Source organism: Talpa occidentalis, unplaced genomic scaffold (genome assembly GCF_014898055.3).
Source record: "Talpa occidentalis isolate TD23 unplaced genomic scaffold, MPIMG_talOcc4v2.1 talOcc4.2, whole genome shotgun sequence".
Lineage (NCBI taxonomy): Eukaryota > Metazoa > Chordata > Mammalia > Eulipotyphla > Talpidae > Talpa > Talpa occidentalis.
The window spans coordinates 115,387,870-115,532,048 of NW_023602073.1; the positions used below are offsets into that span (position 1 = coordinate 115,387,870).

Here is a 144,179-nt window from a genome sequence, read left to right on the forward strand (position 1 = left end):
AAGATGAGTCAAATAATGGCTTTATAATGTGCTAAATCGAATGCATTAGCAATTGTGTGAGGTCTTTGAGATCAGCAATGTAACAAAAGATAAAACTTGAAGTTATATTTGCGTCATTTAAAAAACTAAAACTAAAAACTTTTAGTTTTTTAAATGAAATATATTTCTCTCAGCTTTTATTTGTAGCAGGAAGGTTGCTAGCAGAAAGTCACAAGTATGTAAAATGAAACCAACTTTGTGGGTTTAATATTTGCATTTTCTTCTTGTTTGTTTAAAAGAGAAGTTTAAGAAATGATGGCTACAGGGTTATAGGTCCTACAGACTTCACATGTACAGTAACTCAGGTAAGTGTAGATGAATAATATACATAAGAGGAAATCAGCCAAAATTGACTAAATTGCATTCTGGGTGACTCATTAATACAGCACCATATGTGCAGTGCGCTGTAGCTTCTCTTATGAGGTAAAGAAGCATTCACCTCATGTCTTGGACTATAATGACACACCCTCAAAATGCTAGTAATTAGTGTAATCACTTTTGCCAAAGAATGAAACATATGCAAGGTTGTATCTAGTGTATTTATAATTATTCACATCAAAGGGAATGCCTGGGTGAATCCAGCTGAGTGTCGTGAGAGACAGCTTACTGCTGTGAGGCGACAGTAGTTGGATCCTTCTCTTTGAGGGCTTGTGTGCCCCAGTTGGTTTTGGAAAGGTTTCTCATTGTTCCTGTCTGTCCCTGCCTCCAGGACAGCCCTTTCCACAATCCCCCACTGTGGAGCCCTCCATCTCGCAATGAGCCATCTGGAGAGGAAAGGCTGACCCCAACTCCCCCTGGAAGTTGTTAGCTCTGTCCCACAGTTGGTGCCCAAAGTCTCCAGGGATCTGACCTCTAAATAAGCTTTCTTCCCATGTCAGGAAGCTGACTGTGCCCTTTTCACTACACTGTCAGCTTCTACCGGTCTCCAAATTATAGGACAAACCTCAAAAGTAAACTTGAGCTTCCCATTGGAAATGCAGGCAGCCACGCTGAGAATCTCTTTCTTTAAAATCATGAGCATGTTTTGATTTAATTTAAAGGGGAAAAAATCTCTCTTTCTTTTGTGTAGTTTTAAAACACAATTTAAAATCTAAAATGCTTAGAAAGAGAATGAATAATAGCACAAGTCAAATAGATTTGTCAAGGTAATAGTCTAGGTTTTGGGCTTGACAATTAGAAAGACTTGTATGCTTCCTCACTGACTCCTTCAGTCAAGTTACCTAAGCTTACTGCTCCTCAGTTTTTTCATCTGTGAAGGGTGTATGTGTAAAAATATTTGTGGAAGCTACTTAGCAGCTAGAATTTAGCATATAGAAATGTTAACCATTAGCATAAACATATTAGTGCCCCTGTACCACATGCATTCATAAAAAGAAATTATTTAATGTAACTGCTAGGTGCCAAATTCCTATATTAAGTGCTTACAAAAAAAAAAAAAACCCAAAAAAACAAAATAAACTTTCAGACATTTTTTCCAGAGGAATGATATGAGACGATACAGTTCAAGGCTGGTTTTAGCATCAGTCCTGTAGATTGCTAAACTCAGGTCTGTAAATTTTCACTAATGAACATCTAGTCCACTCTCTCACACTGTGCTTAGATTTCTTCTCTTTATTGTCCTTATTGAAGAGAAAGAAACTCAGACCTGCCCCCAAATAAGAGAGTTCTATATGACAGTCTTTAGGTAAGTTCAAGTCAACATATGATACCTGCTTTATGTTTTACTGGTTTCCAGGCCATTTTCAAATGTATGTTATTAACACCTATTGCAAATGGTCTCTTCAAGTTTACTGACTCCAAGATCCACTTTCCCCTACAGCTTATTATCACAAGGTCTCCTCTTCTTTCCCTGGGTGTCCTGTGCCTCTCCTCCCCTCTGCTAACTACCAGGCAAAGGGAAAGATGATCTAAAGTAGCACTTGTATAAAAGAAAACCTGCAATTTTGATGTGTCACGAACTTGGGTATAATGGTCCCACCCTCTCTTTTTTCTGCAATGCAGCTCTTTTAAAAGACAAAGTTCTATTTTAAATTCTGCACCCACACTCTTATTTTCTACAGCACTAACTGGTGGTCAGAAAGCCTGCCTGCACTCGAATGTGAGAATCTCCATTAAGTCCTCTTTTGATCAAGCATCTTCTTATACTGAGCTCAAGGCTGCTGGTTTGCCTTTCTTGTTACCTACCCTACCATCCACTCTGATCTTTGCACTCCCATCAAGGCGAACTGCTAAATAATCCTGTCTCTACCTGGGACAGTTTCTTCCTCATCTTGGATTATCCCTCTTTCTCACCTTCTCTTCCATTCTTGATTTTAAGGGTGAGTTCAGGCTTATGATTCTTCAGAAAGCTAGCTATGAACACATCAGACCCCCCCGCCCCATATACACCTTCATCCAGGTTTGTTCAGCACTCTCCAGACAGCCTGTGTATGTCCCTAGCATCCTGTTCATTTCTTTACTTTATGATTTTCCCTGCCCCTGACATCCCAATTGTAAACTAAAAACCTCTTGAAAGCTTAAATGGTATCTTATTAATGGTAATCCTAGTACCTACTACAAATCTCTCAAAACCTCTGTGGAAAGAACTATTTTTTTTTTCTTCCTATAACTATCATTCATTTGTTCTAATTTGACCACAAAGAACTGAAAACAGGGACAGCTCCTCTTTGACAGAAGTTATTCATGATTTGAGGACAGATACCATCTCATGTTAAATCATTCACATATTTATTCACTTGGTTATTTGATCAACAAATAATCAACAACCTTCTTTGTGGCGAGTATTATACATACTGTATACAATACACTATGGAGAAAAAGCAGATAAATGAAGTACAAAGCCTACGATTAGGAAGACTAAACTTCTGGATAGTGTCCCTGGATTTGATCACCACTGCTGCAAATTTCAATGCCCTACCTCACTAGTTTCATTTCCTAAATACTTTTTTGATTTGGTAATACATTCACATAGTCAACAGAGAATAAAAGTATACACAGCAAAACCTTATTCGTATATCATTCCACTCTGCCTGCTATGGGTAAGCACATATTTAAATTCCTTTTTTATTATTTTGGAATTTCTTTATGCAATAAAAACCAATATAATCATATTTTTTATTCTTCCATCTCACATAACAGGGAGCATTCCATACATACTACTGTGCAGCACCCTATTTTTTCTTAACAATATATGAAGAAAATCCTTCCCATTCAGTACAAAGAGAGCTTCCTTACTCTCTTTTACAACTAACAGGTATTTTATTATGAGACTATATCATAGTTTATTTATTTAGTGCCTTAAGGATGAGCTGTTCTTTCTGATCCAGTTTTAGACATTTCATACATCAAATTCTAAACTGGGTCCTATATTTTCCCAATTCATTAAGCTTATGTCTGCACTAGCTTCAAAGAAATCACATTCCTCTCTGGCATCATTAATATGTAAACTCTTCATCAAGCAAATGCTAATATTTTGCACATGAAATGGTATTAAGTCATTTCTCCTCCATTTTGTACTTTAAATGATTTATATTAGTAGAAAGGAAAAATTTTACATTTATCATTACTAAACTTCATTTTGTTTATTTCAATTCATCATTCCCACATTCCAGTGTGACTCCTCAATCTTCACTCTATCATCAATCTGCTCGCTACTCCTTGAGATCAATAGCATGCACAAGTATGATCAGTATACTTTCTATTTTTATCCAAACAATTGATCTTCTCACTCTACCACTTTCCAGTGAGGATAAAGAAAGTAAATCTTTTTCCCTGAGGATGAAAGTTTTTCTTCTTCATTCCTACCACTTTCCCTTCTTCTGGACCTTAGACTGATCCTTCCCAAGTTCCCTGGCTCCCTGTTACTCAATTGGTCTTGCTTTTCATACATCTTTACTTACTATTTCCATCTCCATACACATTAATCATATCCTACAGTCAGAATCCTTCTCCTTTCTCTTATATTCACTCTAAGGAAAATCCACTAGAACTTGCTAACATCCTAATTTATTTTCTTCTTTCACTGGTAAGCTTCTCAAAAATGCACAATTAATATTTTTGATCTCTAGTTTCTTCCCTCTTGTTCTGGCCACCAATGGTACCCATAACCCCCAAATCACGCTCCTCTGTATTCTTCACAGATGTTGGAACATCAGTGATTTGGCAAAAACAGTGCTCAGATGCATCCTTGATAACATGTCTATTGTTAAGTAGCATCTGCCTTCTCTTCACAGTGTCATTTTTCAACTCAATTCACCATTCTTTGTTATCTTACTCACAACCAAGTGATTCAATGATTTCATGGCCCCTGCATTGAGGTACTGAAACAAAACTGAGTTCTAGGCAAGTACGCTAAAACCAATGACTATCGGTGCAGTCATATTTGCTCTATATGCATTCATTTCAGTGATAAGACATTTCTTAAAATATTTTAGCAACCTATCTTGGGGCATTCTCCTATATAATCCTAGTGGTGGCAAATCTTTTATTTGGGTGGGATAAGTATATTTAAATTCACCATTTAACCAAAAAGTGTTTTTAAAGATGCATATTTTAATTTGGCTGATTATGTTTTTAGTCAAAAACAAATAGTAACTAATTTATACTGTAGATATATGTTCTTGTGGAAATTTTTTAGAAGACAATTTTGAAAGAACAAAAAGCACTATTTGAATAATGGCAGTATCTTTATTAAAATAAGTGAAGTTTTTTAAAGCAACTATCTTTATTTTTTCTCATTCCCACCAACAGTGTGATAGGGTTACTTTTTCTTCCCATTCTCAGCACTTGTTTAAAGCAACTATTTTAAAGATCACCAACTCTTTTAATACAGGTGGTTTGATAGGTTAATAAAGAGATTTTCTTTTTTTAAAACAAATTGAAATAATGAAACTACCATCCCAAGCTTCCCTATTACTACCTCTAATGGGAACTGAGGAGAAAGAGGATTCTGGTCTAAGAATTTACTGGTCCAAGTAAGCCTTGACATGGTTTCATGTGACTATGGGAGCAAACACTGCAAATATAGAGCCCAGTAATTGGGTGGTTCTTATTTCAAGAAGACTCTAGAGATATGACTAAATGGAGAAGGGGGATGAAGAAAGACACTAGGACTGCTTTACACATTAACTTGAAGTCATATCTTCGTTATGAGATACAGTGAATTTTGAAAATTATGGGGCGGCTAGGGAAATATCAGTTCTCTTATGAATTTTATATAAAGTATGAAATGATGGCACTGACTTTCAGTGATATCACAAAGAACCTCACACTATTTTTTGTTTTGTTACCATCAGAATATACATATGAATATATATACCATGTTATATGAATATATACATATATGTCACATTATATATAAACATATATACGTGTTCTACTCACACAGTTATGTATGAGTGCTCACACAGTAATGAGACAGAAAAGTACCAAGATCTGCATTTGCCAAGCATGACACCCAGGAAAGTCTATGGCATAGCTCTTCTAAGAACTAGAAGAGCTGATGGTGTTTGCCCCAACCTTAGTGCCAGCAGAATTGAGAACCTAAGAAGAGCCACTTTTTCTGTTCAAATCCAAAGACTTGAAAAGTTCAATTAAAATCTCAATCTACTCACACTATGGAGTAGTGTGAGTAGTCTGCTTTACTCACACTACCAATTTAGATGTTCATCACATCCAAAAACACTTGCATAAATATACTCAAAATAATGTTTCACCATTTCACCAGATGTCTATGTTCCTCCATGTCTAGTCAAGTTAGCACATCAAATTAACTGAAACAATGCAATTAATTTTCTGGCGCCTCTTTATATAATTCAAATTGTATGACAGCACTAGAGATTTGTTCCCCTGTAACAACAAAAACGGAGATGAATAGAAGTCATCACAGTCCCTGCCTCTCCCTGTGACACCATGCCCCACACTCACTTGATTTTCCTGGCTGACTCTGCACACATTTGAATTTGAGGTCTCCTAGTTTAAACTGCATTGTCCATAACTGCAGATGGTAGCCAGAAAATACTTGTTTTAGACAGTGAGAAAAACTAAGAGGCAGCTATACAACTTAAATATGTGGAGAGACCTCAAAGGCGGCTACCCCAATGAGTCCTAAAGGATTTGAAATGTCAAGAACCCTTCTATCCATTGACTATCTTGAGGAGCAAAGACTGGAAAAAGTTACCATAGACTGTCTTACTGGAACTCCTGGGCATTATTCTAGATTAAATTATGTAGACAGAAGAACTTGTCATGTTGGGGGAAAGGGACTAGATCTTTAGGCAGGACAATAAATCCTAGAGCTTTTGCATTGATTGAAATAGAAGTGATTCCAAAGTGAGTAAATACCCTAGAAGATGGGTTACTATGCATTTTTAAAAAAAATTGATTTCTCAATCCTTAATTTCATACAAATATTGGCTTTCATACAAATATTGAGCCAGAGAGTCTTTGTGCTAAAGGGGAAGAAATTCAACTCCACTATAAAGTGGAGGATCCAAGTACTAAATCAATTAACAGAGATTTCTGCCTACCCAAATGCCTAGGTTCCTCTAATATGTCTTTCCATGGTTCACCAGTAATCCTTCAGGTAAAATTATTTGAGTCTCATTTGAATTCTGGTACACTCCAAGTTCCTTTAGGAAAAAAAAAAAGCACATTACATTCTTCTATTCCTCATGGCTCTTACACCAGAATTTACATAATAATGGTTCAGTAAATATATATTAAAAGAATGAATTTAATGTCCTTATATTCTTCATAGTTAGACACAGCATTTAAATTAGCAAGAGATTTTTACTGGAAAAAAATGATGTTGTAAACGATAACCCCTCCCTCCATACACATACATTGTTAAAACACTCTGCCTTGTTATTTAATCAGGATGGTGGATGCAGGAAAAGGGAGTCGATTTTCATTTGTAAATGTGTTTTCAGTAATGTGCATAGTACCCTTGTGATGCATATTAACACACTTCCAAATATTAATAGATTACTGAATCTATTAATAGATTACTGAACACATTTTCCTCTAAACAGCAAACAAGATCCAGTGGACCACAACTCTAGCAGAAGTGTGATGACTGGAAATCTAGAAACAAATCTTAAGGAGCTACTAACATGGCACAGTGAAATTCTCCTGTCTTGCCCGCTGCTCCCCTCAGCAGTGTATTTCAGTCAGTCTGCCTGTTCTGCTCCCCACTCTCTCTGGTGAATCCTCTCAACCCCCACACCTCTGGCCTGTGCCCCAGTTCATGTATGCATAAATAAATAAATATTAAAAAAAAAAAAAAGAAATGCCCACATTTAGGGGATGACCAATAAAAGGGAAAGTTCAAAAGAAGGAACATAACATTTGCTCAAATATTTTCAATAACCAATTTTCCTATCCTATATTTCAAATGAGACAGTTTTGTCAGCCATTTCAAGGCTTATATTATTTGACTTTATTTGAACATAAAGTTCTCCTTTTGAATCCATTGATAAGGAAAAAATGGTAAATATAGTAAAAAGGTAAAATCAATTGATTGCAATCAACATATTGTTTAGCAATTTACTCTCACTAACTTTAAAGGTGAACTTGGAAAAGGAGAAATAAGTTGATATGGAAATATCTTGCTTTATCAGAGAAGTCAGAAATGCCAGAAAATGAGAAATCATGAAAAACCTAATGGACAAGAGAGGGAGGTCAATTTCAAACCTGAAGGTTTTAAAGAGCTGCTTCTCTACTTAAAGATGGAATAGGCTTGTTTTGCAACTCTCCAGGCCAGGTCAGTTCACTGTTGATTCTAGCGATTTGTTTTTGTTTTTTTTTTTTTTTTTTTAGAGGCATGTTTTATTTATTTATTTGTTTGTTTGTTTGTTTATACATGCACTGGATACAGTCAGAAGCGCGGGAGGGTGAGAGAATTCACCAGAGGCTGAGCGGGGAGCAGAGCAGGCAGAAGGACCGAAGTACACTGCTGAGGGGAGCAGCGGGCGGCAGGAGAGGTCTGCGCGCCATGTGGGACCCTCCTCTGGTGGCCGGGGAGCAGCCGGGGATCAAACCTGCGTCGCAGAGGCCGCGGGCAGCTTCGCAACCCAGCGCTCAACCGCTGCGCCACCGGGGAGGCCCGATTCTAGCGATTTGAAGGAGAATTTTGGAGTCCTTGGCATTGTTTTCAGTTTTTGATGGTGAGCTGGGAAAACAAGCCAGGAGGGAGACAGCAACTTGAGCCCCCTACCAATGCCTATATGATGTTTTCTCTGGGCTTTCTCTGGCATTCTCTCATTGTCTTGCCCTCTCGTAGGCATTCTACCATAGCCATCTCTGAGTAACACCGCCCTTATATCCCTGACTTCCAGACTCAGGTGTCCACACTGGCGTGTGAGTGCATGCATGCGAACACACAAACCCATGTGCAGGTGTCCATAGTCAGGCCTGTGTGCCCCACACCCACACGCTTTTTATGTAACAAGATGGAGGCCACAGATGACAGCCAATGGACTAAAAGCCTGATCAACTTCATTTACTCTACAATGTTATACACTGAATCATTCCAAGAGAATCATACAGAGTACAGCTGCTATCTAGAGCACAATACCTATACAGACAATTAGAAAAATCAAAAAGTTTTAGAGATCCACAATCCAAGATAAAATCTAAATTTGTTGGAATAAGAGGTTTCCTAAGGCCCTTCTCAGCTGGGGTCTACTGATTAGAGGTTTAAAAGAGGACAGATTTTTTTTCTGGGATTTTTTTAATATTTTATTTTATATAATTCTTACATCATTTTTCATTTTTTGCACAATGTATGCATTTTCATTTTGGTTATAGTCCCCATACAATTGCATGCCCCCTTATTTTGACCCTAATCCTTCCTCTCACCACCCCTTCTCCACCCCCCCGTAGTGTGTCTCTGATTTATAGTTGCTTGTTGATTTTGAGTTTTACTTTGTATTGATTAGTCTTTTTCCTGGTTCCTTATTTAGGTTTTCTAAATTCCTGCTACGAGTGAGACCATCCGGTATTTTTCTTTTTCTTTCTGACTTATTTCACTGAGCATGATCTCTTCTAGCTCCATCCATGTTGCTGCAAACTGCATGTGTTTATCTTTTTTGAATGCTAAGTAATATTCCATTGTGTATATGTACCACATCTTCTTGAGCCAGTCATCCATTTTTGGACATTTGGGTTGTTTCCATAGCTTAGCTATTGTAAACAGTGCTGCTATAAACATAGAGATGCAGGTGCCCTTTGGAATTAATGTTTCTGTGTCATTTGGGTAAATACCTAGGAGTGGAATTGCTGGATCATATGGAAGCTCCATCTTTAGTAGGTCAAGAAATCTCCACACAGCTCTCCATAGTGGTTGGACCAGTTTGCACTCTCACCAGCAATGCAGGAGAGTTTCTTTTTCTCCACAACCTCACCAACATTTGTTGTGTGCATTTTTTTAATATGTGCCATTCTCACTGGTGTAAGATGGTATCTCATTGTAGTTTTGATTTGCATTTCCCTGATTACAAGTGAGGAACATTTTTTCATATGCCTATTGGCCATTTACATTTCCTCTTTGGAGAAGTTTCTTTATAGCTCTTCTGCTCATTTTTTGACAGGATTATTTTCTTTATTTTTGTTGAGTCTCATCAGCTAAAAGAGGACAGAGATTTTGTTGTTTGCTGCTACTGCCATTGTTGTTACAACTATGGAAACATAGCAATTGACAAAACTCAGATCTTCACAGCAGAAATGAATGAAATGCTTGTGCAGACATTATTTTTATTTTGTATTTTTAGTTTCTCTTTCAAAAGACTTACCAATGCCAGCAGTGCCCTGTGGTAGCTCCCCTAATATGAACTTTAATAATCTAAGCTTTGAAACATTAAAGTTTTACAAAGACAGTGCAGCAAATCATCAACTTAGATGATTTCATATGAATCCTTTTTAAAATGTCTGTAGAAATTTTCTATGGTCAGTAAAAATAATTCTGATGATCCTTATTAAGCCAAGATATAGGATTGTCAATTCTGTTTTCCAAGCACAGCAAAGTTGAGGCTGATTTTACACAATCATCACATGACTGAAATTTAATTTGAGGAAAAACTCAAATACACGGCAGTATGAGAATCTTCCACAATTTTGAAGATTAAATGAGAGCATTTTGGCTCCATTTCACCTTTATATACCCATAATATTGCTTTTCTGGTTGTGGAAACTGCAGAATTCATGCAGGAATACTGGTTAGTGTAAGGTTAAGGATTAAATCATCCTTAGAATACTGGACAGAGACTTGGTCTGTTTTATGTTCTCCATTATCACCAGAGCCTAGGAAATATGTGGTATATAACAAACAATAAGTAGATAGTTCCTGAATGAATGAATGATCACTACAGCCTAATCTAAAACATCCATCTCTAGAAGAGAAAAGCACTAGATAGTGAATCATCCTGGGACCTTGAGTAAAGACTTAGCCCGAGGGTAGCTGAATTAGATTATAATGATGAATTTGTTCTACCTGGAAATTTCCTTTATGATTCATGAAACTCTTTTTATAGAATCAGCCCTTACAGATTGGAAACTTCTCAATCTGAGATTTGGCAGAGCAGTTCCTATCCTGACATTCAATTTTCCTCGAATGATCAAGTCACAAGCCTGACAAATTGTTAACAACCATATTAGGCTTCACGTGTACTTAATTTTTGTTCTTAGCATGGATGAAAATTGAGACAACAAATTTTTTAAATCTATTTTATGGAAGTAGATGACCCATCTTCATACCAAATTTGATCTCTATTGAACCCACCACAGGTTGCATCTTTAATTTCATATTGAGAAAAGGAAAGATACAAAGCAAAAGAACAAAAACAAGACAAAACAAATCCATAGATTCTGACCAACAAAATGTTAGTAACCAGAGAGGAAGAGGGTGAGGGTGCAGGTAACACAGGAAAAAGGTAGTCAATTGTATGGTGGTGGATGGAGACTAGATTCTTGGCATTCACAATGCAATATAGACAGATGTCAACCTATAATGTTGTACATCTGAAACCTATGTATAGCTGTAAAACAATGTTACATTAAAAATGTGCAAGAATCCTTGTAAAATTTAGCACTGAATAAAAAATGAATTTAATATTTGTATTTACTTATCTTGGAAACAGGTATTCTAATGCATGAATGAGGACCCTATGCTTCTATGTAGAAAGCTTTCAAGAAAAGATTCATACTACCTGATCTTTTTAGAAACATTTGTAAATGATGAAATAGAGAATGACTTCCTACTTAGTTTTCAGGTTACATTCTCATGCTATGGTACCAGCTTCCTGATGTCTTAACTGGAGACAGCAAGTTATACCACCTGGCTGCCAGGTACCAGCTAACACAGGTATAAGCAATCCAGACCATCTTCAGTATGCCCTTAGGGAAATCTTTAACTTGCCACCTGGTGAGAAGATAGATGCTGTGATTTTTGTGGAAATACCAGCTATCTCACTCTCGTTTATTCATGGAAATAATATGTATTGATTTCTTACTGTGCTAGCACTGTGCTAAGAGTTGGTCATTTGTGATATGAAGTCAACTCCTTGTAGATAAGATCATTTTATTTTTTATTTTTTATTTTTTAAAGATGTTTTATTTATGCATACAAGAGCTGGGGTACAGGCCAGAGATACAGGGGGTGAGAGAATTCACCAGAGACAGAGTGGGGAACAGAACAGGCAGATTGACTGAAATACACTGCTGAGGGGAGCAGTGGGCGAGACAGGAGAGGTCTGCCTCGCCATGTGGGTTGCTCCCTAGCCAGCCAGGGAATCGAACTCATGCTGCAGAGGCTGTGGATTGCTTCACAGTGTGGTGCTTAACCCCTTGCGCCACCAGGGAGGTCCCAGATAAGACCATTTTAAACCTCTAAATTCAATGTAGATATTCAGAACCTTCTGTGTGCTGAAAATTTCCATGTTCACTATTCCATGTGATAATCATATTTTGGGAAGGTATTAAAATGAGACTAGGAGTGATTTATTAGTTAGCTCAAGGTCACAGAGCTAGGAAATAGGCCTCCTCATCTTCACATAAAGTTGTCCCTCTCAAACCTAGTTATGTAATGCATTTACTACCCAGGATTTGAAGGAAAATATGAGGAAAACAATGAATTTATGAAGACCGAGAAATTTCAAAACTCTCTAAATAGATTGGATATTTTCAATAGAACTAAAATGCAAAGCATTAGTAACTTGAGACATGAAGGTAAATAAATTAAAATAAAACTATTTATTATTTTGATAAAGTAAAGGGATTCCTAGGAACTAAACCAAATCTTTAATGGTCTAAAAGGGTCACAAACTTAAGAGTAGAACTGAAAACCTAGCATTGACATCCTCTCCCAAATTAGACCAACACTCAGTCTGATTTCAGTCTGTGTCTCCTGACTCCTACAATGTCCCATTCGGGTCTGTGTAATAGCACATACCACCTTATCTTGTAGTCACTAATTACTTATTCATCTTCTCTATATATGACGGTCTTGGAGGACATAGAATGGATCATCACCACTAACATATATTGGATGCTTAGCCATGTGCCAGATACAGTTCAAAATGCTTTTCTCACTTAATTCTCAAAATAAGTCTGTACGTAGGTACTATCCTCATTTCACAGATAAGAAAGTAGGCAATACACAAAAGAGATTAAGAAACATGCTCAGGTTTAGTAAGTAGGACCTTAAATTTAAAATTTAAATACAACAAATCTAGCTCCAAAGTCTTACCATGTAACCACACAGGACTTCCTAGTCTATTACTCATACTTTTATTTCCAAGCACTCACCAGTCCTTAGCTTAGAGCTAATGCTTAATAAGTGTTGGATTGACAACTGAAATGAAAGCCCAAAGCAGTTCCTCCTCCACCACTCCCCACCTCCTAAATCTCAACCTTCATATCAGATTTACTACTGAGACTAAAATTAAATTAGATTACTTTCCTTAACTGCACACTGACTAATTTGTGAAGAGAGACAGCTCAGAAATATATTATGTGGCAGGGGGATATCAGTCCAGAACTAAGTTCTCCACACATAACCCACTAAGTGATATTTGAGAGTTGACTGTATTGGATAACATATGCTTAGGTCCAAATATCTCAAGATCTTCATGAAATATTCATGGCTTTATGTTTATGAAATCTTCATTGCAATTCATAAATACTTACAATAATATTTTACCAAGAGAAAAAAAAAGGGCTTATAGAACTAAGTGATTTGATTTGGCAAAAATCTGTCAGTAAATCTCTGGCTAAGACTGAAATAGAAACCATAAATCTGACTGTGTATACTCAAGAGTGAAGAACTAGTTTTCTCCTACCAGCTCACCATCTCTGTTTAATAGCCTTCTTCTTCTCCCTAGTTACTTTACTTTTTTTTCATTGTGACCCCATCCTCGCCCCCTGCCAACCATAGGAAGTAGGGAAAATAGGACAACACCTGTGGGATTCAGACAGGACAAAATTCCCAGTTTCCTCAGAGAACATCCACCATTTCCTATGATGCTACCCTTGTCTTTTCCTGAAATTACTAAGTAGTTACAATGGCCTTACTGAAAACTCGCCCTGTAGATAAATTGAATGTTCTCTTGGTTAAGGCATTCTGTCAGAACTACACTGGGACTTTGACATCCTATATTTTCTCATCCATCCTACCCCGGGAACAATAAAGTGAATAAGATGCAAAATCAGCTTCCCGCCGTCATTTTTCCAGCATGAATCAAATAGTGCTTTCCTTTCTTAAAACCTTTTGAGTGTGCAAGAGACAGTCAGAATTTAACCAACCAATGTAAAAAATGAAAGAGAATATATAATTGAAAAATGATAACTTATGCAGGATAAGTGAATGAACCTTGCTAAGTTTTCTTCACAGCTTTAGAAATCTAATTATCACAATGGAATGAATGTGAAGGACATAATTCTTCTTTGTCAACAGATTAAAATCATAGTATTGAGTAGATAATACAGATCAACTGATTTTCAAACTCACCAAAAAGTATCAATGTGATTTATATAGCCTTCAAATGTTAACACAAAATCAGTATTATATATTTAAAATTTACACTAAAAATGCATTCAAGATTTAATGGAAGAGAATAAAATTGTCTTAAGAGTCCAAATTAAATACAGTTAATGCCACAAACAAGACTATCATCTTCACTTTTTCCTGAACTAAAAGTTCTAAAGCACAATGGGGAGAAATTTATGCAATTTTTCATTGGTATAATAACAGTCCTACGGTGAAAAAATGAATTACGATTAATTGCTAGTCTTGCAAGTTAGTATTGAAAAGGTCTTACCTTCTGTGCTAATGAAAACTCAAACATCTATAATATTTTGTTTATTTATATGTACAAGAACTGGATTGTAGGCCAAAGGTGTGGGGGTGGGGAGACAGAGACAGAATGGGGAGCAGAACAGATGGGTCTACTGAAATATACTGCTGAGGGGAGAAACAGGTGAGACAGGAGAGGTTTGCTGCACCATGTGGTATAGCTCCCTGGCCAGATCAAACTTATGGTGCAGTGGCTGATGATAGCACTGAAACTTTAACCCCTGTGCCAACAGGGAGGCTCCTATAATATTTTAAATTAATTTCACAAAAGCCTGTGCATACTTCTTTGTTAGTGAAGTGAATAAACAAAAAAATCCAAAAAATATATATAGAGAGAGATTTTAATGCTTCAAAATGTAATTGAGCGCATGGGAAAATATTTAGCTTATACCCAAAAATACAAAAATAAGAGCTAAAATATTAGAATAATCTATATCTCAAATAAGGATGCTCATCAGAGCAATGTGCTATCAACTATTTTGGAGTTTTAAAGTTCCTTTGATAGAGCTTGGTGAAAAGTGAACTGAAATTTTGCATTTCTCTCAAACTGTGGAATGCAGTATTGTAATCTACAACAAACGTTTTCATTGCAAATCTGAGCATAGATATCTATGGTCAAGTGAGCTTACTTTCAGTATCTTTTGTCACAAACCAAATGTTATATGAGAATTTTATATTATTTTTGAGTCCTTTTCTATTTTTCTTCTCATCATAAGCTCTTCAGTAGCAATCAGGGCCCCCATCTGCTGGTCAGCTCGAGAACTCATCAAATGAATTTACCCTTTGATTTCTTGCTCTCACTTGATGTTGACACCCACTCCCACTTGTACAACATCACACATTCTGCCTGCTTTAAAATATTTATAATATGCAGCCATGAAATCAAAATTTTTCTTTGCTATTCTCTAAATTAGGTACCTCAGATTTTTTTAAACTATAGAAAAAAGACAATCTTATGTATGCCAAGTCTTTTCTTAAAGGTTTGCAAAAATGCTATAAGAATTTAAAGAATGTCTAATCAATTTCATTTGAAGGAAAATATCCCTCAAATAACTAAACACAGCTTACTTTTTATTATTTTTGCTTCTGAGTTTTTATTCCAAAAGAAGAGAAAGAACTCTTGAGAGACTGAGTTTACTATCTCCAAGATTCCTATCAGCTCTGAAATTTTGCTGTTGCATGAAAATAAAGATAACGCCTATGAGATTTTACTGAAAAATCACTTCTGTCTGACTCAGGTTCTAAATCTTAGGGTTTGAATTATGAATCGTTTCAAGCCAAATAAGAACATTTCTAAATTATTCCTAAGTTGATTAACCAGAAAATGGAAGAAATATTTCTTCTAAAGTTTGAAGTTTTAAGGTTTTTAAAAGTTTTAAAGTTTTAAAGTTTTCTTAAAAATGGTGTTGCCTTTTTAAAATTTATTTTCTCCCCCGCCCCTTTTATTGTTTCTTATAATTTATATTCTTTGGGGTGGTTCTAATGTCTTTTCTCCAAAATATTAAAGCTTAAGCTTTTATTGACACTTTCACACTATTTTAACTTGTCCTTAAATGGATTTCATAATTCATTTGCAAAAGCCATAATGTTTCAATTGGAACTACTAGATCTGACATCCATATTTAAGAAAAGTGAATAGATATTTCATTTGGAATAACTTGAATTTTTCTCTTTTTTCCCCCTCTTCCTCTAATACAGATAAAGTGCATTTCTAAAGAAAAGCTACCTGCTTACTCACAGAATATTAGCAAACTAGACCAGTCTTAGAGAAACAGGTAAGAAAATTTTACCATGAAATTTTCACTAAAACTAAGTAAAGCTCCTTGGAATAAGAAATGTATAAAATGCACAAAAACATATTTTCATGGTGTTTCAGGCCTTCGTCTCCTCAAGGCAGAGATCTTTAGCTTCATAACTAAATATCCACATTACTAAATCCAAATTCAATGAGCATGACAACAATTATTCTTTCAGATTTGTTTGAGTCACAGAATGTTCCTGCACTACCTATGCTAGCGCTGCTGAAATAACTTCTAGTAATCGTCCTAACAGCTTTCAAACAAGATCTAGTCTCTGATTTTTAGAAGCACATCACATACCTTCTGAATCCCACATTCACTACTAGCTGCTGCCTGTCTCCTCCTACCACAGGCGGAAAGCAGCAGGAGTCCAAAATGTTGTCCTCACTCATCTCTGACTCCTGCCTCAAGCCCCTACAGTGTAGTTTTTAATTCCTTTAAGGTGAAAATGCACTTCCTAAGGACCTCCGAGTTACTGACAACTAAAGGAAAACTCACTTTTCAAGGCTTTGACCTCTAATTAACATTCAACCCAATTGTCTCCTCCTGGCATTTTTTTTTTCTGGTTTATCAGTTTCTTTTTTTTTTTTTAATTTTAATTTTTTGTGAATGTATTGTTAGTTTACAGCACTGCGATAATTTAGGGGCATAGGCTAACATTTCTTCAGATGCATATTCCCATACCACGCCCATCACCAAAGCATTCATAAATCCACCACCATTGTTCATTAAACCACTTCCCCACTTCACACTCCACCCTCCATAATTGTTTACAATGCCGTGTATAATTTAGGGGAATAGGTTCACACTTCTTCAGCAATATATTGCCACCCTATCCCTTACCCTCCCCTTCTGGAAGCCTCAGTTCTTCAGTCAGATTTCTAGAGGATTTTTTATTTCATTTTGTCTGTTTTCTTTTCTTTTATTGTTTCTTTATATTCCACATATGAGTGAAATCATTTGGCATTTGAGCTTCTCCTTTTGATTTATGTCATTTAGCATAATTCCCTCCTGATTCATCCATGTTGTTGCAAATGGCAAGAGTTCAGCTTTTTTATGGCTGAGTAATGTTCCCTCCTATACATATTATCACTCTTAATCCATTCATCTGCCCTTGGACAACTATATTATTTCCATAACTTGGCTAATGGAAATAATGCTATTATTAACATAGGAGTGTATTTGTAGCAGCAGGAAGAGCACAGGGCAGGTTCTCTATGACCCAAGCTGACAGGCAAAGGAGGAGTCCTGGAGCCCTCAGTGGCTTGTGTAGGTTTTTATTGGGATTTACCAGGTACGCAGTAGGCAGGGGTAGGGGTTGGGGGGCAGGAGGCTGGCAGGCCTCCCAGCCCCCAGCAAATCTTCACTCTTCCTGGACTCTCCAGCGTTCTCTTGTGAACTTTGCTTCTCTGCTATTTTCGCTTTGCTGTTCAGCCAGCATCCCTGTGACGTCGCCCATATAAGCCCAGGCTCAGCCCAGGTGTACCCACTTACGCATGCCCACACCCTATTCCAGGTGTCCACCATCAGGCATACCTTCGGACTGTGAGGATCCATCATCAATCCTACCGGCGGGAGGGCAGAAAAGCCTGATACTTTGCTTACCCTACAGTATTCCAAGGGGGAAAAAGAGAAGATAAAATTGTGCACTTAAATTTGTGAGTTAAGTTTTGGCCTCCTCTGAAAGATTATAAACTTAGAGAAAGAGGGGTCTATTTCTCTTACTCAATATTTTATTGAAGCATTTAGCCCAATGTCTGCTACTCGTAGGCAATATGCATTTAAAGAATGAATAAAATGATTAAGTAAAAGTAATGTGTAAATGAATTCACATGCCCTTCCACTATTCAGCATCACTTAAAATTTTCTAGATATTTTAACGCAGTGTGGTTAGTGTTGTTTAATGAGTATTTCTGGCACCCTCCCTCTGAGTATATGGTAGAATTGCTCATCCAGAGCTTGTTGTGTCTCTGGGCGAAGCCATGTAAATATGGGCGATGAGTTGTAAATACAAGGATTTAATTACCAACATGAAGCCCACAAAAACTCTCTTTCCCACTGTCATAGCACCAAATAACATAAGAACTGGGGACTCCATCAGCTTGGGACTCTGAAAAAGGTGAATGAAACAGCTGACATATAGTGAGTATGTGGCATAATATGATCCAGGTGTCATATTCCCTGGATTCATAGATTTACTTTCTCCATCATACAAATACAAATTCTGTAGTCACCTGAGAAAACATTTTACTTGCTACCAAATACATTAAATTTTTGTCATGGGTCCACAATCAACTTGGCCTCTGAAACAGTGAAGTTAAATTTAAAACAAATCAAATTTAAAATATTCAGTTTCACATAGCTAGCATAATGAACAAATCCAATGTGAATAAGGATAGAACATGTAAGGTAAAATATTTTTTGATAAAAATCATTGCCTTCATATTTTAAAGAACCCAAAAACAGACATTTTTTTAAGAAAATAAATAATTGCATTTAAACCAAGGTAAGTAATAGCATTATAACAAGTGGTACAATTAAAAGAAGTGATTTTCATCAAAGACATCTTTACAGACACATCACCCAAAGCAGTGATAGTGAAGGCAAAGATAAACAGCTGGGACTACATCAAATTAAAGAGCTTCTGCACAGCAAAAGAGACAATAACCAAAACAAAGAGAAACCCCACCAACTGGGAGAACATTTTTGCACCCAACACTAATGATAAAGGACTGATCACAAAAATCTGCAAAGAGCTGATGAAACTCAGCAACAACAAAGAAAATAATCCAGTCAAAAAATGGGCAGAAGAGCTAAAAAGAAACTTCTCTGAAGAGGAAATGCAAATGGCCAACAGACATATGAAAAAATGTTCAACATTACTTGTAATCAGGGAAATGCAAATCAAAACTACCATGAGATACCATCTCACACCAGTGAGAATGGCACATATTAAAAAAACTAGCAACAACAAATGTTGGTGAGGGTGTGGAGAAAAAGGAACTCTTCTGCACTGTTGGTGGGAGTGCAAACTGATCCAACCACTATGGAGAGCTGTGTGGAGATTTCTGGACCTACTAAACATAGAGCTTCCATATGATCCAGCAATTCCACTCCTAGGTATTTACCCAAAGGACACAGAAACATCAATTCCAAAGAACACCTGCACCCCTATGTTTATAGCAGCACTATTTACAATAGCTAAGCTTTGGAAACAGCCCAAATGCCCAAAAATAGATGACTGGATCAAGAAGATGTGGTACATATACACCATGGAATATTACTCAGCATTCAAAAAAGATAAACACATGCAATTTGCAGCAACATGGATGGCGTTGGAAGGGATCATGCTCAGCGAAATAAGCCAAAAAGAAAAAGAAAAATACCGGATGGTCTCACTCATAGCAGGAATCTAGAAAACTTAAATAAGGGACCAGGAAAATGAATATAAGAAAGTGAAAATCAAAATCAACAAAAAACTATGAACCAGAGACACTTTTTGGGGGGTGGGGGGCGGGAGGGGAGGGAATGGGGTCAGAATGGGGCGTTTGCAATTGTATGGGGGAATATAAAAATAAAATTTATTATTTAAATTAAAAAAAAAAGAACATAGACTTTAAAATAAGAAAGACTTGAATTCAAATACTGGCTCTATGACAATAAAACATCAGCATAAATAAAAAAAAAAAGACAGTTTACCTTAGAGCTTTTAATGCATATATATTAATATGCATTAGGAGTCTCCAAGATAATATAGTAGGCAGAATTCTTCTCTATTATTTCAAGGGATACCTCTTAGGACTATTGTTCTTTGGATCAAACTGTAGGGAAATTTTGTTTTATCATGAACTTAAACATATTACATTCAGCATAATGTATCTTGAGACAAATTTTAAAGAGTAAATTGAGAGTAAGAATTAAATGTCTATTTCCCTCAACCTAAAAAAAAAAAATAAAAAATAAAAAAAGTGATTTTTTTTCTTTTTGTTACATATATAAGTTCATCATGTATAATAAACATTCATAATTGTACACTATAAATATCTTTAAAAGATACAATATCAGAATGCCTTTTTTTATAAGATTTATTTATTTATACATACAAGAACTGGGGTACAGGCCAGAGGTGCAGGGGATGAGAGGATTCACCAGAGACAGAGTGGGAAACAGAACAGGCAGACTGAATGAAATACACTGCTGAGGGGAGCAGGGAGCAAGACAGGAGAGGTCTGCTGTGCCATGTGGGTAGCTCCCTGGCCGGGGACTGAACTTGCGCTGTAAAGGCTGCAGATTGCTTCAAAGTGCTGTCCTTAACCCCTTGCACCACAAGGGAGGTTCCAATATCAGAATGTCTTATAGGTAAAAATCTCACTGCAATACCTTTTTAATATACTAAGCTGTTTAGTAAACTTTGTTTCCCACTTTTTGAATTAGTGAAGGTAGTTTTCAAAAAATGACTAGGGCTATGATAATTTTACTTTGAAATTGTAACAATTAGATGTTATTTGTTGACATTAAACAACTCTATCTGTTACAAATAGTAAAATCAAGGCCTCTATTGTAAAATCTCAGGAAGTTATTATAAGACAATGTTTGCTTCTTCTAAATCAAGTAATTTTAAGTGTTTTTTAACTGTTTTTTCCCCTAGGACACAATTTCATGGTTATTATGTTACTTGACTTGAATCCCTGGTACATCAACACACCTAACTAGCTACTTAAGACATGTGTGAGATTGTTACCCTTTCTGGAAGAGCTGATTATTTTCTGTGAGATGAAGATGTTGCACTGAACTATGTGATTCAGGTGGTTAATGGGTTAACTGCCCAGAATAGAAGAATAAATGGAAATAATTGTCTCTTTTCTCATAATTTAATCTTGTAATTCCAGTGTAGATAGTGGCATCTGAATGTAGATTGAAGCCAAACTTCTTGAGGCTTTGAAATCAGAGTTTGCAAACTATTTTTATTCTCCAATTATTTCTAAATATAGAAAATAACGTGAGATTTGCTATCATGTCTTTAATATAAAAAGGAAAAATCTGAGGTTATGAGGCAATCTAGGCAGTAAAAAGATCACAATATGAACAATATTGCTGGAAGCGTACATTTAAAGATTTCTAAGTATTCTTCACCAAACTTCTCAGTTTGTTTTTAACTATCCTACAGTGCAGAATCTTTGACTCATGTTGAAGATTATAGACCAAAACTTCTCCATAATGATGCAGGGAAATACCAGAACTGAACATTTCCAAATCCAAGTACCCAAACCTCATTTACTTCTTTTTTATCAGTAAGATACTACAGTGACACAATTTGAATAAGAATCCAAATCATCACCATTCTATTTCACATAGTGCGTCTGTGCAAAGAATTCTGAAAAATTATCTCATACACACTCACAGCCAGGCTGTTTGGTCCAGAAGCCATATGCTTAACTAGACCTGAAAAACATTATTGCAGTTCGGGCATATGCTTGGCAAAGCCGTGGATCACCAGCTGGGCCCTGCTTCCTTCAGGAAGCTCCAGCTGTGTGATAATGCAACTTCCTTCCAAGAGCAGGTTCCCTTTGGGCCATCGGAGAATAGGAAGAATGTGGGTCTCTTACGGTTCAGTGGATCCTTGCAGTCACCGTGTAGACACTGGGTGTGAGTAGACACTGTGCATGAGCCCAGCCTGCCATACCCCCACAAGCTTATACTCCAGTTTCCTTCTCTCATTCCAACAGCCCAGTTTGCATACTGCTTTTCCTTTGACTTTACCTTTTTTTTTTTGATAACACAATATTCAGGATCCATAACTATTTGGAGTCTACTCTGTGCCTCTTTTAACCTCAGGTAATATAAACGTATTTCCTTCCCAACCTTCCTAAAAGAGACTTAATGGAATTTCCATTTTTTTCTTATTGCAAAAATTCTTAGGTTTTTGTCAAAAGGGATTTGAAATACCACATGAAAGGATGTACTCACATACCTCACCACCACCTCCAAACAACTGAAATACATAAATAAAACATTTCATAAAAAGTGCTTTGCTACAATTTATGGGAGGTAAATTTAACAAGAGCTGCCTCATTGTAGGAAAATTCAACTTATCTTTTCCTGATCCTTTTGTACTATACAGGGAGAGAAATTTGTCAGTTAAAAAAATGTATTACTGCTTCTCATAACCGAATCCATTATTTTTCTGCATGATCCATCAGGTAAAAACAAGAATAATAGATTGCTTTGACAGAACCTTGAGCATAAACATCTCCAAGAATCAAACGTACTAAGTTAAATGAGTTTCAAGTGGTTTTAAAATAAGATAGGATAAGCTTTTTTATACATTTCAACATCATATCTTACTTTAAAAAGTATTATTATTAACAGCAACAAAAGATTACATAATAGTTGAATTTTTATGATAAAATTGGAATATTTCAATTCATTTCTATATATGTTCAAGCAGGGTTGGACTCCAATGAGGGACCTTAAGGAAATGAGCTATTTTTTTAATTTTGGAAAACTAGTTATATATAATTCACTCATTGCTTCAGTTAGACTTGACATCTTCAGGAGAATAACTGAAGTTGGCTTACACATACTAATTTAAAAGTTATTAATTTAAAAGATTAGTGTTGATGCTATCTTACAAATATTTTCTGCTCATACGGCAATGAAGATGTTCTGTAATCATTAACGCCACCTGAGTCATTTTAGTTTCAGAAAAATTTGAGTGTATTTACACACCCCTATATACTATATGGAGAGTACAGCAACTCCACTTCACAGAATTTTCCCTTTAATGCAACATCTAACCTTCTTTAATGTCATTCAGATAAGATAACTTTCCAACATGTCTCCAGGAAATTCCCAGCTTCAGTGGCAGAAGTCTGAGTCAGAGTTCTGGTATATAGAATACATGACATTCATATTAAGCCTATTATCAGTCCAGTACTGGGCATATGAGTGTTTTGCCTGAACAGGAAAAGAAGGATTTTTATGGAAGCAGAAAATGAAGAAAGGGAAATGTCCCATTTTCTCCTGGAAGATGAAAAGAACTGAAACCCCCGTTGCTACCGATAGCCATCTTCAGTCATGAAAGTAAGGGCAATGCTGATCACAAAGGGACGGGTCTGAAAGGACTTGGGTCTTATTAATTGTATTGCACTTGGAACCTTCTCTTGTTACCTCTTGTCTTCCAGTTAGAGTTTGCAAATTTACTTAATCTTTGAACTGAAGTTTCTATAACTGTTTAGATATGTTCTTTATTCTAAAGAAACATGACACAACATACTCAAAATAATCTATTTTCTCATTGCATGTTTCTTGCACATTGTTTTACACCAGAAGTTCTTTGGATGTGCATTTGATTTTGAAGCTACCTTTGAGAACACCTTCTAATCGTCTAATGAGATGGAATTTGATATCCCCATTGCTTAATAAGATAGTTGTTACTATCTTACAAAAGTATCTTACAAAAGTAAATGCAAATTCCAGATGAGTGAAAACCCTGTTCTCCTACAGATTAAAAAAAAATACAGTTTCATAACCAAGGTCAGAGATGATTCCTACTCTCTAGATCTGAAACAGAGCTTGGCTATTTTGTAGTCAATTAAAAACCTGGGTCTATATAACAAAACTATGCTTACTATTATTATTAATAATATAATATTACAGTCATTATTCAAACATCTTAGCCCATAGCAATCCTACTGCTCTTCTCTCATTTTCCTAAGCTATTTTGATAGCAATTTCTCAGAACTTACGTACAATTATATGTTTCTCTCCTATTTCCATAGATGATAACTCATCAGCTTTGCAATCTAATTCTTAACATTAAGAGATTAAAACTAATGTAGATGATTCTCAGATGACACACACTGAGGTATAGAAAAATTTCATCATTTCCTTCTGCAAAATGAGAGAGATTTTAATTCTTTTTCTCAACAGCTGCATCAGTTTTTTATGCATAGGGAAAAAATATGTGCAATTACTCCAAGTACAATCAAGTCATTTAACATGGCTTTACCACCATTGTAGTTACAGGATATTTTAAAACAGAAAAAAATCCCAAAGCACAGGTCCTGCTGTGCAGCAAAGCAATCAAATTCCTTCATAATAACAGCCTGATGGAATTCAGCAATCCGAGGAATAATGAATAACCACTTTAATCAGTAAACAGGAAAATGCTACAACAGTTACTGAGTAAAAAGTGACTGTCATCTGTTGATCCTCTTGATAGGCATTTCAAACAATAAATAGAAATATCAGTATCTTTTAAAAAGAAAACTAACTTTGTTTAGTATGTTTGATTTTGCTAGGCAGTGAGAAAATGATACATCATCGTAAACTGTTCTGCAGTGGTGCCCAGTTGATAAAATGTTCATATAATCTGTTTTATAATACATGATGAAATTTACCCTAGTACTTAAATATGTCAAGATTAAACTCATTTGGCAGTGCATTAATAAGGTTGCATTTTTGGACTGATGATTTAACTTTATTGCTACTTCATCATTTGATGGACTTCTCCAGTGTTCAGCTTACAAGTTCATTTGCATTTGCATTTGAATAGCTATCAAAATAGTCCTCAAGTTTCCATTGTAGTGTCTCAAATGTTGGCCTTTCCATAGGATCTGTGAGCCAGCACTCCATCATGATGTTGTAGAATCGCGGGGGACAATCAGGTGGTTGAGGCATCCTATAGTTTTGTTTCAACAATCGGATCACCTGAGCACCTGTCATACCTAAACAATATAGAATGGAACCAACAAAAAACAAGTTGAAGATCAGAATCTTAAGTTCATCGACACTTCTACTCTAGGTTGCAAAGCAAATTGATTTCCTTGATGAAGCCATGAGGGTTGCCATTCCCTTCCCAGATTGCAGAGATTAAACTGAATCCTGCATCAAGTAATGTCATAAGACTGCAATTCAAGAGTAAAGGAAAGGCAATAAACCATCTCATTAATGCAAATCGTCATCAAATGTTATCTATTAAGCTCCCACAGGCACATGGTGTGGTCAGCCTCATAACTCTGCCCTCTAAGTCTGAGCAAAGCAGTTCAAGTCACACCCAAGTAAGTGACCTGCAGCAGAAAGGCCCACTTCAAAAATAATTACTTACCACTATAAGGCATTTTGCCATAAGTAATTATTTCATAAAGAAGGATTCCAAATGACCACACATCAGACTGAATGGTGAATTTATTAGAGAAAATGGCTTCAGGCGCAGTCCACTTCACAGGCAGCTTTATTTCGTGTTTAGATTCATAGACGTCTTCATTTTCTACCTGTTAATGCATTAAGGAATTAAGCCAATGTAAAGTGACTATTTTTAGCACCCTCTTTTATCTATGACCTGCTACACATTAAAATTTAGAGGGAAAATATTCAAAATGAACTTAGTTCAGATGATAATTATAGTACAAATTCAAAATCTGGCATACAAAACTACAAAATGAAATATTATTTGATAACCTACTATGTTCTAAAAAATAGCTAGAAGCTGTATTCCACTACATAAGGGAAAATTCACGTGTGGTGATTTCTAGTCTTTAGAAAACAACAAAAAAAATGAAAGCAAAGCCCACCTGTTTTCTGATTTGCTGGTGGTATCAAACAGCCACTGACTTTGATAATAACCATATAAATACTTTCTGATAATAAAATTGATTTAAATCAATATATCAATTTGTTGTAATTTTAATTAATTTAAAAATAGAAAACATGATGAAATCAAGATCAAAAAAATTATTTATTTGCTGTGTTTCATACCCATACCACATTTTTTAGGGTACAGTATGGAAATAAAGTTCAGAAAAAATATCCAGTATTTTATCTCCCATATCTCCTGGTGTCTTTTGCCCAGGTGTCATGAAGTGGGGAAGGGAAAGGAGGTTTAAAAGCCAATGGTTGCTGAAGAATTTTGGCAGCATACCTACTGACTTGGCATAGAATGACCAAAGGTGGACAGGGTAACTGTACAAAGCGTTCTGCTTGTTTGTAAGTAAAAGGGAGACAGACAGAAGTTACAGGTAGTGAAAGACAGATCATTAATTCAACCACGAACTTATACATGCATTCCCATCTCGTTGGTCATACTTTCTTTCTTTCTCCTTGGTGGAAAAAAAAATAAAAACCAAAACAGAAATGGGAGATAGTTTGTAAGGCATCTGGGCTACTACAGTGATCTACACACCACAGAACTTGAAGAAACTTTCCTTTGAAGAGTAACAATAAATGCATTGATCTACTGCTCTGTTAGGCTTCTGACCCACTACAAAAAATAATTAAAATAAAACCAACTCCACCTTAAATACTCTTGCAAGTCCAAAATCCGCCACTTTGTAGGTGTTATGTTCACCAACAAGGACATTTCTGGCGGCCAGATCTCTATGGATGTAATTTCGAGACTCCAGATAGGCCATTCCTGAGGCAACCTGTGCTGCCATATCTACCTGCTGCATCAGATGGATTTTTGATCCAGCATCATCTAGGCAACAAGAGAAAATAAGAAGTTTACTTTGAAGAACATTTGAACTATTAAAGGGAATTCTGAGAATTTGACATGTGGGTTATTAGCAAGATCAAGTGTCATAGCATTGATCAGTTGAGCAAAGAAATATAATCAATACAACCATTTTATTTTCTATGAAGGGATAACAAAGCAACAATTTTCAGAGTCTAAATATATTCTTAGTTTGTAGCCATTCCTTCTCTGAATGAACATTATACACACAAAGGAGCAATAGTATTACGTGATCCAAACATAGGTATAAATATCCCAAAGAATAAAGTATTACCATTTTCATTTTCATTAAGGTATTACCATTACCACACACCACAGATATATTTCTTTTTTTTTTTTTTTAAGATTTATTTATTTATTCATACAAGCACTGGGTACAGTCAGAAGCGCTGGAGGGTGAGAGAATTCACCAGAGCCAGAGCGGGGAACAGAACAGGCAGAAGGACTGAAGTACACTGCTGAGGCGCCCAGGGGGCAGCAGGAAAGGTCTGCGCGCTATGTGGGACCCTCCCTGGGGGCCAGAGATCGAACCGGTGCTGCAGAAGCTGCGGGCAGCTTCGCAGCCCAGCGCTCAACATATGTGCCACCAGGGGAGGCCCCACAGATATATTTCTTCAAAGAAACTATTACACAATTGTCTCTGGATTTCTTTCAAACATTGCATTATTTGTTTTAGGCTTTGAACCTATAAAATAATGCTAATTTGCATGACTGAGACAATGAAAAGTTTTAATTGTTCTATCATATTGGTCTTAATAAGTAGCTCACTAACAAACATGAAATTTATTAGTATCATAGCTATAAAAATGTGTATATTGCATGTGTCTTTATTAAGCTTGATAAGTTTTTATTTCCCATTCTTAACCCATTACTCTGAGAATAGTTGTTTATATCTCCTGGCATGAACAAGCATAGAAATAACTTCTCCTACTGCTCAACCTGTATAAGTATAAGACACTTAGTAGAGTCAAATTTCATCTTTGCAGAGATATTAGTGTTAGTTTGTATGGACTTTGTGAAACAGAGTCAGTCATCCTTGTGTGTTTAGCTGCTATACTATTAACAAAGGTCTTCAGATTTCTGGGAAATTGAAAAGCTCATATAATATATATAAAGTAAGATTACATATATCTCACTATCAACTCCTGACTTGAGAAGAAATGAAGGTAGGGAAGTCAGAAGGACTGGTTTAAAGCTAGAGTTCCAGAAATTGGGTTAAGGCTTTGCCTCACATTTCTTTTTAACTTTGAGCAAACTGCTTAAGCCCCTTGTGCCTCAGTTACCTCATCTGTATATAGATAATTACAATTGCCTTATCAGATTAGTTGTTAAAAGGAGAATTAAAATGGTTAATACATGTAAAACACTAAAAATCTGATGTTCATGGGGAGATAATGCAGGTAGACATAATAATTTACCAGTCATAGTTAATAAATAGGGGTTAAAAATTAAAAGTGGAAATGATAGAGTCATAGAAGCGCCAATCTATAGGGTGGGAAGAAGAAAATAAACCTGTAATAAAACAAAAGAATCAGTCAAAAAAGTGAAGGAGGGCCTCCCTGGTGGCGCAGGCGGTTGAGCGCCGGGCTGTGAAGCTGTCCACAGCCTCTGCAGCGTGGGTTCGATCCCGGCCAGCCGGCGAGAATCCCACATGGTGAAGCAGACCTCTCCTGTCTCGCCCACTCCTCCCCTCAGCAGTGTATTTCGTCAGTCTGCCTGTTCTGTTCCCCACTCTGTCTCCGGTGAATCTTCTCACCCTCCAGCGCATTTGGCATGTACCCCAGTTCTTGTATAAAAATAAATAAATCTTTAAAAAAAAAAGTGAAGGAGAACCAGAAGAGAACATCATATCAGTAAAATGTTTTCAGAAAAGAGATTTTCCACAAATAAGTCCAGCAAAATAAGAAACAAAGGTATTGTTATATATAATAATTAAAGAATCGTCAGTAAGTGGTGGCAAGAAGAGCGATTTCACTGGAGAGGGAATATAAAGAGTGGAGTGTTGAAGTGGAGCTGAGGACAATGAGGTCAGCAAAAGGAGATGTCAATTTCCAAAACCCTTCTCAAAAAGGGAGTACAATGAATAACTGGTAGAGGGAATGTAAATCAAGGTAAAATAATTATCATGACATTCACAATAAGTAGTTTTCTGGAATGCCGACCATGTGCTATTTCTTGATTTATGCAGTGGTTGCACAGTTACTTGCTTTATCACCTTATAATTTATGATAAATTATACTATGATTTTATGTACTTTCTATGTGCATGTTGTTGTTTTTTTTTTCAATAAAAATGAGAGTCAAAGACATTTTTTAAACAGTGATGAACTAAGCACAGTATATGTATGTGTAATTTTTTTTTTAATGCAGGCAACATATATAAATAGGATTGAAGTGAAACTAACTGTTCACTGTTCCATTTGTCCTTTGCTGCCCAGCAACAGAGAAGTCCATATTCTCCATCTTCTCTTACAGTCAGATTGGGCTGAGTCACTAATTTTGTGCACTGCAATGTGTGCACAGAAGATGTTCATCAATTGCAGCCCTAATTCTTATAATCTCTCACATCATCGTAGCTACAAGAGCTTTGAAACAGCATAGTCATGTGATAGAAGGGATAGCCTTGTGTCACAGTATAAATAAAGCCACCTAGAAAAGCAACCTGATGCATTTAAAAAATGCATGTTTTGGGCCTCATGGTGCTGTAAGAAATTAAGTCTCAGCACTATGAAGCTATCAGCAGCCGCTGTAGCACAAGTTCCACCCCCCGCCAGGGAGCTAACCCACATGGTGCAGCAAACCTCTCTTGTCTCACCCACTGTTCCCCTCAGCAGTATATTTCAGTAAATCCACCTGTTCTGTTCCCCACTCTGTCTCTGGTGAATCTTCTCACCCCCCACACCTTGGCCTATACCCCAGCACTTGTATGTATGTATGTATAAATAAATAAATAAATAAATAAATAAATAAATAAAATATTTTTTAAAAATGCATATTTTTAATTGTATGTTATAACAGTTAACATTAGTTTTTCAGTCTAAAGTTATATATAAGGAACAAGACAAAATATATAACTTACTGTGCAACATAATAGCAGAGCATTGCTGCTTTGATAGCCAAAATAGCTATGCTATTTCATATCATATTCACTTAATATGAAACAAAAGTAAAAAAGTTAAGATAAACAGGTGACTAGTCCTAGGCTATGTGATAGGCAGCTTTGAAAATGTCTACCATTGATCTCTCTCTCCTGGTATTTTTACCAGGGGTATTGTGAAATTATCTTCAATTAACTGTTGTCTGGAACACCTTTAACAAATGATTGTGATTTGTTAAAGTGATTCACCTTTAACAAATACAATTCAGGAAAAGTGACAGAACATCACTTCCAAGATAAGTTATAAATGACTTGCTGGAACTCTTCATTCTCTTGCTCTCTCTGTTGCTCATGCTGATGAAGGCAGCTGCCATGTTGCAAGTTGCCCTATGGAGCGATCCACTTATCAAAGAAAATAGCGCAGCTTCCAGCCAACAACCAGCAAGGAATGGACTTCCTCAACCCAACAGTCCCAGAGGAACCAATTCTGCCAACCATCACTTGAGGGAGCTTGGAAGTAGATCAACCTCCCCTAGAGCTTTCAGACTGGAACACCTGCAAACACTGTGGTCTCAGCCTGGTGAAAAACCCTGCACTAGCAGACCCAGCTCAGTTGCACCTGGATTCCTGACCACAGAAACTGTGAGATAATAAATGTTTGCTGTCTTAATCCCCTAAGTTTTGGGGTAATTTGTTGTGCAGCAATAGATAAGGAATACAGGTTGATGTTAGGAAAGTAACACCAGTGCTATCTATGCTTGTGGTTAAAAGCAACTATGGAGGCAGACTTTCCAGCCTTGAATTCTAGCTCAACCATCTTGGATAGGTTGCCTAACCTCTCTCACCTCAGATTCTTCAACTGTAAAATCAGAATCCTAGTACTTCATGAGATTGTTAGAAGAATAAACTAAGTTAATATTTGTATAGGATTTAGAAAAATGTATGGGACATATTAAATACTATATAATATTTTGAAAATAAATAAATAAACATCTCTCCTATCATTATCCATATGGTTAGTTTCCAGGTACTTCCTTTAATAATCAGGACAATGATAGGCAGTACATATTGTTATTATTTGCCCCATTCCATAGGGTTTCCTGCTACTCCAAGAAACAAATAATAATCTGGTGAATGCAGAGTCAAATCTAGGCTATGTTTGAGACCAAAATCTCATGCTCTTAAAGCTGTTCTTTACTGTCTCCCTAGAAATTACCTTACACTTGATTCCTGAGCACCCAAAAGTCAGGGGGTTTGGTGAGACAAACAGCAAATAGTAATGTATTGATAGTTGTACTCAGCTAAAAGATATCTCAGTGAAAACATTCCTGTCTGAAGTTAAGTGTCATTTAGGAGAACTGTCCATAAGAATAATGAACATACTAAGACTTAACTTATTAAAAAAAGAAAAGAAAAACAAAAAGAAGAAAAATGTATTCTGACTTAAATTAGGTGCTCTGTAAGTATTTTTGGAAAGAAAATAAGCACAACTAAACTAAATATATACACAGATATTAATCATCTTTCAAATTTCAAAAAATAAATAAATTTCAGTAAGGAATAATGGACATCAATTACTCTCAATGCTAAAGATATTTACAAAGATCTCCAATTCTGGAGAAATTTATTACCAAAAGAAAAAAAAAGTTCAACTGGGATGACTCTATAGAAAAATATGTATGTTATTTCAACTATCAAATATAGCATCTAATCCTATTACAGTGGATACAAAAAGGTTTTCAGTGACAGGCACAATAATGAAAGAAATTGAGTAATATGCATTTCCTTGCCTGAAAAGTGCAGTGGCCTAGAAACTGCCTAAGAAATCTCAGCTCACTTCTAGCACAACCACTATATGTCAAAGCCGAGGTAAGGGTTCACAGACCTGTGACAATTTATATCTGCAGCAAGAAAATATTTTCAATTATGTTCCATTACTCAAGAGTTTCAGTTTAATATTTATCATGATAGACCTCCCTGGTGGTGCAAGGGGTTAAGACACAACCTATGAAGCTCGCCGCAGCCACTGCAATATGAGTTTGATCCCTGGCCAGAGAGATACCCATATGGCACAGCAGACCTCTCCTGACTCGCCCGCTGCTCCCCTCAGCAGTTTATTTAAGTCGATCTGCCTGGTTCTCCCCACTCTGTCTCTGGTGAATCCTCTCACCCCTCACAACTTTGGCCTGTACCCCAGTTCTTGCATGTATAAATAAATAAATCTTAAAAAAAAAATTTCTCATGATGGGCCTTAAGAGTGGCAGATCTATTTTAAGTTCACTCTGCTGAATTTAAACCCTCTTGGTTGGGAAGGGGTTGTGTTTAATGAGCTCTGACTGTCAAATATCCTATCAGATAGAGGCCTTGATAAACTTCACCCTAATGGCCCAACTCAAAAGATTACAGAGTTCATGCTCAGTTCTGAATAAAACACATCATGAAGTCAGAGGAAACCTCAATACCAAAAGAACTTGCCAAAATGGATCTTTTCAAAATGATAACAAAAATTTCAAAACATTGGCACTAAGTTTCAATCTGATTAGGTTCAGAATGACACCAATTTAATCTACCCATTAATTTATTAATTTAGTCAGTCAGCACATAATTAGTGTCAGACACCATTCTAGGACTAAAGGAAAGAAAAATCTGCCCTCGTGGAGTTGTATTTTGATTATACTAAAATGAAGTGAGTAAGTAAGTCATGCATTATAAGATGATTAAAAGCTAAGAAAAGAAACCAAAAAGCAGTAAAGGAGAACACAAAGAGTCAGTAGAGAGAGATTAAGAATTTAGAGGGTGATCAATAAAGGACTCTCCATGACGGGAATGGCTGAGTAAAGATTTTCAGGAAATGAACTGAACTATGTGGATAAGTAATGAGAAAAAAATAAGATAAAGGAAACAGCAAGTGCAAAGGGTTTCAAGCAAAGCACATCTGGAAGATGTGAAGAGCAGTTTAAAAAAGTGTAGGGTACCTGACCCAGAGTGAACAAGGGGAAAGCTGTGGAGATGTGGTCAAAGCGATAAGGGATATCCCGGCCATGCAGGATTTTATGGGTTATATGATGAGGGGGGACAAAATCTGATTTTCATTTTAACAGAATCTCTCCAGCTACTGTGTTGAGAAGAATCTGAAGATGATACAAACCAAAAGAGTATGAGCAACTTGTAGGCCACAGTAGACACTGGGTAAAAGTGTCTGATGGTTTGGACTGGGGTAGGTATGTTGAGAGGTGGTAAAATGCTGGATATATTGGAAAGCAAGTCAATGGGATTTTTTTGGTTGGTTAGATGTAGAATGTGAAAAAAAAAAGTATAAATAACGCTAAGATCATCACCTTAGTATTGCCAAAGAATAAACCACAAGGGTAGCAGATTGGGGATAATATAAGGATCAGTTTTAGATACATTGTTTTGAGATGTCTAGGGGCAAATACAGGAGAAATCTGGACTGTTCATAATTCAAGGAGTTTTTTCTTCTTTTAATCACTTCAGAGGATTGTTCTCCCTTATTCTCTTTGACTTGATTTGGCCAAATGAAAAGGGCACAGAAGTTACCCCTTGCCACTCCTGGTCAGAAATTTTAAGAGCCAGAACGAGATTAGTCACATCCCCTACTCCTTCCAAGTAATCAGAAGAGTTGAGCCACCAGTCAATCTATTTTGCTTGTGCAGCATGAACAAAATAAACACTTGTCGTGTTCAGTCTCTGGAATTTGGGATTTCTTGCTACATTATACCTAACTCATCCAGATGGACACAACATGAAGGTGGAAACGTAAAGAAGGCAGTTGGATATGATTCTGAAGTAAGGGGAAGATATAATTTGGGGAACTACTAGTATGTAAATAGTCTTAAACAATGAAACTGGTTGAGATTAACAAGGGAACTAGTAATGTTGTACAAGATTCCAGGACAATTCTAAGAGATTTGGATTTCTGAGAGATGAAGGAAATCACATAGATTGAGAAGAATCCACAGGAAAGATAGGAGGGAAAGTCATTTCGATGAAGTTTCCTAGAAGTCAAATGAAATATTTTTAGATGGAAAAAATGTTGATTTTATTAAATGGTTCTGAATATCTGAGGACTGAGAATCAACTATTAGATTTAACAATGTGAATGTTACTAGTGACCTTGTCAAAGCATTTTTGTTAGAGATGACCCAAGATGGCTCCTGTACTTTTGTCCCTGGGATTTAGGCAAAAGGGTTAATGGCTGAGTTAGTCTTTCTATGATGGGTAACATTCTGATGCTGTTAAAGTTGATACCTTTATGCATGGAAGCTAGTGGCATTTTTATTTTAACAGCATTCAAGAGGCTTTATGTTGTTTGTTCTTATCTAATTTGGTGATTTAATAACACCAACTTCACAAGTTACCCTGAAATAGGAGAATACTCTTATCTATCTGATACCTTTGTTCCATTATTCTCACCTCCCTTTACCTCCATACAGTCTGTCAATTCCACTCTGACATTTCAAGACAGTATTAAAAATTATCGTTTTAAGCATGAACTATTCTCTCAGTAGTTGATCTCCACTACTTTGAATATCTAATTTTAATGCTTATTATATTGTTGCTTATTAAATTATTCATCTGTAATTAACATTAAAATTTCACAATGCCCTTGTCTTCTCTGGCTACAGGAAGTAGATGTAGAAATAAAGCAAAAGTACATATCTGCCTTTTAGTCTGAAAATTCTAATATTGTCTAGCAGTAGAAGTATTTTATTTTTATTTTTTAAACATCCTTGTTTATTTTTTCACAATATAGGATATTTCTCCCCTCAGGTGCAGTCTCCCTAGTTTTCCCATCACCAAAGTGCTCACAGTCCTCCACCACAATAGTAGAAGTGTTTTTAAAAACCTATAAATACAATGCTGTCAAACACTGGAAATGGGGAGTGGGGAAGAGAAGGTAACGCTCCTCTCTTTTCCCAAAATTATTCCCTGTCCCCTAATTCTGAGCCATATAAAGTATTGGTCTGTCACTGATAATGTTCAAGTACTTATTAGAGAAAACAAAATATCACACAAAACATCTATTCTTCAATTTTCCACATTATGTTCAGTACTCCAATATGTCTATTGTGAAAAACTTGTTCTTCTACTACATAAATATTTCCCTCCCTTTGAGTACATGGTATATATCCTATTAAACTGTAGTTGAGCCATTCAATGTTAAGACATTCATTCTCACAGATACACACATAGTAAATATCCTTTGGGTTATAGAGCTTGCTAAATTGACATTTATAGGACTAGCTAAACTAAGTTCCTCTTTTTCTCACTTTATTAAGTCTTTAGCTTACTTTGTAGATATTCTAGCAGGCTTCCATGTCTCATCAACTCTGTAATAATATAAATTGGATCTTCCAAAGTGCAAACAGCATAAAGCTGGATCAGCTTTGGATGTCTTAGGCCCTTCATTAGCTGTGCCTCCCTCAGGAAGTCCTGTGGATCCATTGAACCTGAAACAAGAGAAGGAAATAGCTTTATATTATCGAGGAATCCTCTCCTCATAGAAACCTAGTAGGAACCACGCACATTGCTTCTTTCTTCTCAGTAAAGTAAGAACATCAATGTCACAAAGCTTCAGATTTTTCAAAGAGAGTCAGTTCGAAGAACAACCAATGTGTTGCTGCATCTAGGATGTGCAGTTTATGTGTTCTGACCTGTAGGTGAAGAGAGATTGATTCAGGTTCATATGAAAATAAATGAAGAGACCGACCTACAATCGAATTAATAAAATAAAGCAGGCATTTTATGAGCACAAGGAGAAGTAACATGAACAATGAAAAACACTGAATCTTTAAATACTGTAGCCAGAGCTTTTTCATCCAGAATCCAGGGAAGACAGGAGCTCTCCTGTCCTTGGTACCCAACATGGGAACAGCTGTATAACAATCCTAAAGCAATGATTTTCTGCCATATGTACATTTTAATTCTGTAGGGACATATTGTATAGGCCAAAGAGAGAACATTCAAAATTCAGTGATAGTCTCTTTTTTTTTTTTTTTTACATTTTAGCCAATTTTATATGGCTAACTTGAAACTTATATTCAACATTTTTTCCTGTGTTATCTACTTTCTATAGTCAATCTTAATATCATGGCCAAATGATAAGAGAGATAATACAGAACCAATTTTGAAGACTCATCTATACTTAAATTGCATTTAAATGGCTCAACTCTGATTTATCATGCAAAATACCAAGTAGTTAATATCAAATAAAATCCAAGAAGAGGCAGGATACCTGCAGTTACACTTCATCAGATTTTTTTTTTCATTTCTCTTGGGATATGATGTTTCAGAGACATTACTGTAATTGAAGGAATACTATCATTTCATGACTTAGTATTCACTATGGAAAGTGCAACCATCATTTCCAGTGATTCTCGAAGAAAACTGCTCCATATCATAGTGAAGACTTCACTATTGAGAGCAGAAATATGAGTAGACATTTTTCCAAAGAATATACACAGATGATCAATAGGTTCATGATAATGGAATATTACTCAGACATAAAAAAATGAAATATTGTAATTTGCAACCACATGGATGGGTCATGAGAGGATTTTGCTAAGTGAAGTAAGTCAGAGAAAGACTAATACCATATGAACATACATATATAGAACATAAAAATAAAAAAAATATTTAACCAGCCCACAGGTACAGAGGACAGATTGATTGTTGTTAGAAGTGAGGGGGCTGGGGAAAAGGATGACAGGTGGACAAAATATATGAAGGAGGTACATACTTTCAGTTATAAATAAGTCATGGGGATGTAATGTATAGCATGGTGACTATCATCAATAATACTATATTACATATATGAAATTTCTAAGAGAACAAATCTTAACTATTCTTATAAGAACAAAAATTTTGTAGCTATATAGAGTGATGATATTAAGTAGACTTATTGTGGTGATTATTTTGTCATATACACCAATATTAAATCATGTTGGACACCTGAAATTACTATCTATGTATCAGTTATACCTCAATAAAAAAGACTTCATAGCTGATATTTGAACTCTGGCATTCTAAGGTAACACTTTGATTTGATTATTTATGTGAAGTTAACAAGTATTACACACATATGCAGATTATTTTACATAAAGCACTTAGACAACCTGTCCTTTAGAAAACCCTGTGAAAGTCTAGTTTAGAAGCCAGGTTTAATCAAATTCTGGATTCTGGACAAATCTACCTCTTAATATGGCCTTTAGCAAGTCACCAATTATCTCTGAACTTCTGTTCCTTCATCTGTAGGATAAATGGTAATAATCCCACTGATACAATAAAATCATTCCCAGGATTATAACAATGTCTGTACATGTGTATTCAATCTGTTGACCATTATTTGTATTAGTATTAAAATGAATACTATGGGGAAAACAAACAGATCAACTCAAAACTTTTTTTCCCTGTCTGAGGGAAGGAGCAAGGATTTAAAGAAGGAAAATAGGGAGAAATGAAATGGCTTTTTTTTTTTTTCATCTTGTTTTGTTGGGCTCCCTCCTCTTCACATAATGAAATAGGATTAAAATCTTAACTCTCAAAAAGTGATATAGTGGCATCCAACTCTCCCTTCCCTGAAAAAAAAAAAAAAAAACCTAATTCATGAAGCTTCCAGTGATAAGCAGCAATTATGATCACTATTCAGACAATTTATACATGCAATAGGTTTCTATGGTGGTCTTTTGGGTGGCCTTCAGTACTTGCAACGAACACTCAAATCATTGCCAAATGAGACTACTCGCCAGAGTTGAAACCATACCATGCAAATGCTCTTGAAGCACTGTCTTGTGGCTAAGCTGGTTTTAGCTGACCAGCTGCAGTGCAAAGGAGACGCAAACTCAGCTAGTAATGCAACATTAAATATTAATTTTTGCCTGTCAAAGCTACTGTGGGAGTTGATTTCAAGCTCGTCTTATACTGTGTGGTAGTCTACCAAGCAATAAATAGCTGCTAAGATTGATTAATAGCCCCAGTGAAGTGAAGGTATTTAACCAATCACCAAAGCTGTTTGCTGCTATTACTCTATAAATCAATAATAATTATTCCTGTTGTAGAGAAAACTATCATTGTACTGTTTTCTAATATAAGAAATCTGATTTCTCGTTCTCTTTTGCCCTCCAGAAGGACTTTTTTAGAGAGCAATGTCAGGATGAATAGCTGGCTGCTGCTTCTTTGGAAAATAGTGATTAGATGAGACAATAAAATTTAGCCTCAATTGTCAACAAGATTAGGATTTAAAATCATATACACGTAGTGATTGTGAAAATCACAGGTGCTGAAATAGATCGGCCTCACCTGAAGAACTCACATGGCATCTGGCCACTTCAAAGCGTTCTTCTATTGTTTCATTTACAGCCAACTTACACTTTGGGAACAACTGTCAGCAGACCCATTGAATCTGACATTTATTAAGAATTCACTGCATCTGTTTTATATATTTTGACTCAGTTTGTCCTTATAAAACCCTATCCAATAGAAACTATAATAATTCCTGTTACAGATGAGGAGATTCAGAGAGGTTATGAAATTGTCCAAAGACTTGGTTCTGCCCTCGATGATTTTAGACAGGGCAGAACCAAGTTTGAACTGGGGTTTTTCCTACAATAAACTTTATAGTCTTAGCTACTACAAAAAAGAGTCCCACATTTCCCCCTTAGTGGAACTCTTGTATTCCTTTTTTTAACATTTTTAAATTTTTATTTTATATATTTTTTACATCTTTTTTCATTTTTGTACAATGTATGCATTTTCATCTTAGTTATCATCCCCTAAAATTCCCACCCTCCCTTGTTTTGATCCTACTCCCTTCTTCCCCCCTGCAGTGTGTCTCTGGTTTATAGTTCCCTTTTGATTTTGATTTTTACTTTATTACAATTAGTCTTTTTACTGATCCCTAATTTAGGTTTTCTATATTCCTGCTACGAGTGAGACCATCCAGTATTTTTCTTTTTCTTTCTGCCTTATTTCACTGACAATACTCCCTTCTAATGGAACTCTTATATTCTAAGTAACATTCTTGTGCTGTTCTTAAACACCATTATTTACTAAAGAGCTATGTGTATCTGCTGGCCATGACACAAGGTCTCAAGTCTTGGAAACTGACAGAACAAACTACCTTCCACATTGATTTTTGTACTGGTCTTGCATAGTCTGAAGTTGGAGCTGCAAAACTACCTTGAGGACTCAGGTTGGGCAGTCTTCAAGATGTTTATCTCAAAACATTTAAATATCCTGTGGCACCCCTTACTCCTTATCACAACAGCGCCCCAAGGTGCTGTGGCACAATTTGGGTCGTTAGGCTGCTAAGGAGCAGCACTTAGGTGCTCAAATTCTGCCCCAGGGAGGCTTTCTAAATCTCTAAGAATTCTGCACTAGGAGATAATGGAAGTTGCCCAGAGAACTTTAGCCTCTGGCTATTATTCTCATGTTATTAAAAGTAGATTTGAGGTAACTACACTAACTTTGTACCTTTATAGACTCACTTCCCTGAAGTATGATGCAATAGTAAGAGCTGTGAGTTCAAATCCTAACTCTACCATTTATTGACTTCATCATCATCATCATCATCATCATCATCATAATAATAATTCCCACAATGACCTAATTTAATCTTTATAATAACTACTTGGTTGACCTTATTATCTCTATTTTGCTATGATAAAACTGAGGCATAGGGTACTTTAAAATTTTGCTCAAAATCATATGACTAGTAAATCATAGGAAAGTTACTAAACTGCTTTAAATCTTCTTACTTCACCTTTAAAATCTTCTTATTCCACCTATTATCTGATTGAATAAATATTGATTTTAGTATACTTTCAATACATTTAATTTCCACTATAGGGGGGAAAGGAAGGAAAATAGTTCTTACATTTTCAATTATGGGGACTTTTCAATAAAGCATTTTACTTTTTAACCATACATAATTGGTATTTAATAAAGTCATTCCCTGAATAACTCCATGATTCCACTGATTATTTTTAAGTATTTCATTAGTGTATTTGTTAATGAAAACAAAGCAATAAAGAGGGAGGGGACATCAAATAATTGAATCTTGATGCTACAGAAGAGATGAAATTATGAAATCTTGCACCGGGCCTATTTAGGACTTAGCTGATCCAGTGAGCCTGTACTCACCTTTACTCTCTGAAACTGGCGATGGGTCATGGGTGCCTGGGCTAGAGAAAGTGCCAATAGCATTTGTTTGGTGCCTGCATTGTGACTTCTTGGACATTAACAGTGGCAACAACTAAGAGTTTGTATAATACAATTCATTCTGACCCCAATAGCCTTTAAGTTTTGACATCTGTATTCTCATACCTGGTTTTAATGTTTTTACTGCTACTGGAGTAGTGTTGTTCCATAGACCTTCCCACACTTCACCAAACTGACCAGATCCCAGTCGCTTCAGAAGCTGTACAGAATTGCGGTCTATCTCCCATTGGTCCACAGTCTTATAGGATAAATCAAAAGTTGCTGGGACTTGGATCTGTTTCACAGAATAATTAAAATACTTGTAAGAAAAAAAGTTAGACCTAACAACCTTTGTACTTGAAAATAACAGTCTAGGTACTTATAAGAAGACATAATTTTTAAAATAAAATATTATAAATTTTATATTAATTACTTTAAAAGTGAATTATAGTGAATTATGTAAGTGTAATTATAGCAGAAATTGCATCATCTCTTCAAGCGGCTATACCTTGCTAGTCAGGTCCATTGCTGTCCATCTATCCACCCCCTACCCAATGTCTCCCTCATTGGGAGGGAGGGTCTGGCCTGATTTTTCTCTGCCTCTTTGCCTAGCTAATTACACTTAATTTCAAGGTCCAACTGAAGTTTCACCTCACCCACAATTACTTTCTAAACTCTTTAGTCTATAACATTTATCATATATATTATATATTTTGCATGATTTAAATTTTCTTTTTTTAAAAAAACATTATTTTTTTCATTTATTCATTTACTCACTTATTAATGAAGATTTAACTTGGTGGCATTCTGTAAACAGAACAGACAAGACCTCTGTCCTCCTAGAATTCATAGTCTAGTTTACTATCTATAATTTGAAATTTATCTACTCTACAAAGTCACTAGCATTTTGAGTTGATAGAATTTAAACTATACTACTTTGTAAAAAGTTTTCCCCACAAGACTCAACAATATTAGTTGAACCAAATATTTTTTATGCTCAGTCTTTGTATCAGGTATTTCTTAATATGAGTTCAGATACTTTTGTGGGATCATTCTCTTACATCTAAGATTATATATTTACATTAAAATTAAACATTCACTTGAAAGGACTTAAATCGTAAACTCTCTCCATTCTAGACAAAATTATGCAGCTTCCACTTGCTCATAAAATTGTGATCAGTTATCACCAGGAAGCTTCCTGATCATTCGAGTAGAAGCCACAGGGCTGATTACACATTGACAGTATATGAGACCTGCACTCATTCTGGTCATTTCCTATTACTCTTGAACACAGATTTATATAAGAATTATATTCTGGCACATTTTCCCCCCTCCAGCCATATCTTTGAGCACTTCAAAGATGGCATATTAATGTCTTAGTACCAAAGATGAGTATTTTCTATCTTCAGTGATTTCTTTAATCAAGGTTCACAAATATTTTTTATAAAAAGAATGAGAGATAGTATTTTAGGTTTGTGAGCCATAAAACCTCTGTTGAAATTACTAACAACTGTCATTACAGTGTAAAAGCAAAGACGATTTGTAAATGAAAAAAAAAAAAAAGCATTTCTATGTTCCAGTAAACTTATTTACAAAATGAATATGTAAGACAATATTGGCCCATGGGCCATACTTTGCCTATCTATGCCTTAGGTAATCAAAAGCCTTTTTTTCTGAATTGACATACCACATGAAAAATATCAGAAAGAAAAAGTTAACTTCAATATAAATATGTAAACAGCTTGAATGTATTTCACCTTTAAGCAAGGTTTATCCAACTTGATACACAGGCCATCATTTGTTTTGGTGTAGTAGCTCACAAATTCTTTGAGTGTTGGAAAAACTTTTCTCCGGGTAATGAAAAAACCCCCATCATCCAGTCTTCTGATTCTGTAGTGTTTCACAACTCCTTCATGTAAAACTGGAATTCAAGGTAAGTCTTATTAATAAACTTCTTGTCAAACAAATTTATTTATTTTTGTGGCAACTGTTTCAATACATGGAATAAAATTTTCACAAATTCTATTTATTTCTCAACATTATTTCAGAAAAGATTTTAGTAAGCATACAAATGACATGTAAGTATACAAATGACCAAACAAACAAACAAAAAAAATAATTGGGGAATCATATTAAAAGAAATATAGGAAAGGGCCTCCCTGGTGGCACAAGGGCTTAAGACGCAACCTGTGAACTGTCCACAGCCTCTGCAGCATGAGTTCGACCCCGGGCCAGCCAGGGAGCTATCCACATGGTGCAGCAGACCTCTCCTGTCTTGCCCACTGCTCCCCTCAGCAGTGTATTTCAGTCAATCTGTCTGTTCTGTTCCCCACTCTGTCTCTGGTGAATCCTCTCACCCCCACACCTCTGGCCTGTACTCCAGTTCTTATATGCATAAATAAATAAATCTTTAAAAAAAAAGAAATATGGGAAAAAATAAAGGAGTCCAACACTCAAAAACTTGCTTTGAATCCTAGTATACTTGATTAAATCAAATAATAAATTTGACTTTATTATCCAGCAATGCAAAGAAGGAAGCATTATCAATTTCAAAAATCACAGCATTTATAAAATAAAATCACAGAAAGTGCTTAGAGATAATTCAATTCTTTCTAAGAGACCAGGGCAAATCTCTTCCATAAATCCTATAAAGTGGATAGTGAAGCAGAATAAACAGTATTGGCGGTACAATTTAAAGAATTTCACACACAATTCATTACATTGTCTGTCAATGCTGACTTATAACAGAATATCTTAGCATAGTTTTCTAAAATCAGTTTTACAGGACCTAAAATGAAGTAGTTTATATATACAACTTCGCAGTAGGTTCACTAAATCCAAGGGTTAAGTACTATAACATCTAGAATGCACAGACTGTATACTCTTTTTAAAAATCATCTGACTAGTAGTTGATATTTTGTTCTGTCTGCCCGCAAACATTATCCCTTCTGGTAACAGCACCCCAATTTTCCTAACAGCATCCTTTTTCTTCTGACAGTATTTTATCCAGGGGGATCTGGTGCCAACCTTAAGCCAAAAGCATAAACAGATGCAAGGATTACTAGAACACAATAGAGAGCCACAAATATATCCATGGATATACTGTCAATTTATGTATGACAAAGGAGTCAAGAATATAAAATGGGAAAAAGGATAGTCTTTTCAATAAATGTTTTGGGGAAAATGGATAGACACATGCAAAAAAAAAAAAAAAAACCAAACCCCCCATTATCTTATACCATATACCAAAATCAACTGTAGACATGATTTCCAAAATGGAGTATAAAGGATTAAAGACTTGATCGTGAGAAATGAAACCATAATACAGCTAAAAGAAAATATAGGGAGTAATCTAGGTATTGGTCTTGACAATGATTTTTTTTTTAGATTTGGCACTAAAAGCAAAGAAAACAAAAGCAAGATTCACACATATATAAAACTAAACTAAGCTATATAAAACTAAAATGTTTGCACAGCAGAAGAAACCATCAATAAAGTGAAAAGGAAGCCCATGGAATGAGAAAAAAATATTTGCAAACCACAGATTCCACAGAGGTTAATGTCCAAAGTATACAAGGTATATAAACAACTCAATAGTAAAAAAATAAATAACTCAGTTCAAAAATGACAAAGAACCTTAATAGGCACTTTTCCAAAAAAGACGTAGAAATGGCCAACAGGTACATAAAACTGTGTTCAACACACTCCTTTTGAGATATCAACTCACAACTGGTATAACAGCTATTATCAAAAGCACAAGAGATAACACATGATAATGAAGAAATGGAGAAAGGGAATCCTTTCAAACTGTTGCGGGGGGGGGGGGGGGGGGGGGGGGGGGGGGGATTTAAACTAGCACAGCCACTATAGAAAGGAGTGTAGAGGATCCTCAAGAAATTAAAAATGTAACTACTATATGATCCAGCAATCCGACTTCTGGGTACATATTAAAAAAAAATTATTACTCAAAGAGATATCAGTACTCCCATGTTCATTGCAGCTATACATTCAGTAGGCAAGATATGGAAACTACCTAAGTGTTCACTGACAGATAAGTGGATAAACAAAGTGTGATGGACTGATGGATAGATGATTAGACAGATTAGACAGACAGAGATAGATACATAGACACTTCAACCCTCAAAGAGATGAATAACCTTGTGATAACACAAGTGAATCTAGAGGGCATTGTGCTAATTGAACTACACCAGACACAGAAAAATAAATACTGCATGGCATCACTTACATAAGGAACATTTAAAGAAAAAATCAACTTAAAGAAACAGAGAGTAGAAAAATGGTTGTCAGGGTAAGGGGGAAATAGAGGTTGATAAAAATAAATTCAAACTTTGAGCCATAAGATGTATAAGTTCTTAGGAAGTATTGCACAACATGGTGAGTATAGTTGGTAAACTGTATTTTATAATTGAAATTTGTAAGAGTAGAACTTGAATGTTCTCATCAAATAAAAGTAAAGATATGAGGTGATTCCTTTGTAAATTAACTCAGAGGGAATCCTACAAATTATACATATATCGAATCATCATATTGTACACTTTAACTTTCAATTTTATTTGTCAAGTATACCTTCATAAAACTGAAACATAATATCTGCATACAGAAAAATATTTTACATTCTGTTTTTTATACTAAAATATAGAGGGCAGGAATATATTTAATTCCTCCAAGAGCAGTATGTTTTTTAAATTACATTTTTAAAAAATGATTGTAGGGTAAATGGTTTTTCAGGCTTTTCTGCCCTCCCACCATCAGTATTGCCCTGCCTGATGGGGTGCCTGCACTTGTTACATTGTTGTAAGCTGTCTTGTTTACTTCTGTGGGCCATGGGAAGAGTATAGAGATGGTCACGGAGAGAAGAGAAGCAAGAGAGAGAAGAGGAGAAAGAAGCAAGAGAAGCCCAGAGTGAAAACTTGAACGAGGCTTGGAGGCCTCCCAACCTCCTGGCCCCCCAGTACTCCTGCCTGCCATGTACCTGTTTGCCACACTACTTGTAAAGCTCAATAAAAGCCTGAGAAAGCCACCAAGGGCTCCAGGACTCCTCCTTTACCTGTCTGCTGGATCAGAAAACCTGCACTGTGCCTATCCTGCCACTACAGTGATCTAGAATATATCCTTATACCATGATCTGTCAAGTTACCATAATCACTGATTATGACTCTTGGGGTAATGTTAATTGTCCTGTATAATTATCACCAGATAGAGAATGTGTATTAGGAAATAAAGCTAAGTTCATAACAGTTTGTTCTATATGATTAAAAGATAAATAAAAAATCAAAGAGCTGTCAATAATTTATTTCTCCATAAAGGAATAAAAATATTAGAAAGGCGGCAAAATGTAAAGTATACCTGCAATTTAAATAAATTATTGGTCTGAAAGTTCAAGCTTTGCCATTTATCAGAAAGAAAGAGCTTAAATTCTAGTGGAGATGTCTAGCAAGTCAGTAATTCCATAATTGGAAATGATGAGAAGAAAAATTAAAAATCCTACCTTTTTAGATAAAATGGACTATATTTGGCTCCAAAATGAGGTAGACTACATGGAAATTAAACATAAACTTCAGAATTCCTTTCTAATGCACCACAGGAGATCTAATGATTTCTAAGCTAGAGACTGTGTCAACAAATAGCTGAAGGGTTAAATTACATCTTGTGATTTTCTTAATAAGGGATGCAATCAAAATGATTGATATAGGTTTGGTAACTGCTATTGATTATAAAGAAAGTGATATAAAAGTCCTCCAACTCCGTATAAAGTTTAAACCTTCAAAAACCAGCACTTTACAGAGTAAAGTGTAGAGTTGTCAAGCACAATAAAAATAATTCTGTACAGTAGAAAAAGCAATAGACTGGGAGATGGGTGACCCAGATTACAATTTAAGTAGTATATGACCAAAATCAGGTCAATCTCAGTGGGCCCCAGTTCTTCAACACTTAAGTAAAAGAGCAGGCTTTAGGAAATCTCCAAATTTCCTAATGTTTCTATTTACAATAGGTAAAACCTGGAAACAAGTCAAATGCCCAAAAATAGATGACTGGATCAAGAAGATGTGGCACATATACACAATGGAATATTATTCAGCAACCAAAAAAGATAAACTTATGCCATTCACAGCAACATGGAACTAGAAGGATGGAACTAGAAGGAATTATGCTCAGTGAAATAAACCAGAAGGAAAAAGAAAAATATCGGATGGTTTCACTTATAGCAGGAATATAGGGGAACCCAATAAGACACCAGTGTAAAAAAAAAAGCAATATAAAACACAATAAAACAAAAACAGACAATTATAAATCAGAGACATACTTCAGGGGAGGAGGCGGGAGGGGGATCAGAGTGAGCGAGGGAGAGAGGAGCACAGGGGACTGAGGTGATGATGCACAGGTGCATTGGTGAAGGAAACTCTATGGGGACTGCACCTGAGGGGGCGAGGGGACACAAATATTGTTTAAAAATGAACAATGATGTAAAAAATTGAAAAAAAAATTAATATAAAATAAATAAATACACAATTCAAAAAATTTTGATAGCTGTTACTTTCTCCCTGAATTCCTATCCTCATTGTAGTTCTTTCACAAAATTTAAGTGATTATTACTGTTGAGTCTTGAACTCCACTTAGAATGCATTTTCCATGAATCTTCTAGTAGCCAGTCCCTTCTTCAGATCTCATTCTAAACTCTCAGGATCAAATTTCTCCAAGTTAGAATATGTCCCTCTTCTTCCAGCAATTTTCCAAGTTTGTGTGAGGGTATTTAATCACAGTAGCTCCATGAGGATAAGGGCTCTGCTTTCTTAATCCAACGTTTACTGAAAGCTTGGCATAGAGTAACAATGAGTATAAACATCAGCTAAATGAATGATGTCACTAATTCTTGGATGTGCAATGAAATGTTAGCTCCTGAAATGTCTGCTGCAAAATCAAATAGGTAATTATACAATACAAATAGTTTCTAGACAAAATTTCATTGGAATTTTGCCTTTAAAGGAAGGAAAACAAATTTAGACACAGTACATGAATACTAATAGAAAGCAGCTGTTCTCATATCTAATTTCTTGATTTTTGTAATACAACAGAAATATATAGCTACTGGACCTGTGACTGGCATCATGGGTAGTTGGATGTAGTTCACGCAAGTTTTCAATCTAAACAATACTGAAATTTATAAATACAACTTTTATATATAATATATATGTTAAAATTAGGCCACAGAAACTACATTAGGGCAGTTCAATATGTTATAACCAGGATGAAGGCATCTTAAATATTGTATTAATGAGTAATCATCCAAAACATGACTTTTAAGAGTTGCTATAATTTGTTACTAGTGAGTCCACACGATCACAAATGTCATTCCTAATAAATATTAAATTCAGGGGATCTCAGAACTAAGGAGAAATCTGTTAACAAACCTAGAAACAGACAATTGATGGAGAAATGAATTTTCCTTTTCTGGTTCGCTGCAATCTTTATTATTGAATGTACACTATTCCAAATTCTAGATAATGTAAGTAAATGAGAGGCTTGTGTCATTATTGTTTTGTATAACTATGAGTTCAGATTAGCTAAGCATCTTAGGATTTCAACTGCAAAAAAATATAAGACTAACTGTGAAATACAATGGAATCATCCATCAACCCTCAATAGCATCATGATTGAATGAATTGAGCTAAAAGGCTAGAGATCCTGAGTTTACATCTTGACTCTCATTTATGTTGTTTGACCTAGGGGAAAATGTTTCACTTGTCAGCTGATTAATCTACCAGAACATGTCCAAGAATTAGGATATATTGCAGAGATGTAGGTAAGCATATATGAGGAGTACAATAAAGGGTTGTTGGAATTCAGTATTTGTTCACCTTCACATAGAGAGTAACTGATTTGGGGAGATCCACGTGATATAGATGGGATTTTATTAATTCAATCAGGCTCAAATGCATTTATAAGTAGTTGGTGGCAGATGCAGAAGCTCTGCTTTCTCCTAATGCCCAGATCTTATTTTATTCTGCCTCTGATGGTAGAAAGGGGTTTGTCTGCCACTATATAAAAGAATACTCTGAGATTTCATCAAAGTACTTTCAAAGAATTCTACCCCTACTCTACCACACCTCTAACATATTATTCAGAACATGTTAAATAATTGTTTAATCCTAGATACCCCAAAATTAGTTTTTTTAAATATAAAACCTCCAAATATTTCCTTTGGAATATAGCTTAAACACAAAGCTAAAAGCTATGCTGCAAAAAAATGAAGACACCCAGTAGGTTCAGTGAAAAACATAAATATAACCAGTAATTTGGCATTTTATAGATAAATAAATGGTTGATTGACTAGATTTTTCACTTTTCAGCTGGCCTTCTGGCATCACATAGGCAGAGCCTTATTCCCACTGACTGATAACAATCAGTTTCCACACCGAGTAAAACATATGACTTAGATGATTGAGCAAAGGATTGAAAACCAAGAACTCACCGCCCTAATCTAATTCTGCCAGTGATTTGTTCTTTGACCTTAGGCAAGGAATTTCATTTCAGTTTCCTTATCTAGAAAATGAGAATAATGATCTTATCTATATACCCCCACAAAGGTAGTTTGAGTGTCATTATTTACAAAGAACAATATAGATTTCTAAATGTGCAGTGTTTGAGAACTGTTTTAAAATATCAGTTTTATCAAATAGCATTGTCAACAAAAGACAGTCACTTCCAAAGTAAAATTTTCCAATCTTTGCACAGTAACAACTATATAACATAGTGGCTACCCAACATACCAAGTAAAGAAATTGCTATGAATTGTGTGTCAGAGAAACCCTGTACTTGTAAACTTCTGTTTATTTCGTTTCTCTTTGAAAAGTTTTTTCCTAGCTTTCAAAACTATTACAAAGATAATCATAACTCTTCCCATATCATTGTCTCAGAAGTCATGCTTAGACAGTTCTACAGCAACAAGTAAATAATGTTTAATTGAATGATTACATTGTATCCCTGTATTAGAACAGAATTGAAGACACAACTCAGATTACACTATATTTTGTTCTACAGGGATACTAGAAGAGCAGTCCAATATGAATAGTTTTGAAAGAAGAAAGTACAACTGTTATAATATTAAATTGATCATGTAGAAGAATTAGTCTCTCCTTTTGGGGAGGGGGGGAACAAATCCAGTAAAGTCAAAGGGAACAAACAGAACTGACATTTTTATGCATATAACTCAACTAGTGGATACAAGGGCACCTGCCCCTGACTAGGCATATTCAGTGTGTTGTGAACATTAGTCAGCATATTGTGTTTAACTATTAAGCTGGTAGGTTGAGTGAAAGCCATTAAGAGAATGTCTATATTAATCAACTTTAAAAAAATTACTAAAAGAGCTATTTGAAGATGCATTAAATAGCTCTCACGCCTTGAGGTTTTCCAGAAATGTTACTGGTCCAGTAGCTCAGCTGAAGTACTTTATGTTCAAAAATTATATCATCACTTACCCTATAAGCAAATGTCAACTATCTCTTCCATATTATATAGGATAGAAATCATGAGCCTGAACCATGTACTTAAGATATTTACCAAAAAATGTTGGCCTGAAACCAACCCGCTGGTCTAAATTAATTAAAATAGTCCAACTTCCTAACAAAGCTGATTTCTAAATTTTCAGAAAAGATAGTCAATTTTATTACTTATACATATGATATATAAAGCACATGAATATCTCTTTAACAATACATAATTGTCACCTTCAATATTTTGCCAGATAATTTAATTGAATATGTCTACCAAAGACTTGTGTGAAAATAGCTTTTGCTATTATTTGATATTGCAAAGAAGTCTCTGGAAAACAACTTGACTTTTTATTCTTTTTAGAACTCTAACTTCTCACTCAGTATTTTATCTGCAATAAATCACCAAGAATTTACATACTTGGATTATATTATTTCCGTTTCCTACAGAAAATCTTTCACTGGCTTAAGATTTAATGTGACAAGAGAGCCAGTGCCTATACTTTTCAAACCATTCCCGAAGGAAATAATCTAAATATTTACATGCATTTATTCAGTTATATCCTGGCTTTGTTCCAGAAAAAACAAAGGCTTGCATAAATTATAAAATGTCTCAAAACAAAATAAAATTTAAAGTAAGTGGATGAAAGAAATAGGAGAAAAGTTAAGGGAGAGGATTGTGACTCCAGAAGCAAGGCTGATGTGATTTTAATAAGGTGTAATTTAAGTTCCAATCCATATTTGCTAGATATGGGCCCAAAATTTGGCTCTCTGCATTTCTGGCAAAACCCATTCAGTTACCTGATTTGCTGAGAAAATATTAACAAACTATTTTTCAAAAACTAACATGCAAACACACACACACACACCACACCACCCCCCCATTCCTGATATTGAGATGGGGAGAAATTTCTCACTTGAAAAAATACCACAGAGAATGTAATGAGCAACATTATTATCAACTTTCTTCAGAGTAAATACACAAACACATTGCAAAGCTCTTATAATGTCGATTAATGTGGGCCAATTTCCAACATGAAATTCAATAAAAGCATTTATATGAGAAACAAAAATAACACAGTTCATTATCCAAAATAGAAAAAGCAATATGTATAAGGATATTTAGTGCAGCATTTTTATAACATTAACTGTTAAGCTGTAATATTAATAAATCTGAAAATGGAAAGTTAAAAATAAAATCATGACAACTATGTAGTAATAAGAAAAAATACATAATATGTAAAGTGAAAGAGGTGGGATACAAAATTAGGAGAATATTGTAATTGCAAAAACGAAGATTCATCTGGCAGCCCACGTGTCCTGCTAGATGAACCCAGCTGAGGATCCTTGTGAAAGTCATAATCAGATAGGGCAAATTAAGTCAACTTGCCAATGTGAAAATAATTATGTGAGATTGGCAGATTTGTATTTTACTCTCTCTGTTTTTTAAACCAACTGAAATAAAGATATAAGTAACTTAAAAATAAGAACATACACGATGCTTGCAGATTTTTTATTGTCAATATCAAAATTAGTCACCTAAGACAATGTTCACACATTTTGCTCGAGACACTGTTATAATTCTTGATGTCCTTTATATAACAACACCTGTGAACTAATTTCCCTTAAAATTAATGCTTAAAGTCCTAATTATCTCTTCCTACATAAGCCAGTAAGAAATACAAACTGTTTCCCTTTTTTACTTTATCTGCCAGAGAATCCCCAGCTAAACTGATTTCTAAACTGTGATAATAATCTCCCATTAGAGGCACAGCAAGATCTCTATCTCTGTTCTTTTTCATGGACTTTGTCTTTTTTATGTTTTGCTATATTTGATACAGTATTTCAGCATTGTAAATCTACTTAAAACCTTTTGTAGATGTAAGTAAACACACAAATGAAATGATAAGCTAATGAAATGACACAGTTTACACAGAATAAGAGAAGCTTCAGATTATGAGATTCCTTCAGAAAGCAATCAGATTAGATATTATTTGCATTCTATTATTCTATAAACAAAAGGAGAATATAAGAATAACAAGAAATTTTTCAGATAATTTAGCCTAACTCCCTCTTTTCCTGATGAAGAAAAAACAGATCCTACATGTGTAGGAGAGATTTCTAGTTTGTTGGGCTGAAGTTCAAATCTAGACGTCTAAGGATCATATGAATGACAATAAGGACAGTAGAAATTTTTTTTTTTATATTTATTTATTTATTTATTTATACAAGCACTGGGTACAGTCAGAAGTGCAGGAGGGTGAGAGAATTCACCAGAGCCAGAGCAGGGAGCAGAGCAGGCAGAAGGACCGAAGTACACTGCTGAGGGGAGCAGCGGGCGGCAGGAGAGGTCTGCGTGCCATGTGGGACCCTCCTCTGGTGGCCGGGGAGCAGCCGGGGAACCCCAGGGATCGAACCGGGCGCTGCAGAGGCTGCGGGCAGCTTCGCAACCCAGCGCTCAACCACTGAGCCACCGGGGAGGCCCAACAGTAGAAAATTTTAACCACTGATTTCGTGGTTTGTACTTTTAGAAAAAGATAATAATTTACTAATTTCTTAGTAAAATGTTTTATATTTCAAAGCTTTCTGAATGCCATCTTTCCCCACCCTATGCCAAAAACTTTAAGAAAGCCATGATGAAGAACTCAGGCCCTGAATTCCCCTTTTCCTTCTCCCCACCCAGTTACAGCAATTAGCAGACAAGTTAAACAAAGTGAGAGTCATTGTGAAATGTAATGAATACTAATTAAAATACCTGAAATCAATGTTTAATCTTCTCGTGAGAATACAAAGGACTTCTTATGTATTAGCTAATCTATTTTCATAGCAGAATATCATCTCCTTCCATTTTCCATTGTTTTTACATATGTAAGACAACTACTGGTAATTTTCTGCTTATTCATTTATTAGGTAGATCTAATACAAAATCTGAATTCTGCCTGTTCAGATTTAATTTTATTGCAAATATAGTTCAGCTCGTGATGATGTAAACAGCATAGTAAAGATAAACCATAAACATTGTAAAGCATTGTAAAGATAAGCCATTCACATAAAGATAAACCATCTCCGAGTCACAAGCTAAACTTGGAAGGCTGGTCAACCATCTTTGTAATGCCTTACTAGTTTGATGGTGAGCTAGGGGAATGACTAGACTACTCAGCAAAATCCATCACTGTTCCCAGAAAGACAGTTCAAAGCATGATATTCCAATACAAGATGTGCCAATACTACCAGTTTGTCTGCGTAGAAGGTAGTAATCTTTATGCACAATAATAAAAGCTATTGGATTGTTTCAAGCATCTATGCTAAGTACTTTTTTATCTAGCATTTTATTTAATCCTCATAACCCTATGGGAGATGGATATTAGCTTCATCATTTTAAAAAGGAGAAACAAAATGTATAGAGAAATTAACTTGCCCCCAGACACTGAGGAGGTAAATATTAGTACTGTAATCCAAAACCAGGCAATAAGACACTGAAAGCCACACTCTGAATCCCTAAGCCAACTAATGTCTCACTCACTTGCAAAAAAAAAAAAGTATTTCTTGGCAACTCTTACAAAGCACTGCTTACAGCTCTGGATACAAGTAAATTTAACGCTACTACTTAATAATGCGATGAGAATGCTGTGGGTAAGATTTAGTCCTGCAACTGTAACATTTTAAGGGGAAATAAAAATAGAATATTCCCTCCTTGAAACATTTTATTCCATCTAATTCCATGATTCCACTCCTCGAGGTATTACTTCTCAGACTTCTCCCTTTCCAACTGCTCCTTCAGCAGATGGTTGGTTCTGACCTGAAATGTATATAATCTCTCACACTCCATCTGTGGGACTGTGGACAGTCAGTCTCCAATGTTACTGATGAATATGTGAGGACTCCCAGTCTCTCTGCAGTGCTGACCTCACTTTTGCCTTCCAGATGCCTGCAGGCACCACAAATGCCCCACATCAAAATTTTACTCACATTGTCTTTCCCCAAGCTTCCTCTCCTGCTTGAGTGCTCTGTCTCAGTGAGCACCCAGACAGTAAAGCTAAAGAATTGGGGACCATCCTCAATTCCTCTTTCTTCCTGACAGACATTATATTCTACCATTCTGTTCTGCTCCCACAGCTGCCAATTTGGGGAGTTCCCCTGACTGTCTCTCTCCTGTAAGTCCACATGCTTTTTTCCCTGTTGCCAAAAACACTGTACAGTTTCCTCTCACCAGAGAAGTCTTCTCAAATATCGAACTGAACTTGTTTTTCTCCTTAAACTTTGTCATGTGGTTCCCATTGTCCAATGTTCAGGTGCCTTAACTGAGTTCCACCCTATCCTCAAGGTTTAAAAATGTATCTGTAGTTCCTTGAATACACCATGCTGTTTCCTGTTTTTGTGCATTTGCACAAACTGTTAAGTGCAACTGGAATGCCATTCTACTTACATATTAGAGACAAATTCATGCTTCCAGGCACACTTCTCTATTAAGACTCCTTGCTTAAGCAAGCAGAAAAGATCAGTTGGCCCCAAGTCTCTCACTTGATTTGTGTAATTGAATTCATTCATAATGTTGTTCCTATATGTTTACACTGTACCTCTCCTACCAGAATTTGAGCCTGCTGATTGCATTAATTTATGAGACATAAGGTCAGTGAAATCATTCTCTTAACCTTTGTCTTTAACCAATGGCTTAACCAATGGCTTTCAGTAGGAGAAACATCTTCCCTTCCTTCTGCAGGGTGTGGCCATGTGACTTGATTTGGAGGGTAGGCAAACACAATATATATGGCACATCCTAGCAAGCTTTAAGTAATTTGAAGAGTTTGCCCTCCCTCTCCCAACCTCTGCTCTCTAACCTGAGAGTGCCATAACCTAGACAACAACCGATCCTTCAACCTGAATACAAAAATGAAAGATATGAAGAGATTAGTCCAGACCTGGCCCTGGACCTAGTCAAACACAGCCACCCCTCAGTCCTATATTGTGGAAGTAAACCCCTGGGATTGGAGGAGGGAAGACATTTTAAAGATAACACGGTGATTTCTGAGTAATATTTAAAAGGTATCAAAAGATTTAATTTTGAATGTAGCTATGCTCACACCTAGTTGTATTACTTTGGTAGAGTATCTTACCTGTCTGAACTCCATTTCCTCCCCTTACAAAATGAAGGTTTTGATCAGATAGTTTGAAAGTCTTTTCCAGCTCAAGTTCTCAATTCTATTCTAGCAAGGAGTTTTAGAGAAATAAATAGAGCCATCCTACATTTAGATTGGTGGAGGGGAAAAACTATTTCTAATTTCTGAAAGAGAAAACTAAGACACAAACGTAAACATTCAGATAAAACCTCAAATTTCTGGAGACTCACTGTTGTGACAAAGGCACATCCAGAGAAATGTGGGGGGTTATATGTGGAATCATGGACTTGACACTTGAGCTATGCTCAACCTGGCACTTGGGTCACCTGATGTGGCCCCCAGCCCTAAGAGCTGCTCCACTAAAGTACCTAATCCTAGCTGTGGGCTACGGTGTCAATTAAATTACCAAAACAAATAAAACAAAACACTGAAACTACACCACAGATTTCAAAGAGAAAAGAACAATTGAGTCTTCTCTGTTCCACCCACACACAATAGTCATCGCCTCTCAGTCCCTGAGTTACACATGGTCACCAGGCTAGAACCAGGGGACAAGCCCTCTAAAGGCTCACTATTGCTCAGCTTTGAATACTCATGACAATAGCAAACAATCTTCTTATTGTTTGTTTTGTACCAGGCAGCTTTCTAAGCACTTTTCATTAATGCAGCTAATCCAAACAACATCACCAAAAACTAGCTACTAATTTTAAATTCCATTTTGCTGTGAAGAAAACTGAGGCATAGAGAGGGTTTTATTTGCCTACAGACACACTGCTACTCAAGCAATCGGGAAGCAGGATTCACTCTTTAACTGCAGTAGCTGATAACTTCACTGATAACTTCATCTTCCCTTAGCATAAAATTCTGCTTCCAAATTTCTTTCAAATTCCCAATATAAGCAGTACTCATTTTAACTGCAACCCATCATTATTCCCTATAGAAAAACAAAATGTTTTCCTTGATTGCAACTATTTGTTTATTCATAAAAACCGGGGTAACATTAACAAATAAATTCTATGCAGTTGGCATCCCCTCTCTAGTGCAACCATAATGTACGCTTCACAAAGTTAGGGACTGTCTTATTTGCCATTGTACCCCAGGACTCTGAATACTAATTGTACATCATAGGCATTAAATACATATTTGATGACTGAACGAATGAGTAAATTAATGAATCAAATGTCCTCTAAAGCCCGGATCATCTCTTTGCTCAGGATTAAACACATTAAGAGATATATAAGGAAAAAAAGGTGGCTCACTATAATAACAAGGCAATAGGAATCTAGTTCTTGTTTTTTTCCCCTTCTTTTATGTTTTTGTCTCCTCTATATTTTATTTTTGACAAATCCATTTTAAAGTCATCTGCAAATGGTAAGGAGATAGCTCCAGAGAGAGAGGGGATTTAAGAAAGTCCCTACCCTACTGAAAGAAATAGGAAAACAAATTTAGTCCCTGCCACATATAAGCTTTTAAGACAACAGGATACTGTCTCCGATTGTAGTTCCTATGCCAAAGTTTCTAATAATTTAATGCAAAGCATGTTCTTAAAATGCATTAGAAATGAATTCATGGTTTAGGTGATGCTGTGAAATAGCTATACAGTAACTGATATATATATTCTTTTAAATATGGAATTTAAAATTAGAGACACTGATTTATTAAATTGGCTTGTATTTATTCCATTCAGTTTTTACATCATGAACACAATTTGTGTAACTATCACATAAGATACTACATTTCAAAATTGCTATGAAAATTTAAGCTTTAGTCAATTATTTTGACAATAATAAAGTAAAATTACTAGCTGATGGATTTGTTTTCATTCATTGCATTAGTTTCCATAGACATTTTATAATTATAAACTTTCAGATTTCTCTGTGGTTAAGTTTTGCGCTATCACCTCTAAGGACTGAGTTCAATCCCCAGCAGGGGAGCTGTCCCACATAGTGCAGTAGACTTCTCCTGTCTCATGCATTGCTTCCCTGAGCAGTGTATTTCAGATCCACTTGTTCTGCTACCTACTGTCTCCCGTGACTCCTCTCACCCCCCGCATCTCTGGCCTGTACCCCACTCTTATATGCATAAATAAATAAATCCTAAAAAAAAAAATAAAGTGCCTGTTTCCACAATGGCTTGTTATTTCCTGACATGCCACAAGGGTGAGCACACATTTGATTGAAAGCTGTGGTATGATCCAGCTATAAAGAGTGAGAAGCAGAAAGAAGCCAGAATAATATTTTGATTTTAAAATAAAAGTAAGCATATAGCATCTAGCATTGCAGACAATGGCTTTGTATAAACACCATACAAAATACAATAATTAGGCTGTTTCAAAATATTTTTCCAGTAATACATTTTTTGCCACTTAGAGTAACAAAAGAAAACTGCTTAAATACCTCTTTTTAAAAAAATACTATCGGGTAACTTGAGATTTAATCATTTATTTAGCTATTATTTTCCTAAAGTGTCAACTGGAGTAAGTTTCTCAAGCTGATGGAAAGGAGGGGGAATTGTAAGGCTATGGGTCACTGATTTTCATTTCCATAGCTAAGATGTTTTAACTGCCTATTCAATGCAAAATTTGGCACCAAACTTTTTCAAATGTTCTCCCTTCCTTTGCTTCTTTCTGTATTCGACTGTTCAGGTCTCCTTTCATTCCCTGCCCCCGCCCCGACCTCCCAGCTCAGGTCATTAAATTTATGTTATTTGGGCTTAATTTTCAGAGACATCTCGGTTCAAATCTTAGTTCTGGTACAGCTTTGTTATCAAAAATAGAACTCATATTGAATTTATAATTATTACGCTTATATTTACAATATAGACATTGTTCACTATTCAAGGAGATTGGTGGTAGTAAATGACCAATTTACAGATGTCCATTTTATTTTAGGGTTCAAAATCGCAACACAGAAAATTATTCACCACATTTAATCTAAGATACATCAGCAGATTTTTCAAAGTAAGAAAGATTCTTAAGAATGGACATTATCTGAACTGAAAAATTTGAGCACACTATTTTCCATTAATTTTTACTCATTATTATGTGTGGTTGTGGCTGTTGTCTCATTTGCCTGTAATACTTCCTTACTAGTCCCTTCCAGAAAATAATCGTTATCTTTCCTGGGTTCTTAAAACATTTTGCATATACAGTTGTCCCTTGAACAATGTGGGGGACAATGAGCATCAACTTCCCAACATAGTCAAAAAATCTTCATGTAACTTTTGACTTCCCCTAAACATAACTGCAAGTCGTCCCTTGGTATCCATGGAAATATGTTTCAGGGCCCCCTCAGATACCAAAATCGTAGGATATTTAAGTCCCTTATATTCAGCCCCCATATTCATGGGTTCTGCTTTCATAGATTCAACCAACCAATATCCACAGCCAGCTGAATCCATGAATGTGGAATCCTCAGATATGGAGAACCAACTGTTATGTTTTTTTTAATCACATACAAATAAATGGACTCACTCATTTCAAACCCATGTTGTCCCGGGTCAACTGTTAATTTTTATATGCATAATAATCAAATACTTGTTATAGTGTGAACTAAATAGCTGTTTACACACTTACACCATATAACATACATAATGTAAAGTTCAATGAAGAATTGGTGACTCAATAAATCAATGAGGGCCTCCCCGGTGGCGCAGTGGTTGAGCACTGGGTTGCGAAGCTGCCCGCAGCCTCTGCAGTGCTGGTTTGATCCCCAGCTGCTCCACGGCCACCAGAGGAGGGTCCCACATGGCACGCAGACCTCTCCTGCCGCCCGTGCTCCCCTCAGCAGTGTACTTCGGTCCTTCTGCCTGCTCTGCTCCCTGCTCTGGCTCTGGTGAATTCTCTCATCCTCCTGTGCGTCTGACTGTACCCAGTGCTTGTATAAATAAATAAAATAAATATTTAAATAAATAAATAAATGATCAAAAGATTTTATAATATTCCTTCTGATGCTTTTCAAATGTCCTTTTCTATGCAAAATAATGTGAAGCAAGGAAAAACATAATTAGTATACTAGTAAAGCAATTCAACTTTCAGTAAACACTTTTACCAAAAAAATTTCTAAATGGAAGTCGCTGTGCCAGTCCTAGTATCTTGCTCAAAGTAAGCCTGTAAGAAGGTTAGGAAGAGCTGGAGTACAATGAATGATGATCCAATAGCGGGTGTTCTTGTAAGAATCATAATTTGACTGAATGGAGGTATGAAAGATTAGACGAGAAAATGGATTTCAGCAAAACTATGAATGGCTGAAATGTCAAGGTGAACAGAATTTATGTGGTTTGCAAAGGACAGTTATTAAAACTTTTTGACTCTTCTAGATAAAAGAGACAAATGAGAAATATTAGCTACTGAAATCCATAATCCTTCATTGAGCAAAAAGCAAACAAATAAATAGTAAGGGTTTTTGGAGAGATTTGAGTATATGTTCTATAGTAGGTAATACTATATCTGTGTGAAATTTCTCCAGTTGAATGATAGCATTTTGGTAATACAGGAAAGTATCCTTAATCTGGGAATATTACATAAAAGACTATAACTTTTAAAGCTGAATTGACATCTGCAACTTATATATAATTATGTCTATATAAAGAGACATATAGATGTATGAATGATGGAGAAAGTAAATGTTACAAAATAAACATTTGGTGAATGCCCTCAAAGATATCTTCTCAACTTCATCAACAAATTTAAGGGGAAAAAATATGACAATATATGTTTATATGGAAATACAGTATTTAATATTTGTAGAGAAGAATTTTGAGACCAACTCATGTTTCACTCATTTGTAACTAAATTTTTTCTTGGATGCTCTCAATTTTTTTCATTTTTCCTGATATTAAAGTATTTTGAAAAGATACTGTAGAATAGATCTTTTTATATATTTGAATTGGAACACCGTAAGTTCACTTGATTTATAAGCACAGATTTTTAACTGAGGGAAGTTTTCTCCTACATCATATTTAATCACCTCATTGCTTTCATTTTATTCTAACAAATTACAAAGAAATGTCTTCTGTTTGTGCATTCTCTGCTCACCCAAATTTTTACCTGCTTTTCTTCTCTCTCCAAAGAGCATCTAAAGTTTGTTCTTTATATCTCTGAAGAGACATTTTTTTTCTGTTTGTCATCTTCCATCTACTGTCTTTTCATGCTGCCTTTTATGCCTAAATCTATAGACTCTGTGTTCTCTTGTATTTTGTAATTTCAAATCCAGAGCATTCAAATTTCTTCTGTTTCTTTCGTTGTAAATGTCCCAAAAGTATGAGTTTTTTTTCTCTACTTCTTCAGGGTAGTATGTTTATCACCTCTATAATACTATTTTTTCCCAAACCATGTTTCTTTTTCCTCTTTCAAATTGTTTATTTTTAATTATTATTTTTATTTTTTTATTTTTATATTCCCCATACAATTGCCACCCTCTTATTTTGACCCCAAGTCCTCCTTTCCCTGCCCCCTCCCCATAGTGTGTCTCCGGTTCATAGTTGTTCGTTGATTTTGATTTTTTCTTTCTTATAGTTTATTCTTTTTCCTGGTCCCTTATTTAGGATTTCTAGATTCCTGCTATGAGTGAGACCATCCGGTATTTTTCTTTTTCTTTCCGACTTATTTCACTGAGCGTGATCCCTTCTAGCTCCATCCATGTTGCTGCAAATTGCATAAGTTTATCTTTTTTGATTGCTGAGTAATATTCCATGGTGTATATGTATCACATCTTCTTGATCTAGTCATCTATTTTTGGGCATTTGGGTTGTTTCCAAAGCTTAGCTATTGTAAATAGTGCTGCTATAAAGATAGGGGTGCAGGTGCTCTTTGGAATTAATGTTTCTGTGTCCTTTGTGTAAATAACTAGGAGTGGAATTGCTGGATCATATGGAAGCTCTATCTTTAGTAGGTTGAGGAATCTCCACACAGCTTTCCATAGTGGTCCCAAACCATGTTTTATAGAAAAAAGTTTGAAGAATTCTTTATTGAAAAATCTCTTTGCTACAGGACTTCCCAAAGACTTTAATGTGTTTTGTTGAGTCAAGGAAGAAGGAATGTAACCTAAGGTATTCTTCAAATACATATAATTCCTGAGCCCTCTGTTCTTCAAAACACTTTAGCTTATCAAAGAATTCATGTTCTAGAACTTAAGTTGGAAAATTCTGTTATTAAGTACACAAAATCTCATGACTTCTTTTTTCTTTTATACTCATTCTTGAATGAAAAGAAATTTGGTGGGCCTCCCCGAAGGCACAGCGGTTGAGCACTGGGTTGTGAAGCTGCCCACAGCCTCTGTGGCGCTGGTTCGATCCCCAGCTGCTCCCCGGCCACCAGAGGAGGGTCCCGCATGGCACGCAGACCTCTCCTGCTGCCCACTGCTCCACTCAGCAGTGTACTTCGGTCCTTCTGCCTGCTCTGCTCCCTGCTCTGGCTCTGGTGAATTCTCTCACCCTCCTGAGCTTCTGACTGTACCCAGTGCTTATATAAATAAATAAACAAATAAACAAACAAACAAATAAATCTTTAAAAAAAAAGAAATTTGGTATTTAGGAAAAAAAGCATATGCACCTGCCTGCTCTCAAGTCCTCTACCAACTTGGATGAGTATATATTTCCCTCTCGACACACACACACACACACACACACACACACACACAGCTGTTAACACACCAAGGTTCAAAATACAGTGCTGATATCTAGTCAATGTTGAATCCCATGCCTTTGCGTGAGATAAGTCGGATTTTCTTCTACTCTCCCGGCATACCATCTGACAGTAAGAAACAGAATTCAGTCCTCTGTCGTTGCTATGGACTGAGTATTTCCCATCAAAGTTATTTGTTGACTCCCTAGTCCCCAGTGCCATCATATAAAGTGGGGCCTTTGGAAGGTAATTAGGTTTAGATCAGGTCATGCTTAGCAAAGGCCCAGACCACTAAGTTGGTTCTACACAGAAGGGCAGCAGCTATCTGATTCCCTGGTGGCCTCATATCTTGCCTCTTGAAGACAAGGACACATGCTGAGCATAGATCAAAGCATCCTCTCACCTTCTTCGTGACCAGTCCTGATCTAATGCTCTGGCCACTTACATGTCATTTCACTTATGTTCACACTGAAGTTAGGAGAATATCTTCCCAGAGTCTAACAAATCATCGGTTAACAGGCTTAGTTTACAGGATACTCCAAATCTGCTTCTCTTGTTTGTGTTCAGGAATAGAAAGCTGGAAGATACTAACTCAAATGACTATTAGTTAGTCACTGTCTCTATCCAAAAGTACAACAGGAGACAAAATGTAAATAAAAGACAACTTAATTTGGCAGCTAATAAAGTAAAAAAGAAAGGAATGGAATATGTCATAAATTAAAAAAAAAAATTTGCTATTTCACTGAGCTGTACATGACTTAACAACTCGCTTATTTAATATTTAGAATTGAATATTATGAAGTTACATCTGAAGGACAATGTTATTATGCATCATTGGTTGCTTTTTTGTGATTTCTTCCTAATAGTTCAAAACACTGATATAGAAAAGTTCTTAAAGTAGGTAAAACCTGAAAAGAAAATTTAGATGAGTCAATATGTGGGGTTCACAAAAGGAACAAAAAATAGAGTACAAGTCCTCTGAAGAATAGTGTGCTTCTACAAGTAGCACTCATGGATTTTAGTTAGAAGATTTTTCCATGAGCCAGTGACCTAGATAGAAAAGTTCTTTTCTTGTGCATCTGTGTGTATATGTGCACGTACAGACACAAACACAGATACATACACTATATAATAAAATGTTTATTTAGCTTTATGGAATATTTAAAACATTTGAAATATAATTTATCAGAATTAATGTTAAGAAAAGGCAGCTCACACCATAACTCATGAAAAAAGTCACTTGCTATTATAGCAATGATATTTGCAATTAAGCTGAACATAACTAAATTATTACTTTAATTAAAAGGCATTTTCTAAGATGGCACCAACATGTTTAAAGTTTAATACATTTTATGAGATAGTGGGGTTATTAACATAAAAATTTCTTTCTGCAGCTTATGTACTTTTTAACAAGCAAAACATCTTTAACCAATATCAAAATGCTCCCAGAGTGCATGGAAATTTCATTGCATAATTATTTAAGAAGCAACACTTTGGGCCATTTAATACTTGCCCCTACTTTGAATATATAATTGTATTTACATTCATAGTTAAGTGTAGGAGAATCACTGATAACTCTTGGGGTCACTATGTCTACATTAATTTTATTTTATTTTATTTTTTAAAAGATTTATTTATTTACGCAAGAACCAGGGTACAGGCCAAATGCGCGGGAGGGTGAGAGGATTCACCAGAGACATAGTGGGGAACAGAACAGGCAGACTGACTGAAATACACTGCTGAGGGGAGGAGTGGGCGAGACAGGAGAGGTCTGCCCCACCATGTGGGTTGCTCCGCGGCCGGCGGGGATCGAACTGGCACTGCAGAGGCTGTGGACAGCCTCACAGCGCTGCACTCAACCGCCTGCACCACCAGGGAGGCCCTGTCTACATTAATTATAAATGAAGAATGAATGGATGACTCAGGGAACTGATAATGAAATGCACATTTTTGGCCTAGCATCAGATTGCAACAAGTCAGCAGATCATGAAAAGTTGGGAGAAATAATGGGTGCTCAGGGGTTGGCAGAAAGCCGGGTATGTACCCTGTGCCAGACAGAGAGACAGAGGACCACACTACAAGTGATACCTTTTCCAAATTTGCCTCTTCTACAAAAGTCTTCTTACCTTGGAGAAACAACCAACTTGTCAAGGTGAAAAATTGTCTTTTTAAAATAAGTCTGAAAGTCAGCAGATAGGATTATTTACTATCTTACGTGGTCCTGACTTCAGATGAAGGTTTCAGAAAATGGCCATGGCTTTGCTTACTTTGCTGCTGGTGGATTACAGGGTTAGAGGTGAGTGTTTGAGCATCTACTGTCTTTCTAAACCTGTACAGGAAACCACAGCTATAGAGAGGAGGCATGAAACGGAAGCGATAAAAATATGTTTCTTCTGTTCAAGGACTATAATCTAGTTTGAGAAGAACATTTTTTACCTACAGTGAAAGTTATATGTGAATATAAATGAATCTTTGAAAAGTTCAACAAGAAGAATACATACAAGGTCAACATGAAAGGGTACATAATTTCCCCAATGAAGCTGTTGTTCTCATTACTTCTCGAATTGCCTTCAAAATTAATTCACAAGGCATGCAGAAATATTTACAAAAATTTAAGTTCATGGTAGCATTCAGGCTAATGACCATATTATTCAAAATGTTGCTTCAGGTGATTCAGGTCACTTTCAAGTACCAAAGACCATAATGAACAGATAATTGGCCTGGACAAAGGCCTTTAGCATAAATGATAACAGAGTTTGACCATTTTTGCAATACTTTCCACATAACAATCTATTATTCTGAAGGGTAAACATTTCTTTCAAAAAGTCCAGTGCATTTATTTTAAAATTAAATTATGGTGCTACAGAGGCATATCCTGCATTCTCAAGAAGGGACTTCATAGCAAACATGAAATATCATAAAAGTTGTTCATATTCTATCAGACCTACATGTTCACTGAAAATTTATCATAGTAAGTACTTGCTCAAAATCAGCAGAAATGAGATTAAAAAAGATAATGGCTACTTGTAAGTCCATCTACAATTTCCTCAAACACCTATGAACTGGGCCTCGCCGGTGGCGCAGCGGTTGAACGCTGGGTTGCGAAGCTGACTGCAGCCTCTGTGGCGCCGGTTCGATCCCCGGCTGCTCCCCGGCCACAGGAGGAGGGTCCCACATGGTGCGCAGACCTCTCCTGCCGCCCGCTGCTCCCCTCAGCAGTGTACTTCGGTCCTTCTGCCTGCTCTGCTCCCTGCTCTGGCTCTGGTGAATTCTCTCACCCTCCCGCGCTTCTGACTGTACCCAGTGCATGTATAAACAAAACAAACAAACAAACAAATAAATAAATAAAACATGCCTCTATTAAAAAAAAAAAAAAACACCTATGAACTTATTTGCTTTGCTTCTCTCTCCTCTCTCCATATAAATCATCTCCTATATGCCTCATCTTAATAAAAGTTATCACTGGTCCCAATCACTTAAGCCAGGGATCTGAGAATTATCCTAGGTTCTGCATTCTTCCTTATTTTATACCATTCCTGACCACCCACCAATTCCTGTTGGTTCTATCTTCTAAATACTTCACTTCCATCCCCTAGTCTCTGTTCCCCATACCACTATTCTAGTTTAGGCCTGAATCCATGGAGATTAGCAGCACCAGGTCAGAGGGAACTGGAGAGATCTTTTAGAGAAGACTGAGCCCGAGCCACCATTACCGCCACTCCCAGCAACAGGAGCTGCACCTGAACTCAACTTCTCACAGGCCTCAGGGTTTCCTCTTTCAAGAAAGCTGCAAGTCCCCCTGTGCACAAAGCCAAAGATGCTGGGCTCTGCAAACAACCTTGCAAACTCAGACTGCTCAGCACTGGACAGACTGCTACTGTGAGTCGTAGGCCCATTCCCACACTGGTGCCATACATAAAATGGAAAGCAACAAAGGGGGCTTTGGATACTGGAGTGCCTGTACTTAGAGGAGCCCCAGTGCAGACCGCTGAGCTAGATCCCATCACTTTTGTAGGACACTGGCCAACTCTGCTGTCATCCACTGTGCTCCTCTCCAAACTGTTATCATTATCTGTCACCTATTCTTCACACTGCTAGCAAAGGTCAGACCAACTCACTTTCGGCATAAAACTCCCTTCTATGGAATAAGGACCAATTTCCTCAGATGGCACAAAAGGTCCTGAACACCCACACTTACCTGCACTATCCTCTGCCTTTCCCACCCTCCACTCCACAAAATACTAGATATGTAGATATACTCACAATTCTGTGTACTTGCCTTGCTAAAAATAATTGTCCTCATGCTGCTACCTCATAACACAAATTGGTGCAGGACACAAATGCTCCCTCTCCTGGGACCCTTCCTGCCCTCTCCTCAGAGACAAAGCTCTGCCCCCTCATCTCACAATTCAGCTGTATTCCAGCCCCTGTAGACAGAGCACAGGAGCTGTGCTTGCTCTCTGCTGTCCTGCACCTAGCAAAGGCCCGATAGGTAGCTGTCACTTAGATGTTTGTTGAAGAAATGAACAATGTATAAATGATGTCAACCCTGAATGCACTGTCCTGAATGTTACTGGTGAGTTGGTTTGTTGTTTTGGGCTTTTTTTGCCTCAAGTCCTTACTGTTATTTTTCAACTATCTTCAATCTGGTATCATTTGCTCTGAAATTCCCTTTCCTACTCTGGACAATTTTTATGTGCCAAGTTGTCTAAAATAAAATTACAATGTTCAATGAAAAATTTAACTACTATTCAATTAATTTTAGCCCTCAAAATGTATTATCCTTAAAGTGTACTTTAAACAAAAATACAAATGTTTATAAGACACCAAACATCAAATTAATATTAATGGTAATAACAGTAATAATTCCTTTTAAAGTAATTGATTGAAGTCAAGAAATAGTCAAACCAGTTGACGTGCAGTCAGAATTTTATATTTTTCATCAGATAAACAATTCACTACCACTGACAAATAACAGTAGGCCACTAAAACTACCTGTCATGTATCTAATGAAGACAGATTCTCAGTCTACCACATATAATATGTAATATCCAAAAGCGCTGCTGTAATTCACAGCTAATTAGTGTCTTGCCGTTATGAGAGGTGTCATGGCCCTAACTCTCTTTCCAGATCTACCCAGACCTCACAAGAGCCGACAGCCATGTGAGGATCACAACAAGCCAATTAGCACCCACCCCAACCATGGACTGCTGCTTCTTGGAGCCGCCCAGCATCAATAAATCATGCTCCCTCACAAAGCTCCTTTCTGACAGCTGTGAGCCATTGCTGCCCAAGGAATAGAGACAATGCTTCTAAGGAAAACTCATGTGGGAAAGACAGAGCTAGAAAAGGAATATTATTTGCTTCCCGTTAGCAGCACAGCAATCAGCAAAATTGAGGACCATCAATTCTGACTGATTAAGGAGACCACCTCAGTAAGGAAGAAATCTATGGACTGGTCTGTCCCGAAGCTCTTTAGGAGTGATCAACAGTCAGCAATTGGGTTGGTTGTTTGTTTTACTGTAGATATGTTAAAGACATTTTTTCTCCATTTTTCTCCTGTGCAACCCTCCCTTGAACTACTAAGAAAATTTTCCTTTCGGTTGACCATAATGGTCTGCATTTACTTTGTTCCAAGTGAATATACAGCAAACACTTAATTTGTTTGAAAGACTCTGAAGTGTTTGTCTTCATTGAAAAAGTATCTGTAATGATATGCTCGTCTCCAAGTAAGGCCTACAAAGCTTCCTAAATCCACAAGCAATCGCTTGAGTATTCTCAGTACACAACAACCAATATCCTTGTAATTTTGTTCTAAGCCTATAAAGCTGTTTTGTTCCATAATATTCTTCCGAGAGAGAGTTCAGAAAAGTCACCACAGCCTGGGCATTACTAAGATAGGACCTTGGTAATTCTGTTTTCAGTTTGTTTTTCTGATGAAAATCTTCCTATATTTTTAATGCTAACTAAATTGTTTCATCCATCTCTTGGCTAAACAGTGACTACTTAATTTGACATATAAGTATTGGATAAGGAAATAAATGTTGGTGCATTTAAGCAAGGATTTTTTTTTACAGTTTTCATGAAGCAAAGAGATTTCCTAAAAATTCATTTTTCTTCCTCTTAATAATACTCCTGTGAAAACCTTCAAAGATTTAGCTACAAGAATATCCACCACATATTTTAAAACAGCAAAATGACTAAAAATAATAACTATACACAAAATATGAAATAGGTCAAATCAATTATAACATCCATGCAATGGAAAAGTTTGTGATTTCTAAAAATGATGACGTAGGAAAATACTGAAGGACCTACAAAAATATTCACCGGATACTAAGAGACAGAAGTAAGAAAAATAGCGATTTGATCTGCATCACACACATGTGTATATGCATAGATATATGTATATATGTGAGAATACATATACACATATGTTTACATTTAAATATATAAACATTTAAATATTTTGGTTACAAGATTATCTCATTTTATTTTGTGTGTATGTGTGTTTATGTGTGTCTGTTTAAATAAATAAATTAAGATAAAAGTTTGCCAGGAAAAGTATTTCAGTATTTTACATTTATCTTCAAAAGGTGAATTCTAGGTTTTCTTCATTAAGCTTTTCTCTTTATAAAAATGTTTTTATTACTTTCATAATCAGAAAAAACTATTATTTATAATAAAATACTCACTTATGAATATTTACAAGTATGCACTGGTATAAGTCCAATCTGGCAGGGCATCAGTTCTGAATGGCTAATACCCATCCTATACTAGTCATTAAATACTTTGATGATCACCCTTGGTATAAGCAAGATTACAAAGGTCAATGGTACAATTTACTTAGTCACACTGTAAGAATGATAATCAGCACAGCATTTTCTAGTTATGTAGGAGTGGAGTTGAAACATACAATTCTAGCATACCATTTTGACTTGGTGCCAGAATAGACAAGAGTTGAAGAAGCTGAAAAACCTGCCTCAACACCACTGCCCTTACTTGTCTCTGACCTTATGCCACCTCTCCTAATATTTGGAACCACTGGGTGTGAGCCAGGAAAAGGATAGCAAACACAGACGGTGTGGTCTGAGTTCAGGTCAAGTCAGCATTCCCATATGGGCTCAGGAACTGCTTCAAGAACAGGCAGTGGAACAGTCTCAACTGCCAGCTCAGTGAGCTAAGCAAACAAGACATGGTGCCTGGCATCGTGATTATAAACATTTATGGCAGGGCAACTGGGATAAGAGGCAGCAAAATTTCTTCCCTTTAAAGTTTTACATCTTGGACCTCCCTGGTGGTGCAGCAGGTTGAACATAGCGCTATGAAGCTGTCCGCAGCTTCTGCAGTATGGGTTCGATTCCTGGCCACCCAGGGGAGATACCCATATGGCACGGCAGACCTCTCCTACCTTGTCCACTGCTCCTCTCAGCAGTGTCTTCGGTCAGTCTGCCAGTTCTGCTCCCCACTCTGTCTCTGGTGAATCCTCTCACCCTCCCACGCCTCTGGCCTATACCCCAGCTATTGTATAAATAAAAAATAAAACTTTAAAAAAAAATGAATTTTTGCATCTAGTTGGAAAAACAGTCCATGCTTTAAAAGGGATAACAACACAAGAAATAAGCCAGGACGATACAGAGCAGGACAAGGTGAGAAAAAGTCTCACACGAAATGGACTGGAGTGGTCTTTAAGGAAGTACATAGCATTGCACCAGAAACTGAGAAAGATTCTCCAAAGCGAGGACATGAACATAAGGACCTGAAACTCTTAAAGATAATTCTTAGGTCGCCTGTGCTGCTTTTTTCCTAGGATAGTTCAGAGTGAACATGTATTTGACTTGTAGGTGGAAAACTGATCAAATTTTATGTCATGGATTTAATTTAATACATTTGCATTGAGCATTACAATGCATTTTCTATTTACCAGGAAAAGACAAATGAAAGGCAGAACAAAAAAATGCACTGTGGCAAAATCAATTTTGACAACAGTAGTTTTTGCTTCTTAATATTTTCCAAGAGAAGATGCTAGATAATGCAAAAGTGGGAAAATAAGATAGATCCATACTTTTAATTTCATATCAAAAGTACATGTGTTGGGCCTCCCTGGTGGCGCAGGTTGAGCGCTGGGTTGCGAGGCTGCCCGCGGCCTCTGCAGCGCCGGTTTGATCCCCGGCTGCTCCCCGGCCACAGGAGGAGGGTCCCACATGGCACGCAGACCTCTCCTGCCGCCTGCTGCTCCCCTCAGCAGTGTACTTCAGTCCTTCTGCCTGCTCTGCTCCCTGCTCTGGCTCTGGTGAATTCTCTCACCCTCCCGCGCTTCTGACTGTACCCAGTGTGTGTATAAATCAATCAATCAATCAATCAATCTTGTATAAATAAATAAATAAATATTTTTTTAAAAAAAGTACATGTGTTTAAAACTGTTTATAGAGGCTGACAGAAATTTTTTGCAAATTTCTATATCACTTAGGTAAATCAGTAGATTTCATTTTGGTAAGAAATAAGGCAAATTTAAACTTAACTTGTTCACATATCAAGTTCACAAAAGATTCTCAAGCCCATACTTAAATCACACAAAACAATGGTCATACCTGAAAGGGAGAAATTTCCTTCCTCGCTTTCACTTTCTCTGATTAAAAAGGCACCAGCCTCATTTCCTGGATGTAATAGTTGTTTTTCTGCTTCTGCTCTCTTGATTGCTCCAAAGAACCACCTAAAAAGAGAGACATGTAAACTTTAATTAACCAATCAACCTTCATTGTTTTAAGAACAGAACATTAGGCAAGAAAGTATTCTAACATCAGAAATGTTTGATTTTTTTTATGATTGTATTATAGGTATAAATGGTAACTTTTGATACTTTTTCAGGATGTATATAACCCTCAAGAGGAGTCTTGGAAAAAATGACCAAACAGAAATTTGGTGATGATTGCGCCCATATCCCTTCTCACACCTGTATTCTGTCAGAGAGACCTGTAATCTTCTGTCTAATAAAATTCTCCTGGGGCCTCCCCCATGGCGCAGCGGTTGAGCGTGGGCTGCGAAGCTGCTCGCAGCCTCTGCAGCACTGGTTCGATCCCCAGCTGCCGGTGAGGGCCCCACATGGTGCGCAGACCTTCCTGCCATGCCCGCTGCTCCCCTCAGCAGTGTACTTGTTCTGCTCCCTGCTCTGGCACTGGTGAATTCTCTCACCCTCCTGCACTTCTGACTGTACCCAGTGCTTGTATGCATAAATTTTTTTTAAAAATAAATAAATAAAAGTCTCCAGGGTGGGCACACCAGGTAAGTCTGCCATGACCTGGGCTCTAAGACTACTCATCATCACCATCCAACTATCCATCTCCTGATGTTAAGAGGCAACTATTCCAAGCAAGGAGTCACATATTTCAAATTTAAATGTGAATGATGAAAAATGTACTTCTCTGGATATTAATTCCCTTCTTTTCCCACCTCCATAACTGCTTAACACTATCATAATTTGACATGATTTTGAATGTTTAGAAGGATTTTATTAATATAAAGGGAACTTTATGAGTGAAAAGATTATGCAAAAAAGATTCTTCTATATATATAATGGAATACTACTCAGCTATTAAAAAAGATGAAATTTTGTCATTTGTAAGAACCTGCATGGAAATAGAGGGGATTATGGCAAGCACAAAAAGTCAGAAAAAGACAAATTCCAAATTATTTCACTCATATGTAGAATATAAAGAAACAAAATGAAGTAAAAGACCTAAACTAAACCAAACAGGTCCTAGAAATCTTACTGCAGAATTGAGGCTGATAGGAAAGGATAGAGATGAAGAGGAGAGGGAGTCCATTGGATCAAATATATTGGTCAGTCCCATGCATTTTCCTGATTCTGGGTGCGCTGATTATTCACCAACATTAAAATGTTTGATCAAACTGCAATTTTGTACAACTTTGTAAGAATTACAAAATATGCTACAGATATATCTTAAAAGTATGATTATATCTCTTATATCTCATTATTATCATGAACAAGTACTCTATTATGTAAGTTTTATGTACATATAACATTTGTATTTTGGATAATAGAGTTTATTAGTGATGTATTTTCTCTGTTCATTGTATGTATAAGCAAACAATTATTGTAAATAAAATTACAAGATTGCAAATAAAGTTACTTTACTGCATTCCTAAAGAGGAAAATATATGGTAATTTTTTTAACTTTTTAGGCTCATCAATTCTGGATTATTGTGTAGTAGATAGATACCATCACTGTACAAGTCAAAACACACCAGCATTGAATCTACACTAACAATGAAATATTGTAACTATTTAACAGGATGTATCAGCTCCGCTAATATCTGGAGTTCTACTTGGTTGAATCCCTATCACTAAGTGAAGAATATAAATAAAATATTATTTTCTGGATGTTGTGGTATTACAATGCCATCCTTCATACTCAAAGGTGATGCAACTACTGTATACGTGACAATCGCTAGAGCATGCACTTCTGTAGAGACTAATGGACAAACAATAGTTCTTTCCACCTTGTGCACATGGGAAAATTGTTGCTTAATTTCTGGTCTCAGTTATTGGCAGAACTGTCATTCTCCTCAACTCTGCCTTGTAGCACCCCTGCTGACCACATTCAGGAAGGCACCCACCCCATTCAGGAAGGCACCCACACCCAACGGCCACCAATAGCCATTTTTGTGACATTCTCTTGAAGCCACAGTTCTCATGTGCAGCAAACAGAGAGGATCAGGATGTCCTAGGAGATATAAAGCATCCAGCGAGAATCATATAAATCAGTGATCTTTGAAGTGTGGTCCCTAGACCAGAAGCATCAGTGTCACATGGAAACTTGTTAGGCATAGAAATGCACAGGTCTCCCTCCATAACTATTGAATCAGAACCTCTGGGAAAGGGGTCTGGCATTTGGGTTTTAATAAATCCCCACATGAATATGATATAACCTGAAATTTAAGAAGTGCCAATGTAGAGAAATAGTAAACAAATTATAAATTTACATACGACATGAAAATAAGACTTTGGCAGTTACATTTGAAAATTATCCAGAAAATGACAGTACACACACACTCGCGCACATTTAATTGTTGTTCCAAGAACATAATCTTAATTTCTAGGCCACGCTGTCATGAAAGAAATCTTGATTAAGAATAACCAAGTGGTGTTATTCTTGATTAAGAATAACCCTGGTGGCGCAGCGAGTTGAGTGCAGCACTGTGAAGCTGTCTGCAGCCACTGCAGTGTGGGTTCAATCCTGCCGGCTGGCGAGAATCCCACATGGCGAAGCAGACCTCTTCTATCGCACCCACTGCCCTGTCCCACCCGCTGCTCCCCTCAGCAGAGTATTTCAGTCATCTGCCTGTTCTGCTCCCTACTCTGTCTCTGGTGAATCCTCTCACCCTCCCATGCCTCTGGCCTGTACCTCAGCTCTTGCATAAAAATAAATAAATCTTTAAAAAAAAAAAAGAATACCCAAAAAGGAGAGAAGACCAACCAATAATAACCTGTAACCTGGAAGTAGGAAAGGATTCACTTAGATAAAAACAGAAGTATAGTTTCTGTTCTAGATGAAAGGAGTATGTGACTGAAATCTATGATTTATTTTGCAAAGCCCTAGTATTTAGAGTGTATATTGTTGAATGAAAAGGGATAAATTGCAGATTAATTAGAATGTTGTTATAGTTTTATTTATATTTTAAAAACTAATAAACCCCAAATTTTATGCCCTTACTACTCTAAAGATTAGAGATGATGAAAATAATAACAAATGCTTTCACTTTTAACCCTGTGTTCTCTATAATTTTAGTATTAACAAAAGATGCAGTTTTATGTTATTTTACAATTTACTTAAAGATAAGAAATTAAGTCATTGAGGAATACACTATAAAAACCTACAGGTCAAAAGATCTGGGCTAAAACTTTGGCAGTTAGAATTGGGGATACAAGATGATTCTCAAAGCAATATAAGACAGGGGGTCGTGGATGAGCAGTAAAACAGAGGAGAGATCACAAATAGGACATCAAGATTTCAAATCTGGGTGGCTGAAGGACAATATGCTTGACAACAGATTAGAAGGCAGAGAGTATTTGCAGTTAAAGAGTTAGGGCATCTCGACTAGATCAAGAAGATGTGGTATATGTACACAATGGAATACTACTCAGCAATCAAAAAAGATCAACTTATGCCATTTGCAGCAACATGGATGGAGCTGGAAGGGATTGTGCTCAGTGAAATAAGTCAGAAAGAAAAAGAAAAATATTGGATAGTTTCACTTTAGAAGGAACATATGGAAACCATACGATCAGGAAAAAAAAAAGACAAAACTAGCAGGCAAACTATAAACTGGAGACATTCATTGGGGGAGAGGGAGGGAAAGGGATCAAATGGTAGGAAAGTGCACAAGAGACTGTGGTGATGGTGCACAGGTGTCTTGGTGGTGGTAATTTCATGGGGACAACACCTGAGAGAGAAATCAAACATTGTACAAAAATGAACAATGATGTAAAAGTAAATAAATAAATAAATAGAGTTAGGGCATCTCATTAGGAAAGTTATTTAACAAGCCCTCTGTCCCCCAAGGCCTGGATTTCCTTGTTTGCTTATGGGAATAATAATTATTATCCTTAGGTTTATTTCAAGTTTAAGAATAATAATGTATAGCCTTGATGTTTGCCCACATTCATACTTGATAAATGGCACAATGTTTGGTTGTAAGCATGTTGGATTTGGCAGAACATGAGTGAATATGTAAATAAGGATCTCACTTCCCTGTGCTTGTATTTAAAGTTTCCTCTCAAGTGACTTTTCCATCCAGCCTGCTATCTTGACTGGGACATGCTGCCACCAGGTGGCAGTAGGCTGTTTTACTAATCCAAGACAACTAACTGAAGCTGGAATGTGATTATCTGGAGGTCACTACAAAAAAGATAAAAATATGCCTTTTAAAAACAGCAAAACTTATGTAGTATACTGAGTATCCACATCTAGACAATACATATTTTTAATCAAAAACTGGTAAATCAACTGTAAACAGATGTGATGTGGTAACTCCATTAAAGTTTCCTCATTTTTCTAATAGATTCTGATTCTGTCCACCTGCTGCCTCAGTCACTGGCACAAAGTAGGTAACTCAGAGACGCTCACAAATGCAATAATATGGAGGTAAATTCCTCCTACGTCTTTTAAAAGTGAAAAACCTTTCCCCAATAATTGCTAAGATTTACAAGATTTAACATAAAATTTATTTTTTCCATTGTCCTCCTAACAACCAAGGCAGTTGGTTTTAACTCACAATAGAGAGATCCTGGAAAAAATAAGCTTTTAAAATAATCCCAGAACAAAACTTTTTTCTCAGAAATTACAGGAAAAAAAGTAGGTGATCAACTTGGCATAACTACCCATGGAAAAGTCACCACAGTGACTGCCCGAATGGGAGGTCAACATTGAGGTCATCACAGATAAATGATATTATAGAAAAAACATGTACAATCTTCACTAAGGTGGCCTGGGAAGCTTTGGTGGCACTAACATTTTCAAAACACTGTAGTTTGCAGGGTATACTCATAATCACATTTAGTCACTTATATCTAATGTAAGGTTTGTATTTGTGGCCCTCTTAAGCTACTAGGGTTCTATCTGACTTAGCTGTAATCTATCTGTGTTTCATTAACATTGCCAGGAAAGCCTTTGTGACACTCCTTCCTCTGCAGGTATCCATGTCCCTCCCCTTCTACAAAACCTTCTTAGGCTCAACGTTCCTTTAGCTGGCAGCTGCTCTTTTCACACTCATGATAAGGACAAAGAGAAAAAAAGAATATTGTGTGTGTGTGTGTATTCATTCCTTCCTTTCTACTTCCTCCACCACAACCTTTGTCCAATTCATCCACTTGATTATGGAAATATTTTACTATCTGTTCTCATTAAGATTAATATTATCTGCTTATTGCTCATAAGCAAGGAGCCAGGCACTGTTGCTGCAAGTTTTACATGTATTATCTCAGTATTTCCCTTTGTCAAAATACTATCACCAGATGAATCATTGGCAAATATGACCTGGCACATCTCACCAATACATACCCATAAATAACTTTTCAGGGTTTCCTTTGCTCATGGAATAAAATTTCTATTTACCTGAAATACAGTTCCTCCACCATCTGAACACCTGCCAATTTTTCAACATTATCCTCCCACTATGAACTCTCTGCTCCAGATAAACTCTCGCTCTTACAGCTATTTGTAGTGGCAACACTTAAATTGTCTACCAAGAATTCCTACGGTACTCGGGACTACACTTCTGGTTTGACACGTAGCATAGGAAAACTAATGCTGCGTTTTTGAGATTTTTTTATGTTTAGATGATTCCTTTTGTTCCTTTGAGGCACAAAGACTGAGTCTGATAATGCCACCTATGCTTTTTGGAGTAGTTAAATAAATACTTGTTTATGAAACAATGAATTGTTGGTAACTCAATATGGGCATTTTACATAGTTTTTTTATTTATACTGGTTGTTGAACTTTAGGTATGGCCTATTTTTTTTAATGCAATCTGTTGTCTGTGTTTGCACATAACTTGGGGCGTGAAATGCTTAAGGGGAAAACTTAAGCTTTCCTGGGCCGGTTGCAGCAGAGATTTGAATGCTAATTGGCCCCAGACCACAGATTCCAGTCTGACCCCTTGAGACTGGAATCTCACAGAGAATACTTGCCTCTAAGTGTAATGATCAAAAGTGGAACTTGCTTTTCTGGGCTGTACATCATAAGCAAGTTGCAGGAAAAAAAATGTGTAATACGTGACAATGCCACATCCTATATCTGAGGTTGAACAGTTACTTGGGATCCAGGAATCTCCTTGCTTACATCATTAGATAAAAATTTTATGTTGTTATTACCTTTATAGTAGTCATAAAAGGGGAATTTTAAAGGAACTTCCTTAGAAAGAATGAAAGGGAAAATCATAGGTACTTTCCCACCTGGGGAAAGTGTGGTGCTGCACGCTGCATATTTGTCAAAGAATGTGATTACAACCTGAACCCACATATCTGGGTCTAGTAATCAAAAGTCTATAAATCCTCATAAAAAATTTGCAAAGAATGTAACAAAGATCAGACAGACATTCAATCTCAAAGCACATGCTTGTTCACAACCATCCCCTATTTGTTCAAAAGGAAATGAAAGTTAATGCCAATTTCCCTCTTAGAATAAAAAGCAAAAGTGTTTTTGTCTGGTATATTGCCAAGCGGAAGCTATATTTTCCATCACTAGGCCTAAAATAAAAGTGTAAAATGTTTAAAAAGACTTATTTATTTATACATACAAGAACTGGGGTATAGGCCAGAGGTGTGGGGGGTGAGAGGATTCACCAGAGACAGAGTGGGGAACAGAAGAGGCAGACTGACGAAATACACTGCTGAGGGGAGCAGCAGGCAAGTCAGGAGAGGTCTGCTGAGTCATGTGGTTTGCTCCCTGGCTGGGGATAGAACTCGTGCTGCAGAGGCTGTGGACAGCTTCACAGTCTGTGTCTCAACCCCTTGCGCCACCAGGGAAGTCCCATGTGTAAATTTTAATCTAATTTTTGTCTATAATATTTCTGATACTTGTTCTAGAAAGCAAAGGAACGTGGATTAGAATAGTTTCTATCTTTGTCACATCCTAAGAAAATGAATGCAATGGATATTACAATGCCTGGGAAAATGTTTTCTTTACAAAACACTACAAATATTCATTCTGATTCTTTATATAAGTTTTGGGATGACAACTTTTTTTTTAATAATTACACGAAACACTAATTTTAGAGATGACAACCCCTATTAATTTCCTACCAAAAAATATAGAGAGAGTTAACTCCTTCATGAATCATTTCTATTCCCACCCAAGAAGAAAAAAAATAAAAGTCTTTTTAGTTCACTTAATTTTGAAGAGTATTAGTTCCTAGTGTTATAAATGATATTAATTCACCTCACTTTATTTAAAGCACAGAGTATGCCTTAAAGCACTAAGTACTCTTTAAAGATCAACAAACTAGCTTATTCCTTGGGAATGCTCTTCATGAGATCAACAAGAATAGACATTGGGCCTGATCAGTTAGTAGTCCATGTGTGTACCCTGCTAGAGAGAGATTAATAATGTTATAATTTAGATTTTGTAGCCACTCTCCAGTCACTGGAGGCAGGTTTCTCTTACAAAAAGAAAAAAATGAGAGCATTCTGATAGGTTTTTGCTATTGTTGTTTGGTCCACCCCAGAAGTAATACTCAAAATATTTATGATCCATATTTCACAAGAACCCACCATCAAAAAAGACACCAGCAAAGTCAGGAACAATGTTTAAGTTTCAGAGGTGATACTGGCTATTTTTAACACTCAGTGAAACACTCTGCCATCACTTTGTTAAATCTTTTACACTAAATAAAAAATAGCAAACAGATTGAAGTTCTCTTAACCTTCCCATTACCCTACAAGGTAAATGCATAGAGTTTTCTATGTGTTTTGTTTGCTGAAATATGTCAGAAACACTTATTTCATACTAATTATATGGAAAAGAGATGAAAATGGAAAAGAACAAAAGAAAGATTTATTTCTTTTTCTTTGAAAATATTTGAATATAGGGAGGCATGGGAATAAAAGATCACTTTGAGCAATAAATCAAAAAGAACATTTAACTGCCAAGAGTGTACGATCAGAGAATTGAGCAGCTACTCAAAACGCACTTTGAGACAACCTACTGGATGGGAAAAGATTTTACATACATTTTACGAAGGGTTTATATGCAGAATATATTAAAAAAATTATACAAGCCATCAAGAAAGTATCAAGCAACCCAACCATAAAATGGACAGATCTGAATAGAGACTTCACAAAAAAAAAAAAAAAAAGACATTCAGGTGGCCAGCAAGCACATAAAAAAATGCTCAACATCACTTATTATTAGGTATGAGAAAAACAAAATCACAGTGATTTATCATCTCATCTGTGAAAACGTCTGCATCAAAAAGTTTAGGGGCAGCAAGTATTGGCAAGGGTGTAGAAAAAAAGAATTCTCATTCACTGTTCGTGGGACTGTAAATTTGTGCTGTTACTATGGAAAAGTCATGAAGGAAAGTCTTCAAAAAAAAATGAGAATTGAATTAACATATGATCTAAAATTTCTACTTGTAATCCCAATTCATAATCCAAAGAATATGAAAACATTAATTTGAAAATAGAGACATGCCCCTATATTTAGTGCAGCACTATTCATAATTGCCAAGACATGAAAATAACCTAAATGCCAATTTATGAATGATTACAAAGAAGATATGGTATATATCCCCAATGGAAGGGCACTCAGTTTTTAAAAAGATGAAGTCTTGCCTTTTCCAGCAGCATGCATAAAAGTTAAGGAGATCATGATAAGCGAAATAAGGCAGAAAGAGGGCCTCCCCAGTGGCGCAGCGGGTTGAGCGCAGCGCTGTGAAGCTGTCCGCCCGGCCAGGGAGAAACCCACATGGCGCAGTAGACCTCTCCTGCCTCGCCTGCTGCTCCCCTTAGCAGTGCTTTTGGTCCTTCCGTCTGTTCTGCTCCCTGCTCTGTCTCTGGTGAGTCCTCTCATCCTCCTGTGCCTCTGGTCTGTACCCCAGCTATTGTATAAATAAAATAAACCTTTAAAAAAAAAAAAGTCAGAAAGAGATAACTACCAAATGGTTTCACCCATAAGTGGAATAAAAAGAAACAGAACAGATGAACTAATAAAACTAAAAACTAAGCTAAAAATATCTCAAAGTCTGACAACAAAATAGTGATAGCCTGAGGAAGTGGGGGATGGGGGTGATAAGTAGAGGGGTTCAATTTGATATTGGTGAGTATACTAGAATATTGGTGATAGGTACAGTGTGGCATAAATATTTATTGAGGTAGAAAGTTACACTGCCAAAATTACATAGTTTTGTACATCAATGGCAAATCATTAAGAAAAAGATAGAAAATACACTTTGAAAAAGGATTTGGAAAAGGTGTGAAATCCAAAATAATGAAGAACAAGGCATGTACATAGTTGAAAAACAAACAATGCACCTGTGAGCAGACTGGGTGGCACCATCAGGGAGCGAGTATCCATTAAGGGAAAAACTTGTATGTCCTGTGATGTTTATAAGCAATTCCATGTGTAAACCAGTAACCTCACAGAAATAGCTCTTAGGCAAAATTCAAAAAGTAAATTAAAAGTATAAAATATCCCATTTAAGATTTAACAGTAGAAAGTTTTAATTCTAGGCTTACCAGCAAAAAAGATAGGAAATTTTGACCTGTTCTTTAAAATTTGTTTAATGAGCAATTTAAGAGATGAATGTAGAGAAAAAGGGCAAGGAAGAATTATTCTACAGGATGATCACAGGGGCCATTAATCAGAATTTTTGAGCTGGAAAGAAATTTTTTGTATGTATTCCTGGATAAACTCTGAAACTTACTATAATGTGTTTTAATGAGTACATGCATTTTTCTGGGGAAATAATCTGTTGTTTCATTAAATTCTCAATGATGCCTGTGACAGAACTACCCATCTCCTTCATTAAGTAATTTTCCCAGGTTCACAAAGAGCTTGTGACAAAACCATAACCATAGTTTATTGACATAAAATTCTTTCACTCATTCATTTTTTAATTTAACAATTACTGAGCACCTACTATGTGCCAGGCACAGTTCTGGTTGCAGAAACACAGCAGGACATAGAACAAACAACAAGACCTGCCTCTGTGGAGCTAACATACTAATAGGGAAAGATAGACAAATAAATGAGTAATTATGCAGTGTATTTAGAGAAGATAAGTGCAAAGGACTAAAAATAATTAAACAAAGAGAGGAAGAGGGTAGTGCATTTTAAAAATCATTCTTTATAGGCAGATATATGTGGCAGGTGGAATTCCAGAGGGTTTTCCTGTGTTCCTAAAATTAAAAAGTAATCAGGAGAATACATAGAGCTGTGGAGAAAAACTGGATGGTGTCTTTGAGAGGAGTAGATGAGGAGAGATCATAATCCAATCTAGGATTGAAGCCAATATCCAGATTTCTCAACTGAAGACTGCTCAACATCTATTAGCATTTTTTTCTAATTAAAAAACAATGTCCATCAGCTTCATTCATTTCTATCACTGGTGTTTATAGAAATGCAAAACACCAGAAGCTATAACATACTCCAAAGATCTCCTTGGGGATGTTATAGCTCTTTAGCCAAAGAAAAGTGAGCTCTCTTTTTAGCAGGAATAATACTGTTTTATGAAAACTATGATAGAATAGAAATTAATTTCCAATTTTAATGAAATAATAAAGATTTCTTCATAAATACCTCTTAAATTCATATAAAAATAAGAATGTTTCAATCAAATGGTCTTTCACATTTGGCAAATTTATAATACACAATATCTCTACTTTCTGATCATAACCCATACATGACACAGAGACACACACATATATTTGAATGTGGATGTGTGTGTCCACAGCTACGATCACAGATGTGCACTGGTTTCACTGCTCTCTTATTAAAGTTTTAAATGAAACAGATGTCCCCAAGAGTTGAGTGAAACAGAGTGCACTAAAGGTCAGAATGGGCAGACACTTTTTCTTTTCTTTCCTTTCTTTTTTATTATTTGACCTTGGACACCCAGCTACTCACTACACATAGCCAACACTAATAATTATCAATAATAACTCCAGCATTAATAACTGAAGATTGTTTATAACACATGTAAAAGCCACCCACTGGACACTGAAATGGTAGAAGCTGAATACATCCACAAAGCAGCTTGTTCTTGTCAAAAGGAAAGGCAGAAGCAGTGCCAGAAAATACACCTTTTGTTTTCAGTATCAACAAGCTATTTGTCAGGAAACAAAAGGAAGGCCCTGTCAGCACTGGTGGAGTGTTCTGAAATCCAAAAATTTTCTGCTTGCTTTTGCTTAGAATTAGAAGGAAAAGTAGTTGCAGGTGAATATTGCCTAAGTTCCTCTAGGCTTCATACTCAAGTTGCAGTTTGTCTAAGAATGCCCAGGAAGAGAGTGGGCCAGGAGAATGTTCCTGGCCTGAAGTTGCCCTCCACACCCTTCCAGTTCCTAAGTTCAGCAGACATTTGTGAGGCAGGGTGCCCTGTGCCACATTTTGAAAGCACAGTCCTGCTTTTTGGAGGGAAGGGACTTGCTCTCACACCTGCTATCACCCACCTTTGCTCTCTCTGGTCCTCTCTGCCTCACACCGGATCTCACTCTCTTCATTTCAACCCAGCCAACATATTAAATACTCAATCCAACGTTTGCAAAATTTGTGAAAAGCAAAGATTTAAGTACTATCTAGGGTAGAAATAAGTTCAAACATGTCTCAGAAGATTTTGTTCATAGAAACTGAATGTTCTTTATCCTGAAGAGGGAATATTCAGAAATGTTCTTTACCCTCGGGCGCAGGATCCCCATCAGGTCTCTGAGGTCCCTCTACTTCTTCTCTCTCATCTCAAAAAAAAATAGCATCAACTTTTATATGCAAAGCAATTTGATTCTCTACCCTACTTCATCCCCAACTAAATGCTAGTCCTCCCTCTATATATTCCAGCAGATGTTACATTGTTCTGTTTAATACAAGTCCTTTTACTTCAAGTCTTGATTCCCACAACACACTCAGAGGTTTGTTTCTTTTTTTTAAAAAAGATTTATTTATTTTTACATAAGAACTGTGGTACAGGCCACAGGTGCAGGAGGGTGACAGGATTCACCAGAGATAGAGTGGTGAGCATAACAGGCAGACGACCGAAATACACTGCTGAGAGGAGGAGCGGGCACAACAGGAGAGGTTTGCCACTCCATGTGGGAATCTCCCTGGCCAGCGAGGAATCAGACCGGCACTGCAGAGGCTTCAGACAGCTTCACAGCTGTGCCACCAGGGAGGCCCACACTCAGAGGTTTGAAAGAGAATTTTTTAAAGTATCAAACCCTTCGATGTAGCACCACTCACAGTATGGATGGCAGCAGAAGATAGAAACAGTAGTGTCCCTTTGTTTCTTCATATTGACTTGAGAAAAATCATCTGGAATTTGGCTTTCTCTTTCTGACTTATTTTGCTTAGTATGACCCCTCCAGTTCCATGCATCTGGTTTCAAATGACAATATTTCATCTTTTTTTTTAATAGCCGTGTATTATTTCATTGTATATACACACCACATTGTCTTAATCCACTTATCTGTCATTGGGAATGCAGGTTGTTTCCATAACTCAACTACAGCAAATAGTGCTGCAATGAACAAAGACATGCACACATCCCTTCAAAATAGTGTTTTTCCATGTAAGTTGTATGTATACAAGTGTGTGTTCTAAGAAATATTCCCTGCTTGAATGGCCACCTTAATAATTAACAAATTGCAATTAAATTATGTGTCAGTCAATAGTTTTGGTGATACAAAGAATTTTCACTAATGTTTTGGACTTACTTTTTGATTTGTGTTTTGTTAATTTCCATTCTTTTAATTATTTCCTTTCTTTGACTGTCTTTCAATTTTGTTTGCTCTTTTGATAGTTCCTTGAAGTTATTTATTTGAGCTCTTTCTTATTTCTTGATGTGGGCCTGGATTGCTATATATTTCACTCTTAATACTGCTTCTGCTGTGTCTGATAGACTCTGGAAATGTTGTGTCTTCATTGTCATTTGTCTTGAAGTTTTTTTATTTTCTCATTAACCCTTTAGTCATTCAGTAGTGTGTTATTCAGTCTCCACATATTAGAGGCTTTTCCTGTTTTCTTTGTGTAGCTGATTTCTAGTTTGATACCTTTCTGGTCAGAGACAACATTTGGTGTGATTTCAGTCTTCAAGGATTTCTTGATTCTTGTCTTGTGCCCTAATAGCTAGTCAAACCCGGAGAAAGCCCCATGTGCACTTGAGAAAATATGTATTCAGCTTTTGGGGGCACACTGCCCGTGGGTCTATTAAACCCATGTGATCTATTTCTTTATTAAAGAAATAGATTTATTTATTTATTTTCTGTCTTGCTGGCTTGTCCGTTGGTGAAACTTGGGTGTCGAAGTCACCCACCTTGAATGTGTTTTACTCAAAGCCTGTTTTTCAGATTTTATAGTAAGTGTTTTATATATTTTGATGCTCCATCACTTGGTGAGATTATGTTGATGAGTGTTATGTCTTCCTACAGTATTGCTCCTTTAATCATTATATAGTGCCCATCCCTATTTCTTGTTACCTTTTTAGGTGAAAATCTAATTTTATCTTATATAAATATGGATATCCCTGTCTTCCTTTGGGTTCCATTCACTTGTAGGATTGTTTTCCAACCCTTTACTTTGAGCTCCTTTATCTTTGGAGCTCAAGTCCATTTCTTGGAGATAGCAGAAAGTTGGACTCTGCTTCTTGAAGTTCAGTCCATTTCAAATTAGAGTGATTATTGATAAATTAAAGTCTGTTGCTGCCATTATGTCCTTAATTATATGGTTCTATCTATTTCCTTGTTCAGTTCTTTGTGTATGTTCCTCTCTTCAGTTTAATATGAGCACTCTTTTCAACATTTCTTGGAGGGATATCAAGTGTTTGCAAACTTCTTCAGCTTCTGTTTGCCTGAGAAGGTCTTTATTGCTCTCTCATGTCTGAAGGAGTACCTTGCAGAATAGAGAATTCTTGGCTGGCAGTTTTTATCTTTAAGTATTTTGAGCATGTCATTCCATTCTCACTTTGCCCATAGTGTTTCTTCAGAAAGTTTGATGTTTTACTAACTGGGGTACCTTTATAAGTTATCTTCTTCCTCCAGAGAGTTTTAATATTCTTTCTTTGTCTTGAGCTCCTGGACAACTACTACGTGTTTTGGTGTAGGTCTCTTTTTGTTTAGGTACCCTGGTTCTTTGAACTTCATGGAAATATATACTTAATTACTTCTCCAGGTTCATGAAATTTTCCTCTCTAATTTCTTTAAATAAATTCTCTGTTCCTTTCTCTGTCTTTTCCCCCTCTGGGATATCCATTATTTTAATACTGCTTTAACTCATGGAGTCAGATAATTCCTGAATTGTTTCTAACCTTTTTTTGTACGTCTCTTTCTTCTTCCACTGGTTTCTTTGTGCATTCCTGTCTTCAAGGCCACTGAGTCAATCTTCCATTTGGTCTATTTTACTTCTATAGCTTTCTCCAGAATTTTTCATCTCCTCTATTGATCTTTTTACATCCTGCATCTCCATTAGTTGCAATTTTGATCTGCTCACAAATTTTCTCTCTCAAGACAATCATTTGTTTTCCTGTTTTCTTGTATATAAATACACACACACACACACACACACACACACACATGATCTCCTGTGTTTTCTCTATTTTCTTCCATTGTTTTTAATTTATTTATCATGGCACTTTTGAACTTTATATCTGACAGGAGGAACACATCTTCTATGTCTTTGTGTTTGGGGTTCTGGAGATTTGTTCTCTTTCTATGGTGTAGTATCCACTGAGGACTCAGGTTGCCATTTCTTGTGGTTATCCACTTTCCCATTATTTGCTCTTGGGAACACACTGTTGTTGGTCAGGCTTTTGATAGGCCTGGCTCTGCTAACTAGGTATTTTTAGAAAGTAATTGTTAAGACTGAGAAATGAACCCAAAAATTGTTTTAAATTATTTTCACTTTTGTTAGAAAAATGACTATAAATTTCATCTTAAAATTCACATGTGAGTCTATATTAATTGTTAAGTATTCTTTTGAATATTAGTTCTAAAAGGAAAGTCCTACATGTAGTGATGAAATCATTGGGAACTTATGCATGGACCATAAACATATTTTCAAAGTAAGCATGTCTAGAAATAAAAAACTTTAAATCACACCTTTATAATTTTGATCTTTATAGTGGACTTACTAAGGGACCCAAACACACAAGTTATATGGTTATATCTTTTTTGTTTTAATCCACATCTCAGTAGTGTTTTTATTGCTAATCTTTTATGTGTCTCCCATTACTCACTGTAAATTAGACAGTTTCATACATTGCCTGACTTTTGACCTCAGTTTCTTCCTTGACATTTCCTTTGAATGGCCCTCATTTAGTAATCACCCAATAATTCAACAAGGCACAGAAAACAAGGTTTTATTTGTTCATCTTCTTCCTTCCTTCATGATAGTATGAGAAGAGAAGAGACACTTTTTGACTCTTTATACTATAGAGCCATGAAAAATATAAAGACTCCAGCTGTAGACACTGTCTAACTCATCCATGTATTCATTTACATACCTTCAAACTGTGGAATTCAAATTACTGAGTTCAGTTAAGAAGTACACAACAAGTAAGTTTCTAATTAAAATGCACTGACATTAAAAACAAGGAGAAAAATCTTCAGGATCTCTAAGGTTAGGTTAAGATTTCCTAGACTTTTCATATTTAGAAAAACATAAACTGAGATGCAACAAAATCAAAATCTTAGCTCTTGAAAGATCCTGTTAAATGTATTAAAAAGACAATCTACAGACTGAGGGAAAGTATGTAAATTTCTTGTAACCTAAATATCTAATAAAGGAACAGTATCTAGAATACAAATAAAGAACGCTCAAAACTCAAAAATAATAAAAAGAAAATGCCCAACATCATTAGCCATTAGGAAAATACAAGTTAAAATATGATAATATCATTGCCATTTATCAGAATGGCTAAGATAAAAATAATGACAATACTGAATGCTAATGAGTATGCAGAGAAACTGTATCACTCATATATTGCTAATGGGAATTAAAATTATGCAGTCACTCTGGATAACAATTTGGTAGATATTTACAAAACTAAACATGCAATCACCAGGTCGGCAGCAATTGTACTGTACAGTATTCATCCCAGAGAAATGAAAACTTAGATTCAGAAAATGTCCCATACAAGAATGTCCATAGAAGCTTCATTTGAAATAATCCAAAAAAAAAAAAAAAGAAAGAAAGTAACTCATATATCCTTCCATTGGTGAATTGTTAAACAAACGGTATACATCCATTCCATGTAATACGATTCAGCAATAAGAAAGGAATAAGCCATGGATGTTCACAATAAACAAAAAGAATTACCAGGGAATTATACATATACAGACTAAAAAATAAAAATCAATCTCAAAGTGCATGATTGCATTTATAGGACATTCTTGAAATAAATTAAAGAAATGGGGATTAGTAATTATTGGGGATCAGGACCAGAAACAGGAGGGACTTGGAGTAGGGTGGGCAGAAGCAGGGCAGTGGTTGACTTTAAAAGATCAAAAAGAGGGGCCACTGCAGGGATGAAACTATCTAGATCATGACTGTAATAATATCAAAAGTTCTGGTTGTAACAATGCCATGTAGTTTTGAAAGTTCCTACCATTAAGGAAAATTGGGTAAAGAATATACCTGATCTCTCTACATTGCTTTTATCTACAATATCTTAAAAGTTTAATTTTTTAATGATTTATTTTACAATAACCCACTCTCTTAAAACCCATAATGTAATCAAAATTATACCACTAGCTTATATTTTAATTAATATACTTCCTTGTTGAAGAAATCAGAGAGCTAGAAAGAAGAAATTAAGGTTTATTTTAGTTATGCTGCAAACATTGAAAGTATAGGAATTATAAATTACTGTGGCACAAGTTGCCAGTGTCATGAATTAAAGCATTCAAATTACTAGTTGTAATGAGTTCCTACTACCCTGAAGAAATAGAATCTGAATGGCAAACAAAAATAACATATGTCGATAATATTTTAAAAAAAAGAACAAAGAGGAGACAAAAATTCACTTCTAGGATGGCAGAAGAAAAACCACAGGGCGCTAATCTTTGTGCCCTGGTTTCCAGTAAAATGTCAGTGTGATGATCAACAAGACATCTGACTAGAAGGTGAGTGAGTGAGTAAAGGAGCAAAAAAGACATGAGTTTATAGTATATACTCTTGAGTTATAGTGACCATAAATTTGATGTTGTTGCTAGTATTTTTTAAGCAGTTCCTACACACACAGCTAAACATAGTAAGAACAATTAGAGGGGCTAAAATGGGTCAAACATTAACCTCTATAAGAAAGCGATTGATAGAGTAGATAGACGGCTATTCTTGTTATTACTAATGAAAAAGTGAGAGGAATATAGACATCCTTGCAGTCAAGTTCTTTGGGATTCCATTAGAGAGAGTCGGCTGCCTTTCTGTTAGGGGGAACAGGATGTCCTAAAGCTAATTCCATACAGGCTGTGTGGACTCCACCCCCACTCCAGACCAAAACCAAAAGACACTGGGAACTCCAAATCCCATCCCCATCAAAGGGAAAGTGGCTGGGACCTGAGGGTGGGCTTAAGCAGCCAGGTTTGGTATAAAGCCAGACATGTGGGCTTTGGTCCGGCCAGCTCTGAGAGTGCCTTTGGATTTCCAGGTCGGCGGATCAGGTAGGACGCATTAAGGACTTTATTTCCCTATTTTCTCCCTGAGTTGTACATTTCCTTAATTCCCTTTCCCTTGTAAATAAATCTTTTATTAACCTTTTGTGTGTGCCTGTAGTGGAATATTAATAAGTCCCTTTTAAGCACGCAGGTGAGGACCCACAGCAGGCAACCCGTTTTATATCAGGGTTGCCCTATAACATTTCCACAGGAGCAATCAGGAAAGAAAAGATTTTGAGAAGTCAAAAACTAAGTTACTGAATAGATAATTCTCACAAATAACTGGCCAGAAAGAAGGAAATGTAGCATTTAAATGAATGATGCCTTGACTTGGACCCAGAGAAATGATCAATTGAACAGCAAAATTGGTCAAACTAAATAGTAGAAAAACGTGTACGAATAATGGGGCAAGAAATAACGATATAGAGTCAGGAAGAGATGATAAGGAGTTCATAGTAAATCTCAAAAGCATTGGGAACTAGCCATTTGTTTGCTTTATGCATAACAATATGGCCCTAGAGGGATAAGTTCATAACTTAAAGAGTTGACCATGAACCATCCTAAACTATTAGATATACTGTAGATAATAATCACTAACTACATCCCATGGTGATTGCAATGAATAATGAAAGAACATGTTTAAATCATCTGTGTTTAAGCACTGCTATTCTTTAAGATGAAATAGCTTCCATGTATCATACTAATAGGCCAAAGCAAAAACAGTCCCAATAAAGAGTCTCAACAGAAAAGAGACAAAGAGGCATAATTTTGTAGTGTCAAAGAGGGTGATAGATGATTTATTATATAATGAATAATTAATATTATATAGTGGACATTCCATATCAATATAAGAAGCCTAAGCATATCATCAAGTCATAGAAATTAAAATTGGTTTAAAAAATCAAATCTATTTGTGTTTCTTTTGTGAGGCACAAAAGGTAAAAGATACAGAAATGATAAAAGTAAAATATTAGGTAAATACCATCAATTTAATTTTTTAATCTAGAGGAAATATAAGCAATGCTCACACTTTTTAAAGAATCTCAAAATTAAAAAGTTCATTATACTCTATAATAGTCATAATTAAAAATTTTATATATATATAAAAATTAAATGTATGTAAAATAAGATAAAGCAAAATAACATAAAGCAGGAAATTAAAAATATTTGAAATTAAAGGGGAAAACATGCAATTTTTTTTTTTATTAAATAATAAATTTTATTGTTATATTCCCCATACAATTGCAGCCCCCCCATTCTGACCCCAATCCCTCCCTCCCGCCCCCGCCCCCCTAAAACTGTCTCTGGTTCATAGTTTTTTGTTGATTTTGATTTTCACTTTCTTAAAGTTATTCATTTTCCTGGTCCCTTATTTAAGTTTTCTAGATTCCTGTTATGAGTGAGACCATCCGGTATTTTTCTTTTTCTTTTTGGCTTATTTCGCTGAGCATGATCCCTTCCAGCGCCATCCATGTTGCTGCAAATTGCATGTGTTTATCTTTTTTGAATGCTGAGTAATATTCCATGGTATATATGTACCACATCTTCTTGATCCAGTCATCTATTTTTGGGCATTTGGGTTGTTTCCAAAGCTTAGCTATTGTAAATAGTGCTGCTATAAACATAGGGGTGCAGGTGCTCTTTGGAATTGATGTTTCTGTGTCTTTTGGGTAAATACCTAGGAGTGGAATTGCTGGATCATATGGAAGTTCTATGTTTAGTAGGTCCAGAAATCTCCACACAGCTTTCCATAGTGGTTGGACCAGTTTGCACTCCCACCAACAATGCAGAAGAGTTCCTTTTTCTCCACACCCTCACCAACATTTGTTGTTGCTAGTTTTTTTAATATGTGCCATTCTCACTGGTGTAAGATGGTATCTCATGGTAGTTTTGATTTGCATTTCCCTGATGACAAGTGATGTTGAACATTTTTTCATATGCCTGTTGGCCATTTGCATTTCCTCTTCAGAGAAGTTTCTTTTTAGCTCTTCTGCCCATTTTTTGACTGGATTATTTTCTTTGTTGTTGTTGAGTCTCGTCAGCTCTTTGCAGATTTTTGTGATCAGTCCTTTATCATTAGTGTTGGGTGCAAAAATGTTCTCCCAGTTGGTGGGGTTTCTCTTTGTTTTTGTTATTGTCTCTTTTGCTGTGCAGAAGCTCTTTAATTTGATGTAGTCCCAGCTGTTTATCTTTGCCTTCACTATCACTGCTTTGGGTGATGTGTCTGTAAAGATGTCTTTGATGTGCAAATCACGTAGTGTTTCGCCTATATTTCCTTCTATGTATTTTATGGTTTCAGGTCTTATGTCTAGTTCTTTAATCCATTTTGAGTTGATTTTTGTGTATGGTGTGAGGTAGTGGTCAAGCTTCATTCTTTTGCATGTAGCGACCCAGTTTTCCCAGCACCATTTATTGAACAAACTTTCTTTGCTCCAATGCATAGTCTTTGCTCCTTTGTCAAAGATTAGTTGACCATAAATCTGTGGGTTTATTTCTGGATTTTCTATTCGATTCCATTGGTCTGTATGTCTGTTCTTGTTCCAATACCATGCAGTTTTGATGATTATGGCTTTGTAGTATAGTTTGAAGTCTGAGAGTGTAATGCCTCCATTCCCTTCTTTTTTTTTCAGGAGAGCTTTGGCTATTCGGGGTTTTTTGTGATTCCATATGAATTTCATCAATAATTGTTCTATTTCTTTGAAGAATGACATTGAAATTTTGATTGGAATAGCATTGAATCTGTATATTGCTTTTGGAAGGATGGCCATTTTAATAATGTTTATTCTTCCAATCCATGAGCAGGGGATGTCTTTCCATTTCTTTGTGTCTTCTTCTATTTCTTTTAACAGTGTTTTATAGTTTTCTTTGTATAGGTCCTTTACCTCTTTTGTTAGATTTATTCCCAAATATTTGATTTTTTTTGTTTCAATAACAAAAGGGATGTTTTTTTTTATTTCTTCTTCTTCAGATTTATTGTTTGTGTATAGGAAGGCTACTGACTTTTGCGTGTTGATTTTGTATCCTGCCACTTTACTGAACTGACTGATGAGTTGAATTAGTTTTTCTGTGGAGTTTTTGGGGTTCTCTATGTATAATATCATATCATCTGCAAATAGTGATAGTTTAACTTCTTCTTTTCCTATTTGGATTCCTTGGATGTCTTTCTCTTGTCTTATTGCTCTGGCTAGGACTTCCAGTATTATATTGAAAAGCAGTGGTGAGAGTGGGCATCCTTGTCTTGTTCCAGATCTTAATGGAATTGCTTTCAGCTTTTCACCATTGAGAATGATACTGGCTGTTGGCTTGTCATAGATGGCCTTTATGATGTTGAGGTATGTTCCTTGTATCCCAAGAATTTCAAGGGATTTTATCATGAATGGGTGTTGCACTTTGTCGAAAGCTTTCTCAGCATCTATTGATATTATCATATGGTTTTTATATTTCTTTTTGTTGATGTGCTGGATAACGTTGATTGATTTTCGGATGTTAAACCATCCTTGTGCCCCTGGAATGAATCCTACTTGGTCGTGGTGAATTATCTTATGGATACATTGTTGGATTCTGATAGCTAAAATTTTATTGAGGATTTTTGCATCAGTGTTCATTAGGGAGATTGGCCTGTAGTTTTCCTTTTTTGTGTTGTCCTTATTCGGTTTTGGTATTAGTGTAATGTTGGCTTCATAGAACGTGTTTGGTATTGTCCCTTCCTTCTCAATTTTTTGGAAGAGTTTGTGAAGGATAGGCACTAATTCATCTCTGAATGTTTGGTAGAATTCATTTGTAAATCCATCAGGTCCTGGGCTTTTGTTTTTGGGGAGGTTTTTGATTACCATTTCAATTTCGCTGCTTGTAATTGGTCTGTTTAGGTGTTCTATTTCTTCTTTATCTAGCTTTGGGTGATTGTAGAGTTGTAGGAATTTGTCCATCTCCTCTAGATTGTTAAACTTGTTTCCATATAACTGTTCATAGTAGTTACTGATTATTCTTTTGATTTCTGCTGTGTCCGTTGTGATTTCTCCTCTTTCATTGATGATCCTGTTTATTTGTGCTTTCTCCCTTTTTTCCTTTGTGAGCCTGGCTAGGGGTTTGTCTATTTTATTGATTTTTTCAAAGAACCAGCTCTTGGTTTCATTGATCTTTTGGATTGTTTTTTTAGTTTCAATTTCATTTATTTCTGCTTTGGTTTTTATTATTTCTTTTCTTCTACTGGTTTTAGGGTTTTTTTGTTGTTCTTTTTCTAGATCTTTGAGCTTCGAGATTAGGTTGTTTCTTTGAGTTCTTTCTTGTTTCTTGATGTGAGCTTCTATTGCTATATATTTTCCTCTTATTACTGCTTTTGCTGCATCCCATATATTTAGGATATTGGTGTCCTCCTTGTCGTTCAATTCAAAAAATTTTTTAATTTTTTCTTTGATCTCCTCATTAGTCCAGTGGTCTTCCAGTAGTTTGGTTTTTAATCTCCATGAGGTAGGAAAGTTCCTTGCCTTCTTTTTATGGTTTATTTCTAGTTTGATGCCTTCATGGTCAGAAAAGATGGTTGATATGATTTCAATCTTGGTGTATCTGTTGATGTTTGTCTTATGCCCCAGTATGTGATCGATCCTGGAGAATGATCCGTGTGCACTTGAGAAAAATGTGTACTCCGTTTTTTGGGGGTTTAATGTTCTATAGATGTCTGTTAAGCCCAATTGCTCTAGGTCCTTATTTAGAGCTTTGGTTTCTTTACTTATTTTTTGTCTTGTTGATCTATCCATTGTTGATAGTGGTAAAACACGCAATTTTTAATGTAGCACATTAGGTCTGAAACAAAAACTTTGAGTTTTAAGAAAAATGCTGATGTATTAAAATAAGGCAGGACAATTAGAAACACTGGTTAAAAGGAATTATTTAAAGATCAAACCAGAGCCCAAAGAAGTCAGACAGTATCTTCAAGAAAGGAAAACTAAACATCACCATAATATCCACAAAAAGTGTCCAAGGCAGGATTGCCAACACAATCTCATGACCAGCTAAGTTGCCTGAACGAAAATTAATGGTATATATTATGAATGAAAAGAATCCATAAACAGCACCTTGTAGAGAGTGCTTTTGGCTAAGTTCTTCAATTCTTTGGAAGCAAAACCAGAGACGGTAAGGAATACTACAGGAAAAGAAATTTCATCCTATGGGATACCTGAGGGATCATTTCTCTCCTTTCACCTCCCTAACCTTAGTACCAAAGAAAAATTCTTTGAGTAGGGCTGAACTTTATTCTTTGAGTAGGGCAATCTCTATTATGATGAGGCAGGGAAAACAAACTCTGTGCCACACAGATTCGAATATACCTTCTTACAAAAGGTCTCATAAATAATAAAAACTGATCATGATAGGCCACAAAGAAATTTATAATAAAATAAATAAATGTAAAAGTAAGAATTTATACGATGTTTTTTGAGATGGCAGAAAATAAGATCTGGAATTAATAAACTAAAACAAATAGCAAAGATATGACAACTGAAAAATGAAAAGTTTTCCTAAGAAAAATCAGATTAAAGAGGACATTAAGAGCATAATAACAGAGTATTTTCATTTCTAGGAGATGAATACCAAAAGGAAGAATCCCCAGAGAGCATAAAAAGAGATGACTAACAGATTTGGATTTGCATTTCAGCCCTAAGTAGGCTTAGTTTCCTTGTCTACAAAGTGGAGATAAGAATGGAATTTAGAAAACCTAAATAAGAGACCAGGAAAAAGACTAATCAATACAAAGTAAAAATCAAAATCAACAAGCAACTATAATCCAGAGACACACTGGGGGGGAGGGGCAGGGAAAGGAAGGACTAGAGTCAAAATAAGGGGGGAGGTGCAATTTTATGGGGAATATAACCAAAACGAAAATGCATACATTGTGCAAAGATGAAAAAAGATGTAAGAATTATATAAAATACGTAAATAAAAAAAGAAATAATCAGAAAAAAATAATAAAAAAATAAACTGCAGATCTAAAGAATGCCTCCTGCTGGGTTGCGAAGCTGCCCGCAGCCTCTGCAGCACCAGTTTGATACCCGGCGCCGAGGGTCCCACATGGCGCGCAGATCTCTCTTGCCGCCTGCTGCTCCCCTCAGCAGTGTATCGTCAGTCTGCCAGTACTGTTTCCCACTCTGGCTCTGGTGAGTTCTCTCACTCTCCCGTGCTTCTGACTGTACCCAGTGCTTGTATAAATAAATAAATCGTCAAAAAAAAAGAATGCCTTCCTCATAGGATTCTTCTCAAGATAGAGAAATAATTAATATAAATAACTGCTATCATGTCTGACTCTTCATTTATTCAATAAAACAGTAGGTTTCTTCCTAGACACCGAAAAGCAATACTCAGAAGTAAATGTATGACTTAGATGGCTTTTCATATTAAAAGAGAAAAAGGAAATTTAACAAAACAAGAATTGAACAGGTATGAAGCATGACTGCACATGTAGTACCTAAATATGTACTCACAGGTACCTATAAAGTAAATAAGAATATTGAACTTAAAACCTTAACAATGACAATATTGTTCACATTAGCATTTAGCATTGTCTCAAAATTAAACACTTAGGTATAAATCTAATGAGATGTAAACAAGATCTACATAAAAAAAACCTAAAACTGATGAATGAAATCAAAGAGCTAAAAAAAGGGAGATATATTCTATATTCATAGCTAGGAAGACACAATATTGTCAGCGTATTAGTTCTTCCCAACTTAATCTATAAATTTAATGCAGTCCCAATGAAAATCCCAGCAAGTTATTTTTTGGATACAACAAACAGATTCTAAAGTTTGTAAGGAGCGAGAGGTAAAATATACAAAGGAGACCCAACACAATCCTGAAAAAGAATGAAGTTGTAGGACTGACGCCATATAACTTTAAGACTTAGTATAAGGCAGTAATAATCAAGGAATTAATCAAGACAATGTGGTATTGCCAAAAGAACAGACAAATAATGAATGGAATGGCATAGAGTCCAGAAATGTAGTTAACTGATCATAAAATACAGCCATAAAACATAGTCAACTGATCTTTGACCAAAGAGCAAAGGTAATGCAATGAAGCAAAGAGTCTTTTCAACAAATGGTGCTGGAACAACTTGACATTCACATTCAAAAAATTTAACCTAGACACAGAACTTACCCCCTTCACAAAAAATTAACTCAAAATTGATCATCGATTTAACTTTGAGACTCAAAAACCATAAAATGTCTAGCACTAATGTAGGAGAAGACCAATATCACCTTGAGCATGGCAATGACTTTTTAGATACATGGCAATGACTTTTTAGCCTCAGCTGCATGATCTATAAAAAAATTAACTGATAAATGAAACATAATTAAAGTTAAAAACTGCTCATCAGTGAAAGATTATGTCAAGAGAATAAGAAAATATTTGCAAAAGAAGTATCTGCTAAAGAACTGTCACCTAAATATACAAAATGAAACAACAACAAAAGAACCCAATAAAAAAAGTGATTGAAAAAAAGATAAAAATATCAGATGGTTTCACTTATATGTATTGATAGAATATAGAGAAATCAAACAAAGGATCAGGAAAAGGATAAAACTTGCAAGCTGACCCATAGATCTGAGGCATAACTCAGGTGAGTAGTTAGGGAGAATATCACAAAGGACTTTGGTCATGGATCATGGGTGCTATGGTGGTGGTAGAACATAGGGTCCACACCTGAGGGGAGAAATCAAATACTGTCCAAAAATTAACAATGATCTAAGAAAATAGATAAATTTAATTAAATAATAAAAAGATGATCCAAAGATATTAGCAAATACCTCACCAAAGATGACATACAGATGGCAAATAAGCACACAAAAAGATGTTTCACATATATCACAAAGGAAATGCAAATTAAAACAACAATGAGATACTTATTGGTTAGGAGAAAAAATTATGCTGAACAGTAACAACGTTTTGTGAGAATATAACCACTCTATGTTGTATGGGTGGAATCCTTTTGAAAGAAATTTGACAGTTAGCAACCTTAAAGCTATTCATTACCTTTGGCTCAGCAATTCAGATTCTGGGAATCTATCCTAAACAAATCATATAAAATGGGAAAATATTTAGATACAGCTTCAGCTGTAGCAAGATATTTGCTATTATGTTAGTCAAAACACCGTAAAAATTAAAAATGGAAGAAAACATCAATATCAACTATGAAGAGAAGGGTTAAATAAATGTTGGTACAGTCACTGAAGTATATTATGGAAATTAGAAAAATTAATATGAAAACTGTGTTGTACCTTAAAGTGCACACAAGTCATAAAGCAGAATATACACACTGATTACTTTCAAGCAAAATACATATGCATATGAAAATAAAGATATCTGTATATTTTTCATATGAATATCACCTGGAAAATGCTTTTAATAATATTCAAATATATTAATATTATTAAGTGTCAAATTTGCTTCAGAAAATGTGAAAGGGAAAAATCACATTTATTTAAGGGGAGCTGTAGCAAGCTGATTTAAAGTGGCTCCCTGGTGGTGCAAGGGGTTAAGTCTCAGCATTATGAAGCTATCGCCAGCCACTGCAGCACAAGTTCAATCCCTGGCCAGGGAGCTGACCCACATGGCACAGCAGACCTCTCCTCTCTTGCCCGCTGTTCCCCTCAGCAGTATATTTCAGTCAGTCTACCTGTTCTGTTTCCCAATCTGTCTCTGGTGAATCCTCTCACCTCCCCTGTACCTCTGACCTGCACCCCAGCTCTTGTATGCATAAATAAATAAAATAAATCTTTAAAATAAATGAATAAATAAACTGGACCCTGAATTTGAGGTCAGAGAAACAAGAAAAACACATTCAGAACAACATTAATTTCTGTCCCAGCTTCAACATCAGCCCAATTTGGAGAAGGAAGGAATCCACTCAGTGGATCTGTGTTCACCTAAGTCAATCATAAGTAGGCCCATTGACTCCTATAGAGTCACAAGACCTCCATCCATTTCTATCATCAAATAACATTAATATCAGCTAGTAGTAGACTCAGCTTAGGTTTCTTTCAATTTATTCCTTGGAAGATGAAACTGTCATAAAAATATGTCATGATTATACTTAAATAATTTATGTACAAACTCTAATACAGTGGACTACAATAAAATTCATTTTAAGAAATGTCATAATTGGGGCCTCCCTGGTGGCACAAGAGTCAAAAACAGCGCTATCAAGTTATCACCAGCCTCTCAGCATGAGTTCGACCCCAGGCCAGCCAAGGAGCTACCCACATGGCACAGCAGACCTCGTCTGTCTCGCCCGCTACTCCCCTCAGCAGTGTATTTCAGAAGATCTGCCTGTTCTTCTCCCCACTCTCTCTGGTGAATCCTCTCACTCCCTGCATCTCTGGCTTAAACCCCAGTTGTATGCATAAATAAATAAGTCTTTTAAAAATATGTCATGATTATTCACAGGAAAAATGTCTCAAAATCTCAGATATAAATTCTTGAAAGATGATCACTATAGCTTCTGATAGACTACTTTAGTAAAAGATATCAGCTAACAATGTAGTAAATTGAAAATTTAAAATTTACACTCTAAAATTTACCAATCTTTTATTCTTTCCAGATTTGCTGATAATGATTGATCATTACTCCATTATATGAGAGCTTTGCTATATTCTGAAATTATAACTAAATCAAAATACAAGAAGATATATATGAGAGAAAGTAATAGAGAAACTCCAAAAATAAGATTTCTCTCTGGGGAGGACAATAAAAAGAATATTGGGGGAGAGAGGTTAAAAAGAATCCCTGTTGAATCCTGTGGTTTGTGTCGTGAGGGACCCAATGACATATCTCAAGCACATGGAAGACAATAATAAATTTCTTTCTGAGAAAACAACACAGGTAAAACGTCATAAAGCAAAAGACTGATAGATGTTATGTAAATTTTTTAACTCTAATACAAAAACACAAAAGACACACCAGAAATGGAAAAATGTTTGCAACATATGAGAGGGCAAGAGTTGCTTTCCCTATAATGTTTCGCTAGATTGTCATGTAAGGAAAAAAGGCAAAACTTGAAAACCAATTCACAAAAGGAAAATCTGAATTGACCAATTAAAATACTCAATATGCTCAATTCTACTAATTTTTCACATAATAGAAACACAAATGTGGCAAGGAAAAATTAATACTAAGTCCTATAGCAGATATGTGGTGAAGATTCACATAATAGATAAGAGATTTCATTTTTTTTATTTACACACACACACACACATACATACATGTACCCAGATAGACAGACAGATAGCTAGATAGATAGATAGATAGATAGATAGATAGATAGATAGATAGATAGATAGATAGATAGAGATAGATAGATACATAGATAGATAGATTGACAGACAGACAGATAGATAGACAATAGATAGGTAAGTGGATTCCTAAAGGACTAATAGGAAACAGAAGAATTTCTAAAAAAAAGATATATGACAAATACATAGAAAGTTACTTCTCTGGATGTTTGTAGGAAAGGGAATTTTTCCTTACATTTCCAGTAATGTCTGAAATCTTATGGAGTGAGTTTTTATTAGTTTTCATAATCAGGAAAAAAGTAAACCTATTACATTTTGAAAAAACAAATAGCATAACTAATATCAAAAACAGAAGGCAGCTTGGCTTCTAAAACCATACCTCCAACCAAACTCTCACCTTGAGATAGTAACTCTTTCATCCCTGCCAAATCAGACCATGGTGCCCATCCTTAACACCATGGCATCCTAAGGAATGAGTAATATATACAGAATAAGTCTAACAAAAACTCGAAATTCATGCTGCTGCACAATAAATTTATTTAATGATGTAGCATTCAAACAGAGATCTTTAATAAGCTTGAGGTATATTGATGAATGTGCCCGCTCTACTCAACATTGTTATTACACTCTGTGTTTAAGGCAATTTACATTGTTAATTAATGTTGGCTAATATTAGAAGCCCTGCTAATTACAACTAAAATGTCAAGTACCATTACAGCAAACACTTATTCATTTATATTTCATGGCTGTGTTTAATTTCTTCGGGAAAAGGAAAACATATTTGAGACACAGGGTAATTTTACATAACACCACAGAATTGACTGATAATTTTCTTTTTACAGCTAATTTTTGGTATGTGCTTATTGTATTGAATTCATTGAGAAAAATCTACCTTTAAAGAGAAAAACTATTGCAATTTCAAGGATTGTGAAAGGCCTGGGACTGAAATTTAGAAACCTTTATTAATAACATAGATTTTTGTTGCTGTTACTGGAAGTACTAGAGAGTATTTTGTTCAACTCCCAAGTTTTCCTTTCCTGTACTCAGCATCCTTGAGCAAGAAAGATGGTGTTCTCAAGACCATACAGTGGAATATAGGCTGCCACTTCTTAATGAGAATCAGTTTGAAATGCCAGACAGATAAAACATCAGCACAAGCTAATTAAAACTCTTTAATTCCAAAGTGTAAGCAAAAATCAATAGACCTAAAACCAGCATATGCACCAATATTCTTAGAATGTGTGTACATAGACATGAACTAAGAAAGCTATATCCCCTCCTAATGTGAAATAAACTATTTGAAATAAACTGATATAAAGTGTGAATAAATTAACATGAGGATAAACTAGGGATAATTCAGCTACATCTTATAGATCAATAATTCAGGTCACAGCAAGGTCTTATATCTGTAAGATACCTACAAAGTTATTCAGCATTTTAATTCTACTTGAGCTATTTCATTTTCTCCCCATTTTTTACAAGTTTATTGGGCAATAAATCAAATTACAAACTCTAAACAAAATTTTACTAAATCATTTTCCGCTAGATCTATGTTTTTTCTCTATTTCTAAAAAAAAAAAAAAAAAAAAGCTTGTGGTAGAAATAGATGAAGAGGAGAGAAATGAGGAAAAGAAGTCAGAAAGCAGATACAAAATAGGAAAGTCTCTGCCACAGACTAGGAGTAAGTGAACTACAGGAAGCTCCTCAAGAATTTTGAGAAAAGAAGTAATTTTAGAATTTTGGCATTTTAGCAGTCACTCTGCCTGCAGTGTTGAGCATAGACTATATTAAGGGCAACCGTCCAGTTAGAAAGGCTAGTTAGGAGACCATTACACTAAACCAGATTAAAAGATTAAGATGGGTTGGACCAGATGGTGGCAGGGGGTGGTGAAAGATGTTTGATTTTTGGAGTTATATTGAAGGTGGAGGTAAAATGATGTGCTTATTGTAGAAGGGAGGGATGAAGGAAAAAAAAATGAAAGTCAGGGTGACCTGAGCAAATGGAAGCATAATTGCTATTGACAGAGTTGGGTAAGAGTGTGGGATGGGTTTGTGGAAGAATGGAAAAGCTCAGTTTTAGAGGTATTGGCAATGTCTAAACTTTGAAATTTTCCATCCAACATAATGATGTCAAGTAAATGTCGATCATTAAATGTACATGTCTCAAGTTGAATAAGATGGGCAAGAAAGTGAGGGCAGATAGAGTGAGAACCATGGGAGAAATCTGGATCCTTCTGACAGGGACAAGGAACCAGCAAAAAATTTCAATGGTATAGCAGGAAAGCAAGTAAATGGTTGTCCTGGGGAAGCATGGTAGAATGGTTGATTAATCAAGTGTGTTACATGATGTTGATAAGATAACTAAAATATAGACAAAGAACTGACCAATGGATTATGTAAATCTGGAGTTCCCCTACTGACCTTTGATAAGAGCAACTTTCCAGAGTGCCAAAGGTCTAATTGCAGTGGGTTCAAGGGAGCTTATGTCAACAAAATCTAGAGTGTGGGAAATTCTTTGAAATAAATGTCAAAGAAATAAGCGAAGGGACCACATTAAAAATGATTAAGGGAAAATCAAGCAACTGTAATGCATGAACTTTATTTGTATTCACAAACAAACCCCAAAATAAATACACAAAAATTTGGATTCAGACAAGCAAAACTTTAAAAAAAATTTTTTAAAAAGGTTTATAAGACAATGGGAAGTTTCACACTGACTAGATATTTGATGATATTGGGTTATTTTGTAATTGTGCTTATTTGTTTATTAAAGGTTTTTCATGTCTTTTAAAGCTGTCACAACAGAATTTACATAGAGCATTATATATAATGTCTGGAATTTGCTTCAAAATAACACAGTGGTGGGATGGGAGCAGGGGTGGAAGAAACAGTATAAGAATGAGCCAAAGAATGCCACGTGTTGGTAAATGTTGAAGCTTATTGATGCATTTTCTGTACTTTTGTAAATATTTGCAATTTTTCATAGGAAGAAAAATTTAAATGTGAGAAGAAAGAAGTAAGAAACAAAACGGACAACTTGTTTAAAGGTTTACTGTACATTAGCCCAAGGGAAAGAGGAGTTAAAAGTTGTTTTTGAGTTAAGAAGGTTGGTTTTATGTATACTGCTATATGACTTTCTAATAAGAATAACAACTTAGTTCCTTACTAACTAGAATTTAAGTTATAGTGGTTAAGTTAAGAAAGATAAGAGTTTTTCTAAAAATTCAATATTCACATATTCAATGACATTTGAACCCGCAGAATGCTTAAGAATCAGATATAGTTTAAACTTGTTAATGATCTTATTTTTTTCTCAAATATGATCATAACCATTTCTCACTCCTCTCCATTCATTAAACACATACCTCCAGAAACCTTCTATTTAATCACATTGAGAGAAAATTTTGTTTTAACGTTATAATCTACTAACATATTTGATTAGCATAGTATTGTGCATGACAGCTAATAAATTTAGATTAAATGTAACAAATGCTTGAATCAAAAAAGGAAGCAAGGAAAATTATCAAACTTTCACCTCCTTAAAAATCAAACTTTCCACCTCATTGACCTCTTAAGAGAGTTATTGTTAAATGTTTCTATAAATTCTCTACTTCATTGGTTTTATTCCAATACTGGTGGCTAAGCTAACAGGTACTGATTTTTTGTGTTGCAACAACTACTCATGAATAAACACTGAGCAGGTGAATGCCTGTTTCTATGGTTTCTATTTACAGTAGAGAACATTCATAGTGATTGTTTGACATTTGTTTCTTTCCTTTGTAAAAGAAATTTAGGTATTGCCTTTTCCTCCCTTATTCCTCTGCTTATTCTCCTCCATCTTCTCACTGTACCTAGTTTCTTTCCTGACTTTTTTCTTTTGCTGGCTGCTTATCTCAATGACCATTACCTCTACATTCCATTAAACATGATTTCATTTTACTTTTCCATCTAGGAAATGTTAATTGACAGGAAATGAACCCCATGGAGAAGATCTGTGTGTTCGTTTCTTGTAAGTTTGTCTAACCAAATACTCTGTTTCTGAAAATAGATAAGTAATTTAGGAGAAAATGACAAAGTTTCCTTCATTACTTAGACAAAGCCTCTTTCCAAGATAAATCTCTAAGTAATAGGGATAATTTACTCCCCTCTTTCAGCAGTGGTCCATCAGATAAGGTAAGCTCCAGAAATGCAGGGAAACTTGCCAATTACTTGGGTCGCCCTCAGCAAATACATTTACTTTCTGTTGGACCAGACTAAACCATCCATTTTCATACTCTTATTTCTTTAAAATGGCACACAATTATAGCTAAAGGTTGCTAATATATGTTGAGTAAATAAAAACATAGGTGCAAAAGACAAATTGGAATAATTTTCCTCATAATACTCATATTTTTCTCACAATACTTACAAAATTAAATCACTAAGTATGTTCAATGATCTGTCAGTTGAAAAAATGCATTAAGGGCCTCCCCGGTGGCACAGCGGTTGAGTGCTGGGCTGCAAAGCTGCCCGCAGCCTCTGCAGCTCCGGTTCCATCCCCTCCCGCCAAGCGAGGGTCCCACATGGTGCGCAGACCTCTCCTGCCGCCCGCTGCTGCCCTCAGCAGTGTACTTAGTCGCTCTGCCTGTTCTCTTCTCCACTCTGGTTCTGGTGAATTCTCTCACCCTCCTGCGCTTCTGACTGTACCCAGTGCTGTGCTTGTATAAACAAATAAATAAATCTTTTAAAAAAAAATGCAGTTAAAATGTTGAGACAAAATGCTTTTTGAGACATTTTTATCTTCCTAGAACAATTCAGCAAAAATTCGCAGGAGATGTTCTTTTGCATTTGAAGATTAGCTTCTGTTAAGTTACTTTTGACATCAAATAAATGGAAAATATTTTTCCCTTGAAAAGGAAAAAAGTTGCATTTTATCCACTAAATAAGCAAAGTAACTTTACAAGATAAATATCAGTCTACTTAACTACACATGTAAATGTATGGATAGGTGAGCTCAGTCCTAGGAGAAGTCAACACTGAACAGTAGCTTATGCAAATCTTCCTTGACAACATGTTCAGCTATATTTTTTAACTCCTCAAAAAGGGTTTTCATCCTCTTTACAAGAGAACATGTCATCAAAATAAAAGTTGCTCTTACAATTATTAACATAGTATTTCTTTGACTATTAAAAGAAAATAACAATCCTTCAGGTTTGCCTTAATAAAGAATGTCAGACACAAAATGTCAGTACTTTCTCTGTGAGACTTTCCGAATTACTAGGAACCAAGCAAGACAATTAACTTCCTCTAATTCCCTACAGATGTCTTTTACCATCTTGCCTATATAGTCAATTCCCATTAGCAAATGTAAAAGACTTCTTATACCACTATTAAGTTGTGTTAACCCAATTTACTCACTGTATAGAAGAGCAATTCATTTTCAGGCCCCTCAAGTGACTTGCATGTTTTCACTGCCTGTATGCCAGGTATATGTATGGTTATGGGTAATTTGTTTTTACATTGTGAAAGATAATAAACAGTAAATTTTAGTACATCATTTGGACAGCATAAAGGAGGTGATATGAGGCAAGAGAAGTGTTTCACTTCCAGTGGCAATGATTAGCATTTTATTTCTTCATGATGAACCCAACAGCAAACCAAGTTGCACCTGGTTATAGTCTCCTTAGTCTAAGTGATCATGTAACACAAATACAAATGCTCAAAGGATATATTTTTAATGTAGATAAAATAACTAAATCATGAACTTCCCTACATGCTCACATTTGTCTGGTTTATTCCATATTTCACAATATCCTTATCTGGTCTTCCATCAACTACAAACCAAGTCATGCTATCATCTATCATCTCATCAGTCCCCTTTCTCATTCTCTCTAGTCTCACACATTCACGTTTCATTTATTTTCCTTAAACATTAGCTTTCTTTATTTTTATTTTTGCCATAGGATTGTATACTTGTTCCTTATATCATCTTTTCTGATGTTTAATTAGAAATTCAGCTGATATTTTTGCCCAAATTTTACACCACTCTGTTTGCTCCTTCCTTTTATCTCCGTTGATTTCTCTGGCTCCTTCACTAACACACATGGATTTCACACAGGGTTGAGGTTAAAGGTCCTACTGAGGGCACCTTCCTGCAGATCAGGAGATAACCAGAATGAATCCTACATGTTGCAATCCCACAAACAAGGAGAAAGAGTAGGATGTTGAATCAAAGTCTCTATCAGGAAGGATGTGTACTTGTCTGAAATTGCAAATAAATGAAACAAACAAGATAAGAGACAGAGTAGATAGCACCAAACAGTGTTAGATCTTGGAAAGAAAAGTGAGAGCAAGGTAAGGAGTGCCTAGAATAGGTTTTTGGCCAATAGTCATTAATTGTGGTCCATCCAACTACCCGTCATATTTGCCTTAGAATTAGTCTCTCAACAAAGTACAGAAAAACAAGATTAAAAATGAATTATTCAAGTAGTACATAGGTTAAGATATAAATTTTACTTTATAATTTAAGGTTTTAAAATTTTGACAATTTTTATTTATATGTTAAAATATAATTATATAGCCCTACAAAACTCAATATATGTTCTAAGATTTAGAATAAAAAAGGATTCAAAAGGAGAAAAGACAGAAACAAGGAAGAAAATAAGCCAGGCTAAGATGAAATACTATTATTATAAATAAGCACTTAACTGGACTCTGAGCTTCCTGGTAGCTGAGAATAAAGAAAAATGTGATATGTAATAAATTCTTAATATCTCATATGAGGAAGTAAATCAACCTTTCAAAAGAAACAAACTTTACCTGTACTAATTTTATAAAACAGGTTCTTAGACTTTTTTTTTAACATAATACCTTTTTTTTTTTAAGATTTATTTATTTATTTATACAAGCACTGGGTACAGTCAGAAGCATGGGAGGGTGAGAGAATTCACCAGAGCCAGAGCAGAACAGGCAAACAGATGAAGCACACTGCTGAGGGGAGCTGCAGGCGGCAGAAGAGTTCTGCGCGCCATGTGGGTCCCTCGCCCGGTGGCCGGGGATGGAACCTGCGCTGCAGAGGCTGCGGGCAGCCTCGCAACCCAGCGCTCAACCACTGCGCCACCGGGAAGGCCCAACAGAATACCTTTTAGAAGATCATAAAACCTGTAATTCTTTATCCTAAAAATTGCTTTTTACTATTTTAGAATGGAACCACTAAATCAGTAACATAACATTCCATTTTCCTAAACTACTGAATCCTTAAGTTAGGCATTTGATAAGGGAGAACATGATGTTCAGAGTGTTTCACATCAAAACCAATACCTGCCTGTTTTGCTATCAACTATTACATAACACAGATACAAGCTGTGGAGTCACTTTTGTATTGTTTTTTGTCTGAAACACCACTGTATTCACTGTATTATAATAGCCTGCAGCTAAACAGAGTAATATCCTATAACTACAGTACACAATAGAAGACAATCAGAGCTCAGTTAATCCATTCTTTGTGTCTAGAAAAACACAAAGGGGACCATGTATTGTTTTTTGTATATAAACATTACTGGAATAGTGGATCTGAGTGTATTCTTTTTATTTTGAAGAATAGTACTACTACTATGCTATAGAAAAGAAGTTTTAAAAATTAAGTGCTGAAGTACAGGACAAGCTCTGCACTTAATTTTTAAAGGAGCTGTTAACATGACTTAGTATTTGCAAGAGATTTCTGTCTTCATCTCTCCTTCACAGAGAAACTTCTTTAAAAGTTACATATAGTTGCTGCTTCAACTTTAAGGCCTAAAACTGAGCTTACTCCTCCCACTGATCTCAGAATTTGAGAGGATAGCACCCAAGAGAAAAACTGATTAATTCTTCGAACAACTTTGGTAAGACCAAATGGACTGAGCTAAAGACAAACATTCAACCTGTTCTCATTCTGTCCCAAACACTAAATGTCAGATTTCCAAATCCATAAAGGATGCTGAAAAGCTACCAACTTTGATGCCCTAAAGAGGGTGACACTCTTTGTAAATTCCCAGTCAAACAGACATAGGCCCTGCACATCTGCTCAGAGATGAAAAGAGCTGGGTTCCACTGCTTCTTTGCTTTTGCTTTACCTCAGTTCTGATTCTGAGGATATACCCAAGTCCCAAATGCAAAGCCTTATCATACTTTTCCTATAACTTTTCCTATAACTATACCTAGAAATAGTTTAGTCTAAAACCTACTAGTCCATGACTAGCTTAAATCTCCCAATGTAGACTCCCAAAGAGAACATGAAGTTCCAGTTATCATATTTTCTCTTTACTGCCTGTTATCGGCCATAATTACTGTATAAAACTGCATTTTAGTCTTAATTAGTAATTTTCCAGCAAATTTAATGGTCTTTACCTCTTTCTTATTACTTTGACCTTTCTCTAACACTTGACCCAAACCTCCTTATCAATATGTTAGCTTCTAAGTTAAAACCAGAAAAGCTTGTTTTCTTCCACTTTCATGAATTTTTCATTTTTTCCTTCAGTAGTTCTTCCCTGTTAAACAGTTAACTGTTTAGTTAACTCACAAGCCTAAAGGTGAGCAACCAAGGACAAGCTCTGCAGATCTCAGCTCAATATGATCATGAGTCTCTGATCCGCCAAGGAGTCAGCTGACACAAATAGATATTCTCTTCACAGGGTCTCTCATCCTCCAGAAGATTAGCTAGAGTTTTTCATAGTAGTTGCAGAACTCCAAGAGCAGAAGAAAAGAAGTCGCCATGTGCAAATACTTTTCAATCTCTACTTTTGTCACATTTACTCTTGTCCCATTGGCCAAAGCACTTGGTCAAGTTACTTAACCAAACTGATAATTTGTGTGGGAAGAGATAACCCAAGAGTGTGGATGCCAGGAGGTATGAAAAGACAGGGCTTTACTACTGCCCACCTACCTGACTTACCTAGCTTATGGCATTCCTAACTGTTGACCTTTGGCCCCCATATCCTGCTCCCGAGACTCTTACTTTTATAATCCCTGTGAATTCTACAATACTCTAGCTCTTTTATTCCTATGGCATCTACAGTTCCTCTGTATAGATGTCTTCTAAATCCATCTTCTCATATAGTTTGTCTCGACGTTTGTATTTCTAAATACCTACTAAACATTCCTATTGCAATCACTTACTGGTACTTCAAATTCAGCGTGCCTAAAAGTAAATGTGCTGCCTTTCTTTCTATTTCAACCATACACCTGAACAAGTGTTACTTTATAAAATTCATATTTCTCATTATTTCACCTGGTCCCAGATCACATATATTTTAGTCCTCTCTTTCTCTCTCCTTCTATATTTAATTTGTAGTTTTGCCTCTTTTTACCAGATAAGATGCTCTTGGACTTATTTATATTTATTTTCAATTTTCTCATCCTAAAAATACAGATAAGAAAACTTGCCTTACAGGGTTTTCATAAGGATTAAATTAGTTTTATGTGTAAAGTTTTTATGCGTTAGCATATTGAGGTTACTTTTTAAAATGTTTCTTATTCCCTATATCATATCTCTTCTTGATTTTTCATTCATAAGATAGATTATTCATATACTTTTTTTTTTTTTTCATAGTGCCACAATTTGAAATCAAGCCCTTACAATCTCAGGCTGAGGAACTTTGGAACAACTTTCTTACCACAGCCTACTCACTCCTCTATACCATTATCACATCATCACAGTTTTTTCAAAGCTGTTTTCCATCTATTTCCTATAAGATAAAGCCCAAACTCTTAAACCTGACATGCACGATCTTTTCCAAAAACTAGTGTCATTCTATCTTTCCACACTTATTTCCCATTGCTCTCTCCATAAATTCTTCGACTAAACTATACAACTTTCCATTCCCGGAATACATTTTATATCCCATCCTCCAAGTTCAACAACTTGCACTAAATTGCCCTATCAATAAACACTGAGTAAGACAATGTTACTACAGGGAATTTACAATTTCGAGAGAAAAAAATAATGTCATTGTAGGGTAAGGAAAAATGTCAGGCTTTTCTGCCCTCCCACCATCAGGATAGATGATGGATCCCTGTGGTCCTGAATGCATGCCTGATGGCGGGCACCTGGAATAGGGTGTGGGCATAGGTAGATGGGATTCACCTGGGCCGAGACTGGGCTTTTAAGGGCAGCGTCTCAGGGACACCAGCAGAAGCCAAAAGAGAAGCCGAGCCATGAGAACAGCAGAGAGAATGTGAGAGAAGGCCAGAGAGCCCAGATAGAGTGGATACTTGCTGGGGGCTGGGAAGCTGGCGTGCCAGCCTCCCAGCCCCCAGCACCCCTGTCTGCTGTGTACCGGGTAAATCCCAATAAAAAGACCTGCAAAAAGCCACGAAGGACTCTGACTCCTCCTTCACCCGGTCTGCATGGGATCCTAGAAAACCTGCACTGTGGCCTGTCCTGCCCTTACAATTGGCGTAAGTCGGCAAGATGATCCATGCAGACGGTATTGGAGCCCTCCGAAGACTTAGAGGGACTAAGGAGTAACAGTGTTTGCCTGTGACGACGCTGGAGGCGCCATGGCGGCACAGAAGGTGGACACCATCCGGGAGCTGCGGGATGAGACCTCAGCTGGAGGAGGAGACACCCGAGAGGACCAGCCAATGACCCCTGAGGCAGCAAGAATCGTTGGAAGAGAGGACCACGATTCGGAACTTGCCAGTGCTGATGCAGGGAGAGGCCAACGGACTTTGACTAATGGACTTGGACTGAGGAACTTGGACTGACAATCCTGCCAGAAGGCGGAGGACCTTGGCAGGTTATGGTTTTTTTGTTTGTTTGTTTGTTTGTTTTTTTGAGAATCTGGGGGTGGCCAGTGGGTCTTGATGGCCAAAAGCAGCCTATATATGCCCAGCAACCAGGTGGAGGAGAAAGCCAACTGAGAAGGCAAAAGCTGGTGCTGATGCTAAGTTTGAGAAGCCCCGAGCGGCTGTTAAGCAGCCTGAGTATGCTAAAGACCTGTGAGTCTCGTCACCTGTGGGTGATGCCCTGCTCGTTCTTGAGTGAGGGTGAGGCGCTGAGGAACCCGTCCTTGGGGGATGGGTGGGGAACGTGGCTTGGGGTAGAGCCCAAGCCGCATGTAGAGTTTGGATCCCCGACCCATGTGCTTGTGCAGTGGGTTGGCCTGAGTGCAGGGGTCTGCGAGTCGCATGGGTGGCTATGAAGGCCGAGTGTTGGAGCGACCGCAGAAACCCTGAGGGTTGGTGATTAACCCCAACAGAATAGAATCACCAATCCCAGAGCGAGTGCATCCTGGGGGTGGATGCTGTGTGTGGCTTGTAGCCCAGACTACAGCCAGAGAAGGCCAGGAAGCCTGACGGCTCCTGGTGTGATATAGTAGATGCCGTGAGTGATTCCCCTCCCTCGTATGAGCAGTGCCTTCGGCAGCAGATTTGGTGGCTCATCTGCTGTTACCAATAATTGTCTTTTGCACTAGGTTGGGGCCCTGCCTGGACTTATTTGTGTTCTGTTGTATTTTGTTATATTGTGATGTATTTGCTTTTGTGGGCCATGGCTGCATTGTTTGTTTGCTAAATTGTATATATGTAGATTATATGGCAGAAAACCCTGAGGGGGTAGACTATAGGGTAAGGAAAAATGTCAGGCTTTTCTGCCCTCCCACCATCAGGATAGATGATGGATCCTTGCGGTCCCGAATGCATGCCTGATGGCGGGCACCTGGAGTAGGGTGTGGACATAGGTAGATGGGATTCACCTGGGCTGAGACTGGGCTTTTAAGGGCGGCGTCATGGGGATGCCATCAGAAGCCAAAAGAGAAGCCAAGAGAGAAGCAGAGCCATGAGAAGAGCAGAGAGAATGTGAGAGAAGGCCAGAGAGCCCAGATAGAGTGAAGACTTGCTGGGGGCTGGGAGGCCTGCCAGCCTCCCGGCCCCCCAGCACCCCGCCTGCTGTGTACCGGGTAAATCCCAACAAAAAGACCTGCAAAAAACCACTAAGGACTCTGACTCTTCCTTCACCCGGTCTGCATGGGGTCAGAAAACCTGCTCAGTGGTCTTCCTGCCCATACATCTCACCTACTGAGATTAAAAGTCTCTGGATTAGAAACAAAGTTTTAAATAGTTTTTAGGTACAAGATAGGAAACACAAATCTCTTGCTCTCAAAGACTTCCCATTCTCATATAAAAAAATTCTACAACTAGCCATTTTATATGATAGAAAAACAGGCTCCAAAGGCAGACTAGAGCCAGGTAAATATTAGTTCCATCATTTTTTAGCTGCATATTCTTAAGCAGTTACCTAAACTCTCCTAGTTTTAGCCTCCTCATCTGTAAATAGGGATAATATGAATATCTAGCTTATAAATTTGTAAGATGTAAGATAATACAAGGGAAGTTATTTGTGTGGTGAGTAGCACAATGGTAAGCCCTCAATAAATGTTAGTTATTTGTGTGTGTGTGCAGAAGAACTGAGGATTAGACCAGAGCTATGGGGGGTGAGAGGATTCACCAGCGACAGAGTGGGGAGCAGAACAGGTGGATTTACTAAAATATACTGCTGAGGGAGCAGCGGGCAAGACAGAAGTCAGCTGCCCCATATATGGGTTAGCTCCCTGGCCAGGATCTAACTTAGGCGGTAGCAGTGATACCACTAAGACTTAACCCCTACGCCACAAGGGAGGCCCAAATGTTAGTTATTAACAATAGCACTATTAGCAAGAAACACAAAATCACAGGAAGAACAAATTACGAATCCTTCCTATGACTATTAGGAAAACCTTCTTGGAGCTGAACACTGAAAAAAAGATGTGATTCCCTGCAAACTTGTATTAATATCTGCTACCTTGGCATACATTCCTGCGTGCATTTGTCTCTTTGCTCATCCATTAAAAAATTAGTTTAAGTTCATGATACAGGCCAGAGAGTTTTGTTACTCTTATGGCATTTATCAGCATCTGTTTCACTCTAGCTGAGAAAACGAAAAACAGGTCTCGACATGCAAGAGCTGACCTGGCACTTACAGTTATAGGCCTTGGTGTTCTCCTGTTGTACATAAACAATCTCACAACCTCAGACAAGGCCACACTGTGACCATGATGGATCAAGACAAAAACAAGATCAGATCACTCTTAATCATGACTGAATACCCACAAAAACATAGATATTGCCCAACCACAAAAACGCCAAATATCTACCTGTATTGTCTAACAAGTGACAGCTATTTCTTTACCAGTTATCACTTTAGTCTCAAACTAGCCTTCCCTCTTTCTCAAAAACACTTAAGATACCAAATCATATGGTCATCCCTACTTCCTGATAGTAATCAATTCAAAGCAATGTTCTGCTTCCTGAAACTCACCCCAAAATCATACCTCCAAATCCTATACTACCTCCTTCCAAACTTGCCTCTGACTGAGAGGTGCCACTATTCTCCTCTCCTGCACTGGGTGTAAACCACTACAGGTATGTTCCTAGTTGGTTTATTAGTCTAACCTCCAAAGACTACAAAATTCTCTGGAGATTGAAACACTGTCTTATTCATGGTGATATCTTCCACTATACAAAAAAGTACCTTAATAAATATATACAAAAAGTTTATTAAATGGTGTAAAGGTCAGGAATGGCCACTGAGCAGGTTTTCTAGGATCCCATGCAGACCGGGTGAAGGAAGAGTCAGAGTCCTCAGTGGTTTTTTTTTTTGCAGGTCTTTTATTGGGATTACCAGGTACATGGCAGGCAGGGGTGCTGGGGGGCCGGGAGGCTGGCAGGCCTCCCAGCCCCCAGCAAGTCTTCACTCTATCTGGGCTCTCCGGCGTTCTCTGCTTCTCTCTCAGCTTCTGCTACTTTTTTCTCCGCTTCTTGGCTTCTGCTGGCGTCCCCGTGACGCCGCCCTTAAAAGCCCAGTCTTAGCCCAGGTGAATCCCATCTACCTATGCACACACCCTATTCCAGGTGCCCACCATCAGGCATGCATTCAGGACAAGGATCCATCATCTATCCTGATGGCGGGAGGGCAGAAAAGCCTGACATTTTCTTTACCCTACAAATGGGTACATGAATCCCAGACACTCTGTCTTCATCAATAATTAGGAAGACTGAAAAAAGTTTTAGGGAAAGTGTCTAGAGTCCTGCTTCACAGAAATGACACAAATACTCTTCCAGAGTTGATTGCCAGGCAGTAACTCTGCAGGCAGCAAAATTCTGGGTTAGCATATGATGTCCTCCTGTAGTGGGAGTGACATATTGATTAATATTCAGAAATGATTAAAAGATATATGTGAGATTGAAAGAGGATGGCAGTGACTTTAAATCTAGCAGCAATACTGGCCCTTCATAGGAACCATATAGCAAATTTCTGATTCATCCAAATCATGCCCCCAATGTGGTATGCAAAATCTGAGTTAACAGAAACATTTATTTTGAAATAAGATTCAAAATACCTTTCAAAATAATACCTAATATAAAGCCTGATAGTTTTTAGTAATAACATTTCTTGACTGGCAAAAGTTCTTAGTAATAACAGTTCATGGATTGCATTCTCATTTTATTCTTATAAAGGCACAGAATTCATGGGGGGAAAATTTCTGAGAAGTTTAGTCTGAAGTTAAACACATTATAAAACATGCCAAATGACAAAAAAAAAAGACAAAGAAAAATATTAAACAATACTAAAATTTCTAGATAGGAAAACATGTAACTAAAATGCCTGACGAAAAAAGCAAACATGACAAAAAGATCTTACACTGACATAGTTTACGATAGCATCTAGATTTAAACAAATAAACAATAAAGTGTGTAATACAGATCCTGTGACCTACATTTGCATGTATGCATTTTAGCCCAATTTTTGTGGTAGGTTAAGCTTCAAATAAATATCCTCATAAACTAATGCAAAAGTTGCAGATTTTAGGAAAATAGCCAGGAGGAAATACCATTCAAACTGCTATTAATCTGCATAACAACCTTCCCCAGAGGAACTGGTCCAATCTTTCTGTGCTAAGAAGTGCTAAGAATCTCCATTAAAAATGGGAGTTAGAAAATGCTACAGAGAAATTAGCAGCTAATTAGTAAGAAAACTAGTAAAAAGAATCTACAATTATTTTTTGGTAATGCTTTAGAATGTAGCAGTGAAAATCTATTAGTATTCAGTAAAACACTCAAACTTTCAGCATGCATATACTGAAAAATATTTCATATACATAATAACTTGAAATTATTTTATGTTGAACATAAAAACTGAAATTACAGGTTTGGCTCCACACATTAATTTTGCAAATTGGATTTTGGTTTTCTGTTCATTTAAAAGCTGAGACCAGTAATTTCTCTAAATATAACCACACTACAGTTCACTACGTGTGTATGTGGATTTTAGATACCACTTCAATGATATTCACAATCTTTTCCTGACTTGATATTTACTTAATATTACAAAGAGTTTGTATCAATATGTGACCCCATACATTTGTTCTCCAAGGTTGAATTATAGCCACTAATTTGGGAATCTTGGACATTATGCTATTATAACTAAGTCAAGCCCAAAATTAAGGCATTAAGGATGCAAAACAGCCTTTAACAAAGAAACAGTAGATTTTTCCTGGTGAGTGAAAAAGCAAGTCAGAGAGGAATAGCTGAAAAAAAGAGGTAGGTTATCAGCTGCTCTTTAAAAGCTGTTATTTTGTAAATAAGCAATCATTCATTTAATTAGCCATTTATTTAATCAATATACGTTCTGATTAAGCAAAGGTACCACCACACTAAGTTCTGGGGCCCAAGGCAACATCTAGCCACATCTAGAGCTTATAGTCTTGCAGAAAATAAGTAAGCAAAATGATAAGGGGAGCTAAAAGTTCTTAGCATTGTCAGAAAAAGCTTCAGGAAGGAAACTTGAAGGATGAGTGAGAGTTGGACAGGAAAAGAGGAGGGAGAGGGTTGCAGGTTGAGAGAACAGTCCACCTGTTATAGGACAGGGAGAAAGAGGGTCAGCCCAAACCCCACAAACCTGTCTATTCTAAACAAAGAGTCTAGTTTCTAAATGAAACACCCAAAGTTACCCGTCCCCTCATGGGTAAAAGTCCATCCATATGGGATCGGCCCAGAACAAGGCCCCAAAGCCTGCCACAAGTCTAAAGCATCTTCCAGTGGGGACCCACAAAAAAGGGTCAGAAACTACCAAACAAGCCCGGAAGGAAAAGAGCAAAATCAACATCAAAATAAAAGCTGCCATTGTCACCTCCCCACGGGTCTCACCCACATCTGTGTCACCCAGTCCACGACCAAAAGACAAGCACAGTTTCTTCACGTGTCTCTAGGCTCCATGCGCCTCCTCCAGGTCTCCTGGCTCCATCCTGCTTCCTTCCTCAGTTTCTTCTGCAGCTTCTCCTCTTCCTGCTCAGCTCCACCCTCCCTTGGGTGGGGCAGGGAACCTCCCCCTTTCCTGGGGACCACCCTGTTACACACCCATCCCATGGGAGACCCCAAACCTATATAAATGAGGGAAAAGAAGGATTAAGGGTGTGCAGTGTGTGAGAGATCTGTCATAGGGAAAGAGTATTGTCAATTGAGGCAAGAGTGGGGTATGCAAAGTATCATCCATTTAACAGAAATAAAGGAAGAGCTGCCAAATAGGTAACACTGCTTAAGCCCTTAGGAGGTGTCAGTTTCTCTGACAGCACACACTCTCTACACAAATAATCTCATGTCACTATTTGATGAGAACGGTATCATTTGTATTCCTATTTTACAGATGAGAAACTGAGGAGTAGAGTTCAAATAATTTACATGCAAGGAAAGAAACAAATGATCCGGGTAACAAACAACTTGGGGACTGCTGCCCATAGCTGATTTTTCTCGTGATTTAAATTACTCAAAGTAGATAAAATCTATTATGGCATATTGGTTTGTAAATATGTTAATGCCTTTATTACTTATTTATTCATTAACTGCAATTTTAATTTTTAAACCACATTGTTCCTCTGCCTTTAACTAACTTCAGATCCAAAAGCTGGCTTCATACCCCAGCTGAAGGAGAAATCCACTGATATCTAGGTTGAAAATAATTAGGAACACTGCGCACAAGTGTATTGGACAGTTATTCAGCAGTATTCTAATCACCAAACAGTGAAGAAGTAATTCCATTTATTTATAGTGGGTAAGAATCTTTCCAAAAACATACCACTTTCTTTCTCCATGCTTTCTTCTAGTCAGAAATTAGATAAAAATTAGATAAAATGTTGAAAGGAGTCCTTTACCTGAATTAGAGCACAAGTAGGAAAATACACTCCAAGCAGATGGAGAGAAATTCCTTTACCTTCACATTTCATAAAATTCTAACATTTTGATCCCCAAAGCATTAATTACCAATAAAATTATGAATTACATATATTTATTGTTTTATTTTTCAAGGCAGCCCCTAAAATGGTAAATAGAAGAGGACTGGATATTATCTAACTTTATGTGGTAATAAGAGGAGGAGAAAAAGTTTTCCACAAAATATTATTCTAACCCAATTTTGCATAAAAATAGGTAGACATCACCTAAAGTTCACCTAAACAATTAAATTTTTTGTAGATAATGATGCTATGTATAAATTATGCTATTGCTGGTCATTTTATTTTTCATCACTATATTGCATTACTTGAACTGTTTTTGCACTAAAAGCAATAGAATTTAAACTCAGTGCTCTTGGCTCCGAATTTATGTAATTTCCAGAATATTATTCTTTGGATGATTGTCAGTTATATCTCTAAAAACACTGTGAATAAGAAATTTAAGGAGCCAGTGTAATCAAATCCTAACTAGCAGTAAGGTTTTTTTGAGGGATTCCATGTTGGAAATCCCATGAAGGAAAAAATGAATATAAATTTGAAAAATTCAAAATTATTTTCTGTAATTTTCCTGGTACTAAGGCAATGCATGGGCAACTTGGACATCCTCATTCAGATTATTAGGTTAACATCACTTCTGTTGGGAAAGGAGTGGAAGTGAAGGGTCTATGGCTGTCTACACCGCAAACACGGGAGCGAGTTAGCTGATTGGTGGCAAGAAGCCTCGCTAGTAACCTGGGTTCACAGATGAAGATTACAGACCAGAAGTCGCCGCGGCAGTGTTTCTGGACATCAGGTTTTTATTCCAGTGATGTGGATACCCCCAAGGAAGCCACTCTAGAGATCTAGGAGAGTAGCGACACGTGGGAATGCTGCTGTGAACCAATTCCAAGAGGAAAGGTCTGAGGTTATGAACAGAGGGAAAAAAGTATTCTTGGCCACAGATACCCCTGAGAATCAAAATATAGTCACAAAGCTTTAGTTCTCTATTTTGCATTTGTTAGGCAGAGAATCTAAATATGAAAAGATACTTAGCTTGAGTCTGTTATCCAGAAAGTTACCACTTTTGGATTTTTTGTCTTATTTTAGTTCACTCGCTTTTTTCAGCATTTATTGTTTTATCAAATGTAAATATAGTTGGACCACTACATATGAAACCTAAGAACTCATGTTCCCAGACCATCAGGAAATCCAGAGGTCTAAGCTAACCCAGAGACAGATGAGGTAATAGAGGCCCTACGCAGTTAAGAGAATTGAATACATTTAAAACTAGTAGATTATAAATTCAAGGCCCTAATATCATTATACTATAATAGTATATATATATATGTTACATTGAATATACATAATATTTTACCTTACATATTTTACCTTACATAATACATATCTAAATAGAAAATATATACTAGCGAAAACATAAATGCATGTAACTAAACAGTCAATGAGGACATATAGACCTATAGATTATCATAGAAAATAAATGTACACACAGGAGATTTTCTCATTTGAAACTGATTAGTTCCCCTCATCAAAAGACTAGATTTCATTTCCTTTCTATTAGCTATAAGACACTTCTTAACATTTATAGGCTCTTGTATTTGGAGAGAATCTCAAAAATCCCCAAACCTCCTTTTGTGTTTGGATTTGAGTTTGGAAAGCAGCCACAGTGCTCCATGGGCCTTCCGTACATTACTTTCCCTGGACATAATGGATGCAGTATCTTTCAGAAAAAGAAGAAACACTTCCACATGTAAATGAGTCACTCTTCAGTGTTTCCTCTACAGAAAATCCATTCTATTAAGTGAGTCCATTTTCTGAGATACTTAGGCTCTCATTGGAGTCATGCAGCAACAAGATTAGGATCCATAACAGTCTCCACTAGCTTCTCAGCACTCCAGACCTCAAGTAACCACTGTCAAGACACCACTTCATCTACTTTATCTTCAACCACTGTATCATAACTGCCCCTCTGCCCCTCTCACTATGCCCACTACCATGCCTGGTACTTGGGTGTGTGGGTGGGTGGATGGATGGATGTATAAGTGGATAAGTGAATAATAACATTTCCCTCTTCTGTTCCACTATAAACCATAAGATTTTTTTTAAGTATTTATTTATACAAGAATCAGGGTATAGGCCAGATACGCGGGAGGGTGAGAGGATTCACCAGAGACAGAGTGGGGAACACAACAGGCAGACTGACTGAAATACACTTCGAGGGGAACAGCAGGTAAGACAGGAGAGATCTGCTGCGCCATGTGGGATTCTCGCCAGTCTGGAATCAAACCCGTGCTGCAGAGGCTATGCACAGCTTCACAGTGCAGCGCTCAACTGCTTGCGCCACTAGGGAGGCCCATAAACCATAAGATTCATTCAAATAACCATTTTCTCTGCCTCTGGGGAAATAACTGTCATTTTTCTTGTTAAAATTTACTAAATATCCATAGCTGACCAGTTTCTAGTCATAATAAAAAACAGAGGATATAATTTGGGTAGCAAAACCCCAGATTAGGGATTCAAAGAAAAACATCTAGCTCACTGGGACTACATAGTAAAAAATTAGGATCTTCTAAATGTTACCTTCTGTTTGTTAGCTCTGAATGTGCCTATCAGAAAGAAGTGAGATGATAATTAGAGTTAGGGCTGGAGTTGATACTTCAAGGATATTTTTAGAAAAGAACTGGAATTCAAATTTTGAAAGTGTGGTTTAAGGGAGATCTATGATATATCTGCAAATAAAATGTGACTATCGTTAAAGTGAAGCATGTTTTACTTTATACACAAAGGAAAGATAGTGCATTAAATGTACCATCTGTTTATGCTGAAAATGCACTCAGGGCCTGTGGGTATACATACTGCAATAGAAGTCATATCAACAATTAACTGTTTATTTTCACTCTCACTTATCAAGGGAGGTGTGTGCCAGTTAGAAGGTTCTTGCCAGTAATTCCTACTACTTTCAAAACAACTCTTTGGAAATCAGTATGTTGCAGACAGGTAAGAAGGAAAACCCATTAGTCGCCCTCAGAGTTGGGAAACAAAGCGTGGGCTTGTACTACTCACGGTTCTGCCTGTAAGCTCCTGTCTTCTGCCACATAGTTAGAAGGAATGTAGCCCTGCAGTTGCAAACTGGAGCCTTCTGCCCTTTTCTCCAAGTGCCTGGCAAGCCACCAGCCCTGGGGGGAAGTGTCCAAGATTAGGAGCTTGTCGCCTGCGTGGAAGCTCAGGTCCTCTGCCGTCCGAGCCTGGTAGTCAAATAGAGCCACAAAGTAGTGGCCATGGCTTCTCGTCAGCTCCTGATTCTGTGTCTGGGAAGTATCAGGGGAGCTACAAGCCCCATGGTTCTCAATCACCACCGATTTGTCTGCCTCCCGGGACAAGCAGGGGAGACAGGATTTCACGCGTGCCCAGAGCCGCTGGCATGTGTTGCCCATGGTACCCAGGTGGGGAGGAGGGGAGAGGGGCTTCTCCCTCTCCCCTCTGTCTCTGCAGATCCACCTTCCTTTCTTCCAGCAGGAAACTTTGAAACCAGCACCAACTCACCAGGCTTTGCCGGGTGTACAAAACCCTGTTTCACAACCGTCCGGCTGACCTGCAGCAAGCCCAGCTGGGAGACACCGGCTAGCTTTCTGTGTCTCTGGCCGCTGCTCCAGGGCCAAGCCCAGTGGGAGCTGGGCAGTGGCTTAGGGGAAAGATGCCTTTTCTTCTTGTCTGTTTAGGAATCCCGCAACAAAAAGAAAATTAAGAGGGCCTTATTTAAACAAATATCTGAGAACAAAAAAGAATCAACTTGCCTTTTGTCCCAAGAAAAAGTTAGCAACAGAAGGATGTTAACGCCAGGTAAAATCTTCACAGCTTGCCTTTGCCAGGAGCTTTCTACTTGTTTCACGTCTGTCTCTCTAGTTTGACCAGTCCTGACCCCCAAGGCTCTTTCCCTTTTGCTAATGAATAACCAAGCAGCTGTGACTATTGCCTTTACCATCCTGAGCTATGAACAGGCTGTAATAATTTCTCCTTACTTCCTGGTTTCTTTTTGTCTGCAGTCTAAATGGGATTTCTGTCCTCTTTAAGACTCTTTTACCCACACCCAAGAGAGTCCAGCGCCCTCATCAGGGAGCTAAACTCTTCAAGCAGCTGCCAAAATCCATACTCAGCAAAACAGGCTAGTCCAGGTAGCTTTTTGTCTTGCTAGTTTCTCAGCACAGAAACCAAGTGCAGAGATTGAAACATACACATACACACACCTGCACGCACACATGCAAAGAGAAGTAGGATTGTTTTGCCACCACTAGGGCTTATAAAAGGTAAATTAAAGTGTGTAGGTATTTGTTACCAAAGGGTAATTGAGTAACAAAGACAAAGTTCTTACCGTTTTTCCATCACTGTTAATAAATTTTAATAACTGCAGAGTATATTCACAGTCTGGAAAAATGGACAACTTTTCAAAATGCTGAGAATCTAAAAACGGCTTTTTTCCACAGACATTTAATTTCCCATCACACACATACTATTTCTGATACACACACACACACAGTGACAGCAGAGAGAAAGAGCAGAAGAGAGGGTTATGTTTGGAGGTTCTTGTGTCAAACTTTGATCCCAGGTCTATATTAGTCCTTATGAACACTGTGGGCAGGAGCTTAGCTAATGAAGCTGAGATCAGGACAGTGATCTCAAGGCAGGCACTAGTTTTTGCTCTTCTTCCCTAGTTCAGGGCAGCTGTCTCACAGATGTGAGTGCGATTCCAAGAGTACTTGAGCAATGAGTTTGGTCAGCATGCTGCCATTTTCCCTAGTAGAGAGCACTGCAAACTTGTTTGTGATGTGGCACTTGTTTTTATGCAGTTGCTAGATAGTTTCTCTATGAAAAACAATTGTTCTCAAAGTCAGGGGAGTCTTGAAGCTGGCTAACGTAGCCCCAATGCAATCTCCAAATTCCTGTTCTTTGTCACACTATGAGACATTTTTAGTAATTGGGAAAATAAACCCAAGAAAGAGAAAAAAGTAAAGAAAACCAGAAGAACCGTGCCCTCAACCCCACCTGTCATTACCTTGTATTAACGGCAGGTAATCATGGTGGGCAGATTGTTCCGTTAAACTAAGTAGTGCTAGGTTTCCTGCCCAGAATTCTCCAATTGCCTTCATTGTCAGAATACAACTTAACTATTTGTCAGGAACAGAAAAGTCAGACACTTGAGCTGAGTTCAGTTTGTTGGTTTGTTTAAGATATATGCACAATGGAATATTACTCAACAATCAAAAAAGATAAACTCGTGCAATTTGCAGCAACATGGATGGAGCTGAAAGGGATCATGCTTAGCAAAATAAGCCAGAAAGAAAAAGAAAAATACCGGATGGTCTCACTCATTGCAGGAGTTTAGAAAACCTAAATAAAGAACCAGGAAAAAGAATAACTATAATAAAGAAAAAATTAAAAATCAACAAGCAACTACAAACCAGAAACACACTATGGGGGGAGGGGGGAGGAGGGATTGGTGTCAAAATAAGGCCGGTGCAATTGTATGGGGAATATAACCAAGATGAAAATGCATACATTGTGCAAAAATAAAAATGAATTAAGAAATATATATATATATATATATAAAGATATGAGGCCTAAAATCTTATTTCATATTTTAAACAGAAGGGAAAATAGCAATTATGTAATATGGAAAACTCATAAGAATATTTTATTCCAAACACAATATTAATTATAAAAAGCATAAGATCCTATTCATGCCCCTAGATCCTGGAGTTTTTCCAGAGACATCAATGAGATCTATGACATATATGGAAGCAACTGGAGAGATATATTCAAAACCAATGTGTAAGTGAAGTTGGAGACTTCAAAATGTGAAAGTTCTAAATTCAACTAAATCCACTGTGGTTATGACAAGGCATTCTGGAAAAAGACAAAGTGCAAGACCTGAACAGCACAGCCATTGAGCAAGTGAATGAAATTGAAAAAGCGTCCAACCATCCAAAGATGTCAGGGGAGCAATGGGCTGAGAAAGCAGAGCCGAGGGGTAGGAGAGAAAGGCTTGCCCTGTGTCGATACTACCAGAAATCTGTGGGCACCCGAGCTTGAAGCCTTGCAGTCATCTTTCACTCTTGCCCTGATTTCTCTGAGCTAATCAATTGCTAAATTCTGTTCAGTCTTCCTTTTCATTTACTCACAAATTCTTTTTTGCTTGTACTCCTTCTGAATAACTTGGTACTAGAACAAAAATAGAAGAAAATTCTTCCCTACATTATTCTAGAGGCCTAATTAGTCTCCCTTCTTCCAACTTCCCCTCATCTCTGACTTACCTTGCACTCCACTTGTAGAACAACTTTTCTAACAGAGACAATGGCATGAGTACTAGCAAGAATATTTATCCATTGTGGAGCCTTTCTGTATGGTAGGCACTTGTGTTAAGAATGTTGCAAATACTGAATCATTTAATTCTCACCAAATGAAAAAACAACAATACCTATAGGGAAGGTAGTTTTTGTCTGTGTCTTAGTTTTAGAGAAAAAGAAACTGAAGCTAAGAGGTTTTTTGTTTTTTTTTTTTTTAAAGATTTATTTATTCATTTATACAAGCACTGGGTACAGTCAGAAGCACGGGAGGGTGAGAGAATTCACCAGAGTCTGAGCGGAGAGCAGAGCAGGCAGACTGGCGAAGTACACTGCTGAGGGGAGCAGAAGGCAGCAGGAGAGGTCTGCGCGCCATGTGGGACCCTCACCCGGCCGCTGGGGATCAAACCGGCGCTGCAGAGGCTATGGGGCAACTTCACAACCCAGCGCTCAACTGCTGCGCCACCGGGGAGGCCCTGAAGCTTAGAGTTGTTAAGGGACTTGCTCAGGGTCACACAGTGGCCATGTGGCTGACCCAGGCTCCCAATTTCACTGAGTCTGATGAGATTGTAACCCCTCATATTCAAAGACTCTAAAAAAAAGATAATGTCATTCTTCTAAAATTCTTCAAGTGCCTCCAACATGTTTTAAATAAAATCTAAGATCTTTAATGTAATATATGAGGCCCTATAATGTCTCTAACACCTCGAACCTTCTCTCCTGCAACCTGTCCTGGAAGCATGTTCACCCAGTGACCAGCACCTCCTGAGGCCTGATGTCCACTTCCCTGCTGCACCACTGTTTCCTTCACTTCCTGCTCTCCTGGTGACTTCCATGTGATTTTCTAGTTTGGGTTCAAGAGGTACCTTCTCTGCCATAATATGTTAGGGGCCTCTACTCTGTGCACCCCTACAACCTGGCACCTAGTTCTTTGCCATCACTTACTGATTCTACTTGGTTCCTTACTTATATGCTTTCTCCAGGAGAATAAAATTTCCTTCTTCCTGAATCTTCAGTGCCTTGTACAATGTCCAGTATACAAGTAATAGATTATTGTTGAAGGAAGGAGGGAAGAAGGGAGGGAAGGGGAAAAGGGGGGAAAGAAAAGGAAAAAAAAAGGAAAGAAAAGGCACTGGGGTGAGATAAATACATGCAAATACACATAAGCACATCACAAATGAGAGCAAAAAATTCTGTAGTGGGAAAAGTGTCAGGAGAGGGTGACTTTCTATGCATTGCCTCTCCATCTTTCTGTCCTCTCTTATTGGCTCCTGAATATTGGACTCCTTTGCCAGCCTCATAAACCAGTTTTCCTCTACCGCCACTCTCCCTCCCATCATTATAGCAAACAGCCACCACATTAATCTCCTTAAATCTCTCTCCTGCACAATAACCTTCAACAGATCCTCACTGCTTGGAAGACACAGCGTAGAATTCAAGCCTAAAGATTTATCTAATCTTTATCAGACAGGTGTACCCTTTCAACATCCTCCTTCTATTACTGCCTTACATTAGCCCTCCCACTCAGTCAAGTTAGTTCACTGTAGCTCCCCGCATCTTGTCCACCCCCACATCTGATTCTGTCTCCTTTACTATTCTTTTGCTTGGTATTCCTTCCCCACCAATAAATGGATGCCTGCATTTCAAGGTCGAAATAAAAATCCCACAACATTTTTAGGCCTTTCTTATTGATTTCTGCCAAAATGTTTTTTCTTTGAAATTTCTGAGCTCCTGCAATCCCCCATGCCCAGCAGACACATAGCAAATGAATTAAGCCATGATCTTATATGTGCTGACCCCTGCAACAGTAAATCCCACAGATATTCGGTTTTATACTAGGACAAATTAATGATCCTTAACTCCTGCTAGAATGGCCACATTTTCTATGCCAGCTGCGATTCTCTTCAATGTCTCAGGCGCTATTCCAAATCACCCACCATTCACCTCAGGGTTTCAGCAGACACCTCTTTTCTCTGATGATGAGCTTGTCACAGAAATTCAAAATTCCAAATCTGTTGAACATTAACCCATTCAGTTTTCTTTCCTTGCATCAAAACATGTATCTACATCTGCAAATCCTTGCACTTCCTTTCTTCTTGGGGCAAAACTTCTTACTCACCCAATGTCTCCAATTTCTTCCTTACTAACAGAAACTTACTTTTACAGAAGCAAAAGGCTAGAGATCACAGTTTTTAGCCCTTCTTATAGTTAGAAGGAACTAATTTTAAAAAAGCAGAAGTTATTGGGGTATCAGGAATATTCCTTAAAAGAAGCAGGCTCAGTTGGGAGGTCTACTTTTTGTTTTCTTCCCCCTTTTATCTTTCCTAGACTTCTTTTGAGATGGCTGCACCTCCGGCACACAACTTGAACCATAAGACAACCTTAAAAATGTGAAGAGCAAAAAAGATAAAAGGGAACTTGCATCCCAGGAGTACATACCTTACACTTGTTTATAATATGGGCAACATTTTCTATCATCTAGCAATGTAAAGTATAATTATTTTGACTTTTACTATGTATACCTAAGACTAATCTTAACTGACAGGCTTTCGATGAGAGAAAGATGGTTAAATCTCACATCTGTCCTCTTGACACCAGTCCCTATGGGGCCTGATCCCATCAATTGTGCTCTTCTTCCCTCTCTCAGTAAATGCTTTCCTCATAGCCTATAATCAAGCCCAAAGCTCTCAAGCATTAGGGGAAAAAAAGGAGAGAAGAAAAAATACAGAGCGACATAACCTGTACAGAACATTCCACATACACTTCAATCTCAAATTCAAAAGATACAAAATAACATTAAGAGTCTGTCAAAATCTTTCATTTTTACATATATTTTGCCTCAGTCAAAGTCATGTCCTATTAGAAACTTGAATAACAACTTAAACTCTGTTTTTTTTTCCTTACCCACTATTGCTGATCAGTGAATTAATACTATGAATTCCAACTATTTAGACTCTGCTCTCTTTATCTGCTTCCTCTCCACCCTCTAATACTTTAACTCAGAACATTTCTAGTTCTTTCTAAATAGTTCTTTAGTTCTTTCTTTAATAATCTCTGAACTAGGGCCTCCCCGGTGGCGCAGCGGTTGAGCGCTGGGTTGCGAAGCTGACCGCAGCCTCTGCAGCGCCGGTTCGATCCCCGGCTGCTCCCCGGCCACCGGAGGAGGGTCCCACATGGCGCGCAGACTTCTCCTGCCGCCCACTGCTCCCCTCAGCAGTGTACTTGGTCCTTCTGCCTGCTCTGCTCCCTGCTCTGGCTCTGGTGAATTCTCTCACCCTCCCGCGCTTCTGACTGTACCCAGTGCTTGTACAAATAAATAAATAAAATAAATAAATAAAAAATAAATAAAAAAAAAAAAAAAAAAAAAACAATGTTCAGAGCTCCTAATGCTTTTTCCAAAATTAGTTTATTTAATGCCTTCTGCAACCCGGTGAAGTGGGTCCTGTCTTTGCTCCTGAAGACAAGGAAACTGAGGCACTGAGAGGGGAAGTATCTGCCCAGGGCTGTGTAGCTAATAGGAAAAAAAAAAAATAATAATCTCTGAACTATTGCTCTTCCTCTTTCTAGTCTCATGTGCCTCCACCAACCTCACCCTGTAGGCAGAGTAGTCACAGCAGAGCAAAAGACTGCTCATATCACACTGTATTAACCATGCTTTACTGAAAAGAAAAATAAGGCAGCAGTACTCAGGCTACCTGATATACAACAAATTACATAGCTCCAGTAGTCAAGATTGTGTGGCGTCATCAGAGGATCAGATACATCAGTACATCTAAGAAACAGACCCACACAAATATGCCCAACTGATTCTGGGCAAAAGCAGAAAAGCAATTCAATCAAGGAAAGATAATCTTCTCCTTCTGTAAAAATTACTTCAAGATGAGTTTCAACTTAAATGTAAGATGTACAGATATACATATAAAAAACTTTTATAGTGTTTTTAAATTTAATACCAAAAGCACTATAAAAAAGGAGAATTGATAAATTGTACTTCATCAAAATTTAAAATTTTGCTATACAAAAAAGGACCCTGTTAAGAGGATGAAAATACAAACTACAGACTGGGAAAAAATAAATAAAGTGCTCGTAAATCAAACTCCTGGCAGAGAACCAATATAGAGAATATAGAAAGAAATTTCATAGTTAACAGTATTAGATAAAACAATCCATATTCAAGATGAACAATGGATGTAAACAGACATTTAATTAAAGAAAATATACAGATGGAAAATAAGTTCATTAAAAGATGTTCAACATCATTAGCCATCAGGAAAGGCAAATTAAATTCACAATGAGCTATCACAATACACCTATCAGAATGACTAAAATAAATAATACAGAGCCAATTAAGGATAGCATGGATATAGGAAAACTGAATTGTTCATACATTTCAGGTGGAAATATAAAATGGTACAGTTACTCCAGATAACAGTTCGACAGATTTTTATAACTTAACATGGGACTATGATATAAATTAACAATTATACCATTGGACAATTATCCCTGAAAATGAAAACTTATATTCACATTAAAAACTTGTACACAAATGTTTATAGTGGCTTTATCAAGAATAGCTCCAAACTGGAAATAACTCAGATTTACTTCAACAGGTGAGCAGTTAAATATACTGTTATAGCATGCCATGGAAAATTATTCAGGAATAAAATCAACAGACTGTTGCTATATATGACCAGAATAATTAGAAAAATTATATTGAGGAAAAAAGAGTCAATCCCAGAAGGTTACACAGTGTATACATGATTCATTTATGTAGCAACCTAATAGCATATTGAAATGACAATATTATAGAAATGGAGAATCCATTAATGGTTGCCAGAGTTAATGAAAGGTTGGAGATAAGAAGGAAGTTGATGTGACTATAAAAGAACAATATGAGTATTTGATGTGATGAGTAAGTGTTCTCTATCTTGGTTGAATCTATGTTAATATCTGAGTTGTGATATTGTACAGTAGTATTACAAGATGCCATTAAGTGAAGCAAGATACAGAGTACATGGCATTTCTGTATTATTTTTATCATTTGCATGCAAATTTAATTATCTTAAAAATAAAAGTTTGGGGCCTCTTCTGGTGGCACAGCGGTTAAGCACTGGGCTGCGAAGCTGCCCGCAGCCTCTGCAGCGCTGGTTGAATCCCTGGCCGCAGGCAACGGTCCCACAAGGCATGACAGACCTCTCCTGCCGCGCCCACTGCTCCCTGCGGCAGTGTATTTCTTCGTCAGCCTGTCTGTTCTGTTCCCTGCTCTGGCTCTTGTGAATTCTCTCACCCTCCCACACTTCTGACTACACCCAGTGCTTGTATAAATAAATAAATAAATATTTAAAAAAAAAAAAACAAAATAAAAGTTTGGTTAAAAAGTAGTTCTTCGATGTCTACTCATTGTCTTGAAGATAAAGACCATGTTTAAGATGGCCTGCAAGGTCCTCCATTGTCTCGCTTCTGCCTAACTCTAGTCTATTCCATTGTATACCAGTAAGTTCTTAGGCAAATTAAGAAACAAAGTATGGCTAACTTACACTGAAAGAGAATACACTGAAATAATTCAAGTGGTTTGCAGAGTCAATGGGAAGGCTAACAGACAAAGCCTAGAAAACCAGTAGGAATAAAGGAAAGTAGGCAGCCAGAACCATTCTCAAAATCTTGTCACAGGCACAGTAGGCTTGCAAAGGGCTACCACCAACAAGGGATCACTAGAAGAATAAGGACCCCTCCAGAGTCCTTACCTCACTCCAGCTCCTAGGGTTCAGGGAGTTTTCATGGTGGAAGTAGGGCCTGTCTCCCCAACTCACATAGTCACAGCTTGCCTGCCTATGAAAAGACATCCTAGAAAGTCATACCCCGTATAAATCTTTATCATGTCTAGTCTTCCTCCAAACTCTTTGCTCTGAATCAATGTAAGTCGTCATGCCCCTACATGCGCTGTGCTTTCACATATCATTGACCTTTGCTCAAGCCTCCATTCTTGCATGATATGGCGTCTCCCAATTTCTCCATTTTCCGATCCTTACCATTTTCCGATTTGTTTACCAGATAAATATGGGTTCTGGTTTGTCTGTTAAGAGTCAGAAAAGGTGTTTCCCTCTTAATTAATTTTTTCTTGACCACTTTATTAGTGCCCCCATCATTGTATCAATTTTTCTCACATATCATATCTGTCCTACCCATTGATATTAACCTCTTTACACAGTTATAATCTCTTGTTTCCAACATTGACTCCAACATCAGATGCTGAAAGCAGGATCTCCCTGCTTTCAGCCTTGCTCCACCACCACCTAGTGTCTAAATACCAGTCAAAATAATCTTGAAAAAAAAAAACAAAACATAAATCCTATTTGTGTCTTTCAATAGTTGCCATTCACATGAAATAAGTTCCGAACTCTTTACCTTTAGACACACGCCCTGCCAGCCTATCTCCAGCATCTCCCTTCCATCTCACATTTCTCCTCCTTTGGCTCTCTGTGGTCCAGCCTCAGTGATCAGCTTTCTGCTAAGTAAGATGATGGCCAAGATCTTTTTCTGATCAAAAGCCTTTTACTTACTATTTCTCAGTAAGAGTGCTTTTTCTCAGACCCTTCATCAGTTAGAGTCTCCTGTTTTCAGCCTACATATTATATCCTTACCAAGGTTATCCAGAGCCACTCTCTGTAGAGTAGCAAAATCCCCTACCGAGGTTCTCACTTAGCATGTGTTATGGGTTGAATTGTGAAGTCCTGTCCCCCAATACCTCAGAATATGAATTTGTTTGGAAGTAGGATTTTCTCAACAAATTTAGATTCTTCCTTTGACTATGATGTTGGCAGAGATCTTGGGATCCTTTATATATGTTCATCATAGCCTTCGATATTCCCTTATTTAGTCACCTCCAGTGGGACCAAACACTAGCCTGACACTGTGGGATCTTATAAGAATCTGTTAGAATGAACTAAATATGCTAGAATGTCTATCCAGAAGGTATGTTTTCAATACCTAAAGAGCATAACCAGAAAACCCCATTTCTAACACTTGAGGAATAATGACTTTTCCCTGAAAGTGAACTACTCAGTGAATTTGTTAATGACACAAGTTCCCTTGCTTGTGAGTAAGTTAATTCAGCTTTTTTTGGGGGGTAGGGGGACCTCTTCAAAGCTCTTTGTTTGATTTTTTTTGTCACTATCAAAGACATGAAATAAGCACAGCATATCCAGATTTCAGCAAGATACTGTAAAAGTAGTCTAGAGATATCTGCAGAGGGATTAGACAAAGAAATTGTTTTGAAAGACCAAATATTCTTATACAATCTCCTAAAACAGCTGATAAGTGATTTCTAAAATAGAGACAGGAATATATGATTCACCTAGGTGATTTGTCCTTGCCCATTAAACGGACACTTCATTAACCAAAGTCCTCACTTACCAAGTAGCAGATATATTTTAGTAACCTTGAGGAGTCTCTCTAATCTAATAGAGACCATCACAACTCCTCCAAATGATAGAAAATCAAAGTACCTTGAAGTCTCTCGGGTTTTGTCCCCTTAAACCCTGCCCTTATGATTTTGACAAGCTTGAGATAGAAAATATATGAGTAGACTGAGCATGAACATATATGATATTAAAGTATACTTCTTTCTGCTAATCTTGAAAATATTTTGGCTAATTCCAAATTCCCTGTCAAAGTTTAGCAGACTCATGCCCCTATTGGGATTTAACTCCTTTAAAGATTTATTATTACTCAATATTGCTGTGGAAATGATCTTTAAAATGCACATTAGATAACAGTAAAGTCAAACAGCATTTACCTGGCCAAAGTAATGGATCCAAAATAGCATTGTTCTTTGAATGGTGTCCCCTAGATGAGAAAATCTCATGCAGGGAGAGGCAGCATGACTTGTGAGAATTCCTGGTCCCTTAGCACTCTGACTTTGTGGCCTTGGGTAAATTATTGGCTCCTTAGACTCAGTTTTTTCATCTGCAAAATGCTGATAATATCTTGACAGTAACATGTTTCCTAAAGTCATTATAAGAATTAAATGTTTAGCCTGTTGGCTAAGACCTCATAGGTGTTCAATAGATATAAGCTATTATTGTGGAAATTTGTAATTGAGTCACCCAGGGTTACACTTGCCCTCTGCTCATACCACTGAGAACAGCTGAAGAAAATTATCACATTCGGGCCTCCCTGGTGGTGCAGCAGTTGAGCGCTGGGTTGCGAAGCTGCTCACAGACCTTGCGGCACCGGGTCGATCCCCGGCTGCTCCCCGGCCACCAGAGGAGGGTCCCACAAGGCGCGCAGACCTCTCCTGCCGCCCGCTGCTCCCCTCAGCAGTGTACTTCGGTCCTTCTGCCTGCTCTGCTCCCCGCTCTGGCTCTGATGAATTCTCTCACCCTCCCGCGCTTCTGACTGTACCCAGTGCATGTATAAACAACAACAACAAAAAAACCCAAACAAACAAATAAATAAATAAATAAAACATGCCTCTATAAAAAAAAATGAAAAAAAAAAAAAAGAACACTTTCGTGTTCTAAACAAAAGCAAAATGCATGTCACATCTCCAACTGAAAGCATTGTCACATGTGAAGCTAAAACTATAGTTCTGTAGGTTCTGTAAGCAAGTAAAGGAGGTGAGTACATTGTACTCTACACTGGAAAACACTGTTTAAAAGCCCCCTTTTAAGTATCTTTGCTTCTCCCCTGAATTTCTCTCCATATGACTAAAATTCCATCCAACTTTTCTTAGTCCTCAGTCTTCCCAATTGTACCCTACCTACTTCCTCATCCCTTCATTTGCATATTCCTTTTAAGAAAACATCAATTTATAAACTCATATGAACTAAAATAAAAATTATAGCATGGAAAATTAGTTAAATGATTGAAACTAAATAAAAAGTTTTTGTATGATTGAATTTGTGGTATAAGGCTTATAGCCATGCCTTGATTTTTTTCAATAAATATATATATATACTTTTTAATTTATTTATTTATACAAGCACTGGGTACAGTCAGAAGCGCGGGAGGGTGAGAGAATTCACCGGAGCCAGAGCGGGGAACAGAAGAGACAGAGTGACGAAATACACTGCTGAGGGGAGCAGCGGACACAGCAGGAGAGGTCTGTCACACCATGTGGGACCCTCGCTGGTGGCCGGGGATTGAACTGGTGCTGCAGAGGCTGCGGGCAACCTCCAGCCCAGCGCTCAACCGCTGCGCCACCAGGGGAGGCCCTCAATAAATATATTTTTGAAATAAAAAAATTATAACTGCACCACCCCCATTATATCCATTAAAGTATGTTTCAATCTAATACTTTGTGTTAAGATTTCATGTCAAAAGATTCCAAAATACCAAAATTTTAAAGAATAAAGTAATGTTACGGGACCATAGAGCACCTTAGTTCATATCTATTAAAATGCAAACTTAGATAGATGTTGCAGCAGGCTTATCTAATGGCAATGAGCTATGTGAGCTGATTTCTTCATTAGCAAGTGGAATGTGTGTGTGTGTCACAATTTTTTTGGTCAATGATATAGTTCACAAATTTGCGCTAGCCCAGTTGCATTTCCAATGGGAATCATGTAAAAAGGCAGATACTGATTTAGCCGTTCTGGGGGAAGGCCCAGGAGTTGGCATTTCTAACAAAGTCTCAGATGATGCCCATGGCCTGAAGACCATAGTTTTTGTAGCAACTTGTTTTTCTGAGTGAGACATAATCTTGTCCTCACTGACAATCATTTATCTTTATCTAGTTTCTTAGATTTTTTTTTTTAACCTTAAAAGAGACCTTAATGACTATCTACTCTAATTATCTCATTCTGGGATGAAATATTAATGGAGAGAATGGGAAGTGACTAACTCCAGGTCACAGAGCTACAATATTATTGCTTATAGAGACAAGATGACCCAGCACTACTACTGAGGATGGTCTGTCTCTCTAGTACCAGCTGCTCCTCTTCAAAAAGTCCACCCCAAAGAATTCTCAATCTTTGGTTGAGATTGTTAGGGGAAGACAACTCAGGGAGTAGAAAAAGACAAGAAATGTAGCCAAGGAGTATTTTAATGTGACCCTGTCCAAGATCTAAGAACTGGGGTAAATTAGAATCAGGAGTAGAACCTAAGGTTCTTGATTCTTAGTCTAGGCTCATTATGCAAATAGCAATTTATTTTGTATTCTTGTAATTGTGATGTCCACAAATTATATAACTTATATCATTATTTCCCTTTGTTATAATGCTATATACACAATACCATAAATCCTAGTAGTATAGTTAGCATTTTTAGGTTTTGTTAATATTTGTAAAATTCCAGTAGCATTAATGAAATGCTAACCTAAAGAGGAAAAAGAATAGATATATTACAATATGTGCATTTAGCATTTCCAATTAAAGGAGATATGAAATAAGGCTGTTTCTGTTACTCTAGTTATGAAATTTTTAGTAATTAGCAACAAGTCCAAATATCCTGGCTCATACTTTTAAATACATGATTTTAGATAGAAACAAAGAAAAATTCTTATACTAAAATAACCAGGTTTAGAATTTTCCAAAATGCATGCCAAGTAATTGGGCAGAGTTTCAAGAATTTCCTGTCCAGCTATGCCTTTTTTTTGTCTCTTGATGAATAAGTAGTATACTAGGCATTCCTTATTTTGATATTAGACTATCCCTAAGTAACCACATTCCGGTTTCTACTGTTCGCATTAATGGTTATTGTTCAATTGTTCTCATGACTTTAAGAATTTCCTTCCACTTGCTTCTTGCTTTTAATGAAAAATACTATTATCCTCATAACTAAAACTATTTAAAGTCAAGGTTAAAGAAATATTTTGTTAACTTTATATAGCTCTAATAATTTTTCAAAATTAATAAAGGACACTTTAGTCTCCCTGGTGGCACAGGGAGTTAAGACACAACCTATGGGGCTATCCGCAGTCTCTGCAGCACGAGTTTGATTCCCTGGCCAGGGAGGTACCCACATGGAGCAGCAGACCTCTCCTGACTCTCCTACTGCTCCCCTCAGCAGTATACTTCGGTCAATCTGCCTGTTCTGTTCCCTGCTCTGTCTCTGGTGGGTCCTCTCACCCCCCATGCCTCTGGCCTGTACCCCAGCTCTTGTATGCATAGATAAATCTTTTATAAATAAATAAATAAATAAATAAATAAATAAATAAATAAATAAATAAATAAATAAAGGACCATTTAAGGTGATTAAATTTTTTTCAAGGCCCTGTTATTTTAATAGCTAAGCTCATAATAATGATGTTTTAGCAGTGCTCATTCTGAAACTCTCTTGTTAAATCATACATAATGTGTACAGCTGCATATGACACAGCAATCTGGAAGACTTGTAATTGGTGTCACAAACTTTGAAAGACGGAGTTGACCACTGTGTAAATGTAACTAAGTCTCAAGGGCTTAATTTTCCTTGGAGGATCACTGAACAAATATGCTTAATATACAACAAAAGTTCATCAGGATGTGGCTTGTTTTCCCTCAGTTGAAGTAAAATGACAAACTATACCTTGTCCCCTGTGTACAGAATGATATATATACATTTGATTCACTTTAGCATAAAAAGCTTCTAATCTGTGTGCTCATCTTCATAAAGGCATATTCATTACAGTATGGTTGACTGTACCTATTTTTAGTAGAAATTTCAGAAGTCAGACTTTAAATTGAGTCACAAATTCATTCTGATAATATTAGAGTTCTTCCCAATTCTTAGCAAAAGACTTAGGGTGCTCCCTGAAAAAGGAAGTATATCATTTAGATGGGTCCTAGAAATATATTTGTCATAAGGATGTTTGTTGTATAATTGTGGAAAGACTATGCATGTATGTGAGTGATCAGAAATACTGAGAAGAGTGGACAAAAAGAATGTTTCTCTATTGTACTCTAATAATAATTACCAATTATTACAAAATTTGGGTAAGAATGAGAGAATCCCATTCTAGGACATATTAGAAAAAACTTATCTTCTTGGTACTTTCAATCCCGGTTCTAGTTTCCATAATCTCTAAGTAAATTACTCCATTTTGGATTCCTGCATGCATCTCATTAGCCTTGTCAAATACACCTGATATTAGGAATTAATAACTTAATAAACGTTTTAGTAATAATTCATTTTTTAATTTGATTAGACTTTATTTGATAGATTTGATTATTTGTGGGTCATTTGATTCTTTAAAAAATTCTAAACCTGCATTATTGAGTACTTACCCTGTCTGCAAGAAAAAAGGGTCTTAATGAAAATAGCAGCCAAAGGGACTCCCCTGGTGGGGCACAGGCAGTTGAGTGCCGCACTGTGAAGCTATCCTCAGCCTCTGCAGCACCGGTTAGATTCCTGGCTGGCCAGGATGATTCCCACATGGTGCTGCAAACCTCTCCTGTCTTGCACACTGCTCCCCTCAGCAGTGTATTTCAGTCCTTCTGCCTGTTCTGTTCCCCGCTCTCTCTCTGGTGAATCCTCTCACCCTCCCACACATCTGGCCTGTACCCCGGTTCTTAATACATGAATAAATAAATCTTTAAGAAAAAAGACAAAAAATAGCAGCCATGGTTTGAAGACTTATGTAGGGTGAAGTTACGAGAAGTGAGAGTTACCTTAATAATAATAACCTTGAGCTTAAAGTTAGACATGATACAGAAGTTAAATGTTAAATGTTTTGTTTTGTTTTTTTAAAAAAAGATTTATTTATTTATTTACACAAGCACTGGGTACAGTCAGAAGTGCGGGACGGTGAGAGAATTCACCAGAGCCAGAGCAGGGAACAGAATAGGCAGACTGACGAAATACTCTGCTAAGGGGAGCAGTGGGCGCGGCAGGAGAGGTCTGTGCACCACGTGGGACCCTCGCCGGTGGCCAGGGATGGAACCAGCGCTGCAGAGGCTGTGGGCAGCTTTGAAGCCCAGTGCTCAACTGCTGCGCCACCCGGGAGGCTCTAAACTGTTAAATGTTTAAAGCAATTGCTCCTCCCTGCCATCTTAACATATGAGGCAGAATTTTAAAAACTATCTCTATGAACTGGCCTATCGTTAACATTTATTGTATTTATGTTTTACCATTTGTAAAACATTACCATTATGAATATTTGAACATTGTTACTAATATGCATTTTATGAAAAAGGTATTATTTCTCTATGATAAACTATTTATAACCTTAACGAAAGCTTAAGTATAATTTTATTGTGGTCTAAATCCCATTTGCTTCAAGTTACAGATACTTTTAATTTTATACATAAGATTGTAAGAATGTGGCAAGAATACATGTAGAAAAATTTGCTGTGCAATGAACTTGACTAGAGAAATATCTACTTTCTTAAGCAATAGGTCTCAATAGTTATTCTTAGGAAATGATAAATGTCCCTCCTATACTGGACAAATTTCAAGGGAGGAAAGTCATACTTCATGATTTGGGAAATCTTAACTGGAAACAAAGAGATGTATTGAACTTAACAGGAAACAAAATGTATCAATACAATAACAGCCATTAAAATAAATTTTGAAGAAAGCATTGCTGAAAACATTAAATAAGAAAAGCACTAAACTTATTGAATATGAAAGGAGAAGCAACTGATAATTGATCATTATTTGTAAACTGTTCCAAGAAAACACTACAATCTGTGGCATATTTTCCTTTGTGCATAATATTATCTAGGAAACAATTTATCAATTCATGCAATAATATTTATACTGCACTTTTCCATTTAAATGTGTTCATAAATATTAATCAATTCCCACAACAGCACTGTGAGATAGCTAAGAATTATCTGGAGTTGACAGACTGAGAGCTTAAAATGATGTTTGGTTATGATGCCAAAGACTGCTGAGGGAATTAATAAGAGAGCTGACAACAGAGCCCACAATCCTGGCTCCTGGCTGCTGCTAGAGCGAATGAAGCTGTCAGGGAGCTTTCTTGTCCTGATCTGACTTCTATCTTCCACAGTGACACAGGAGCCAAAAGAATCTGCTCCCTACATGACCCCTGCATGGTCAGCGAAACTACAGCAGATACTTCTTCTACCCTAGCTCTTGTTGTCTCAAAGTTAAGAACCTCACTTCTTTTAGAAAACATTAAAAAGTTGTTTTTTTTTTTTTGAAATCTACAATTCGGAGACCTGCCTCAAGTAGCCCTTCGTGAGTCCAAATGAGATAAATTTACTTAGAAGGCATGTCATTGCATTCTGCAAAGCTAAAACCAAGAAACTGGGATTGAATCATCTAAATTCTTAGTGACTGACACCTTTGTAAGCTTTTCAAGTTAGGGAATGTGGTTCTGTGCATGACAGGTTGGTGACCAACTCTCCCAGTTTACCAAGGACAGGGAGTCTCCTGGTACAAAGGATTTTCCATGTTAAAACTGAGAAAGTCCAAGGAAAATCCTAATGATTGTTCATCCTACTTCTGGATAGTGAAATATGCTGGAACTTCTTTGATTATTATATGTGACTGAGGAAATGAACTTAACCAGTTGTCTTATTTCTGCAGGTAATCAGATATGCATGAGTCAACATTAAACTTGAGAGGAAAAAATGGCTAAGTATATATTTTAAAAAATGCTCCTTAGTGAGATACAATCACATTTTCATAGGTAGTAAAACTCCATATCATCTTCCAATTGCCATGGGTAGAACCATCCAAAGAAATATAAATCCAGAAGGAAAACTTGCCTTAAGATTCTTTCCTGACTTAGGAGTTAGACTAGAGAGGCCTAACTCCCTTTGTCACAGCCTATGACTTCTTCTCACCTGTGGCCCTCAGACATTCTACCTTAGAACCTTACTCAGGGATATGAGAAACTTCCTTATGTTCCCCAGAACAAAGGAGAATCTGAGCAGCTGCTATGTTTTATCTGGTGTGGCTCCTTCCCTGTGGTGCCATGCCAGAAGAAGTCTTTTCTTTGAGATTACAGTTCCCTGGTTACAACCTGGGAGCAAGGAACACTTGCTATTCTGGGGGGTTCTCACTCTCCACTCATGTGTTAGTGCTTGGCCAGAAGGGAGGAGCTTCCACCACCAAAGCCCGTCAGATTCTCTTCTTCCTACCTGCTTGTTGAACTTCTTTCTCATGTTGAGAAAGAAACTGGTGCTTAAGTCCTCATGCATTCATTTCTCCACAGTGGTTTATAGATGCCATACTGGGTCCTCAGGCATTGGCTCCCCTAGGGCTGCTTACACTCTACATTACTGTGAGAAATTTTTTATTTATGTACTATTATATCTATTTCTTCATGTGTAAAAATAGGCATAGAGTTTCTAGACCATAGTGAAGATTAAAATGAGTTAGTAGATGTAAAATGCTCATTGAAACTTTGACAGAAAGCAAACTCAATAAAAGTTTCTAATTTCTTTTATGATTTTTTAAATTGAAGCATTAAAATTACAAAAATAATAAGCCCTCCTCTCCTAGAACCTTATTCTTTTAACAGAAAGCCTTTTTCTTCGGACTGTTGTTTCTGGTGGAGATGCAAAAGTCTACTTTGAAATTCAGGTGAGAAATTAACTTATTGTTTAGGGTTCTTATGTGTCCTCTCTTCCTGGCAGATCTAGACCCTAGTCTTTTTTGTGTTTTTAACTATGGAAAGGATATTCCTCAGTGCCAAATTAGGGAGAACAGAAGAAAAAAATAATACCAGAGCTATTAGTGCCCTTTGCCAGCTATGTGAGCTTGGTAAGTGGCTTAACATTCTGAGCCTCAGGCTTCCTCATTTATGAAAAATGGATGATAATTTAGCAGTTGAATATATCAATAAACAAAAATGGACTGAGTACTAGAAACTGTGTCTGGTCTTAGAGATGAAATATTAACCAGACAACCACAGTCCTGCCCTCACAGAGTTTATAGTGTGGCATGTAATGCAAATCTTGTCATTTCAATTGTGATGAAAGTTATAGTAAAAAATGAATGATTTATATGCACTGAAGAGAAACCAGAGTATTGTGGTGAAAGTTATAAAAAAGACCTTGGTCCAGTCTTGATAGTCTGGGGATCTTCCTAAGGAAGGGCCATTTAAGCTAAGTCTTGACAGGGGAGTGAGCTAGGGTAGAGAACAAAAGATTCACAGATGAAATGAACTTAATCAGTTGTCTTATTTCTGCAGGTAATCAGATATCCATGGGGCAACACTAAATTTAAGCAAACATTTTTAACTTTTTCATGATAAAGAAATGATATGTGCAAAGTTGTGACCTAGAGAGGGAGCTTACATTTTCTGGGTGCTTAAAGAAATTCATTGTGCCTGAATTGAACAAAGTGAGGAGAAATGATAAGATGTAAGAATAAAAGCTAGTGGGGCCAGATCTGTAAACTCTAGAATATGAAATGTAATGAGTGCATAAATACAAAACTTGGGCTTACAGTAACTCTTCACTTTACATCAATTCCTTAACATTGACTTATGTATGAAATTCTCCTACGTTGTAGTTTTTACCCTTCATTATATTTTAGTATTCACTTTTAATTTTTCAGTATTTCAAATTTAGTTGAGTCACTACATTTATACATACCTAGCTCCTAAATATCTTATATAGCTGTTTCTGGTATAAATAGTCTCATCAGAAGTTTATGAATACTGCCAAATAATGCAAGATTTTTCTGAAATTGTCCACTTTTTCCTTATAGTATGTTATGATGGCTGATATATATATATGCAGATGTATCCCATTTATATATGAAAATTTATAAACATTAAACAGCAAAGAAGAAAAATATTAGTTGTCTTTCAATTATTCTAAAGCACTTTATTCTATTCCGAGGTATTCTGTGTCATTCAATTTTGTGTGTGTGTTTGTCATTCTTTATTTTGTTCTTCATGTATTTTCTTTTTTTTTTAAGATTTATTTATTTTTATACAAGAACTGGGGTACAGGCTAGAGGCGCGGGAGGGTGAGAGGATTCAACAGAGACAGAGCAGGGAGCAGACCAGGCAGGTAGACCGAAGTACACTGTTGAGAGCAGCAGCAGGAGAGACAGGAGAGGTCTGCCCTACCATGTGGGTATCTCCCTAGCCAGCCAGGAATCAAACCGGCACAGCAGAGGCTGCAGACAGCTTCACAGCGCTGTGCTCAACCCACTGCGCCATCGGGAAGCCCCATGTATTTTATTTTCAACTGCTAAGTAGTTTTATAGATTTTAAAAATGTTTCCACAGTTATATTTTTACTATCATCTTTATAAACAAATGAGAACATACTGTTTTTCATCCGTATAAGTTTGTGTGTAACTACAATAATGACAAAGAAATAAAAGGTATGAATAACCCACAGATACCATGCGAAAGTATCTCTAGTTGGTCACTGATGTGTCTAAAGCTTTTCTTTGTTGCATTGATTTTGTGAGTGAAAACTAATAAATGAACTGAACTACTCAGAGGTCACATAATTCACATCAACTCTCGTGTATGCTTTTCTCTGACTAATGTGGTGCAGTGAGTAGGCCATACAATCCCCTTGCAGACCCTGTCAGTATCTTTACTTTTGTTAATACATGAGTGTTCTGTGCACTGATTCTCAAAATAAAATAATGACAGCAACAACAACAATAAAATGCCTTTCAGCTTGCCAGCAATTTGAATTTGTCAGAGAAAGGTGTCGATCAGAGCAAAGAAAGTAGGAGGGTAATATTATAAATGATTTTCATTATATTATACTTGTATTCACTTAAAAATCATATCTCAGTTAAAAAGCATAGTTCATCTACCCAAGGATAATTCCAAAATATCTATATATCAGATAAACTACCCAAAAAATGTTAGGAATGAAAATATTCTAAGTGCTTACCTCATTAGATTAGTAAGTAATTTATATAGAAATAGAGGCACATTACACATTCTGTTTTATGTGTTTTTTTACCTATAGTATAGATGTTGTCATTTACCTTTATTGTAGAATAGAAAACAGCTCAGAGCCTTTAAGTAACTTTCCTGAGGTCACAAAGCCGGAATTTTTGCCCAAGGTGTCTGACACTGAAGTCTGCTTCCCCACACTGCAATAGGAGGAGCATTCCCCATAGGGCTCACCCTAACTGTGAAAATGCAGCCGGGAACTCCATTTCTTCCCCACCCAGGGCTGCTGCTTTCCTTTCTCAGAGATTCCCCTTCACATCAACCTGCTCCCTAGGCAAAGTAATCTTTAAACGCTAGGACTTCCTCACGCACCTCATTCTAATGTGTAACAGGATTCTTGTAGGGGGGTTCACAGTGCTGGCCAACGCAATCTTTTTCCAAATTATTGCCTCTCTCTCCTCTGACTTAGACTGCAATTGCCCAGTCACTTCTTTCTTGAGTTGTATTCATTCACACGTTCCCTTACTGATTGCAAATACTTTTTGACTACTTCCTCTTTCTCAGGAACTGTCCCTGGCACTGGAGAAAACCTGTGCTTTTTTCTTTCAGAGAAGATGGAGGGTCATCTTTGCTTGGTCAGAGATCTTGATACAGATGCCTATGACCAAATGACTACGTTTGTTCTGATCTGCCAGAACAATCATAGCAGTTACACAAAGCTGGGCTGGGACATGTCTTCAAGGCAGTGTATATTGGAGAATGCAAACTGGGGGGATATTAGTTTTTTAATGCACGAGTAGCGAGTCATATCCATGCCTTGCAGCAGTTATAAACGTGACATCCTTGGATTTGAGAAAGACATTTAGTTTATTGGATAACATTTTTTTTTATTATTACTAAGGTTAAAGACAATAGAATACTTCCATCCAGACTGTCCTGTTCTGCTTCTAAGGCCCATCTACTTATCTGACTAGATGAACCACCAGCCTAACTAACATTGGTTGAGGGATTTTTATAGTGCCAGGATTTGTGTTAGCTGTTTCAATCATTCTAATACTCCATGTGAAGCAAAAATGTTATTTTACTAACTATTCTAAGTTGTAAAATGAAGTAAACTTACAGGAAAGTGCAGAAATTTTAACTTATATTTTAAGGAACTGTTCATGCTGAATGGGTTTTATAGTCTGTTCTGCCTTTTATTTGTTGTTGCTTTTGTTTTGGAACCTCCAAAACACCTCTGTTGACATTTGTTGGTTATACCTTCACAAAAGCTAGGCAGTCTGTTTGAGATGACATACCTATTCTTTGTGTAAGTAAGATGTCATTTCCTGGCAATACAATATAAAAATCTAAAAAATAAAAAGTCAGTTAGAGCTACTTATTATTCATTTAATGAAAGTCTTTGTACATTATAAAACATACTTGACTGGAGGAAAAGCAAGGATCAAAGATGAAAATATACATGTGGGGTTCTTTAGTCACTTAAGTCAGGAAAGTAAGCTTGCTGCTCCAGAAGTCTGGAGAGAGTTACAGCTTTATGCCTGAGCCATGAGGAACTTCACATTGACAGGATAACAGACTCAATTTATAAGGGATTCCTGACATAGGTTCATATTTGGATGCCCTTGAAGACTCAAAGCTTTAATTCACCTAAATATCTAAAAATCTGAACAAGATATAAATGGGAAAAGAGAAAAGAAGAGGCATGGATGTAACAACCATTTCACTCTGCTCACATATATTTTGCTTTTATGACCATCAAAATTCTAAGGAGCCTCCAAAATCATCTCACAAATTCCCCAAAGTTCCTCAGGAACTTAGATAAGAAGGCCTGACTTAAATACATCTACTATCTTTGTTTATAGATTTTGCCCATAATGGTAAAATATTACATTAACTGAGATTTTATAATTTCCCCATTTTTCAGAAAGTAGAGACAGTTTTCCTAAGCCCAGCCCTAAAGGGAAGACTTCCATAGCAGAAAAGAGGGAATTTGGGGGGTAGGGGCTGCGAGCAGGTAATGCCAGCATGGACTCCCAACTCTTATAGTAGGGAAACAATCTTGAATGCTGTATTAGTTTGCCAGCTGCCTTAATTTCTTACTATTCTGGAGGCTTGATCAGATTTGTTTTCTTCTGAGGCCTCCATCTTTGGCTTATAGATGTCCATCTTTTCCTTGTGTCCTTTCTTCCTCTGTGCTTATCCAAATTCCTCTTCTGGTAGGGACAATAGTTAGAGTGGATTAGGGCACATCCTACACTCTCATATTAAGTTAATCACCTCTTTAAAGGCTCTATCTCTGAATTCAGTTATATTCTGAGGTACTGGAGTTTAGAGCTTCAATATCTGAATTTTGTGGGGACACAATTCAGCTGATAATAAATGCCAAGCATATTTGATTTTCAAATATTGTGCTTTCTGAAAGAAAAAAATAACAATTTTTTTTTCAAAAAAAATCCATTTTCAAAATGCATGCAATGTGGATATTTTAGGATGGTTACCAGCATATCATTGAAAATTTGAATTTCAGAAAAACAATAAATCATTTTTTAGTATTAATATGGTCCATAGACTATTGGGGACCTTCAGAGTTAACTAGACCTTATGTATTTTATCTGGCAATATTCGTACCAGTGAAATAGGCAGCAGCAATGACATGAGCCACACGTGCGGGTACCTGAACATGGACATATACCCTCCTCATTACAAGATTAAATCCCCTGCCTGGGAAACAACAGAACCCTTCACGTGACCTTGGGGACTCAAAAACAGAGAATTGGGTCAGATTCCCACTGCGACTCCTGAGAGAAGATCAATTTGCAGGGTCTCAGCGCAATATGAGGAAATCATAGAACAGGAACAGTGGGTCACCTCTAGCTAGAAGGTCTGAGGTAGCCACCCTACATACCCAGTCCTTAACACATGCCCTTCTTTTCTGTGATTTCAAAGGCCGAAGACTCCTGTGAAGGTTTACCACGACTCCTCAAGAGAGATTCAGAGGTTGATGACGGTGGAATGGCATTTGAAATGGTTTTGGTTAAAACTAAGCATTTTAATGCTGCCATTGTCACTGAGGTGTTTCAGAGTTTATAGAGCAGGGATGGTTGCTGCATGTAGCCAGTGTAAAAGAGGCAACCAAAGACTGATTAGGATAGCCTAGCTGAGGAAAAAAAGTTGATTGGATGCCATTAATCAAGGAGTGGAAATCTTCCCAGCCCCAATGACATCTTAGCCCTTCTGCAATTGAGAACCCTCACACACCTTGAAGAACAGACAAGGCAAAGGGAAGTATCACATGTGACTGCCCATCAAGGAGAAGCAGAGATGTATTGAGTTTGTCCATATTTTATTTCCAGCTTACAGCTGGTAAATCAAGATTACATATCCTTGATAGATTCTGGGAAAGTGAACAGCATGTAACAAAATCGGGTCCTTGAATAAAGTCACATCTCTTAACCATGACTAAGATTATTCTTGCTCATCAAAGTTACAATGAAATGATGTAGAATGAATTGTTTTTACAAGGACCTGCTGTGCTGTTAAAATTGGTTATTTGAACCTAAATGCAAACCTTAACATTTATCCTAATTAAATTTAAATCCATTGCTATATCATTGGATATTTTTTTGTATCACAATTGTGCCATTTAATATTTTTTACTCTTTCTCCAAGAGGAACTAAGCTCATATTTTATTCAGATACAACCTCAGTAAGAAAACTCCCACTGAATGACTTAGTGCCATTACATCCTCTCTCCAACATCAAAAATAAACACATACAAAAAAATAAAAACACAGCAAAATTTCTAAATAGGCTTCTCCTCTTGTGACAAGAACAAAAATGATGAGCATAACATGATGTAGCATTTTTTATTAAGAAACTTAAAGATTTTAAGATTACTAAAGCCAATGAAAAATATTTCTAATGTAGAACTACTGCCATCTTAAGGCCACAGTCCAGTATTACAAATCACTTTCGATTCTATTTAGCTAATAGGCTGATATTTAAGTGCTATAAAAATACTTTAGGCACTGTATAGTTTCTCTTTTTTTTACAAATTACTAAATAAACTTATTGTTTCCATTAAGACATATTATCTGAACCAGAGAAATGTGCAGATTGGTTTAGGTTAGATAAAAGGTTGAATATTATAGTGTTTATGTCGGAATGTTTAGAAAAGCATGTTTTAAACAAGTGAAAGAATAAATAGGTCACTATTCTTCCTCCCCAAAATAAAAGCTTTGTAAATAATATTTCCAATGTAGATGTTAAAATGAAGTGTTATAAATCTGCAATAGATCATTTAATGAGTTATTTTATTTTATTTTTTTAATGAGTTATATCAGAGTCTTGAAACTTTTAGTTGACAAAGGAAGGCTCGTCAGTAAATGTTGTTGGGAAAATTGGATAGGTGCATACAAAAGAATAAAGCTAGACCACTATCTCACACCATCCACAAAAATCAATTCAAAATGGATAAAAGACTGCAATGTAAGACCTTAAACCATAAAATACACAGAAGAAAACATTGGCAAAACAGTTTCCAACATAGCTTTATGAATTCATCTCTAACAGCAAGGGAAAGAAAAGAGAATATAAAAAACTGGGACTACATCAAACTGAAAAGCTTTTGCACAGTGAATGAAACCATAACTAAGATGAAAAGACATCCTGCTGACTCGGAGAAAATATTTGCATACCACATATCTGACAAGGGGCTGATGGACAAGATCTACAAAGACCTCATACAACTCAACAAAAAGAAAACAAATAACCCAATCAAAAAATGAGCAGAAAAGCTAAATACTACTTCTCCAAAAAAGACATACAGATGATGTCCAACAGGCACATGAAAAATGTTCATCACCACTTA

General features: G+C 36.7%; 1 protein-coding gene across 1 annotated transcript; it reads right to left on the reverse strand.

Annotated features, from left to right (window-relative positions):
• Positions 1–24,177: 24,177 nt before the first annotated feature.
• On the reverse strand, positions 24,178–118,649 carry FRK (fyn related Src family tyrosine kinase). Its single transcript, XM_037520957.2, has 8 exons — positions 118,263–118,649; positions 69,855–69,976; positions 41,770–41,933; positions 40,139–40,307; positions 35,107–35,265; positions 26,481–26,662; positions 25,295–25,460; positions 24,178–24,914 (listed from the first exon to the last, which is right to left on the reverse strand). The coding sequence occupies exons 1-8, from the start codon at positions 118,631–118,633 to the stop codon at positions 24,706–24,708; spliced, it is 1,542 nt and encodes a 513-aa protein (XP_037376854.1). The 5' UTR covers positions 118,634–118,649; the 3' UTR covers positions 24,178–24,705.
• Positions 118,650–144,179: the final 25,530 nt, after the last annotated feature.

Excerpts from the sequence above, each read along its gene's own strand:
- FRK (XM_037520957.2), bottom strand. The coding sequence starts at position 118,633 with ATGGGCAACACATGCCAGCGGCTCTGGGCACGCGTGAAATCCTGTCTC. Across the intron at positions 35,266-40,138 it reads AGTAAAAACATTAAAACCAG|GTTCAATGGATCCACAGGAC; the intron begins GTATGAGAATAC and ends CTCTTGTTTCAG. Across the intron at positions 26,663-35,106 it reads CCTGCTAGAATATCTACAAA|ATGATGCTGGATCAAAAATC; the intron begins GTAAGCTAAAGA and ends CTTGTTGCCTAG.